The sequence below is a fragment of the Cupressus sempervirens genome, chromosome 10 (assembly GCF_028749045.1).
Source record: "Cupressus sempervirens isolate cs-2001-9-10 chromosome 10, ASM2874904v1, whole genome shotgun sequence".
NCBI lineage: Eukaryota > Viridiplantae > Streptophyta > Pinopsida > Cupressales > Cupressaceae > Cupressus > Cupressus sempervirens.
In genome coordinates, this window is record NC_143127.1 from 951529655 (window position 1) to 951673833 (window position 144179).

The following is a 144179-nucleotide window of genomic DNA, read 5'->3' on the forward strand; positions in this document are numbered from 1 at the left end:
CAACATACTTTACAATTTCCAAAATAAGTCTCATTTCAAGAGTCGACTACTAATGAACACATCATACCATTACATTTCAACAACCTTCATAGAATAAACTTCAACATTTGCTAACACAAACATAGCATCACAAACATGTCTTCAACCATGATCTAAGCTCACCTATCTTCATTCAATCTCACTTGCTAACACGAACATAACATCACTAACATGTCTTTAGCCATGATCTAAGCTCACTTATCTTCATTCAATCTCCCTTATTAGATACAATTGAATTACTAGTAAACTGTTTGTTGCACAGTGACCTACAACAACAAGGCTTCACTAAATCAATTGCTTGATCCAATCCTTCATATTAACATGATAAAACACAAATGTAGCATTTGAACACACCCTTGAATATGAATTGAAGCTTGCATAGCTTGACTATCATATCCAAACCTCACTGATCAAATCTACCATTGCAATGTGCTAAAACTTTGTCTGTCACATACCAAATCACATATATGTTGACATCAATAACAAACAAGTCATGTGTGCAACATATAAGCATCCAAGCCAAGTGCCAGCCACTCAATAAGAGGTACTTGGGTACATCAAAATTTTAATATAATTTAATATCTATAGAAAATCTTAAAATATTACTCCCAATGTTTTTCGAAAACAAGAACATTAAAAAAGTTTGTAGTTGTACTGCATTGTTTTCAGTTTCAAATTTATGCTATATGTTTATAATAATAGTATATGCTAAATGTGTAGATGCATAACAAAGAAAGTTGACCTTTAAACTTGATCAAGAAGATCAAAATTCATATAACAATTGCATATTGCAAATGATAAACTTCTTATTTGAATAATGATAAAGTTTATTGTTAATCAATACTGTATCAAAGTTTCAAATTGGTTACGTATTTAAGTAAGCTTGATAAACAAGAAGTTGATATGCAAACAAAAATTTGAAACACTAGAATTCTTAATCAAGGTCATTATTTATAATGCTCTTGACTGAGTACCCTGTACTTGGGTACGAGTGCATATGTTTCCCAAGGGTGTGGGTAGACATACTCATGCAACTATGAATTATAGAACAAAATTGTGGAAATAGTACGAAGTGGTTTGAGATCAAACTAGTATATGTTCAAAAATGGTAAATAAATCTTAATCCCCAATTGGTGGCGCCAACATAGCGAGCATTTTGCATTCAGTTAAATAACATCCCTTTGGAGTATTCGATAGGGGATCACCTCCATCTAATTGGATCAAAACTTAAAATGGTAGTAAGAATAGAAATAGAAAGAGATGATTCAACTTTATTTTCTTGCATGAAATTAATCTCAATTAAAACAATATCATGTCAAATTCATCCAACTACAAGCATGAGAATATGGACACAAGTCATTGAAAGAGAATAACAAAAATTCTATTACCTAAACTGTAACAAACAAATTCATCCAATGATCGTTAGTCCTAAGGCTAAAAAGCTAGATAAAATTATTAAGCCCTAAAAGGTAGTATAAAGATAAGAAAATTGAAAGAGAAGAACTAAAATTGTAAATTGCCATCAATGAAGAATTATAGAAAGAGAACAATAATTCTAAAACAACCAAATTGATTATAGGAAACCAGGAATTAAAAGATGCGGAAAAGTAAAATGAGAAGATAACACTTTTGAGGAAGCGCTCAAATGAGGAACAAATAAGGCATTGGAAAATAAAGAAGGTGAATTTGAAGGAGAGATTGTGGTTAAACAAGCAAAATTGGAAAACCTAAATGAGTAAGGGAAAAAAATCAGGCAAAGAAGTCATACTTCAAGCTACCAGAGGAAGATCTCAAGGATAATGAAGATGAACCTTTAGAAAAATTAGACATATTGGAGCCATAGTGCATAAACTTGAATGTTGCAAACATTTTAGCAAGTGATCCATACAGAAAGGGTAAAGGGTTGAAGGAAAATAAGAAGAAAATGGAAGAGGAAGTACTTAAAAGAGAATAAACATTAATCAAAACTTATCTCCTTAGGTCTAGAACCAAAGGAGGGATGTCTTCCTTTCAAAAGCAATACGATTCTCACATGGAATGTTAAAGACTTGAACTCACTTGACAAAAGATGCTTGGCGAAGCCCCATTTGGGAAAAAGACCCTACCAGTATTGTTATAAATCAAGAAAATAAGCTAACAATTAGAGAAGCAAATCAATTTCTCAAACATTTCAAGCAATGGAAATGCTATTTTCTAGAAGCTAATGGAGCATCGAGAAACAAGTACACATTGAAATAGATTTTTTTAAATTTTAAATATTAACAATTAGCAAAATTTAAATGCTTGAAAACATCTCATTGCTTTACTATAATCAATTTATATGGCTCAGTGAAAATTAAAGATAAAAACAAATGATAGAGAGAACTTAGGTCTTTAACCTCACATTGATCCAAGCCAATGGCATATTAGGAGATTTGAACACAATTTTGAATTTACAAGAGAAATCAAGAGGAACAAGACATGTAACTCAAGTCCGAAAAGAATGTCAAATGTTTCTACAAAACGATAAACCCAATCTATCAACTGAAAAATGGTAATTTTCAATGTAACAATAGGAGAATCTATTTTACAAATATAGCAAAAAAGATGAGATTGTTTTCTTTTATCACAATTTTAATTTTAGATTAAAAGATCTAGTCTTCCAACATCATTGATTCATCCAACTCCCATTTCAGACCACCACCCAATTGAATTAGGTATCCTTGAATATTTTAATAGACCAAAATTTTAGTTTTGTTTTGAGCGAATGTGGTTCAAACATCCAAAATTACTATTAAATATGAGAAAATGGTGGAAAGAACTCATCAACAAAAAGGGGAACTCAAATGTATGTTTTCTTTAAAAACTCAAGTCTTAAAAGAAACTTAAGTTGTGGAACAAATCAGGTTTTAAAAATATCTTTAAAAAAAATAAAACTGGAAAAAGATATAATCGAATAAACATAGTAATACAAAATTAAATGATACACAAAACTTGAAGAAGAATAGAACTCTCTAATGGTTAAATATAAAGAAATTTTGGCAAGAGAGGAAATTTATTGGATATCAATATCTAGAGAAGTTTTCTTAAATGAGGGGGTTTTAATACTAGAATTTTTCATAATATCTCAAACTAAAGACAAAACCATAACAAATTCATCTAGATTGAACATGACAGTGAGAGCATTACTACCAATCCCCACAAAATACAAAAGGTGGTTTTAGAATATTTTCAAAACCTCCTACAAGGCTATGGGGAATGAAATAGGCGACACACCAATTTCATTCAAAACATAGCAACAATTGTTATAGAATAAGACAACATATCCTCAATGAGACCAAATCGAAGAAATCAAGAAAGCTACCTTTGAAATACATCTTGATAAAGTACAAGGTCTAGATGGATTCACAATGATGGTCTTTCAAGAATGATACGATTTATGAGAATAAATATATAGACTTATGGTGGAAGAATCCACCAAGAAAGCTACAATGCTAATATAGTACTAATAACAAATATAGTACTAATAACAAAAGCACTAGATGAAAAATCTTTTGTAGACTATAGACCAATATCATTTTGTAACACAAGTTATAAACTCATATCTAAAGTGATGGAAAATCAACAAACACAATACTTTTAAAGATTATATCCAAAGAACAATATGACTTTGTTCCTAGAAGAAACATCGCAAATGGTATTACAATAGCACATGAAGTACTTAATTCAATTCAAAATGCAAAACTTAAAGCCATGCTTCTCAAATTAGAAATAAACAAAGCATAGGATAAGGTAAAGTGGCGAGTTCTTATTCAAATAAAGGATACATTTGGTTTTAGTTTAGAATGGTTGAAATGGATATGTAGTTTTGCATTTCAATCCCTAAATATTTTATTATCATAGATGTCTCCCCTCATGGAATTTTCCAAGGAGTTAAAGGAGGACGACAAGGGGACCCACTTTCTCATTATTATCTCCCATCATGGCTAATGTGCTAAGTAGAGAAATAACAAGACTTAAAGAGAAAAGCTCATGGGAAGGAACTAAAATACTAGAAGAGCTACCACCTTTCATATGCAAAATATTTACAAATGACATTTTGTCATATGGACTACACTATCATAGAGGGGTAGAAATAATAAAATAACTACTGAATGATAACTCAAAAACATTGTGTCAAACTATAAATGCAAATAAGTTAAGCATTTTTTTCTCTAATACATCAAAACAAATCCAATGCATGAAGCAAGCTAGTGCCTAGATTCAATGAAGAAAAACTTCCTTCAAAATATCTAGGCATTTCATTATTCAATGGAGCTATTAAAGGCAAATTGTGGGACACAACATTAGAAAAATGCACTATGAAAATGACAAATTGGAAAGGTAGATGGCCAACTATAGTAGGATGCATTTCAATGCTAAAATCAATATTAGCAAAAATACCAATATATATGTTGCCATGCCTATAATTTCCAAAGAGCACACAACAAAACTAATTGCAACAAACACAAAAAATTTATATGACAGGGATCTAATGAGGAAAAGTAAACTCCATTAATCTCATGGAACAAAGTTACACAAGACGCAAAAGAGGGAGGATCCATTATTAAAGATCCCAAACTACAAAATTTGGCTCTTGGGACAAAACTACCCATGTGTATGTACAAGAACCTACATGCTTTGTGGAGTAAATTATAGTGATATAGATATTTGGATTCAAATGAACTTGATAAAATATTAACTATAGCTTATCCCGCTTGATGCACAGGAATAGGACATCTACTCACAAATGATAATCTTTATTCGACTCCAACATAGTTTGACTCGTGGGCTTTCTTCTAGACCCATGCCTTTGTACTTAGCTGAGAACGTTTGAAAAGACCTTGTGATGTGGCATAATGGACAATGAACAACCTTCATATGAAGACTTTTAGCAATGCAACAATTCTCAAGTTTTAAACTTATTGTTTGTTGAAACTAAAAGTGTTAAGTGGACTAGGCCAAACAAAGACAAATTGTTTCAAACCCCCAAACACTGACTTAAAATACCTTACACCCCATATTCCTTTCATGGATTTTTGAATGTTTACACACAACAAGAAGTTCTATCTTAATTTGTCATTAACTATGAATTTCACTGATACATACAATCCCTTAGGACAATCATTACATATTAGCATAGGGTTATCACAAATTATCAATAGCTAATTAAGATTACGTTGGAAGACCTTCAAATACCACTCTACTTTTCCTATTGCAAGAAGTCCAAACTATGCACCATTGTGTTCAAATTTTCCCTTCATTGCCTTAACAATTTGATATAGCTAGATATCAAACCAATAATTACCTTGTAGCATGTACAAACTTGAGTTTTAGAACTTGCAACTTTAGGATAAGATAAAATACATCATTACATGACTCTCTACTCATTTTTAGAACATTTCACTAGTGGAGGGTCGAATTTATACCATTATTTAACTCACTAGATACCTTAGGTAGGGTTTTTACTAGTTCAAAGAAAACAAAGTAGTGACCTCCTGCAGCCGTGAGCCCGTGAGCCAAATATGTTCAAAATGGTTGATGTCTTCTAATGGTTGTCGAGGGAATAATGTCACATATTTTGCTTAGTTCGATCTGACAAAGTAGCAGAGTGAGTGGAGCATGTTGCCCAAGATCGTGATCTATGCTCTGAAGGGTTTGTGGTTCTATGCTAACAACACAGACATTTGCTTCAAATAACACTTAATTAGCCTTGAGAACAAGAAATAGAAGCTAACAGCAACATCAACTAGGACATCAGGACCAGTAACAGAGCGACTAAGGATCCGCAGGAACTAGAGCCGAACACGAGCAGGAACCAAAGGATCGTGACTAGGGCATCACATAGTACTATGTCTAGGAAAGGAGGTACTCAAGTGTAAGGTTGCTTGCAAACTGTTTGACAAAATGTCAGGCCTTTGTTCGTCCACTATGAACCCCCAACCCGACTCAATCCCATTCTAGCAGATACTTGACCGCATGACAAAAGTTGAGATCAATAATGTAGCCCTAAAAGACATTGTTGTTGTGGCATCCTTGCTCTCCCTTAAGCTCTGTAATTAGTTGAAAGATGCTGAATCTAAGAATCAAACTCTTCACGATACCGTGTAGTCCCTACATGAGATAGTTAATGATTTGAAAGAACACATTGACAACTCTCTCACAAGTATATGGATGGATTTGAAAGAGCAACTTGATTGTTACCTACAATAGAAACTGGTCATCGACCTCGAAAAAATTCAAGACACAATGCTGCGCACAACACAACTGATGGATATCCATGACTTGAAGATAAAGCAAGAGGAACTCGATAAAAAATAATGCTCCCTAGAGACCAAAACAGAACAACAGTTGAAATCATGGGCATCTATTTGCAACAATTGTTCCTCCCCTCCTCTTTTTGCTACTCTCTCTAGCATAGAGAAGCTAGTCTAGACTAAGATAGTGGATAAAAGGGTCAGGCGTGCCTGTGAGCTAAATTTGAGGGTCCGTGGTCTCCCTCTTCCTTTCCCCAAGCCTCTTGCAGTAGGCTACTCCTTCCTTGAAGACCAACTGGATATCACTGACATCTCACTTGATTGTGCCTGGGTTGGGCATGACAATACCCTCTCTATTCGATTCCTTTCACTTGTTGATTGCCTTCTAGTTCTTAGGGCAAAGAGGAAACTCTTCTCTCTCTCTCTCTCTCTCTCTCTCTCTCTCTCTCTCAAGATAAATCTTGATGAGGATCTCACCAAATTGTAGGTGATAGAACTTAAGGAGGGTTGGGCACTTGTTGTGGCTGCCAGACAAGAGGCTAAATGGGCAGTGATCATAAATCTCAAGGTTGTGATTCAGGACACTTTCCCTCCTGGTTGGGAGTCAAGATCGAAGTAGGTCCTAAAGGCTACATACATTTCCTAGTGATGCTTAGCGCTCAACCTTAGGGAGGCCTCCTAGCTCAAAGACCATACTTTACAGATCTTGTTTCCTTGGAGCCAGACCTCGGATAAACTCATTACTAACTTCTTTCCTTCCATGTCCACTTCTAGGGGCATGAAATGACCACATGCACTCTACTCTGAACACATCAGATTAGTTAGACCTTGACATGGGCCTCTTAGACAGTGACACTCTACCCCCACTGCTACATAGAGACAACGACGATGTTAGGCCCTAACCCTTGTTTTCCCTAGGCCTTATCCTTCTGCCCAAGATTTCTTTGTACCTAGAAAGGATTGATGATCTCTCTCTCTCTCTCCCTCCTTGTTGTTTTCCCTGGACACCTTTTGGCATTCCTGTTGTTGTTTTATTCCCTGTACTGTTGTATCTTTCAGTCCCATAGACCCTAGTTAGTCTCTTGTTGGACATTAATATTATTATCTTATCTTATCTTATCTCAAAATACTTGATGAAAATTGATGAAACCAAAAGTAATAGAAAATAGACTAATGCGACATCCATCTCCAATTTGTCTCAACACATTTAATGGAACGTATAATATGTACAGGATGAAATAACATATTGCAATGTGAGAATCACTAAATCTCCAACAACGTCTTTAGCCCTCCATTTGAGTTGGCATCACATAAATATGCATTAGCATCCTTTCCCAACTACCAACCAACCAATAAATAGAGTCCTCTACTACTAAATCCTTTAATAAGATTCCTATTTGGGTTAGGCTATTGAATCTTCCCCTTTACTTTTGGCAGAACTCGGTCTTGGAGGCTGTGGGGGATGCCCTTGGGGATTTCTTGTTGGTTGATTCGGTCTCCTCCAATGTCTATATGACAATGTATGCTCACATCCTTGTCGAGATGGATGTCTCTAAGGGGCTCCCTGCAATGTTGAAGTTGGCTTCTCCAAGTGGTTCTTGGATTCAACTTCTTGATTATGAGGGTATTCCCTTCATATGTAGGAAATGTCATAAGATTGGCCATCTCGTTGCGCGATGCTCCTCTGACAAGGTTAGATCGAAGAAATCACCTTCTTGGTGGTTGGGGGTTTCAGATGATCACTATACGGTTTAGAAAGTATCTTTGGATGTGGATGGGTTGGATAGCTCTTCTCATGTTGATCTCACTTTGGATGAGCATTCTATTGATGTGTTTGATGATTCACATGCTGTCCTTATGACGGTTTTGACTCAAAATGTTGATGTTGACCCATTCCTTGCTGCTGACTTTATTGACCCTTTGGCGGCTTTGAGTCAGAATGTTGTTTTTGTCCCTTCTGCTACTGACTTTGTCCAGAACACTATTGCTGTTGCTTCTCCTACTGCGAGGGTTTTGAGGGTTAGTGGGGATTTGCAAAAAGTTGTTGGGAAGGTGGAGGATGGTTGGACTTCAATTGAAGGGAAAAAAAAAGGCAAATCCTCAAAACCTTCACTTGATATGTCTTTACATTCTCAAAAGACTAGACGAAAGTGTAAATCTTGATGGTCTGTGGACTCTTGGGTTGTTTACTCTCTTGATGGGAACTTTGGTGTGTCCCTCTAGTTTGTTGGGTGGTTTTCCATAGTTGTTTTAAGATCCTCATTGTTATATCTTTCTTCTCCCTTTGTACAAGGTTTTAGGTTCTTTCAAAACTTGTTTTTACTTAATCAAAACTACCAACCAACCAACCAACCAAGTTATTAAGGATTATAACAATATTGTCAACATTTTGTAAAATTTCTTGACAACTTTTTGCAACTTTTAATTTTTTCGAGCCTTGGACCTATAATTTTCCAAAATGGATCGACATGATCCCAAATGGTCTTAAATGGCCTTATCAAATCCAAAAACAACTAAACGACCTAGAAACCAAAATTGATAGTAATGCATGTTATGAGGCTTCTAATTGCCTGCACATCACCTCTCATGGATCATCAATGTGGAATTTTATAAGTGCAAGTATGATTTTAATTGCAAATCATATAAGTTGGAAAATAGGCAATAGGCATTGAACTCTATTATAGGAAGATTTGTGGATTGAGTACAATCCATGCGAATTTATCTAGCAATTCACCCAAATAAAACCACAATTAGAAAAAATATATTGAAGTACAGTCAACAATTGCTTAGACACTACCAATAAAAATGGAATCTTTATCAACGATGGAAAAGAATGGATTTACTCGAACCAAACATAGCAACACTAATGCCAAAGAATAAGAAAAAATGCATTGTATTATTAGATAAGGAAGATGAGTTAATTTGGCGTGTGGCAAAATTAGGAAATTGCACAATGAAATTAGGATAAATTGTAACAAAGGATGACAACTCAATTAAGGATTCACTAATCAAACTATGTTGGGAAATAATTTTTTTACCCAAAGCTAGGCCTTCACATGGACAACTTTACACAAGAATATACTACTATGTGAAAGGGTCCAAAAGGTTGGAATAATTTGACCTTGTAAGGGCTCACTTTGTAAAGAAGAAGAAATCATAGACCATCTCCTGGTTAATTGCAAATTAGGGCAATAATGTTGAATGCATTTCTATAATGAACTATGTTGGAGTGGATCATCACAAAATGATTTAATGAGAATATTTAAAGAATGGACTAATCTACACAAGGGAGATCTTTGGAAAGGACTTTGGCAAGATACATTAGCATAGATCGTTTCAAACTTATGGGAGAATGCAATCAAAGAATATTCAAACAAAAAATAATCCCCCATTGATAAAATTATATCCAAAATTGAAGTAGGCATAAGTGAGCATATACATACCGGAGTAATAAACAACCAATTCAAACAATACATGGAATTGGATGATCAACTTACACATAAACGACACATCTAATAATGCCTAAAAGAAATTTCATCGAGGAAAAATCATAAAAAGGTAAAGGCAAATGGTAATAACCACTTAAAAGAATATTAAAACTAATTGTTTATGGCATCTCAAGAGGCAATCCAAGCTTGTCAGGAACAAGATTTGTTATTAGAGATGAGAATTAAAATATAGCATAGATGGGGTTAGTTAAAATCTTGGAAGGTGCGAATAGTGAAGTTGAATATGCAACATTGCTCACATCAAAGGGGATCCATCAATCATAGCTAGCACCATCTCCAAACAATTTTCATATAGTTGGAAAGAAACAAAATAGATTGAAAAAATCACCCTACTATTAAATCAATACCAAATCTCATAATCACATATATTGTGAAGCTAAAAAAGTAACATACCAGTTAGCAAATCGAGAAAGAGACAAAGATCAACGATCATTCATCGTAAGTGATGTGAAGGACTAGTTCAAACTTGACAACACAATAAGGACATTCTTCTTGGGTGGAGTCTTTGCTCCAAAACCCCCAATTTTAATTGAAACATAAAGCATGATTGACAATTGACGGTGCAAAATCCTTACAAATGTGCAATAATCTCAAAATATCCCAAGGATGATGACTTCTCAGAAGAATCTCATTGATAGAAGCAAAGCTTTGTGTGTGTGTGTGTGTGTGTGTAGTTTATCTTTCATCACAATGTCGAGCTAACAAGATTGGCAATAACATTTTTAGTTGTTTGCAAGTGCATGGAGGAAGAAGAGGAATGCCCTGCCAATAAGGGATACTGCGATCAATAAATTGGAGGCAAATGTTTTGACCTAGATCGGGGGTGCATCAATACATGTGAAAAAATTTATGCTAGATTGGTGACTCCTATTATACAAGTTATGGGTAAATATCATGACAAGGGAAAGTTTTGTCAAAAGATTGGTTGAAATGGACAACAATGAAGCTGCAATTTTCAATGTATAAGTTAAACCACACAGATGTGAGACGACCATGATTCAATGACACCCAATACTAGTATGAGGCAACATACCTAACAATAGTATGCCATAAACTCACAAAGAATGAGATAACACAAAAGATAGCAAAATGATAGATCAAAGATTAAACAAAGATATTTTTGACAACCAAAGTGTCAAAGATTAATTTATTAGATCTTTGACAATGTCTTTGATAAATTTATTCAGACTACAAGTCTACAAACATTCAACACTCCTTATACAAATAATCTTTGCATTCATTGTCAAGATGCATAACATTGTCTTACAAATGACTTTTTTCCTTGTCAATGGTTTCCTTCTTCTCAAGTAAAAACCAACTAACCATCCAAATCGAATAAACTTCCCTTATATCCATGGAGGAGGTAGTTGGGAAATTGTTTGACTTCAATCAACAAATAAATTCTTCAACTCCAAACATATTTTCTGTCTTCCCATGGCTACTTAGGCAAGAAGTATATGTTGGGATTAAGGTGTATTAACCTTAATCCAACTATTCCCTCACCTTAGTCAAATTTTCAGTAAGGACGAATTTTAAGTGTGGTTTGTTGGAATTTGATTCTAGTTCTTGAACTTTTCTTAAGTTGTTGATGTGGTTCTTGGATCCATTCTTGCCATAACCTTTTTTTGTTTATTGGGTAGGAAGCACTAGTTGGGTAAAAGAAGCATGGTACATTTATTTGAGATGTTTACCATGAAGAAGATTTTAGTAGGTGTTCTCGTCCAATTTGTGAAGTTTTTGGGCATTTTTGGCAAGTTACGATGAGTTAGAGATTTTAGTGGTTCTAGAAACCAATAGAACCTCTGGCTTGATTCTAGTTCCAACCATGGGCTATAATACTCCCTATTCTACTTCTCATCACTAAGAAAGTGTCTCAATACTTAGATGTTTATGGAGTTCCAAATGATAGCAAAGTTTTTGGTGGATCAAAAAACATGTGATTAAGGCTTAGGGTTGGAGATTGAATGGGTTCCCTAGAACATCCGACTCATTTCTTGTCCCTCTCTTGCCTCCAATAAAAGCAATAAAATTGGTTTTAGATGCCCAAAACTTCAACTAAGGGTGGAGTTAAAAAAGAGAGTTTTAGGGTAGATCCTAGTTCCTAATAAGGTTTCCTACTAAGGTTAGAACCCCTGGTATAGGTTGGAGTTTGTAGAGTTTTCGATTAGCTTTAAAGTCCCAACAAGAGACAAAATGATTAAAAAGGGAGAAAATTCAAACAAGAGGCTAAAATAAGTGACGAGGATAAAACTTTGATAGCAAATGCACGAAAGAGTAAGGCACCAACCTCCTGGGAAGGATGCTCACCTCCACTAGTAAAGGGGAAAGTGTGAGATTTCTGTGAATATAGTAACCTTGATGACTCAGGAGAAAAGAACTCAAGCGTTTTTGTAGAGGCTCAAAACTCTGACTAAGTTAAAAGATGGAGTACAGGGGTATCCCCAAAGCTTGCGACATGAGTCGTAGTTGCGTCGGCTTTCCATTGGTTTTCTTGATCGTTTACTCGATTGGCATGTGGTTGAGGGTAGGTCTAAGGGTTGTTGGGTGAGGGGTCAAAACCTTTCACGATCTCTAAGGCTCTCGACATTGTTTTGAAAAGGGCATAAGTCTTAGACCTGGATGTTGAATCCCCAGTAGCTCATTTTGTGGCGGTTTCACTATTTTTAATGTTGAAGTTCTTTTTGAAGCCTAGTATTGCATCAGTCAAGTTTTAAATGTTTCTGGCACTATTGAAGGATGTTGATGGGATGTAGTAAGCTTCTAAAGGTACCAACATACGTCTTAATGTGATACCGTGGAAATTTTTTGGCACCCATGTTTCATATATCCTATCTCTAGGAAGCGACCCTCTCAATCATAATTTCCATCTTATTTTATTGGTGATTATTTGGTCTTTTGCAGTCAAGTGAACCACCCTCAATGATCTAAGTATGGCACTAGTCACAGGATGTATTTTCATGCCTCCTATTGATAAGATTAGATTTCCTATTAATTTAATGCACTATTATATTATAACTTTGAATTCATCTCGATAGAAATCATTATATTAAAATTTGATTTAATGAGAATATGAGACCTCTAATCATGCTACTAAATAAATTAGTCTTTAAGAATTACTACAAATAATTTTGAAAGACAATATTAAAATATTCAGCCAATCAATCATCTCTCTTTATCTAAGTAATTAAAATTTAGTTTTTTTTAATAATAGATGCTTTATAAAAGTTCCATCAATAGTTATAGTTTGAATCGGATTCACTAGTATGACATCATATGAGTTACTATTGAATATAGTAAATACATTATTTTTATTGTTAATTTTTAATATTCACCAACCTATTAAAATCTCTAAAGTACTATCCTACTTATTGAATCCTATTAACAAGTCTTCTATCATTAAAAAAAACACACAATCAAACTTCCTATTTAAAAATTAATCATTAAATCCAACAAACTTCCTATTTAAAAATTAATCATTAAATCCAACACAATAATTTTGTTGAAAGTTTGAAATATTTGGGAAAGATACAAATTTGTTGGGGGAAAGAAGATGATAGACTTAGAATTTGATGGCCGTATCGGCCGTTTTTGCACTTTTGAACCGTATATGATGGGCTAAAATATTGTGAGACCTTATGAATAGGCTAAATTTTTAAAAAACCATCAATATGGCAAGTAAATATATTAGTAAATCATGAATATTTGTTATAGGCAACTTAGTATTTTATTTAATATCCATAAATATGATTTCATAATATGTATAATATATATGTATGATAAATATATATTATTTTATATATATATATTTCTCTTTTTTCTTTCTATTAAAGATATCTTTCTATTTTCTATTTTGATGATTGCATATTTATATTAATTTAGAAACTTGTTGAAATAGAATATAATGAATTTTAAAAACTTGCTTTTATTAATTTATAATATTAGATACTTATTTTTATATTTTTAAAATAATACATGAACTTAGAAACTTGCTTCTTTTGTTTGAGACTTTTGTATAGATTACTAATTTATAATTATATGTTATTCATAATTTTTTTGCATATATTACTAATTAATATTTATTATTTTCTAAAATATAAAATATTTAAACTTAAAATGATCTATTAAATTATTATAAAACAAAAAAAATTGACATTCAACCATTTTCTTACAATGTAGAATGAAAGATGAAATAAATTTAGCCATCATGAAAAAATCATGTGAAAGGCAAAGGTGGCTGTCAAATTCTAAGCCTGGATGACAGACAATGAGAGAAAATGGAAATTCCCCAACTTTGCTAAGCCGTCGTGTACACTAATTTTTGACAAGGAAATTTATAACACCGCTTGTTTTAAGATTTAATTAGAAAATTCCCCATTCGTTCATTATTGCTAGGCAGAAAATTTTTTAAATTTAGAAACAGCTGGAAAGTTTCTAGCGTGTTCATGAAAAGTGGATTTGACTTAATTAGAAAATTCCCCATTCGTTCATTATTGATAGGCAGAATTTTTTAAAAATTTAGAAACAGATGGAAAGTTTCTAGCGTGTTCATGAAAAGTGGATTTGACTTTGAGTAGACCTTTTGACCTTTCTCATCCACAACATTGATGTGGGCCTTTCAAATATGATTCTACACTATTCACGTCAAAGTTGAACCGCCATTGAGCAGAATATTATGCACTTTACATATCTGACAATTTTGCCAGCTTTCATTGGAAAATGAATATTGCTTGACACCATTTAGTTTTACGGCTCCTACGTCATATGTTAAGTTTAACAAAAAAAAATTCAATCACAAGCGTCTCTTCATATAATTATATGATGTTTGACGTGACGGAGCAAGCATCAGATTTAACCTCCACCCAAAGTAAGTTAACAAATGTTAGCGGTTGGTTGGTTGAGTAAGTAGTCAAATTAGTCAAGCACTTTCTTGGCACATTATTTATTTTTATTCGTTTTAGGATGGGACTGTCTCCTCCCCCACTTACCCTACCTCTTGTACTACCTCCTGTGACCTACTTTAATTATAGTTTTTCTTTAAGTTCAATGGGATTGATTTTGGTAAAAAATTCTAATAGTATCAATATAATGTTATACTTAAGTTGTGGCCGGGATATTCTTGACGTATTATATCAAAATATGTTTAGTTATAATAAAAAAAAAGTGACATTCATTTTTAAGATGAAGACTAGAGGAAAAGACCCAATAGCCACCTAGGCTAACTTCGCATACTTAGAACTCCTAAACCGTAAGTCAGATTTTGCTAATTTTTTTTGATGAACCTTCGTAAGTGAGTAAAGAGCTTACAACTTAGGTTTCAAATTTTGGGTATTCACAAATCTCTATGTAGGGATCTTGGAGCGCAAAGTGGTCACAAAGTACCATCTCAAAATGCTTGCCCAATGTCTGCTGTGTTCATGCAACAATATTGGCTCACTCAAAAAACACTAGTACTTGTGTTTAAGTGTACCTATAGGGGGAACAAGCCAGTTGCTGCCCATGTACGCAATGCCACCACGTTAACCATTACCTTCCCCCCCCCACTCTGATTACCGCCCAAAAACCCCGGGTACCTAGATGCAAATGTGCCAAAACAAATCACCATGAGCACCAATAGTCATTCACTTTTGTTCATTTTTTAGTTTTCTTGATTGTTGATTGGTCTATCTGTACAAATAGTACTATTTTTAGGGTGAGTGGCTATTGGGGGTTCTTAGTGGCGAGTTTTGGAAAAACGTTTTAAAATGACACTTTTAGACCACCTCACACTACAAGTTCTACAGAGAGCTCCATAAATGCTGGAAAGTCGAAAGGTTAAATTTAAGCTCTTCACTCACCTATGAAGGTTCATTGAAAAAATTAGCAAATTTCGACACACGGATTTGGAATTGTAGGTGCGTGAAGTTAGCCTAGGTGGCTACTGGGTCATTTCCCCTAGTCTTTATGAAATGTCCCAATGGCAGTGGACAAATTAGTCTATTAGTAACCAAAAAAACTAAAAAATGATCGACTATTAGTACATGTGCAATCAACTATCAATACATGTGTTTCCATTTTGCGGGCTTTTTTAAAGCATTGATTAGAGGGACTTACGACAAAACTATCACAGTTATTGACCCCTTTCAGTTACTAGGTCTCTTCCCCAAGTACATGTGAGAAGCTAGAGAAGCTAGAGAAGAAATAGTATCCAAAAAGTGGGTAGTAGAGAGGGAATAACATGCAGTAGTTAAATCAAGGAAGAAAACGTAACAAAATGACCAAATGTCCTTGTGAAAATTAATACAAGGAAGAGACGAGCATGAAGATAAATTAAGATATTCTTATAGGTCACACAAACTGTTCAGTCACGTGCAATAGTTGAAATTATTCAATCAACAAACCGACCAAAATCCTTGCAAAAATTAATATTAAAAAGAGAGAAACACAAAAATAAATTAAGATATTCTTATAAGTCATACAAAATGTTCGGTTAAAATTATTCAATTTAACTACAACCCTTTATTCCATAGTCAACAATTATCATGCAATTGTTAAAATTCTTCAATTTAATTAGAACCCTTTATTCAACAGTCAACAATTATCACTTAAATTATATATGTTATGAATACATAACAAATTTTATATAAAACAGCAAGTAAAATGAACTTTAGCCTAATAAGCATAAGCGAGATGCTAAGTGTAACCCAACTCTTGTCAAACTCAACAATTACTCTTAATAATAAGCAGATTCCAAATGTCAACACAAATTCAACATAAATAAAGTAGACAACTAATTTTGTCTTATACTTAAAAAGCAATACAAATCTAGGGGAGAAGAAATAACTGCTTGACCTCACAAATGGTACGTATAGATTATGATTGAAATATTATAATAACAATAATAATAACAACAACAATAGTCAGCAGTACTAGATATTTTGGCACTTTGGAAAAGCAAAAGGCTGTCTAGGGAGCATGGCCGACCTTGAGTTTGGCCAATGAGAGGATCCATGACAAAAACAAAAGCAACGCTAATAATAATACTAATTGCAATGGCCTAGTCAGCAGTATGTACTCGACATATCTGATTTACCATAGGCAAAGGGGAAAACAACTGTTTAGAGAGCCTGACCGACCTTGAGTTTGGCCAATGAGAGTAGAAGAAAAAGAGGAAGAGATAGAATATAACGGTAGCAGTATTGGAATTTGTAAGAAGAGGCAGAGGCATAGAATCTTTTATGGCTTAGCTTATAGCTGTCCCCGAGGCAAATAGTTCAAACAGAAGAAGAGAAGACAAGAGAAGAGAGAAACGAGAAGACGAGAAGAGAAGCCCAGTGAAGTGTGAGAGTTGAAAGATGAGCAGCAGCAGCAGCAGAAATCGCAACCCGAAATTGAAGCGGCGGACGCCGAGCCCACCTCCTCCTCCTCGTCGGCGTGAAAGGGGGGAAAAATCTTCTTCTTCCAAGCGACAAATCGAAGACGAAGACGACGGAAACGCCTCCGATTCCGCCTCTGCGCCTCGTTACACAGCATACCCCACAACTTTGCTAGTTAGAAACCTCTCTCAAAACACAAGGTTCTGATTTTGCACTGACTGAAAGTTTTGATTTCATTTGTTTTAACAATTTCTTCTTGCAGACAAGGCGAAATCGTTCCTTCATTCATTCATTTCTCTCTGTAGCCGTCGTTTTAGTCTTCTGGAATACTCTGTGTCTCTGCCTTTACTGTATAGATCAAGAATCCCTTTTGGAAATATGTAGATCTTTCTTGATCTTCATTCATGTGCACTATTGTGCGGATAATGTTCGTAGCAGTCTTTCTCTCTATTTTTGTTTTTGTACAGATATTTGCCCTCTTTTCTGTGTGGGGGTTTTTACAGATGAATTTATTTTGTTCCAGTTGTATTTATATTTGTTCCGACAAATTCCCTCCTTTCTGAGTGGAATGGACTGTTCGCAGATGATCTCTCGTGTTTTCTTGCAAGTATAAACTATATGAAATGTTGCTTTTGAAGTCAACTGCATCAACATTTGAATCACACTCTGAGGTCAAATAATTTAATAAACCTTTGTAATAATTCAGTCAAAGTAGATTTCAAAGGTCGGTGTGCAGAGCTTTTATATGTCTGGTTCAGTGCAATTAGGGATTTGTATTACACCGAGAGAGAGAGCGCGCTGTAGTTAGTTTCTTTGCTGGTCTCATGTCTAGGCCGGAATTGTCTATGCAGGACTCTGATTAGGGAGTTTTCTGTGAATTGAAATTGTGAGATTAGAAATCACAGGAACGCAAAAACTGTCTACAGAGAACATTTTTTCTAAATCGTAAATTTTTCAAGGACTTATTAAAAAGAAAAACTTGCATATATCCCTCTCCTTCGTAAGATTTGTAAATATCCGTCTTCCGTAAGATTTACGTTTTAGTTTACGGTTTAGCCAATGCCGAAAACCGAGCATTCTCAGCCTCTGAACATCTCGATTCGATTCGTTTCTGATTACATGTTTTCATAGCATGACGCCAACGGTACAGGAGTGGTGGGAATCTGGTAGATCAATAAATAAACAACTCATATGATTATTCGCTTTTCCGAGATGAATTATGAAAGAATGTGGACCTGCCTCGGTTCTGCTACTGGTACTGATGATACGCATGACTTTTCCTGTCAAAGAGAAAATTTCCATGCCCAGCCAACTAAAAATCAATCTTTTCTTTTGTGGCGGGTATGTGGCCGGTATGGACTACATCTGATTTGCTCAGGGGACATGTTTTTGGCTAATTTAGACCACTTGTAGGGTAGTGGCTACGGTGTAACTTATATGCACCCAAATTAGTGTTAAATAGTCTTTAAGTCTTTTATATACATCTTTTATATACGAGTGAAACACACTCAAAAGAGGTGTATAAGTTGCACCATAGATAGTGCCCCACTCGTAGTGCTTAAACTAATGTATTATTGAACCTTTAGTTATTATATTGGAGTTGGGGTAGTACAAGGAGTGCACAATTAGATTATTGGAGCGCACCTAGACTATTGCTACTCTTCCCCTAGATGTTTACCATATTTGTTTCCTTTATAATTAAATTAAAAATTGGAGTGCAATTTTTTTCATCTAATAATTAAATAAAAAGGCGGAGTGAGGAACCTTTTTGAAAGCTTTTTAAGACTCGCTTTCATACTTTGTGTGAATAGAACAATCATAACATTGTACATGGGTACCAAGTTAAAAAGGACTTGGAAGAATTCCAACAATAAGTGTTTGGGATGTCCCAATACTTGTGGATCGGAACCTAACATGTGAAACTCAAAAACCACCTCTAGTTACCAAGGATAGATCATTGGGGTGGCTATGGTAAGAGGTTTGTCACAATCAAACCCCTGTATTGTTGTTCCCACCTCCACGGACAACCATATAGATGAATATCGATCAAAGTAGATAAAACAATACAAAAGAGAGAAAATGATAAAGATGCAAAAGCTATGCCAAAGCAATGTAAACGAGACAACTTGGGAAGATGACTCTTCCCTTCAAAACTTAGAAACAAAGAGCTTGTTGGATTGAGGAAGAGTATGGGCCTCCAAAGTTGGCAGAGCTTTGTTGTGAGAAACAATGAAGATGAGATGAACCAAAAAATTTGAAGTTGTGAGGAATGAGATTGTGAACTTTAGAGTGCCAAGTCCATGGGGTCTCAACTACCAGGATTTAGACAATGTAATAGTCCAACAACAAACTCTCTTATAGAGACGAGATGAATGCACAACACAAAAGCTTCAATAGCACAAATGTGTTTATTAATAATCTAGGCCAAATGGCTAGAATGATGAGGTGGCAAATAATAAGGTAGGTTGGTAGAAGATGAAGAGTATGAGGTGCAATTTACAATGTTACATTGTATGTCCACTTTAGTGAGCATATATTAAGGAGATGCAAGCTATAGTAGAGATAGGATTAAGAGAGATACCCAAGATGCAATGAGTAAGTAGTGTCTTCTACCCGTGTAAAGTTTTCCCAAGGGAAGAGATTTAAGTCAAGTCTTGGTGAGATAACACCAAGCTATATCATCACAACGTGTTAGGTTTAGACAAACATGTTAAAGGAAAAAGCAAATGACAAAATGCAAAAAATGATCATCAATACAAGACAAAGACTAACACAATGAAAAGTTAAAACTAATATGTATGGGTGGCAAGTTATGTTATGTTAGGGGCCATATGATCACTATATTGGCTTGTGACAGGTTGTGTTATGTCCCATAAAGGATTATTGATATTGGCTTGTGACAAGTTGTGTTATGTCACATAAAGGATTATTGATTACCAACAAGGTGTAGTGGTTTGGTCCCCATGTTAGGTGACGTAGACAAAATACAGTAGTTTGACCCCCATCCTATCTGTCATAGATAAATGATCATAAGATTATTAAAACTGGAAATATTTTGTTGACATATCATAAGATAAAGAGGTAAATAGCCGCCCCCCTTAGATGGATTGGGTTGCACAAAGAACACAAGTAGTTATAAGGAGAAAATAATGTTTTTTCATGGAAACACAACTGATGTATCCACAAAATACCACCTTGCTACAAATAGCACATAACACCCACAATAACACTCACAACATTAGACTATAGATCATGGGATTTTATTATTCAATGTTAGAAAAACTCATAGAAATGACATATATTAGGTGCATATGAATTACTTGTCATGTTCCTAAGGTTTTTGGACCATGAAAAGAAGAGCACATGAAAACTAAGAAAGAATAAACAATTGGGTCAATCAAGAAGGGGTCTAGATGCCTAAGACACTTCATATTGTGCCTAAATGTTAAAAATCAATGTACAACAAAGAGAAAAATGATGATACAGAAAGAAAAAGTTTACAACAAATATTATCTCCTATTTCCAAGTGCTACAAAGTACCAGTGTCCTTTAGGAGAGCACATGCATATAAAGACAAGTTGGGGATCACAAGAAAACAATCAAATGTAATATTATCTAAAGATATGAAAAGGCACAACTCAACAATCATCTACTATCAGATTATTGTTCTTGCAATCTTTAATCATATGGAGAGGAAAGACTGGCCTAAATAGGTATCAAGACCAAAGTAATGCGACACGCCTCACCTACAACGAGAGCTAAGGATCATGTTGCTTCAAGATTCTCATCCAATAGCTAATGTGAAACAAGGGTTAGCAATTTTTGAAAGACAGTCAATTGTGCTAAAATATTCACTAGTGAGTCTAACATACACTTCATAGAGGAGAAACATGACTCAATCAAAGGATCATCAATGGTAGGTGTATTACCAACCTTTAGAAAAGAGTTGGTAACAAGCTCTGAGGAAGGTGGGACCTCTTCAACAAAAAGAAGCAAATAAAAAAGTGATTGCATGAGTTGACTTCCTACAACAAAACTTGGGGATAGGGACTTGCTCAAGCTTATGCATGGGTGGAAAAGGTTTAACGTTCACATACATCATAGCAGGGTGGAGGACCTCAAGAAAGCTACGATGAAGGAACAAAGAGAATTTGACAACAGGACAAGGCCACACTAGACATCACTTACGTATACAACATGTATATGGGCCAAATAAATAACATATCTTCAAGAGAGAGGCGATAAGGGGTAGCTCAAGGGAGGGAGCAATGAACATTTGCACCCTCATTGGGTGAGGTTCATTGACACCTTTTGAGGAAGTCAAGTGAAAGACAAATTTTGAAGTGGAAACAAGAACAATCCAAACAAGAACATCAAGAATGGGAGTGTGAACAAAGGAAGACTGGCCCTCAACTTTTAATGCACCATCGTGCTCCCTAGTCATTGCTTATACACAAACTTGTTCCAACGTAGATTTGCATTGAGAGTAGAGACTTGAGAAGACTGTCAAACATCCTATGCCACATGCAAATGCATCTATGCTTCAATTAGTTGCAGTGAAGGACTAGTTAATGAAACAAATTTTTCCATAGAAGCAAAAATTGTAGTCTCAATTGTGGGAGCCTTTCCTTGTTTTCCTCTGGAGGTAATCAGGGGAACATGAGGGACTTTCAGAGACTGAGAGACAAGTTCTACTAGTGAGGGGCAAGTATGAGGAGACCAATTACACTTGCCATACATAGTAAGGTGAAGGATGTCAAGGAATATGAGAAGGTCAAAGACATGGGAGTTTGACATTCACAACAAAGGTGCATTTCCCTTTCCTGTGTAGGGTACTGTAGAGGAAATAATAGGTACTGCTAGAGGCTACATGGTCTTAGGAGGGTAAGGAGGTCTAAGCCTAAGGAAGAGACTTGCCCTTTGTAGAGGACGAAGCACATTGCAATGTAGGAACAAACTAAGATGAGAATGATGGATGATAGGAGGAGCTAACAAAGAAACGTGTTGTATTGATGTTGATGCTAGCTTTTCGATTTTGTATTTAAAGTAAGCTTTATACATTAGATCTCCACAAAGTAGAATGGGTCCAACCATAGCTAGCAAAAAAAGTTGAGGTAAAAGCCCCCTTGTGATACCATTGGCCTGTCTTGTATAGTATGCACAATGTCCTTACAAGGAAACTTCAAGCATTTGTGTATCATTACTGAGGTGACATCCATAGAGATCAAGTGGGGGATGCCCAACTTCACTTGGAATAAGTTAGACTTAGGGATGACAACAAATGTAAACTAACCTAGGTCATACATGGATCGATAAGGTGGTTGACTCCATAGGTGGAAAAAAGACCCTCATGCATACAAATAATACCCATGAACTCATTGTACTTCTTCACACACAATCCATTGATTAAAAGGGCCTCCTTTATGATTACATTAACCCTATTGGAATGATCAACCCTAACACTTGTGATGTTGTTACTGTTAATCTTCGTAGGGATGTAGAGAGAAGAGGGCTCCCAATGGAATGATCAGTCATTAGGTGTGAATGTGATATTTGGGCTTGTCCCCTCCAGACTTGGAGGAGAGATAGGAGTGCTAGTGACCATATTTACATACACACAATCACTATATCAAGGAGCAGATGAAGAAAGAAAGTTTGATGAGTGTAGAGGAAAGGAATAGACACAAGTCTACAACTTCTTGTTGGTGTTACCAAAAAACTTCTTGTATCTTTGATCTAGATAGTATCGTTGTGTATGTGATCCTAAACAATATGTGTAAGATGCACACAACATTTGAGTCATATCCAAATGTTTGTTGATATTTGTAGAATTTTCTTGTATCATACCAACAACGGCATGGCTTGTTTTCTAGTAGTAGTTAGATCTTTGGAAGAGTTACCAAGTCGTCCTTCAGTAGTTTTTGCAACACATTAAAATAAGTATCAAATAGTTTAGCAAACACTTGATCTCATGAAGCTCTATGTGTGTTCTCCCTAGTTGCTTGAGGGATATTTATGGCATTGGATACTACTTTGTTCTTCGTGGACCCACTTGAGGAAGAACACGTCCATAATTATCATTATGAGAGATACAAGCAAAAGCTTCGAATTGAGTCATTCTATGTTGGCAATCCTTGAGTTGTATTATATAAGTTAGAAAAAGTAGGATATTGTGGATGGGAACATTCTCCCTGAGAACTAGAAACAAACTATTAATGAACGTCCTTTGTAGGTCACTACCAAGTAGATCATTAAGAACCTTAGAGGAAATAGATTGATACCTTGCAATGAAGTCATTGATTTTCTCACTAGGTCCTTTCTTGCAATGAACATGCCAATGATAGTGACTTGATTACCAATGTTTGCTTGAAACTATTGGAGAAAATTATCCATCAATTGGTCAAAGGAAAAGATGGAGCTATGAGGAAGAGATAAATACCATTCTAACTTGGTCCCCTTTGAGAGATTGAGAGAATAACTAGGTCAACAAATGGACTTGGTAGTGGAAGTTTACGACAAGAGAAGTAAAAGAATTTACGTACAACTGTGGATCACCATCACAATTAATTTTGTTGAACTTTGGGATCTCGACCTGTTGGAGTAGGAGAGTATCAAAGATGTGGTAAGTAGGTCTACTATGACAATAATATTATGGAAGTAAAGACTAATTGTCTAGTTGCAACTAGATCAAACCCATATTTTGCAATATGGTATTTATAATTGGGCCACAAGTTGGAGAAGGCAGAGGCGGAGGTGTGACACTCAAGCCAGTGGAAACACTGATGACAACAACACCAATTATAGCTATAGTTACACTACTTACAACATGAATGGTAGAAGAAGTGATAGCAAAGATTGGTGGTGGTATGTTATTATACCTCAAGTGAGTTTGAGAAACATTAAGAGTAGGCCTGACAATACCTTTAAGTAAATTGTCTACTAAGGGATTTACTATAGGGCATGTATCCATCATGTGAACAAGTCTTCAAGGCATCACGACACCCAATTATGGACCAAGGATGTCTGATTGTGAATTCCAGAGTATAGGCAAAAGAGTGGGTACACCTGTCTCTACTATCTTGGTAACGACTCAATGCAACTCAAAACCTTTTAGATTTGAGATGAGTATCTCTCCAGATTATTGACAATGCATCCAACCTAGGGAAGGACATTCTCATGATTAGGATATGCTTAAGGTCCTTAAGGTTCCCCTTCAATCTAAGATGAGCATCTCTCAGATTACAAACGATGGATCCAACCTAGGGAAGGACATTCTCATGATTAAGGACTGATCAAGGTCCCTCAACATTTGCTCATCAGATTAGACAACATCAAACCAATTCATAAGAGTAGAATCACGGTTCATGGGAAGGATCTAATAGGGGTATTTGTTTGTATGCTATTTGATAATTTAGTTGAGAGTCTAATGTAAATGGGGCCCAAATCTATGAGGAAACGAATACGGGCCAAAAGGATGTATTTCCAAAAATCATAGGACCAAGTCTTGTGTCCATATTGCTTAGTAGGAACGTTTGGGGTCTTGAACTTCTTTCTATGATTTCAAAGACTGACTGTTTGGGTTGTGAAACTCATAGACGAACTTTGTAATGCCTAAGCAACCTTGATAAGGAGCAAGAGATGACAAGATAGACTAGTCATGAACTTGAAAATGTTTGAAATGGGATTTTTTAAACCAAGAGGCAAGTTCATGTTGGGTTCACCAAATGTAGAAGAAGTTGAACCTTTTTGGATAGTGATTAGATTGCTCAAAAATTCAGTATCTCACTCTCCACCTTGAGCAACCTCAAGGGCAATTCAACCTCCAAGTTTACTCTATGCATGGGTAATGTATGCATAATTCTATCTAGGACACAGACACGGGTCATGGACAACTGTGCAGTGCTTAAATTTCTTGTACAAATAGAGTATATAAATCCATACTAGAAAGCTCTTAAATATGATAATTTTGTTCTACTACCTAAATTCTATAAAATAGAATGTGATACAAGATAAAACAACAAAGGGATAACTGAAATGATGAAAGAAGAGATATAGATACTTACCACGGGTCCAACTAATGAAATTTTCATCAATTTGACTCTCCTTCGCTATACATGCACCCATACAAGCAAGGATGAAATATTGTAAGGATTGTGATAAGGTATTTTTCATATTCAAACCCTTGTTTTGGTGTTTTCACCTCCATGAATGGCCACAGATAAATATTGATAAAAGTAGATGAAATTATATGAATAAGTGACAACGATGCTATGAAAGATATGCTAAAATAATTTAAATGAGGCAGCTTGGGAAGCAGACACTTTCTTTCAACAACAAAACTGAAGAGCTTGTCAAGGTGAGGAAGAGTATGGGCTTCCCAAGTTGATAGAAATCTTCTATGAGAAAATATGGAGATGAAATGGACTAGAAAAGTGGAAGAAGCTGTGAGAAATGAGAGTGTGAACTTTAGAGAGCTAAATCAAAGCAGATCATGGTGAAAATAACTCAGATTGCAAAGATATGGACATCATTTTGTGTTCAGCGCAAGCAAAATATATATGGTCATTACCTTGCAACACCCAACTCAATCTCAAAGATTCATAGAGTAAATGCATGATGAATGGACGTCATTGTAGCGAGCATGTATCAAGAATTATCTAGTCCAAATAGTCAAAAAACAAGGTGATAGATGACAATGAAGGTTGGCAAAAGTGGTCAATATTGGCCTATATGGGTTGTGTGAGATTTCATGGGGTGCAATTTATGACATTACACTTTACTTAGAGGCAATAGTTGAGTAGTCACCTTTCTAAAACTTTCAATAGAGGCTTACAACGAAAAGTGGTTTTTGATGGTTTTAAAGCATTTTTCCACTAATAATTGAATAATAAGTCATTGTTGAATGTGCTCCACAACTTCTAGGGCTCTTACATTTCCCAAATGCTTAACAACAAGAACTATTTGTAATACTGATAAGGTCCTAGCTAATAAGGACTTCTTGAAGCTTAAATATTTATGTAATGATTGTGAGCATTCCAATAAATATCTATCTTAGTTATGGACCTTCAATTCTTGTTCCATAAAACCCTTGTATATGCATTGCAAGTGGAAGACACTAGGTGTACATTGCCAATTCGAATAATTAAATTCCTATATTTTTGTAAATTTCATGACCATTTAAGAGAATATAAAACAAAATTCTTAAAGAAACTTATTGTCTATATAGCTTATAAGACTCCCCCTATATTTGAAGTAAACATTGAAAATATTAATTGTAGATATTGAGGAAATTCTAACTAAAAAAACATAGGTATTTCTCTTTAGGAGAATGCATTGTTCCTTTTAAGGTAAAATAAGGTTTTGATAGGGCCTGTCCTTTATATAAATGAACAACTTAAGGCCTACGCAACAATTTCCTAGGTGGGACGTAAACGTTATGATTGTAGCAATGTTGTCCAGCAAGTTATAACACAATTGTAACCCAGATGCCAAGGTAAAATTGGTACCCAATTATCTAGCTTTAAAAATGTCACGCGCTACTTTTTTCAGCTCCACACTCTTGACTCGGTGTGCGATAGTTAAACAAATTTTAAAAGTCCTTTCTTTTGCCTTTAAGCTATTTTCAAGAATTGTTATCTTCTCAATTCTCAATCCTAAGAGAAAGCGGGGATACCTCTTATTGGGATCATCTAGACGTACAACACAAACAAAAAAACATCTAGCAAGTGATGTTAACTAGTGATCAATAACCTCATGAGCATATGAGTGTTACATCAAAGCCAAGTCAAGAACATCAACAATGCAAACATGAAGATGAGGGTCTTGATAAGTAGTTAGGTGGGGCACATGAAAAGGAGGTAGAGTAGGAGTGATACTCTTCAGACTCTCACCAACAACATGAGCAACCCCATTGCATATGTGACTAACAACATAAGGAATAAGAGAAGACCCAACATTTGGAGATAAGATAAGATAAGATAAAATTATTAATGTCCACGAAAAACCAAAATGGTTTATGGGACTGAGCATACAAACAGAAGAGCCAGCCAAGCAAAGGCACCATATAATAGTAACTGTCAACCATGGATAAGATAAGATAAAATTATTAATGTCCACGAAAAACCAAAACGGTTTATGGGACTGAGCATACAAACAGAAGAGCCAACCAAGCAAAGGCACCAAACGGTGACTGAAAAGGAACAAAGCAACAAGAAGAAAGAAAGACAAGGTAAGGACTAAGGGTCCTTCATTGTCACAAAGAAATCCGTAATAGAGAGGTACATCCGTGGACAATCCATAGTCTTTGAATGTCGTGAAGAACCCCTATAAGACTGATGCTGCCTGTAGAGATTGGTACAATGTCTGATAGATCTGGAATGTGAAGTAGTGGAAGGCCTTTTCAAACCCCGCGGAGGAGACAAGGGAGAGAAAAAGGTGGTAATGAGCTGATCAGAAGTCCATCTGTGATGAAAGGACTGCAGGGTATTCTCTCGAAGATCGGTGGCCTCCTGAAGATAAAGTGCTAAACACCGCTAATCAATATAACTGAAGAAGATCGAGAGAGAAGAACAATCTCTGAAAAGGCAATAGAATCTCCCTCTGATTTGATAGTAATGAGGACAACTAAATATGAAGTTAGTCTCGGTCTCAACCTCCATTAGAGTGCATAACTGGCATAATCGATCAGCCTGACCCATATGGTGATCAGTCTGAGCCCTGAGACGATGAGAACCAACCCTAAAAGAGCCCAAAGAGAACCGTAATGCATGATTCCAATGCCGATAAAGATAGGCAAGGCGAACAACAATACCATTCTGAATAACAAGAAAATGCTCAGCATAGAAGGCCATCTTAGGTCGCAAACCACCCAGGGGATGACACCAAGTAGTGGTAATATACTACCTATAGATATCCTGTCTAACATGCTCATTCAACTCCTGACGAGAGAGAAGAAGATGAGTCGGGGCATCCAGCGAAAATTGATAGGGACGAAGATGATCAATCTCAATCCCGATCAAACCCAACAAAGAGGTGGACTGAGCATACCAACATCTTGATCTAGCAGAAGTGTCAGATCTCATAATCTCCACCGAATAACAATATGCGAAAAAAGAGTCTATGTCGGTCAGCACCTGTCTCCATAAAACCATGAAGTCGATGAAGAAACCAAATCAAGTCAAAAATAACGGCAAGTTTGAGAGGATGAGCACCAAACTCCGCTAAAACAATGCTGTGAGGGGTGAATCTGTGACACCTAATGTAAAAGCTTTTATAGTTGTGGGATTGTTGTGAGCATTCATCTATCATGCAGCAACAAGAGAGTGGACTAACAAACATTAGAAGGAAGATTAAAAAAAAATTCATGTACAATTAGAATGGTGACCCTCATAGCTAAATGATGAGTCCAAGGCATTATCCCCCACCATTAAAACATTAAATAGCAATAATAAAGATATCTACACCCATTAAAATATGAGCATAAATAGAGTTAGTGCCCATGTATGTAGCAAAGTCAACCTTCAAGAAGTAGCCAGTTGCATTGCCAATAGCCTCATAGCGAGATGTTTTCAAAATTGGAGAGGTGGATGCAATAGCCTAATCTAAATTGTTGTGATTTTGAGAGATTAAAGACGAGGTTGAAGTAATAGACCATCTTTCTTGATTGAGAGTAAATGCTCTCTACATTCATAACTTATTGTTAAGCACCAAGGCCCTATCTGTTGCAGAAGTAAAAGTGTCACGAAGAATCCTACAACACAAGAACCAACTTAATCTTACCATAAATGAGATGCTTCCAAAATTTTAGAAGCCGGTTGTGTAAATCAAGAAAAGAAGATTACAAATTGTTAAATTTTTGGAATAAACTATTATGATGATATACATTTTCAACTTCAATCATTTCCTATACATAGACCATGATAAAGGAATATTGTGGATAGGGAAAGGGATATGTTTTAGTACTAAGAAAGGCATGCATGGACCCCCAAACCAGCTATGATTGTGAAGGACAATGAGGAACCACAAGTGAGGTTAAAGCACTACAAATGTCAAATGACCTAGGAACATTGTCGTCACCTATGCCATAAAATATGCCTCAACATGGATTAGGGATCAATGAAAGGACTATAATTATTTATAGGGTCAAGGCTCTAAAGTCAAGCACACCACTGAGGGTTCCAATATTAGACCTAGTGGGAAGGCTCGCATGTCAACATTTTGACCCACCATAAATCAGGGAGTCAATGCAAACACTCAAACCAATAGATAAAGGCACACAATAATAAAGAAGGATGTCTCCGAGGCTAAGGTAGACGCAATCATCATTAACAATTACACAAGAGACATCTAAGAGTAATGGGCAAAATAATTTTAAGGTAGATCTAGGATTGTAGGAGTTGACATTTGAGCTTCATTAGTAAGACCATTTGATAGAGTTGTTAATGTTAATAAGGAAATTGATTTTTATTTATTGAAGATAACAAATTGGAAAATATATTATAGTTCTAGTTGAGCCTTCCGTTATAAATATTAGAAGAATGAAAATGAAAAATGTAAGTATAGTCAGTTGATATTGGTTAGAACATAGAAGTGGGTGTTATTCTTGAACCCTTCCAATTAATTTAGGTAATGTAGAAAATTAAGTTTGTTAGGCAGAGTGAAGAAAATCCAACGTAACAAAAAGAGAGAGAAGAGAAAATCCCAAGTTATTCAAGACACTATATAAAGGATCCAAGTCCTCCTTTATCATATGAGATATGGATTTAAATTATTTTCTACTTTAGGAAGTTAAAGCCACTTTTTAATTTTATAACATAGAATAAAATTTCGTTGAATGAATCAAAATTCTCCTTTTTCAATCATGAAAAGGGAAATGTTTCATCGTGGTTATCCCTAAATAGCCCCCTTTGATAGCTTATTATGGGTTCTCACCTTGTAATAGAGTTGAATAGATTGACATTCAGATGAAGGAAACAAATTTGTATTTCACTTGTCACCGCAGAGAGAGAGAGATGCAAACTTCGGAGAGGGATGTCATACAATCTTTTGAAAAATCTATACTTTTTAGGTGGGACTTTAACATGGTTAAACTTAAATATGATAAGTTTGGTGCAAATAAAACCTAACTGGAAAGAAACTTGGCTTTTGTTCTAGTCCAAAATCAAAGGCTCCTTAATCTCTCTAGCCTAATACAAAAAAGTAAAAAGTATTTAGCAAACAACAATAGTCAAAAGAGAAAAAACAAATTTACTCAATGTTAAATACTCTACCTTCACATGTTGCTTTATTGGTGGGTGATTGACAATGTCTTTTTCATCCAATGCCAGCTAGAGTCACATAACTGCAATGGGGGGTAGTTGTTGGGTGCTAATTATTTTGCCTTTTTTTGCAATTTTACCCACTTTTAGAAAATTGCAATAACTTTTTAAAACATTTTTTTGAAAATGTGACTAAGTTGGTTTGACGTTTTTAGTGGATCATGCATATCTTCTATTTTGGTACCATCTCTTTCCTATAAGAGTCAAATCTTTGTTTCTAGCTCCTAAGCAACATTTTGCCACAAGCTTAAATTTTTGTGATTCTTGCAGCATTTGAAAGATACAAAGGATTTTGAAATCTAAAACTCCATAAAGAAGGATGATATATGTGTAATAAATGGATCCCAAGTAGCTATGTTTGGAATATTATGGATGTCCTATTGCACTCGATCAATAGGGGCCATAGACATGGAAATATTAATCTGACAAGGAACAAAAGGTGTACATTAGGTCTCAGTATCAAGAGAATCAAGGAGAAAAGTCTCTAAACCATTTGAGCATACAAGACCTATGATATGCTCAAGCTCTTCTAATGCAAAATTGTGAAAGGGTATACGATCTACATTCACTAGAATGGAGAAATCTAAAGGTCTCGTAGATCACTCAAAATCTAATCCAAATTGTGTGGGGACAATCAATGTTTGATACAACACACATAATGCCATGTTCATCATTATAAAAAACAACCCTACAACATGATCAATGGTATTACCCAACACTAATATACCCCTTGGCATGGTTGTTTATGGTATGAGTCCATATTTACAAGGAAAAAGATCAAGCCACCTTAGATGTGTCAACTATACATTTTCAAGATAACTATAAAAGCTTGGGGAAGCTTACTCAAATGAAAATTATTAAAGACCAATAACCTCATGTAAAGTCAATCAAATGAATTATTTTCATGCAAAAATAGATCATTTGCAAGCATCATAACCAAGTAACTAATTAGAAGGTGAAATCACAAAATATTGTTCATAAAACGTACTTGAGCAAAGAGCTCTAAAAATCTTCCAATACCAAAAGAATCGCGAAAATCATAGATAGTATCGAATATTTGTGAGCTTAGATGCATAAAATTATTAGCTAAATCAGATATGCACATTGAAAGGTGCTCAAACCAACTCTATGATGATATCTTGTATGCTCTATTTTGACCCCAGATGTCAAAGTATGTCCAAATAATAAAAAATTGTTCCCTTGTAGCCAAATGACGGTTAATAAAGGCTTGCATAAGCATTGCTATGACTTAATTTCTTTTGCCAAAGGAATATTTTCTACTATTCCCTCCTTAGAGAAAAAATATTGATAACCACAATATGCACTTTAGAATGTGCTCAAACCAACTCTCTGATGATATTGTGTGTTCATTTGCAAAACCATATATTAAGGTATGGCCAAATAATGTGCTCAAACGAACCCTGTGATGATACCTTGTGTCCATTTGCAAAACCATATATTCAAGTATGGCCGAAAAAAAGAAGTTCCTTTAGGGCCAAATATGGGCAAGTAGGAGCCTACTAGGCATCACTATCACTAGAACTTAATATCTTTTTCCAAAAGAATATTCCCTACTAATAGGGACAAAATATTGATAACCATAATATGCAAAAATAGTGATGAAATATTATGTGGTGTGAATATACCTTTTGACATTGAATTGGTGGTTGCGATCAAATGTTTTAGAGGTCAGCTAATTTGTCAGACTAGATTGGGGATAAAATCTTGTTCCCATTTGTAGTGTAAGCCCACCCTAGACTAAAATGTTGTCATTTTGAAGTCCATGTTATCAATGGATTAAAGTGTTTGTATGGAGCCTATACCTAATTCTTGAAAAAACACCTCTTTCTTTTCTCATTTTCTTTTTAACTTTTAGCTTTTTAGAAATCATTTTTTAACAATATAATTAGAAAATCAAAACCAAATAATCTCATATAGCACCAACAAGCTAATGCATTGATTGCACAAATCTTATGCCGATTGTATGACCACACAAATTTTATCATAACAAATGTAAAGCCCTGAAATAAATTTACTATTGACATTTGAGCATTCAAACATATATTTTTAGTGTTGTGGGTCATTCTAGATCCTATGGTGATGCTTCTTTCATTTTTGTTTTGGGTCATTTTAAATCTTATTTCATTTGTAAAGTTCTAGGCCATTCTGGATCTTATGGTGATGTTGAAGTTGATGCATTTCTTGCAAAAGTCTTATGGCCCTACATGTCATCCATACAAATTTCATCTTGACATTCGTAAAACCCCAAATTAAATTAACTAATATTTAAGCATTTAAACATGCACTTACTAAGTTTTGGGTCATCCTAAATCCTATGGTGATGCTCATTTCACTTGAAGATGAATTGTTTTTCCTTGAATATCAAAATACTTTAGAGTTTTTACATGATGTTACACAAATAGTGCTCTTATACCATGTTGGAGTTGGTAGTGAACCCACTAACTCCCTCAAACCCCTAAAGGCTAAAGGGATATATTCTATGTTACCCTAGGTTTCTGAAATGGGAAAACGAGTTTTTGGGATGGTTTTCTTAACCATTTTGGGGGATAAAGGGGACAACATAAATAATGGAGAAATTTTAAAATATTTATATGAAAACATGGACAAAGACACTAATATACATTAGAGAACATCAACATACAACATTTGTGTTAAATAATTCACATTGAAAGTTCACATGAGAGTCAGAGTCAAACAAATTACCAAAACTCAAAATATTAATATTATGGAACAACCAAGGGACATGTTTCGAAATATTGGACGCGTCACTGTTTCTAGAATGGATCAAATTATGTTGGGGACATGTCCTCAAGTAACACTTGATATATTATGTGTTCACTAATCCCATTATTTTAATATGCTAAGTATGGTGTGAAGACTATACCTATCTAGTTAAGGAAACATATATTGGGATATGTGGTTCTTGTTCGAACCTAAGAACTTTTGTTTTAAAAATTATGAATTCATTCTAATAAGAATTGTTGTGCCATTAATTTGAAACTTGAAGGCTTAATCCTTATGTTTATAGTATCTTGGTATTTGATTTTGAAATGTAATTTTTCCACAAATTTTTAGTCACTTTTTGTATATAAAGAGATAGAAGAATCATATAGTATAACTTGGTATCATTTTTAGTTTTGTTGAATTCTTCAACGCAAAAAATAAAATAAAACTATATTTGGCTCATCAAATTAGAATACCTGATGCTCGTTATGGGGAGCTAGAAATGATGATGTATTTTAAGTCAAGAGAAGGTACCTCATTTTCATTATTTCACAAATTTGTTTACTATGAAGATAGTAGATGATAATTTTCATAAATTTGACATTGTGCATGCAAAACGATGACCAAATATAGATAGCTATTATAGAGTACAAGGTAATGAGAGTGAAACAAATAGAGAAACACATTATAAAAACATAGTCATTGGTATGCTTATATATTATTTATTGTAAATCATGAAGAAAATTATCTTTCCAATTCTCAAGATACTCCATCGGCAAATGCAACAAATATATATTTTCTCCAATACTTTTGTACTTAATAAGTGCTAAACCGCCCAATATGAAGGTCAAAGTACCATTTATTATTTGTTTGAAAAACCTAATAATATCAATCATTATTTTGAATCATATTTAATGTAAACGTTGAAGTGGCAAAAATGAATGAGATAATAGATTTATGGTCTTTGCTTTAGTTGTTCTTGCAAGCTTCCAAATGTTATTTGGTAATGGAATTTTAAGCTTTTTTGGGTGATATCCTATTAGGAATATTGTTAGCAATCATTCTTTTGGTTGTACATGGTTTATATATTTCAAACTATTTGGTAAAGTATTATTAAACATTATAAAAGATGAACTAAAATGAATGGCCTCACAAATGTTATTAGTGTTCATGCTCATATGTATCACCTAGATGCAATGTGTGCTAACTACACAATTAAAGTTCATAAAATAGGTTATTATAAAGACGCCTTGCATCAATTTTTGTTCAATGACATTGGATATTGAATTGTTTCATTTCTAGTTAATTCTATATTCAAATTACATATATTGCAAGAACTTGAAACACTTAAGAATAATGCTAGACATGGGGAGTGTCAAAAGTCTAAGAAATGGAGTAGCAAGATAAGTTGCCCTAAGTGTATGATTATCCCCATTCTTGATTGCACTTGAGAGTTGTAGTAAGATGATTGACATTCTAGGAAGTCTTGATTTTTCACTCCTATGGGTTTCACCATCGAGTGACATTTTGTGAACTCTTGATTTTCATGACTATGGGTATCACCTAGATGGATTAATGCCAAATGAACCCTTCACGCTCATGAGATGGGTTCTTGGGAATACCTACTCATAAAATATGGCTCAATGAGATTGACTCAAAAATAAGGCTACTAGTTCATAAAAAAGGTACTACAAGAATGGTGCTAAAGACAACACTAATTCAAAATTTAGATCAGCTTGAGTTGTGCTATTAATAAATGATTCAATTTACAAGTGGGACTAATGAACTCTATTGTCCATATATAATTAATTGTTATAACTACATTCATTTAAACATCAAATCTTTATTTGAAAAAGTTCAAAATTCTGACAACTGAGGTTTTCTTTTGTTTCTAGGCAAGGGATGTTGGGTAATGATATTATGGAAAATTTGCATATTATTCCTTTATTAAAATTCAAGATGCAATTTATGGGTTCCAACAAATGGTTTAAAAGTTTCCATGAATAGTTAGCTTCAAAATGTTCATTACACTATCTATTTTATTTTGAATAGTAGATTTTTTTATTTTAAATTATGATAATTCATTTAAGATACATTGCAAGAATTCATTTCACAATCTAATACAAATACCCACATTAGATAGTTAAATCTAGTTGGATTGTTATTTTTGTTTACAACATTCAAATAAACGTGTAATTCAAATTGTTTAAACACCAATGACAAAATTACAAGCAAAGATTTATCAATAATGATGAATTAAAAAATAAAATAACACAGAGTAAGTCCATGTGATTTTGAAAGTTCAAAACAGCCTCTAGATTTAGATTCGCTTGTTTTCATCATTGAAAAAAGGTTTACAAAAATTACATTTAGGTTCATACATAACAAAATATAAATCAACAAAACTAAATATACTCATGTGTAACATCATATGAATGTTATGAAATTATAGCATCGCATTAGTATTTCTTGGAAGAATACAAAATCATTTTTTTGCTAAAAATATGGGATATTAAAAGTGATGCCCAATGCTATTTTTGTTGTAGTTATAATAAGTTTGGAACTTTGGATGTAAATGAGGATTTTCATTTGAATGAAATGTAAAGCATGTCATTACTTGGAGACACTTCATATATAGAGAATTCTAGAAAGTCAAAGATAGGAGGTTAAGATTTTGAAATTATTGTAAGGTGTGATGCATGCTTAAAGTAGGTTGGTAAAATCTCCTTAGCATAAGAGATAAATCACTATAAAACATATTTTACTCTTCAAAAGAATGGCTTTTAAGTTTTCATCTCCAAGTTTTCTTTTTAATTACTAATAATATTTTTATGTGATTAGTGTTATATAGGGAAGATCCCTAATCATGCTAATATCTTATGAAATCCTTGCATATTTTTCAAAGCAGCTAGCTACATATGATGATGGTAAGAAATAAAGTGCATTAAGTGCTTGACTATTTAAAATTTTATGAACTAATTTAGAGGCTCTCCATGCCAATAACAAGCATAGAACATAAAGAAAACATATTTGTAAGTAGCACAAGCCCAACCAACCTAAAAAATTGTATTCAACTAATCTATGACCAAGAAATCGAGTTTTATTATTTCAAACCTTGGTGAGTATCAAAAACAATCTTTTTGTCATTAAAAACTAAGAGAAGGGTAATAGAATCCACAATATATTTTTGAATAAGGATTTTGAAGCTTTGATTAGATGTTCATTGGCAAATCTCTGTCTTAAATTATGTTTTGTGATGGATGCAAGCAAAGTCAAACTAGATCAAATTATTTCAAAATGATGATAAGTATTAGAAAGATGCAATGCTAACATTTTGATATAGGTAGTGTTGAATGTCGAAATATGATATCTTTCTTGTATAGATTGCCCAAAATTTCAACATTGTGGGCACTTATCTATCAACAAATGATGAAGTCTAGTTGACAAAGAGGTGGAAGCATAAAGCTATAAGGTGTGGGAATATTATGAACAAGAATCATTGGAATGCCACCCACAACTAGGAGAAAACTTTACATGAGTTTTAAAAATTGATCCCTACGGAAAACATTGAAGCTGCCATTATAAGAGATGTGAGAATATTATAGACAAGAATCATTGGAATGACACCCACATCTAGGAGAAAACTCTACGCAAGTTTTAAAAATTGATTCCTACAAAAACATTGAAGCCACCACAAGAAGAATTGATGACAAGAAAATTTGGAACTTCTTCATTATATAAAAGAATACTAGTATTGCAACAATAACCACTTAAGCAGTGGAAGAAGAGAAAACATTATGAAATAAATCTCCTCTTTTAGAGATCACATCTTAAAAATCAAATGTTTCATAGTTGAGATTCAGTTCGAATGATTCAAGATTAGAGATCACATCTTAAAAATCAAATGTTTCATGGTTGAGATTCAATTGAAACGATTCAAGATTGAGATTCAATTGAACCATTAAAAAATTAGGCATTATAGTTTTCTTACAACATTAGGTTTTATGTTGGTAATACCAACTTTCAAATGCAAACAAGCTCCCACATCAATAGTTCTAAAATAACATATATAGGACAAATGTTACCTTAGCATTGCGTGAAACAATTATCAATATTTTATTATTCATACATCACTTAGACAATGCCTTTTGTAAAGATATTATCAATGTTTTTAATTTATTATAAAGCACTCCTATTGATGAACAAACAATTTGGAGACAAAAACTTTCATGACTAAAGCAAAATTTAACTGCCTAAAATTTTCAATGCAATAATTTATTTGATTTCAAAACAAATTAAGTATTGTTGTTTGATCTTAATGCAATTAAGTTCAAGTTTATTTTGGTTTATTATAATTATGAATATGGTGGTCTTTGATGTAAGATTCTTTAATGTTATCGTTGTGCTTCCTACCACCTTCACATTTTGGATTAACATACAGATTTTATTTACAGGCCAGAGGATCTTCGCATTCCTTTTGAGAGCTTTGGACCTGTGAATGATGTATATCTTCCCAAAAATTATCATACAGGGTATATTTGCTTCTTTATAGTTTCTCAATTGTTTCTTTAAATCTTTTTACTTTTCCTTTAAAAAAAATGTATATGAAACAAATTCTATATAGCTGCTAGGTAAATATCCATCTTAAATATTAATGGAGCAAGACAACTGCCATATATATGCACTTCACTTCTCACATGGTATACCAAAACAATAAAGATGCAAGATCTACAAATTCAATTAAGAACAAATGTCAACAAATTTACTAGAAATGGTATGTAAGGTTAACATGTATAAGAAATTTATTTGAAGGCTAGATATCTAAGAATCTCCAATACCAAATTTAGAAGGCAAGCTTGGTGGGCTACCATTGATATTTGGTGTGCTCATAAAAGTTATCTATTTAATGTGTTGCAAGTCAATCTACAATTAGCCTCATTATTTTATCTTGATAATCGATCACAAAGGGGTCTAAAGTGTCCAAGAAAAAAAATCACACATTTCTCGAGATGCTTAACCAAACTACTGTAGATTGTGGAACCTCAAAATCTAAAATATGTTTTCCAAAAAAGAAAGATGCATGTATCTTCAAGAATATTTGAAATTACCAATGAATATAAACGTGTGAAGAAACCGATTGCGCAAGAAAACGAAGGTAAAAATAACATAGTGCAGAACAATAGAACTACCATATTGTGGAGAAGAGAATTCACCATCGTCGAGATTGATGGAATGTCAAAGGACAAACTAGCCTAATGCTACCTCACTTATACTAGTCTTCTAGTGAGGTAGGGTAATCAAGAAGACTTGATTGATTAACTTGAACTTAAAAACTTAAAGGAATGCAATGAAACAAAAATAGATAGACTATACTAACAGATAAAGATAATCTAACTACTAGAAATAGAGAGGAGCCTCTAAAGATTAATTGTGTAGCTCTATGAGCTCACTATCCTGGATGTCACCACAAGTCTAGGAATACAATGTAGATACAAGATGAGAATACAACCTAGGTATGTGAAAGGAGGCAAAAGAATTACAATAACATTTGCTTCTTCCTCTTCTAAAACCTACATAGGAACTAGAAAGGAAAAATGTTGGGAGTTGTTTTGAGATATACCTCAATCAAGTCCCTATTTTGGTGTTTCCATCTCCACAAAAATCAAACAGATAGATTGATAAAGTCGGCGATAGAAAACAATGAACAGTTATAATGTAAATAACAAGAATATGATAAAGATGTCACAATATGCTCCAACAAAAGGAAATCAAGTGAGACAAGTGAACTCCCCTTCGAAGCCACAAACTTAGACCTCAATAGGATGAAAAGGAGATAATGTCAAAGGTGGTCGTGGAGATGCAACATGGGAGTGCCAAAGTGTTTTGATAAGTTCTCCAAAGCCAAGAAAAAGAGCCAAGAGAGCTTGAGGAAGATAAAAATATGCAAGGATCTTTAGGTGTGTAAGGAAGACCAAATGAAGCAAAATTGTCAAGTTTTAGGCAGCAATAGGATTCTTGAAATCAGTGGTAATAGGAAGAGGCATAACACTATATGGATGGCAATTGCAACCTCCCAACAATCACCTACCTATAAAAAGATATGTAGGATGAATGTGCAATGAGTAAATGCCTCTGTGCACACTATATAGAGCCAAACAAAGCACATGGTCGAGAAATTGGACATGAAAATGACAAAGTCAATAAAGTGAAACAAAGGCTTTCATGGAATTTTAGTCTTTCAGTGAAGGTAGGGGTGTCATGTAATAGGAATTACATGGGGTTTAATTTTTGACACTACACATATACCACCCTATAATGCTAAAAGAATATGACTAGATATATAGCACATTTTGAAGGTCATAAGAATGCCTCCCTAATTGGTCATTTATGTATTATACATCGGTATTTCGTCATTGAGGTTTTTTCGAAGATGTATAACTATCCCACAACTTATATAGTTGGACTTATCAATATTCTTATGTTAAAGAGATAATTGATCTCTAATTGAGTGAATTGTATTAAGAGGAGAACATGGGACAATAGAGTTATTCTTCCATCAGTGCATGTGAAAATGAACATAATTGAAATAGCGTCTTTCAAATTCTAACACTTTTTCATTGCAAAGTGAAGGAGACAATATATTAAAGAAGGGTAAATAAAGACTAGAATTGACAAAGTAAAAATACCTATTGATAGATTATGCTTAGAGGGTCATAGATAGAGTTTTGTGTTATCAAAATAATGTGTTTCCTACATTTAAATATCCTTCGTCATTTAATATTTACAAAAAAGTAAATGCATTCATTCAAGGTCAAAGATATTTAGTACATTACAAGAAAAGATTGTTGTCTCATGAAAATTGTATATTACTTTTTTGGGTTAGCTCTAAGGTATCCTCATGTCCTAGCCCAACACCCAACCTGCCTTACCTTGGTCTTACATATAGCCAAGTTGGGGAACAAGTTGAGTCTTAGAGTCTAATCCAAAACCAATGGGGAGCAAACCTTGACCTAAGAAAACTTCGTTGCCTATGTAGACCGACAATGGTATAAATATTGTCCTTTCTTGAAATGTGGTAAAATACTATAGGTACGGCATTGGAAGGGTTTGGTTATGCATAATGTTGTGAAGGTTAACCCATGCCTTTTGGTATGTCCAATACTTATTTGAGCATTGTTTTGCATGTTTTTCTAAAGCTCGTCTACTTGATCAAGCTCACTTTCCATTAAGGTTGGAAAACCCTCAAGAAGATGAAGAGAATGTAGTCACTCCCACTTTGGATGTGATCGTGAAACCACCTTGCCAATTTGCTCATGTCAATACCATAAACTTATCCATTAGATAGAACCTTCTTCCCTGCAAATGATTCCCAAACCCCTCAAATGTATAATGTTAAATTGGCACTCTACCTTATATTGTGGAAGACCACTAATCCATGGATGGAATTGGATCACACATGCTTAAATTGTTGAATGGATGACTTAGGTTCAATCTAAGCTAATTTAAGAAGTGTCTGCACACATTCTATAACCTAAGAAAAATCTCTCTAATCTAGAAATATCCATTCATTGGTTAGGGTAGAAAATCGTAGAAAAGACAAAAGTATGTAACAAACAAATTCTCTTCAATTAGGACCATAAAGCCACCGTAGTCCTCTTCTCTTCTAAGGATCTAGCATAGTTCCCCTATAGCCTAAATAAACATGTTCAATCTTCCACATTAGATCCAATGAGAGTGGGAGTGGTAGTAGAACCTTAAATGACATTTATCCTAAAGCATTGCCAAGGAGAACCAACAACCACATTTTGATTCCCTCTCAATCAAAGACCAGGAAGTAGCCCTAGATATTTTTATATCCTACCCGAAACAAGGTAACCCTCTAAAGTATAAAGAAACGAAGTGGAAAAAATTGAAGGTATTGGCTTTAGTTTCACAACTTCATTTACACAGCCTCATTGACATTCTGTGGGCGATACCCATAAGTAAAATGTTAGTGCCATAACTCACGAAAAGAGAACACATGTAAACGCCACATTACAAAACAAAAAATCATTTTTATTCAAGAATTCAAAAGCTCTCAAGAGGTAGATGTGTAGCATGTCTATCATTTGAAATCCGGTGGCGTATGAGTAGGTGTAATACTCTTAATTTTGTGGGTGCTCATATGCAATTAATAAGAGAGAGAGAGATTGCATTGAAACTCCAAAGAGACAATATCCCTCTATTTATTGTAAACAATATTTAAGTTCTGAAATTCAATTCTCAAGTGAAAAATCTAGCAAGAGTTGAATGTATTCTTGGAAAATCTAGCAAATGGATAAACTTGTTTCATGTTTTTAGTCTAGAATCCCAAAATAGAGAATGCAAAACCTAATTCAAATTGATCAATGAGAATAATTGTTGAAAGGGCTTCTCAACAATTACATAAAGACTAGACTACTAGCTCTTCTTGGTTATGTGGCTTAAAAGAAAAAAGGGATGTATTGAATTTGATGTCAAAGGGATTTGGTTTAGACCATGATCCAATATCATTGTTTATTGGCCTTGGAAAGGATCATTCTACTAGCTTCATTGTGTATGAGCTTGTTGCTTTCAAATGTTTTCTTCCAAATCTTAAGGATTTTATGGTGAAAAGGATCATTAGAGTTTGTCTAGTGCAAAGACATTCGAGACCTTGATTCATCTCAAATTCATAAAGTACTTCTTTAAAAGACTAGGACACACCTTTGTCAACTTTGACAAAAAAATCTTTTAGTTAAATCCAATCACAAAAGACCTATATACTTGTTGGAAATAAGGAATTTATGTGGATTCCCCTCTTCAAACGATTTTACCTTGATAGGAAACATCCTAGATACTTATGCCAAGAAAGAAATTTCTATAGACAAAAAACAAAGACCTAGCATGATGAAGGGAATTACAAAACCTATTTCAGCCATCAACCTACTCTTTCCCACAGTTGATGAAATAAGTTCTTTTTGTATCTCCTTTAGGTTCAACTAACTAGATGACATCTCTTTACCAATGGACAATGACCTAGAAAGTTAGTAGTGTCTCAAAATAATCTCCCTACTAAATATAATATAATAAAATGTTAGGCAATATTTTAAATATTTATACATAGGCAATTATGGCTTATGTTGATATAATCATACTACATTAGTTAAATTAGAAAAGACAACTACTGACTATCCTAGAGATGAAGGTTACAACTAACTTCTGGATCTAAAAATCTAATACACATGAACTAACTAAACAACACACTTGCCTTTATAATTCCTTTGAAGTCCATGAGGAATGATAGATTCCACTCATACCTCTTCTTTGATAATCTTTCAGCTCTGCTATGATATTTCAGCATCAAGGTTTGCATACATAATCATTCCACACGTTCCTCATACTACAAATGAAGGAAATTATTATCCTTTATACCAATTACAAATAAGCAATTAGGATGGTCTATTAGGACTTCTCCAATGCACAAATAAATAAATAAAACCACACTAAGGCATATACACCTTCTTAAGCTATTACATATCCAATTAAGTTACAACCACCATTAAACTTGTCCATTCAATAATAAATAGAAGCCACACTTTTTGAAGCATATCTCATCCAATTCTATCAAACTTTGCACCCCTCATTTGGTATCGAAGCGAGGAAGCCCCAAGAAGGGCCTGCTCGAGTGTCAAAGCTTTGAGAATGGTAAATCTTGAACAAGGAAGCCCTAGGAAGGGTACATAGATCTAGAGTTGGGAAGAATAAAGAAGAAAAAATTTCTATGGCTACTATCAAATAAAAAGACACTTTCTATAAATGGCCATTTAAAGAAGGCATTGACTAATTGACAAGGTTGATTGTTGTTTTTAAACAGGCTATCTCTCTCATTGTCTATGGGACCAACTGAGATTTTTCAAGAAAAGGGTCAATGGAATGGCTCATTATGTGGAAAGGGTACACTACTCAAGGTTACTATGCTATTGTTGTGGATTGGAAAATAAAATGTTGTTAAAGGGAAAAAGACTATCATTTTAAAGGCAACTTGTTAAAAGCTTTTGCTAACACATCGAGGGTGCTTTTTGAGATGGTTGCTATATTGAATAATTTTGGAGGTCTTACGTATCAATTTAGTATATCATTAACATTGAATTTCACAAATTTTGTTTACTATTAAAGGTTTCTACAAGGATCGAGTTTCTTTTTTGGTATACTAGCATAGGTTGTTAGAAAAGTTGTTGACAAAATTTTTGGGCCATTACAAGATAGAAGTTAGTTGTAGAGTACAATTTGTTTTTACATTTTCTATTTTTAAACTTGTAATTAATCCCATCTTTTGTTGTTATCAAACATAGTTCTATTGAAAAAGCCCTTACATTGTATTATAGCTATGTTGGACTTTTGTCAAGTTCTAGAAATTCCTTATGAGCCATAGGTTGCAAAATTTATTTTGCATGAAAACCAAACTTTTGATGAGCCAACTAGAAAGTCTCAATATACTTATCATTTAATATAGGAATTGATGCAATTATCCTCAAAACATAAACTATACATTGATAGAATTATCTACAAACATAAATTATACATTGACTGTTGAACTTTAAAAATGATCTCACTTCCTTTATGACATGTATCCCCTATATCAAACACGTGTAACAATGAATATTTGAGAACCAATCTCTTTTCCCTTTAAGAGATGCACCCTCAATCTTAGGGGTACAACTATACATTTGACTCAAAATCATACAATTAAATCCTGATAGCAATATCACAATTTGACTTGCTATGGAAATTATCTCCTACCTATCAATTGATGAGCTTAAGGGACTTTCTAATGAATGGTTCATAAGGCACAACACTTGGTGAAGGTTTTGCAAATGGGGTTGCAAGTTTTGGGTTTAACCATGGAGGAAACTCTGTAGTTAAGCGCGCTCTGGTTGGAGTAGTACTAGGATGGGTGACCTCCTAGGAAGTCTTGGTGCTTCACCCCTGTGGGCATCACCGAGATTCAATGAGTTCTAAGTGTTCCATTTATTCTCATGAGAGATGGATTCATGTTGAATCACTACTCATGAAACATGGGTCAATGAGTTTGACTCAAAATCACACAATTAAATCCTAATATCATATCACAACTATACATTTATTCAATATCATTCATCATTTATAGACAAGCCTCTCTAAATATTGGACTGTGAACACTTCTTGCAATAATTTCCTTAAAATGGGAGATTGAATTCTTACATGCATGCTTACATAGTATTGACAAACATTTGATTTTTTTGGCTTCATTGGAAGTTGTCCAAGACATTAACGCATGTCCTTGTATTGGCATCAAAAGTTTAAGAATTTTATAATTTATATGAAGGCACACTATTTTGATGAGGCACATGCCTATATATGGTATCACTTTCGAAAATTTCCTAACTTCATTATTAGGCATTCCCTACCCTCTAAGCACATGCCTCTAAATTGTCATTTTGAAGGTCAGAATCCTAAGTTAGGCGCATCCTCGCCTTTTAGTCATACATTTGTATATTGCACTTACGGACCCCACTTTTTGTACTTTTTGTACATATTCCATCCTCCTTTAACCAACACACCTAAGAATCTTGACTCACACTTGTGCATAATGATAGTAAAGTAGCTCCATTGTCAATTGTGTTTGGTTCTCCTATTGAACACCTCAATTTATTGGCTTAGTACTCTAAAAACCAACATTCTTTAGCTAGGTGTACATTTCTAGACATGCACCTATGGATGGTGTTGTAAATTCTTCCTCAAAGGATTAGCTTTTTAGTTTATTACGATTAAAGTGCACTCTTGGCCTCTAGTTTTCGTCAACCTCCCCCTTGAGATCTTCATTCATCAAATTCAAAACACTCATATCCGCTATTTTACAAAGTTGAGAAGAGGACAAAGAACAGCAAGACACAACAAACAAAATTAGTACTAAAGGCCTTGCAGTTGAGACAACTTGAAATTCAATAGAATACATTTTTTTCCAGGTGGGCACAACAGAATCCATGCCAAGCACATGGATTTAACTTACAAACTTGTCTTTCAAGATTGAAAAAGACACTAAATGGGGATTTGAAATGTTTTGTCCCTTATGTTATAGTTTTGCTTCATTGCTTTGTTACTATAACATTTGACCTATAGCTAGCTCATCACTAATCAGACAGATTTACCCACGATTTACTCATTCATCTTGTAGAAAACTTGTCACTCTTCACAATGAATATGTGATATATTCAGCCAACGTTTCCTATTCTGATAGGTACTCTTTTGGATACAATAACTGTGTTTTGTCAGCAAAAGATGAATTTTTCTTTTCTTGACAAGAAACACATTCATTGACCAAGCCCAAATAACTATAAAGAACAAGTAAATATAGAACTACAAAGCGTTGCCAAATTACAACTTTTAATCCCTACATGGCATATGCTTGTCCTTTACATGGACTACTAGACACATTTCCACATCATATTGTTCTATTTCTAACTGCTGGAAATTTATTGAAACGCTCTGATCTATAGACATTGTATTTTTAGCAACATTTAACATTGACCAACTGGTTAAGCATTGGTCTCAAATTTTGAGTGCTTCAATCTTAAGTCTAGGCTTTAGCATATAAGGAATCGTGTGTGTACAGCATTTATTTTTCTCCAGTCTGGGTCATATAAACCATTTAACCGATTAGATCAGCTGACAGATTTATGGCCATTCCTCGTTTGATACTTGGTACCATTCGATATGTAAGATATCCTTTGCAACTTCAATAAATAAATTAGGCAGAGGTATATCTGCAAAGCCTTGTAACCACCAAAATGATAATTCGCTTTGCAAAAATGAGCTTCCTTTATCAAATTCTGTTGTTAATGAACTGCAGAAAACTGAGGTGTTTAAGGTGATAAATAACATTTTGAAAATAGCCAATTCCTTCACCAACTTGAAGAGTCTTCTACAATCATGGATTGAAGAGAAATGCAAATTGTGTGGGGAAGTGTCATTATCATATGTGCTGGGAATGGGTAGAATGTATGCTTGGACATAAAACAGAGACAATTTACTGCATAATTAGCACTGCCTCATTTTTGTTTGATGAAAAGTTTGAAATGTTTAACTTCAGCTAATGTACACTCTGAGTCCGAGTCTAAATAAACTAAGAAGGTTTATCACTTGAGTGAATTTCATTGTCCTTGCCAGGAATATGATTTCCTTGCATACAATTATTGGTTCTAAGCTGACTAGCAGCAAGCAGAGTCATTCAAACTTTCTAAATGAATGGGAGACAAAATAGGGCATTTGAACTGGAAAGACTTGAACAATCGTATACAATTATTGTTCATAGGCTGGCTAGCTGAATTAAAGAAATTTGTTTCGCAAATGATGACAATTTTGAGCCAAAACTACTCCAAATGCATATTAGGAGACATTTCTTCTTGAAATTAAAAGGTAATTCGAAATCATCCCAGGGTAGTATTTGTGCAGATGGAGCACTGTTGAATTCATCGGTGTTTTCTTATGCTGATAAATCTTGGGTTATGATTGGAAACAGTGGCTGCAGGAAGCAGAGTGTCTATCTGCAAAGGAATGGCTGGCTGTCCCCGAGACAGTCAAGGAACATTATTCTTATCCCCAGCTGTCCATGTTAAGTCCCCACATTTCCAGAATACAAGGGCCAAAAGGACTTTGGTAAGGGATGGTGGGGAGTTGTTCCTGAGGCGTCGCTGCATCCCTCAGACATTTGCAGGAACATAGTCATTAATTGGTTGACAAATAGGAGGTACTTGGTAGTTACATAATTTAGTTGAATAGCACTAGAAATGTAATTTAGACACAATATAACGTAAAACTGTACTTTCCCTGGATCTATTTATTGTGTTGTCATTCCTAATTTATCAATGTTGTACCACAACTCATTGTGGGTTTCTAAAAGAAAGTGCATCCGAGCCCATATCAGGTATCGGATGAGATTTGTGAGAGCAAGTAATATTGGCGTTAAGTATGATTTCCTGAAGATTTCTGTATAGATAAACTATATTAAAGAAAATTTGTAAAGAAGAGCCTGTCAGTAGCTGATGAGAATGTCAAATTGGTCAAGAATTTTGCAGCATCAAAAGTGCTGAACAGATCTAAATCAATAATCAGATAGCAAGTTTGTGGGTTATGCATTTTGTTCCTTGAGTTCTATATTTCATTGGCAGTCCATATTAATGTGAATAGGTACAAAATAGGCATCCCTGTTCAGGTTAAAAAAGAACACAAGAAAGCCAAAACTATACCTGCAGAAATATTGATTAAACTTGTTTATGAAAAAATCCATAAACTCGTTCAGTTTAAAATGGTAGGGCAGAGTAGTGAAATAATCTGGAGTTGAAAGCAAAATGGCCCCAATTTTCCATAGCCTGAGATGCTGCTGAATAAAATGAAGAAATTGCCTGTGAAGAGCAACCAGAAGAATTGGGTACATCAGTTGTTTTCCCCGTTACCAATGGTTGACATAATCTTTTATTTCACAAATGGATATTTGTTCTGTTCAAAAAATCAGATTAGATACATTCAACCCGACATGTAAGAAAATAATTAATTGTTCAGTTATTTGTTCTTCAACCGAACATGTAAGAAAATAATTGTTTGTTCAATTATTTGTTCTTCTGTAGAATTCTGAAGAAAAGAATTGAATATGTTAATCTTGAATATTTTGTTTCGGAACGAATCTTGGAAATTTAAAAACATAATTTCAAATTATGAATTATGATTCATATTTGTTGACATTGAGATATTTCCTTATTTACTGGCTTTGTGCCCTAGAGGCTGGATCTGGATCCATGCCTGGATTCGTCCAGATTTTTTTTATTTTTTATTTTTGCTTTTTTATTTTTTGGTTTTTCTGATTATATTCTTAATAATCATAACGGCTTTGATCCATAGATTCATACCAAAATCACAAATTCATACTATGAAATGATTTAGTTTTAGAACTATGTATATTTCTCTCATTTTTTAGTATATATAATGCACACACACACATATATATATATATATATATATATATATTAATTGGGAAAAAAAAAAATCACGAATCCACGGATCCGATTCACATGCCCGAATCGGATTCGTTTCACGAATCGCTAACTAAGGATATTTCATAGTAAAAAAAATACAGTACACAATATAAGATAAATCTATTAATGTCCAATAAAAGACCACAAAGCAGGTCCAAGGGATTCCCAACAAGGCCAAGAGCCCAGCAAGAACATCAAATGGTGCCCGAAGAAAGGTAGCAAAAACCAAAACAACCAGAAGAGGAAAAGAGAGCGAACAAGAGGGGATGGAGTGCCCCCCACAGGAAGAGCCCTCAACCACCACTAAAACATCTACACAACCATTGAACTAACAAGGGGGCTGGACCGCTTTTGACAACTCCCGAAGGGGGAAGAAGAATGTTGTCGAAGAGAAATCTTTTAGGGTTTGACAAGCCAAGGATGGCTAGAGGGGGACCAAGCTAGCACTTAGTGCCACACATGGAATGAAACTTGGAGGAGGTGATACACTGATAGGGCCATGGAATCATGGTGCTAATGCTGCAATGAGTTGTACCAAAGCCTAGCGGCCTCCTGAATAAAAAGAGCAAGATGCCTTTGTTCTATGAATTTGAAAAACCTAGAGAGGAACTTAGCTTCTTTGAAAAGGCAGTAAAATCAACCTTCATTCCCATAGTATCTAGCACAACAGAAAATGAAATGATCTTCAGACTCAACCTCACCCATTCTACATAACTAGCAAATCTTTCTCCCTCTGGCCAACTGATGATCAATCTTGATACAAAGATTATGATAACCCACCCTAAAAGAGCCAAGTAAGATCTTAAGGGAATGCGGCCAGTGGTGGGATAAGTAAGAAGGATGGACAATCAGTACATCATTCAGCTCTAGAAAGTGCTCAACATAGAGCACCATCTTTGGCTAAAGACCCCCGTGGGGGTTAGCCAAAGTAGTGTGAATGAACTACTTGTAAATATCGATGTCGCTACACTTGTTGAACTCATGTCTAAACCAGAGGAAATAGTGAGGAGCATCAAGAGAATAGAAGAAGCGAGGGAAGTGAGGTAGACGATTAATCTCAATACTAATGGAACTAAGAAGAGTTGAAACCTCAACAAACCAACCACGAGCCCAACCCAAAGAAATAGAACTATGGACTCAAAAGAGTAATATGTGAGGTAGAGGTACATGTAGCACTCCTACCTAATATCGACAAAACCCTACTAACATTGAAGAACCAAATAAGGTCAAAGATGGTCCCAAGTCTAAAGGAGTGAACCCCAAACTCCACAAGCATAATATTATGAGTAGATTGCTTGCATCTAATGATCCACTGAAGAACCTAAACTTGTACTATAGAAGCTCAATTAGACTCCAACAAGGAAGGCCCCCAAACCACAAAACCATAAAGAACCAGGTCTAATCGAAGTGTCTGTAATTGTTAGCTTGGGCGTGGTGTCCCAGAAACGAGGTCAAAAGCACTATTGCTCAAGAAGAGACAAGGAACTGAAGCCCTTGTTCATATGCGGTTGGAGGACAAGTCTCGAACTAAAACAGGGGTTGGAGAACTTTAACCCTAGGGTATGTGTATGAAAAAGAGATCTCAAACCCCCCCCCCCCCGAAGATGAAGTGAAGATGAGAAGTCTTAAGGTAATTAAAAACCATCATCCTAGTCTTCCTTAGATTATTTGCTAGCTACCTAAGGTCACAAAAAGCCAAGGAACTGAAGCCCTTGTTCATATGCGGTTGGAGGACAAGTCTCAAACTAAAACAGGGGTTGGAGAACTTTAACCCTAGGGTATGTGTATGAAAAAGAGATCTCAAACCCACCCCCCCCCCCCCCCCCCCCCCGAAGATGAAGTGAAGATGAGAAGTCTTAAGGTAATTAAAAACCATCATCCTAGTCTTCCTTAGATTATTTGCTAGCTACCTAAGGTCACAAAAAGCTACAAGACTATCCAATTGTCTCTGCAAACAATCAAGGGAGGAGACCAAACAAACAAAATCATTAACAAAGAGAAAAATAGAAATTAAAGCTTGGTGGAGAGGGCAACCATCCTACCCACGAGAGTGTTTTACAAGAAAACCCTCCAACTCATCAATATAAATTCCAAACAAGGTAGGGGGTGCTCCTAAGTCAAAAAGTCCATAGGGGTTCTTGAGACAACTCCAAACCTTCTCATAAAGTCTCATAATAGCTGTCAGAGGAATCTCTGAAACACCAATTTCACGAAGTCTCTAAAAGAGGGTCATCCTCGGAACAAAATTGAAGGCTTTGTGAAAATCCACGAAACAATAGTAGACTTTCGAGGAGGGATGACGAGCGTCTTTGATGATAGCCTTAAGGGTCAAAATGTGGTTTGTGATATGATATTCAGGTCTGAAACTTGCTTGCCCCTAACCTGGGTATGTCGATGTTCCAACTCCTTAGAAAGAATAGTACAAAATACTAAAGCATAGAGTTTGGAGAAGGTATGTTAGACCATCAGGGTTTTGTTCTATTATTGTTGAGATTGGAGGGTTGGGCTTTCCTAATAGATCAAGTGGATGGTGTAGTACGACCAAAAAGGGGGAAAGCTTGCATGAATCACAAGGCTCAAATAAATAAGAGCCTAGGATAATACGACCATATTTGAAGAACTCGTCCTAAAACCCGTCCTCATCAATAGCTTTGCAATTGTTCAAGACTCTAACTGCTTCCATGATGTTCTGTGGGTGGAAAGACAACAATAGGGGGTAACTAGGTGAAGACCTTAAGGAACCATTACAATTCCAACAATTAACTTGTAGAATTGTACCTATAACCTTCTTATCACCCTATGTACATCATTTAGTTGCACCAGACACTTTGGATTCCCATCCTATGAAAAAGGAATCTCTTATAACTGCTTTCAAGTTCCTTATAACCCATTTTCCCTCATGTCTCGCAGTAGTAACAAATTCTTTGGATTGCTTTAACTCGGCAACCTATGATTTAGTGAGGCCTTCATCAAGGAAGATCTTTGTTAACAATGGCAAAAGTTTCCTCCTAGCTTTGAGAACTCGAAGCTGGTCTATCGTGGAGTGAAAGAAAACAAAAAGTGTGGAAACATAACCTATCCAAGCATTTTCAAGGTTGATCCCCTTTATGTCAAATTGATCACAAAGGAAAGACTAACCATCTAGCAACGAATCACGTGAAGTGGAAGGGAGTCCATGAACCTTTAGGTTAAGTTCTCGAACTCTTCTAGTTTGTTCTTCAATGAGCTTTTAGAGTGAACTAGTTTTTCAATACCTACCATAATTGAAGCACTATCACTACACACAAAAAGCCCATGACTTCAACTATTTTCAATCTAATGCTTCAGGAGGGGTGATCATTTGCCATATCCAACACAAGAATTTTAGAGAAAAAGAGCCAACCCAGAATAGACATGTAAGAGCCGACGTAACAACGCCATAGAATAGAGCATGACGGAGGAAGCACATAGGCAAGAACAAAACAAACCTTTTAGTAAGGAGCAGATACAAGAGAAATGAGAGACATGAATAATCAATGAACAAAAAGCACCCGTGAAAAACAAACAATAGAGGAACAATGGTACAAGGCTCAAACAACAAAGAGGAATGAAAAATGATGCATGAATGAAGAAGATTAGGAGAAAAGTAGAAGCAACAGTGGATGATGAAGATGAAAACCACCAACTAAAACACCATAGAGAAAACAATATTGGAGGATGCAAGAACAAGCAAATAGAATCAAAGTCAAAGAAAAATCAGCAAAAAAAGTGGCTTGAAAAAACCCTGAAAAGGCACCTAGAAGTACTTATAGGCAAACATCACATAGAATGTGTGTGATGGTTAGTGGGGCCACACACAAGCAACACGTAGGTTACTCATAGAGAAGACATCATGGGAGTAAAGATATAGGTAAGATCGGGTAAATAACCAGAGTTTCTAGATAATTGTCCTCTGATAATTAGATACATGTATCTGCATATTGGATAACCTATACAGATACAATACTCCTAGATGCTACATGGATATCATGTCTAGACATATCAATAAATGAGTCTATGGGCCAAATGCAATACATTTGGATACAAAATCAAGATTGATGTCGTACTATGTCAGGATTTATGAGAAGCATTCAAATTTTACAAAGACAGCTACATACACTTATTATTAAAGATAAAACATAACCAATTAAATATTATATACTAAAATATAAATGAACATTTTAGAAGCTACTTTCATGCCCATAGGTTAACAAATTATTGAGTATATATTTCTACATATCTGACACTATTTGTATCAAGGGATATTGAAGATTTGCTATATTGTTATTCATATCCAATTCCAATTTGTATTTGTTTCCAAGTTGACTTCAACAGGGCTAGTACTTTGATAGTAGATTAGGAATGGGGGGAATCACCTGAATTGAGAATCACTTCAAGAACACTTTTATAAGCCTACCTGCTCTAGGAATTATGAAGGCAATTAACAAGGGTGCCAACAACGCTTGTGACATATTTGGATAACAAGCTCCTAGCAAAAGGCAGATGGCTGATTTTTTTTAAAAACGAATGGCATGACCTCTTAATGCAAATTTTCTCAAGTTTAAGACATAAGGTAAACTAAAAAGGTCTTACGCAAACAAAGGCAAGACACATACACTATTGCAAGTAAACCAACCCACAAAATATGTGGTGTCATTTCTATAGTATGTGATTTGCTAGTGCATGAGAAAAGGAATAAAATAATTATTATTTCCATTCAAACCTTTGTTCTGAAATCAGGATTGAATTAGCTGCCGGAACCAAGTTTTCAGACTTGTGTTTTAAACGCTAATTGAATTCTTTCCAAAGGCTTCTTATGTCTGCCACCAAATTTATAATGAAAGTGACATTAGCCACCTGTACGTTCAGTTTGTCTTGCTGTCATCTATTTTCTAATTAGTGTACATGTGATTATCGGTTGCTTATATAAATATAAACTGTTTTAGTTTGGCTGGAGAAATTATTAAACTATTTGGTGGTTTTTACAACTGCTCCTACACCTGGTAAGAGTTAAAGAAAACTCTATTTATTAATGGCATTTGAAGTCGATAGTAATTAGCTTGGATATAAAAAGAATATGTTTATGATGAGGGGTGTAGTATGCAAGTTTAAATTACAATAAAATAAGTGTGTGCTTTAAAGTATATTAAAGATTTATTTGTGTGAGACGGGTGTTGTGAGACATGGAAATGGTTTACCTACAGTGAAGACACTTCTGAATCTCTTGAGTAATAAGAGAAAGGCTCTTCTATTTTAAACATAAGTCACAGATGTTTCTTGAAGACTTTCAGTCTTTCAGTTATACAGTGTATTCTACTTAATGATCAGTATCATACACTTGGACTACTGCAACATAATCATCAGAGTTTGTTCTTGGTATATAACAGTATTTTAAAAAACTTAATTTCTAATATCTGAATTGATTAGCATACTGTGCACCAGAATTCAGTGATATATATAGCTTTCAGACAAAAAGAAATAAAATTCCAGCAGGTAGACCATGACATCTTGACTGATTGATTTGATATCAATTTCTCACAGTGCAGATCTTAAGAAAAGTGTTGTGATAGCTGGTTCAGCACAGAGCCTTACATATTTATAAATATAGTGGATTTGCAATCTGGTTCTTTTCTTTCTGATCAGACTTCATTTTCTTTATCAGATTCAAAAGATATTTATTGCTTAGAAAAAGTGTTTAAACACATTGGTTTTATGTTGTTGAGTTGGTGCTCACAGATTTTGAATTTTAATCAAACTGTACAGGCAGAGAGGTTGTTCAAACTTCATACCTTGGGTTGGTGCCTTAAAAGACATAGTAATCTTTCTAACTGTGAGGCAGGATTAGAACAGTAGATCCTAGCATCATTTGTCACCATGCTTTTTCCTGTCTTGGGTTTCCATGTCAATTCTTGTGCATTGTCTTTATTGTGGGGTGTTTCCTTTCAGTTATCAGTTTGGTGATTCCAATTGCAGTGACTCTTCGGTTTCCCCTGCCTGTCTCTTCATCTTTTATTCTTTTGTTTTAAAATGTCCTTTTTCCACTTAGGCAAATAAACGACCCTTTTAATAATAAGGTGACTTATTAATGTCTTAATATAATAGTCACTTTATTAAATTGCTATTGAATCTTGTAGCATTAAAATAAATAATTAATCGAAATCAGAACAACATGAGTGATAGCTCATTGGAAAGGTCTCTGTCAGCCGCTCCAATTCTGATACTGAAATGCCAAAAACACGGAACCCTGCTGACTTACTATTAATAGTAAGTATCCTGGAAACCCTGCTAAATCCACTCTGATTGACCTTAAAATGAAAGTGCCTAGACCAAAGCTCATGTAAAGTCCTGGTTAGCCCATAAGAACATGGTGAAAAGGACTAACAACCTACCGGGAAATAATGGGCCAGAAAAGGGGAAATTAAAGTCTCCCTTGCAAGAGATTGCTTTCCCTCAAGCAATCTGTATTTGCGTGGTCTGACCAAAATGACTGGATCCCATACCAACCTCGAGGAAGTTGCTCCACCAAGCCGTTGTGCTACTCTAATACAAACTATTATGTTGGCATGACTGTCAGATATGAAGAGATAGGAGTACTCAAAAATCTACCATCACTAAATAACTTTCCAATTGCAAGTCATCTCCCATGGGAGTGCATAGCACCTACTATGGGCGCAAAATAAAACATATCAGCCCAACATGAGTTGTTGATGTAATTGATGACAGCTCTCATAGCTCTGAAAACTCTAAGGGGCCCAATATAAAAGCTGTGATATATGTTTTTCCATAGAAGCTCGAAATGGACCACCCTATCAAACATCTTGTTAATCATGATCCAAGTCCTACTCTTGTAGTCAACTACTGTAAACTTGTCATCAACCATTTGCCTCCAAACACTCGTGCAGGAAAAATGAGCATTCCAACACACCCAACAAACCACAAGCACACAAACTAATGTTATGAAGTGACTGTAATGACTCATTATCCCAAAAACACAAGAACATTGAAGAGTAATTGAGTCGTGCCTAAGAAATGCCCCACAACAAGTTGAACTAAAGTATACAAGTACTTTGAGATCAACACCCACACTAGGAATAAACTAGCACAACAATAGACAATCTGAAATGTCACTGAATACATAGAAATCACGGGTAAGGAAGCAGCTGAAAAATCCACGTCTCTGATCAAAACAAATCTATCAACCATACTCAACCTGTGAGCAGTCATCTGCTGGATCAATGAACCCATCGTGCTCACCTGTAGGTCCAAATTTGAACTCGTGTAGGCTGATCAGTAACAGGGTAGCAGTACTAAAGCGAGAAACAAATCCTCTACCCCAATCTTGTGACCATCCCTCATTACTAGGCGCTATATCCAAGCTCTAAATCATGCTGTCACTTTCATTCTCAACACTGGAATCAGAAAACACCTTCCCCATCTAACTTGAAGAGTGGATTATCAAAGGTCCAATTCGACATCCACCTCAAACAAGGAGTTGTCAATCAGCTGAAAGTTATCCAACTCATAATGAAGTTTTGGCTGATCCAAATATTTGTTGCTTGCTCATTTGGGACAGGTATCCAAGTCATAAGTTTGTTGTATGCTAACAGGTTTCTTAATCACTTCATGAAAAAAAACTAGACCATCCTCGCTCCTCCTATTCCTTGTATTAAATAGTGGCAACAATCTGATTTTCCGTTTCCAGAAGAGCAATCTGTGTATGCTCTATTATCCCATGTATATCATTAAGCACCTTGATGAGCTCATTAACCTCATCCTCCTTTTCTTCCAATTTAGCAATATGTACTTCAACAACCTTCAAAATATGATCCATGTCTGATAGCAAACACATATATTATGATTTCAGAGTTTCAAGGGGTACTTTGACCATCCTCAAATCAGGAACAAAAGAACCACCTTCCATTCCCCTTTGCCTCTTTTCCATTTGAGCCTTCGTATAGAGATCCTCAATGGTCCTGTGAGTATAATCATAACATAAAAAAGCTGCAACAACCATATCATCAGTAACTCTCAGCTGATTCCTCAAAGCATGCTTCTCATCATTGTCATTTTGAAATGCATTTTTGGATTGGTCATCTGAATCACCATCATGCATAATGAGTTGCTTCTATAAAGTAAACGCGATTCATCATACCTTTCACATGTGTTATCAATGTCATCATAGGCCTCAACATCGATGTTTGATTGATCTTGAGTAAGACTATCCTCAACAGAATGTTTCATATTACCTCAAATTCATCAATGTAGAGATTTATATAACCCATACTTTGAACATATCTGAATCTATTTCACCACCAATATTTGTGTTATTTTGTGGGGGTATTCTGTGAAATTCCTTTCTTCATTGCTGATCTAAATTCCTCTGTCTTATCCTCATTACAATCCCTACAAACATGATTAGGTGTCCAACTTTTCTGGCATGTGAAACAAATCTGCTCTTCTCTCATTCCGTTCTTGCTCATTTCCAGAGATCCTGCAACTTGTAAGCCGATTGATCTTAGTCATTTTCAGTCATGTGCTCCTTGAACCTTTCAATTGTGTTCAACCAATCTTCCTGAGAACTCATAAGCAATAGGGGGTACAACTTGTTCCTTCCTCCAAATAGCTAATAAATCTGACTGCATTTGCTTCAATACTTCATCATTTTCATCAAGGATTAACGACATCATAGTCTGCCTGCAAGCCCTTACATTATCTAGATGATGCTTCCTGATTTCAGCTAATAAGCATTGAAACATTTGAAGAATTATATTACATTCGATAATCTGACCTTTGTCATAATTTCTAAGATCTTATCCCTCTTAACAAAGGCAGGGGCTTCCTCATCATGTAACCCCCAAAAGCTTTTCACAATTAGTTGCAAAACCTTCCTCAACACACAATCGTTATAGCGTTCTATAGGCGTCGTTATCTGTGTGATCTCACTGAGACATGAGGCCACTACAAGCCTAACATTTCTATGTGGATGCTCCGTAAATTGTTGCTGAACCAAATGACACATTGAGGGCTGCAAAGCCCAATTAAGAAGCCTCCAACCTGCCTGGTCTACTTTAGAGAAATATGTTTCCATTTCTTCCAACTTGGAAAGAAGAGCATCCCGATACTTCACGAATTCCAATTGTAAACCAATTATATAGAGCCCATTCCTGATTTCTTTTTCTTTTTGCAGGTCTTTTAGTTGTTCACTATTAAAGTTATCATTAAGATCCTTTGAGAAAAGATCACTTCTTAGGGCCTGCCAATGTCTCCATTTTGTTTTTTTCCAACTATAAGATGGCACCTTGTTTTATCCCAAATTTAACTCCATTCACTGTCAAATGAAACCACTGTAGTAACCCAAGATGTAACTGCAATTTTTTTTTTCCAAAGCTAGACCCGAACTGATAACGTGCTTGAACCGATTAGTTGGAAACGATTGTCTCAAACTTAGTAACTCGAGATGTTGCAACCACATGCACCCAATAGTACCTGCAGTGTGATTTCAGTTCTATGTGACGACACAATAACTCCACTCCTCAATTTATTTCTTCTTCGTTTAACTAGGTGTTTGAAGAAGACTCTTAAGGAATTGTTGTGGTATTTATGTTGATGCATCTTCCAATGATGAAGCAGAAATATCTTGTTATCAGAAGGAATAAGTATTATGTTCTTCCCTCTCAAGATGATGTTTATCCAGATCTAAAGGCATTAGGCAATCTAGGTAAAATTTGCAAATTATTATTGTGCGTCTCTGTATTGGAAAGGAAGATGTTTATTTTGTAATAGCGCAAAATGTTTCCTTAGACAAACAGAGTCGACTCCTTAATCAGATTCTTTGCACCGATGCCCAAGCAATCCATGACTTTCTTTATCAGCAAATGGCTCTGGTAAATCTTCCGCACAATACTCAACCAACATTTACGAGATGTTCAAATGTCATTGATAGCTATAGAAAATTGTTGTCCATAAATAGCTCCCTTCTGCTCCTATATGGTCTCCCAAAATCACATCACATCAAATATGATGTGCCAAACTAGTGTCCTTTCTCCTTCAATATTTGCAAGTACTCAACACCATGTGATTGGTTGTCTATGGATTGCTTCCTTCAAAAATTGTTGTTAATACTTGCTAACAACAGTTGCATTTGTCAATACTCTAGGCATGGCAATGGTAGTAACCAAATTCTCCCCAATGAACAATCTTTAACATTAATCTACAACTGCTTCACAAAAATGATTCATGACACATAATTATGTATGTTGAGAATCTCCACAGTAAAAAGAAAACCAAGCCGTAGTATTTCCAAACTTGGTAAAGGTCACTTGAAATCCATTCGTTGCATAATCATAATGCCTATCATATCATTCGTCTCTTGCAACAACAAATGAAAGAGCCAATGGAAACACACTTTCAAAATATTTAGCCCTAGACTATTGAAATTCAAGAAACACTTTTTTAATTTAAAATATTTAGCCCCAAACTATCGAAATTCAAAGTATTGCTGAGGAGAGATTTAATTCCAGCTTTACATATATTTAAAATCTTCAAAGTGTCACAGGCAATACTACACCAAAACAAAGGCCCGATAATTTCCCTGTGTAAAGTCGGGCAGAAATTATTTATTTTAATTGTTGGGACCCACAATAGTCAAACTCACATAAATTACTTCATCCATATAATGGTTTTGCAATCATGTATTGTGTGACAATCTCGTAATGGATTATGAAAAATAATATAGTGCTTGGCCCAAAAAATTAGACCTTCGCTGATATATATTTCTTACTACATTTTTCCTACTAGATTAAAGTGCGATGAATATTTAGACAAAACTTTGAGTTTCTCCTTTTTGACACTATTGCAAGATTATATTTAAATTTTACGTGTCTGATAAACAAAATTTATATTCCTTCAATTCTTGTTGCACTTTAACTCACCTTTATTAAATCGATTTAGCAATTATTTGTATCAAAACTCAAATTACCAATACTCCAAATACCACACTATATTTCAAGTTCACGACAAGAAGAAATTGATAAGCTCTGATTTAATATCAAATATGAAACGTTTATTTTCCTCTTCTTGCCAGACAATATGTAAATTCTTTCTCAAATTTGTCTTTAATAAAACTTTTCAGTAATCATCATTGATAAAAGTTCATGGGTTGGAAAGAAATCTAGCTCTGATTCCACTGTAATATCCCCAACCGGGTGTTTTCCCCAAATTTCTCAAATATATATAACTCAAAAATAATTAAATAGATTCATGCAATAGGTTTACAATTAACTTGCAAAATACCAGACAATACCGAGATAAAATAATCTCAAAATATTATTGCATTCAATCTTCAATAGTTTAATAACAAGAACCAATCTTAAAAATAGATGTCATAGTTAGATTGGAAAACTAGGAAAGAACCTAAAACACAATGTGAGCTCCAACGTGAATCTACCTTAACAGATGAACTAGGTTTTTGTACCCAGAAACCTCAACTTCTACAATACATATAGTATGACAATGAAGCTTCACTGGCAGGTTGATATAACTAAGATGAAGCTCCACCTGTAAAATCAGAACATTCTTACACCCAGGATGCTCCTGCATCAGATACCCAAAGTAATTTGAGAAGTGACCTTGTCACGTCTGGGGTGTTCAAAGGACAACTAAGACGGTTAATATCCTCCCCTGTGAACCATGATGAATCTTCTAGAGGTCTCCCTTTCCATTTGACCAAATATTCTCCATATGTCCTATTCCTTGTGCTTCATCCAACTCCACTATCCATATATCCTCAATCTCCTTTGTAGTTTGAAGTAGTTGCTAGAATACTCCAATGCGCTTCTGTGACCTCATCTTCAACACCTCCTTCATAATACTATGTTAGATCTGAAATGTTGAATTCTGGTGAAAAAATCATTTTAGTAGGCAACTCAACGTCATAGGCATTTCCTAAATCGTTCTTCTTCAGTATCTTACATGTCCCAAACTTCTTCATTTTCAACTTGTTATATGTACCTGTTGGAACTTGCTCCTTCCTCAAATGAGCCATGACTTCATCCTCAACCTTAAATTCCTTATGCCTCCTTTTCTTATTGCCTTAGCCTTGTACTGTGTATTCATCTTAGTAATATGATTCCTCACCTCCTCGTAGATGTTCTTTGAGTGCTATGCAATATCCTCAGCTTCACCACAACTTATCTCTCCCTCATCCAACTTTCTCAATTTAGAAGCATTTCTAGGACTACTGCCTTATACAATCTGGAATGGTAATTTACTAATGCTATTGTTGATAGAATTATTGTATACAAATTATGCCTGTGGTAAAATCATATCCCATCCCGTTGGTTTATCTCCAACCAAACATATCAACAAATTCCCAAAACTCCTATTGACCACCTCTATCTGTCCATCAGTCTGTTGATGAGGTGATGAGTTGAACTTCAAATCTGTCTTTACCTTCTTCCACAATGTTCCCCAGAAATATCCAACAAACCTAGTGTCTCAATCGGAAAATATGCTCTTTGGTAGACCATGTAGTCTCACCACTTCTCTAGAAAACAATTCTACCACATGAACAACACTAGTCTTCTTGTAGGGAATGAAATGTGTCATCTTTGAAAACTTGTCAACCATTTCGAAAATTCAATCATGCCCCTGCTAAGTCCTTGGTAAGCCGAGAACAAAGTCCATGCTGACATCCACCCACAACTTCTCTAGTACAAGTAATGGCTAATACAACCCCGTATTTTGTTTTGCTCATTTTGTCCTTTGACATACTGAACAACTATGTACAAACTTCTTGACATCTTACTGCAAATGCGGCCAGCAAGTGTAACCAGTTTTTAACAAGTTTTCCAAGCTTCAACAAAATCAAGATCCTTTAGATACAAACTCTTGAGTTCCTTGAACCCAACCACCTCAATCTGCATCTCTATCAACAATAGTTGTCTCCTACTAAGAGCATCTGAAACCTTGGTAGACTTCCAGCTCCTCAGTTCCAAAACAAATGAAACTTTGCAAAACCTCAAACCATTTCAAATGCCTCTGATTCAACTTTGCTTGACTATTCAAATATTGCAAAGCTTGATGATTAGTATACAAGACAGACTCCTTAGGTAGAAGCTAGTGTCTCCACTTCTTGAATGCCTAAACTATAGCATAAAATTCTTAATCATAAACAAAATATTTTCTTTTGAAATTATTCAAATTCTCACTGAAATAGGCAACGGGTCTACTTTCTTGACTCAAAACAACTCCTCTTGCAGTACCACTAACATCACAATCTACTTGAAACACCAAATTAAAATCTGGAAGTGCTAAAACAATTTGTTGTGTAACTTTTTGTTTTAGCAAATTAAAACTCTTATCTACTCTTGTAGTCAACCTAAACTCTTTCCTATCCCCTCTCATTGTTTTAGTCAAGGGTCCACAAACACTACTAAAACTTTATGTAAAAGCAAGTCAAACCCTGAAAAGATCTTACCTTAATAGTACTCCTTGGTGTGGGCCATTCGAGGATGGCCTTCACTTTCTTAGGATCCATTGTTTAGAGCTTTCTCTGAAACTACATGTCCCAGATACACCACCTCCTCTTCACAAAACTACACTTCTTCAGATTAATCAGCTACTTTTCTTCCCTCATTTACTCAAAACACCCTACTAATATGAATTATATGCTCCTCCAATGTCTTACTAAAGATCAAAATATCATCTAGATAAACAATGGCAAACTTACCCAAAAAATTCTTTAGTGCCTCATTCATGAGCCGCATGAAAGTGCTCAGTGCATTTGTTAGCCTAAAAGGCATGACTTGCCACTCATACAATACTTCTTTTATCTTGAAGGCAGTCTTGCATTCATCTCTTTCTCTGATCCGAAACTCATGATATCCACTCTTATGATCTATCTTTATGAAATAAACAGCGCTACTCAAACAATCCATAGTATCATCCATCTGCGGCAATGGAAACCTGTACTTGATTGTGATCTTGTTGATAGCCCTGGAATCTATACACATCCTCCATTCTCCATTCTTCTTTGGTGCTAATACTATTGGTTCAACACATGGTCTCAAGAGAATCAACCCCTTCTGTAACAACCCTTGTACTCTTTTGTTCAACTCTTCACTTTTTGTTGGTTTCATTCTATGTACTCCCTTATTTGGCAAACGGACTCCTAGAATCATGTCCATCTAATGACTAATCTTCCTTACTAATGGTAATCCATCAGGCACATTATCGCATACAATATCTTGAAATTCATTCAACAAATTTGAAGCTTCTGCAAGTATATCTACTACTTCTTTACTTTCTTTTGGAATTATAGCAAAACACACATTCTCATGCCTCATACCTTCTAGGAACTTCCTTCCATCAACAAAACACATTCTGGCAGTAGTACATATCTTTTCTTCTATGTCCTTCAATGGCTTTAGCTTTTGTCTCACACCATCCTTTTCAGGGAGTAGGTATTTGCACAACCATCATGTACAACACGTCTATCAAACTACAATAGTCTACCCAACAACATCTAACATGCATGCATAGGTACGATATCACATAGTACCTCATCATGGCAGCCCCTAATCTTGAACATCACTAGGCACTGTTCATTGACCATGATCTTGTGCTCATCCTACACCCAGGCAATCTGATATGGACATGAATTTTTTTGCATCTTGAGCTTTAACTTCATGATCATCTCTTCTGACACCAAATTGTAAGTGCTTCCACCATCGATAATCACATCACAACACTTAACCTCACACTTGCACTTGGTGCAAAACAAGATCCTCCTTTGCTCTGGTTCATTCTCACCACTCGGCAAGACTCTAATGTTAACTAGGACTTCTTCTCTTTCAACATCTTTAGAATGTGATGATTTGACATCTTCATCCACATGTGCCACTTTGGTCTAGTCTTCAATTCTCCTATATATCCTTCCTTGTCGTTGAGGACATTCAAATGCTCTATGGCCACCTTCTTTATAGTGAAAACATGTTAAATGGAAGCCTCCTCTTCTTAATCCTTGCCCTCATCCTCTTCCTCTTTGATCTCTATTATTCTGATCATGAAGACAATTGAAGTTGTTACCCCTCTGTTTATGACCGCTACTCTTGGCCTCATCCTTCTTCTGATCTTCATTTCGGCCTCCATAAGGTCGTCCACCAAATCTTCCACTTTGCCTGCTCTCAAATTTCTTGTTCAGCTTCTCTTCTACCCTTAGGCAAACCGGTATGCCTCTTCTATAGTGCTCATTTGAACTAGACTCAACTCCTGAATACGTGGCCTCAACCCATTAAGGTAACAAGCAACTTTTTCCTTGTTAGCTTCTACATGACATGTTCTGATATGGACCCGGTAGAACCCTTCTATATACTCCTGAATAAATTATCTCGCTTGCTTAAACCCTTGCATTTTCTTCAACAAATAAGGCTCATTATCAACAGGAATGAAGTGTTGCTGCAATTTATCTACCATCCCATCCCATCTTGTGATTTTCTCCTTTTCTCTTCTATTTCGCTCAAATTGGATCTCCTATCACCAGATCTTTGCATGCCCCTTAAGTGTGGCCTTCACAAACTTGACCCTATTAGGATCTTCAACATCTTCATACTCAAAATATTCTTTTAATTCATTGATCCAGTTGCTCAGTTTCTCTAAGTTCAGATTTCCCGAAAATATGGGGACCCCAATCTTAGGTCTCTTGCCAAGCTTGGAAATGGCCCTAAAAAGCCTTTCTTCGTCCTAATTCAGAACTTCATCTTGTCCTTTTGGAACACATTTCTTCCATCTTTTGTTTCATCCTCTTTCATCTCTTACAACGAGATTCATAACCCTACAAATATGTTCTTGTAATGCTTGCATTTGTCTCTAGAGGGTTCTAACCCTCAAGTGGCACAACTGTACTCTTTGTGGAGGCATTCTTGTGTTATCGCTGAAATACTAAACCACGCTCTTGATGCGAACTACCTCACAATCAGCGACCTATCTACACACAGCTCAAACCACGCTCCTGGTGCAAACTACCTCATCGTCAACGATCTATCTATAAACTTCGAAACTCTTGCTCTAATACCACTTGATGAAGGGTGCTCCCCTTAATACAACAAACACACAATTGAAATAAATAAACAACAAAAATTTTGCAAGACCAAAAAATGGACCTCTTATTATCTCCAGAAGTATGGAATTACATAATTTAGAAATACAATGTGCAAAGCCACATGGGTGCCTTCCTTATAATATTTTACAAGATAGAGCTTCGAACCACCACCCCAAACTACTCTAGACAACACTACGGGCCTTCCTTATATAGGCAATTTCCCACCGCCCGGGAAAGTTCTAGACATTTAGCCCTAACCCTTGAGGTTGACCAACCCCAATTAACTATTACTTTCATATCTATTACTAGAGTCGGCTCAAAACAATTACAAATTATAATTTTAGCTATAGCCCGACTTCTGAGGGCCATAACTTCTGCAAATCACCTCCAATTTGGCTATTATAGCCACTTTTCGGAAACACAGCTCTCGATCTACAATGCGCAACTCGTGCAAGCTCCAGTCAACCGAACTTCGAGCTCGTTTCAAAGTTGTTTAAGCCTTCAAAATTGAAATCAAAGATTTTGTACCCAAAAACCTAAATATGACAATGAAGCTGCACTGGCAAGATGATATAACTAAGATAAACCTCCACCAATGAAATCTAAACATTCCGAGCTCATATGACCAAGTTACTAAATATAGTATGTTTCCACAAATAGTACCTCTGTACTGAAATAACACTTTGTAAAGACAAAACAAATACTTTTGGGTGATGCAAGATTGCCCTTACACCCAAGATTCTCCTGCATCAAAAATAACCAGCAACTGGAGCACCAAATGGTGTCCACCAGAAGAACAAGACAAGAAAGCAAGAGAGCAAGAACGAAAGAGAGACTAACCCAACTGACTACTCCTCATAGGTGAGAAGTGATCAAGAACCGAGGGGTAGAATCTTGGGCTAGGTTGAGCCTCAAACTGTCTCGAAGAGCGACTGGATGTCAAGTGATGTTGTCAAGTGTAGCCTTTGCGAGGTCTCACGGACCTGGTGTGACCCAAAGAGTGGCAACAAGGCCGCTTCGATCCCCAAGCCAGGGACCCAAGGGCAGAGAATGAGGCAAAGAGCTGGCCAGAAGAACGCACCAAAGAAAATTGACGCTGTAGGATGCAGTTGCAAAGCCACAAGGCCTCCTTGAAGATAAGTACAAGACATTGTTGATCTGTGTACCTAAAGAAAGACGAGGGATGTGCACTCTCTGAACAAGTGGTGGAACTTCCCTCTCATCTCATAGAAGACGGGGCAACAAAAAATAAAGTGGGTCTCAATTTTCGAATCCCCAAGCAGGCAAAGACAACAAATCATCTCCTCTATCAATTTGATGGTCAGTCTTATCCATACCTGATGAGAGCCTACTCTGAAAGAACCCAAAGAGTTGTTGAGGGCGTGTGCCCAACGATGAGTTAGGTACCAAGGTCGTAAAATAATCCCATCTTAGATGACCATGAAGTGCTCAGTGCAGAAAGCCATCCTCGGCCAAAGACCTCGTGGAGGGCTGCTCCAAGTCGTAATAATATACTGTCTCCAAATGTCAATCCTAATGTGCTCGTTTAGCTCCTGCTAAGAGGGGAGGAGGTGAGTAGGAGCATTCAGAGAAAATTGAAAGGGAGGAAGACGATCCATCGAGATCCCAATCGAACCAAGGAGAGAAAAACCCTAGGTGAACCAGGAAGGAGCCCTACCAACAAGGTCAGACCTCGTGACCACCTCAGAGGAGTAGTAAGCCAAGTAGTATAACGACCCGTAGAAGAGTCCATGAAGCCATGCAGTTGATAGACAAACCAAACCAAATCAAAGATGGTCCCAAGCAGTAAAGGATGAGCACCAAACTCAGCCAAGATGACACTGGGATGGGTAGGACCAGTGGCATTTGATAATGCATCGAAGGAGGGCTTGAACCCACTCCATGGAAGCCCAATCCAACTCAACAAGAGGACCCTGCACAATGGATCTGTGAAGGACCGTCTTGGTCGCGGTATCTTGAAAGTGGTGTCTGAAGCATCATCTCTCGAGCATAGCTAGGGAATCAAGGCCCTTGTTCATGTGGGTCTGCATAGCCGATCTAAAACTAAAGCAAGTTCTAGAGAACTTGACCCCCAAGTAAGTATAGGAGGAAGTGATCTCAATCATCTCACCTTGAAAGTATAAATGGAGATGTGAGGCCTTCAAGCAATTGAAGACCATCACCTGCAATGAACCTTGATTAAGTTATGGATTAACCAATGGCATTTATCCCATTTGTTTTTCATTATCAATGTTGCTCAAATAATTACTCATTTCTCATTCATTATCAAGTCATGTTTGTAAGACAAATATTAATTTTTAATGTTCATTATCAACTACTAAATAGTCATATTAATCTTAGACAACATTTAAAGAAATGAATAAACACTTATTCATATTCCAATAATAATTAAATAAAACAATTATTATCTAAAAAACTATAAACCAGGTTAATCGAATTACATAAAAACCGATCCTAAATTAGTTCAAGGAATATTCTAGAGGAATCGGCTAAGTAAACCAATCCTAAACTTTAAACCATGCTAATAAAAATAGGTATGATGGTTTGGGAAGTACGGGTGAGTGGGCATGTGAATGGTCACACCATTCGGTGGGCCCTAGAAAAAGTATAAAGGAAATAACCATGGGGAGCTTATAACGGAAATATAACATTTGTTTCCATTTTTACTTATTTACCACTTATTAATATAGAAAGCGAAATCAAGAGCTTGGATAATAAAGCAAGTGAATATAATATAAAGAAGGATTCATTTTCAATCAAAACAAGTATTTTAAATTTATCAAGCAGACAAAGATTTGAAAGAAGGTACTTAATAAAGAAGGGAGCACACTAAGAGGAAGTCATTCCTAATTATACAAGGTAGATCAAGGGATAAGTAAAGGTAAGGAAGGTAATGGTTTATTGCAATTATGATTATATTTCTATTATAATTATAAAAATATCATTATGGATAATTTATACTTAAACGTATATACGGAAGTATATAAGTATATGTAGTTATGGAGTTCTAAGAGAATGATACACATGCTTTAATATAGTTAATTGTTAAGATCAAGATAGTCCCTCTGGGCACAGAGCGATCGTAATAGCTTAAGATCAAGAGAGTCCCATTGGGAAGAGAATGATCTTAATATGGTAATAAGGTCGGAATATTCCGTAGATGTTAACATATAGATATGTGACAAAGGCCCTGGATAGAGAATGTCTCTTCCAGAAAGGACCTTAAAGAGAGCACTTCATAGAAGACGAAGAAGTAATCGAGAACCTAAGAGTCCTCAAGAGGGTTGTTGATCCCGATGTGGAGACATCTTTAAGGTTGGGGTTAGGATAGATGGTAGAATAGTATGGTTAGTATTATTATTGTTTAAATTCTAACATTTTTTTTGCAGGTATTCCTTGTCCCAAACTAACCCTAGTAGTGGGGACATTACATCACCTAGGTCTTGCCCAAGTTCATAACCAACTGTTGCTAACCACAAAAGGAGGCCAACCCATCAAGAAACCATTGGAGCCCCTCAAGAGAGGAAGCCAAAAGAACCACATCATCTGCAAAGAGCAAGATGGAGATCAAAACCTAGTGTAAGTAGAAGCCATCGCGAAAGAGCAAGAAGTCACGAAGTAAGGTCTCCAACTCATCAATGTATATACCAAAGAGAGTAGGAGAGAGAGGACATCCTTGCTTCACCATGATATTGCTATGGATATTGTCTAAAACCCCCTGAGGGGTTATGTACTTGCCCAACACACATTCATATAACCTTATGATAGTCATCAAGAGGACCTAAAAAATCCCAATATCCCTGAGTCTCTGGAAGAGACCCATCCTGGGGACATAATCAAAATCTTTGCGGAAGTCTACAAAGTCCACAATGTCCACAACGTCCAAATATGATCCATGGTACAGTTATCAGTCTAGAAGCCTACCTTCCCTCTAGCCCTACAATGTCGACAGTTAAGCTGCCCAACACACATTCATATAACCTTATGATAGTCATCAAGAGGACCTAAAAAATCCCAATATCCCTGAGTCTCTGGAAGAGACCCATCCTGGGGACATAATCAAAATCTTTGCGGAAGTCTACAAAGTCCACAATGTCCACAACGTCCAAATATGATCCATGGTACAGTTATCAGTCTAGAAGCCTACCTTCCCTCTAGCCCTACAATGTCTACAGTTAAGCTCCCTAGATAAGATAGTGTCCAACATTATGGCATACAATTTGGAAAAGGTATGCCCAATGATAATGGTCATGTAGTTGCTTAGGTCTAAGACCAACCTAGTCTTATGAATCGAGTAGATTATGTGTTGCGACGAAGAGTCGAGAAAGCTAGTAGCCCAATCATGATGGTACTAAAGTTGTCGAGGTCTAAGAGCGACATGGTCTTATGAATTGGGTAGATGATGTGTTGCGACCAATAGTCAAGAAATCATCCAGTACATACCACTCTATTGAAAAGCATACTGAGATAGGAGCCGAAGATAGTAATGCCAAGTTTGAAGAGATTTTCTTGGCAGGGGGTTGGACAGGGATCTCATAGAGAGTGGAGGTGTGGGAGACAAGGGAGTTATAGGGTGGAGGGTGGGGGGGCAATGACGAGGGAACATGGTACGCAAAAAGAGCTTCGAGGACTACAAATGAGAGGCGCAAAGGGATCTTCATTGCAACAATGTAAACATTCACTTCTTGTGACGGACAAAGCATTGGTAATCAAGTCTCAACCAAGTAAAAGGGGGGGAGCAGGTAGGTAGAGCGAACCGAGTAGTGGAAGGACTTGTAATCCTCATCAAATCATTGGTTCATTGGACAAGAGGATTTGTGCGAAGGGCTATAAGAGGAGGGGTGCGATGGGGGATGAAAAGAAAGGCAGACTAAAACAACATAGCAGCAAGCGAATCAAACATGTTGGGGGCATCTTCAAAATCGGCAAAGGAATCATGGGGGAGGAGTCATCTAATAAGGTGATGGAGGAAGAAATCACAGTCACCCTCAATGGAGCAAAAGGAGGTGCGAGTGAGGGAACAAGCCCTGGGAGGGGGGGCAGAGGAAAGAGGGGGAGGGGAGGGGAGGCTCCAAGGATGAGGATGAGGAAGGCATGATCAGCCATGAGGAGGCGGGAGATAGTGAAGTGGTTGATGAGGAGTATAAGAGAGGCATAAAAAAGGATGTAATTGACAACAAAGAAATTTTCCATACTTAGATTGTGATACAAAAGATTTGTGATTAGTTTGTCAAAATTCTGCACCTAAACAATAGCGAAACAAAAATTAGTTCATTAATACTAAAAAACAAAACATGCATCACATTTTACTTGTTCAAAGAGAACAACTCTGTTTTTGGTGAAGGTAGCCTACTTAGATCAATACGACTTTTCCAAATTGCAAACCAAATATTTTTTTCTTGATCAAGCAGATCTCTTCCTCCAAGTCTTCATTCAAGAAGGCTCTTTTGACAATATGGTAGCTTCCTAATTAAACAGCCTTGTAACCTCTACAAATGTACCGTGCTCAAATAATCTATGAAACAACATCAAGAAAAAAAAATCTTTGCACCACCTTGCACAAGCTGTTTTCATGAACATCTAAATCAATGTTCCATTGCCTTAATTCATCCTCTCGAACATCCTTCATCGCAGTATAGTATTATTTTAGCTTGTTTCATTAGCTTGCTGAATTTTGTTGTAATGACCAGACATTACTCATTTCTCCAACTAATCCCCTATCCCCCTATCTGAATGTGATGATTCTAATGTTTCTTGTTTGGTTTTAGTAGTAAATCGTGTTCCAGAATTACAAAACTTTTTTATACACTACCATCTAAAGAATTATCATTAACTGAAAAGATTGATATTTTCTCATCTATAATAATGTCTTTGTTAATCACAACTTTGTTTGTGGAGAAACTAGTACTTTGTATGCTTTTAATTGGTTAGTATAGCCCATGGTCACATGGTTTTCTTTTTTGTTTCTAAGTATTGTTTTCCATAGGAATGTATGCAAAAAGCAATATAACCAAAACGTAGAAATCACTTTTGAAAGGTTTTATGCCTAACAATGCTTCCTCTGAAATGACATTTTGCGAGGCATTACAAGGACTACAAGTAAGGATTCATTGCTTCTGCCTAGTACCTATATGTAACATTTGGTATATGCACCTTGCAACTTGCCATTTGCATAATTGTCCTCCTCTTTTCCATAGCTTCATTTTGTTATGGTATGTATAGGGTAGTGCACTGGTCATGAATTGCTTTGAACAAGTCAAAGATGAATACACCTCCATTATCTAATCTAAAAGCCACGATTTGTTTGTGTTTCAAAAAAAATCTATCAATGCCACAATTTTAGAAAATATTTCGATAATGGAACTCCACATACCATAGCCATGGATATTGCAACTCCTGCATGCCAAGTCATGATTTCTTGAAATCTATCCCAACTGTTACTAAGTGTTTGGAGACAACGAAATTGAAAATCTATAAATATCAATTAACTTAATATTTAGTTAGTTCATCATTTTGCTCTCTGCTCTCCACAAGATTGCAAACTTACAGAGTTTCTAAGGTTTCGTAAATCACAAAATTAGTTTTGTAAATGATTCTTGTAAGTGAATGTCAACATGATTCCATTTTTAGATCTTTTGGGAAATTCTAGCTAAGGGATTCACCTCATCACAGTTGTTGGTGTGATTTTAATCAAAGATTAGATAAATGCAACAACTGTCCATGTCAATATAAGCTTTGCAACAATCTTTCCTAAAATGATTATTAATAGTTCAATATTGACAAAGAGACAAAAGCTCCTTAAATAGAATACAAGACAATCTTTCCATAACGAAAATGATCAAGAATAGAAACATAAAAGATATAAAGGAATCTTGCTAAAAACTAACTAAAGACTAAAGACATAAAAGGAAGTTTCTAAATACCAAGATGACCATAGCAATATTATTTAATACCCTCCTTTAATGGCCATCCCTCTAGCTATGCTACAAAAGACATAATTTGTAGGTCGTTTGGAATACATAGAAGCCTGCCCTCTTCTATTCATAATGCTCTACAACATAAGCCTACTGCTGATACTCTCCCTGGTGCTGCATAACTTCCAGATATGACCAAGTTTACCATTATCATTCCAACATAATGTCAGGTAAAAAAGGTATCCCTCCCTTTATCCAAGACACAGAGATGAACTTCATAAGCTTCAAAGTTCTGAGAAACAATGATTTTGCTAAAAAAACATCAGAAGCAACAACACCCAAGATTTTGTAAAAAAAGTTGTCAAAAGCTTTTGCAAAAGAACACCATTCACCCTAGAAACCCTAGGTCAGACCCAAGAAACCACAATTTTTGCGCTACAAAACATCTTATCATCATGTAGAAAAAATATATCCATCGCTGACAAAAAAATGTCAATCTTCAAACCCAAGGTCTGAAGAGACCATTGATTTTTAGGCACAAGTCCTTTGAATGGCAAAACACCAGACTTTGCATTGAAAAAATAAGAAAAAGAAGAACCAGGTCTCACAAACTCTTGGTCATGATTTTTGATCTAGAAAAAAACACTTCTACAATTTTGTAACTGCAAATCAAATCACGTTCTTTAATAAAAAAACAGATTCAGTTTTTTTGGTGGGGAACTGCAACTAAAATCACGTTTTTTCAAAAAAAAAACAGATTCATATGTATTTTTTGGAAAAGAATCACTAGTAGATACCAAAGATGTGCTCCCTAAACATAAAGTTGAGGCTTTTCCCTGATTTTGACACACCCAACACTTAGGAAGTTGCCTACCTCTATGGATTTAGATGATTACAATTTTGAGAACTACCATCTACAATTAGGTGCAAGGCCCTCAATAAAGAATAAAAATGATGATAGCATACTATGCACTACCAAAACAACCAAATTCTAATCATCTACGAGCTTTTCATTAGGTGTTACTTGATGAAAAAGGTTGTTCAACTGCAAAAGATAGCAAAAACTTTATCTTTCTACAACTTAGTGGAAAGCAAAAGATTTTTTAAACATAAAAGCCCTCCCGATTTCTGATGCTTAATTAATTTGTTTTGAGAAACTCTTGCAAAGAAGCTATAATGGCATTTCTAATCTCTAGCACTAATACATTAGCAATAGACAATTTAAAGAGCATTAATAATTCCTTATACCTTTTGTCATAGTCCTCTGGATTATCTTCAGGTCTTGTCACATTGTTGAACACAAATTTATCAAGGTTATGATACTTACAAATGGTAGATATTTTATGACTATAAAATATAATTCTTTCTAATCAACTTTTGAGGGTCGAGCAAAAGCAATGTTTCGAATCCTACCAAGTAAATCAGAAAATCCATTAGAGCTGGAAAAAAATCACATTATGAGAATGATTTAGACTTCATTAAACAATGTAGCAAAATTTTAGGAAAAACTTCCTCTCAATTAAAAAATATATTAAATCAACAATATCATTCAAGCAAATTGCTATAACAATTAAAATTAGAGATAGAAATGCTGCAACAAAAAAATTGATAGCAGACTTTATAAGGTTGCTATTGAAGAGCGTACACCTATACTGAGAGGGGTGGGAGTGGGGGGTGAATCACTATTTACCAATTTAAATATTATTCATCACAATAGCATCAATTATTGAATTTAACAAACAATCATGTATGAAAGAACGAAATCACACAATGTTTTACATGGAAAACCACAAGGAAGAAAACCGTGTCAAATCAATACTTTTATATAATTATTCTTTTACAATGTTTGTAGCTACTAACCTACTAAAGGCACAAACCCCTAAGTTTATGAGCACCAACTCCCATAATTTGCAGGAACCATGTTGATAGTGTGCTAGTGTCCCCTGCAGGATAAGCAACATGGTTTAACTACCTTCTTTGGATTCTATAACTCTAGTGGTTGTATCGGGCGTTGATAAGTTGATCTTTTGGTGCAACAACAACCACACTTGTATAAAGTGGTATATAAGCCGATCTCAACAAATCTTGATCTCAAAAAATATAAGCCAATCTCCCACAGCACTGTAATATGATTTTGGACTGTTTGGAGCTGTGAACCATAATGTGAAAAAATGAAATGCATCATAGCTGTCCCACACCTTTACTGCAGTACAAATTGCAGTCCTATATTCTTACACCCTTCCAAGATTACGCATAGCAAAATACAGCAAATTCTTTGACAGATGTACAGCTCCAACACCCTTTACAGCACTCAATTCACTCAGCTCCAAGTCCTTTCTATCACTACCATGCACTTAGTTACTTTCTATTCTACAGACGGAATATAATGATTATTGCTGCTCCAGCACTAGAATAATTCACGGATCTATTGATAAGACTCTAGTACCATATTATCATTTCTATTCTTGAAACAACGAATATTACATTGTGGAAATATAGGACAAAAAATGAAACAACCAACCTCCCCCAATAGGAAAAATCTCCCAATAACATACAACCTAAATGAGACAATTTACAACAATGTGCATATGACACGGCCACCAAAAATGTTGATGTCATCAGGTGTGTGGATGCGGAGGAGCACCAGTCTTACCAGGTGATCACAATAATAATAAATATAAAACGTAACATATACCCATAATACTAATGTATTTCCTCTAATGCAAACATATCTATATTGATCTAATACTAACATTTATATCACATTCGGAGATGCTGGATGAAAATTTGATTGTTTAAATTCTAGTACTTAAGCAGTAAGTCCTCAATGCTATTCCTAAAGTTGTTTCTATGGTTGTAATCGCATTCCAGATAAGGCAGAAGTTCTGTTCAGCACAATGCACCCAATTCAGTCAGCACCAAGTCCTTCCTACCGCTGCCAGGCACTTAGTTGCCTTGTATTCTACAGAGGGAATATAACGATTATTACTACTCGAGCAACAGAATAATTCACAGATCTATTGATGTGATTCTGGTACCATATTATCATTTCTATTCTTGAACCAAAGAATATTACATTTTGGAAATATAAGCCAAAAAATGAAACAACCAACCTCCTTACATAGGAGCAATTTCCCAACAAATTACAACCAACATGAGACAACGTATAACAATGGGCTAATGACACTGCCACCAAAAATGCCAATGTCATCAGGGGCATGGATGGGGAGGAGGACCAGTCTTACCAGTTGATCACAATAATAATAAATATAAAACTAACATATATACCATAATACTAACATATTTCCTATAATGCTAACATTAATCTATATTGATCTAATACTAACATTTATATCACATTTGAAGATGATGATGAAAAAGATAATGGTTCTAAATTCTAGTATTTGAGCAGTAAGTACTTGATGCTATGATTAAAGTTGTTTGTATGGGTGTGATCGCATTCTAGATTAAGCAAAAGTTCGTTCAGCACGATGTTATCACTCATGACATAGGTTCCATGTCAGATAATCATCACCCTAGCTTCAAGAAAACAAAATCAAAATGCTCTTCTTATGAGTCAATGATGCGCTCATTACAATGTATATGCAACATATGCAATCCAAATTCAGAAATGCAGTTATGAAGCGTTTCATTTATGTTTCTATAAATCCTTATGGCTAAAGGTAGAAGACAATTTTCCAAGAACAAGAAATCTGTGTTCATGTTGAACCATTTGGTCTTTAATAGAAATTTATGGTGACTAAAACATAAGTGCATAAACAGAATCTGTCTCATAGCACTCTTCCAGTTATTTTTTCAGCCTTTTTTAGTAGACCAAAATCTATATAGTCCCTAAAATTAAAACAAAAATTATCAGTCAAGAAGAGCTTTAAGCATTGAATGCCCCCCACCCACCCCTTCTGTGTGTGCATGTGTGTATAGTTGCTTTTGGGGTATTGAAATCATATCCATATGCTGCCCAGTTACAATGAGTGAGATAATTAGACATATTTTATTTTTAGAATACAATGAGTGTGAATCACTACTCATGAAACATGGGTCAATGAGTTTGACTTGAACTACACAGTTAAATCCTGATAGTAATATCCCAATTTGACTTGCTGTGGAAAATATCTCCTACTTATTAACAATGAGTGTGATCATTGTGAGTATTTTACTATTTAAAAAAAAAATTGAGCCACAATGAGTGTGATGACTAGTAAGTTCTTAATTTTAAAACTCACTTTGGAATGAATTCTATTTTACAAATACAATTTACAGGTTAGAATGCATATGGATATTCTATACTGCCAACTGACAATTTATGTTGACTGACCTTGCAGGAAACCAGCAGGTTATGGATTTGTGAAATACAGAAATGCTGAGGATGCTGCAGAAGCCAAGCACTGTATGAATAATCAAACTATTTGTGGGCATCAGATCAGTGTTGTCTTTTCGAAGGAGGATGCTAAACGACCAGAACAGATGCTTGCAAAAGAACACAACACTTAGTTGCTATTATAAAAAATAAATAGAGCCTATGATAAACCTCTCCCCACAGTACCTTGCAAGCATATAGTAATATTATTTTGCTTGTTAGATATCTACATGTTAAGCATTTATGCATGGTAATATTATCAGTCTATTTACCAATGTAGCCTCAAGTATGTCTTGATAACATGCAGACATCCATGTTGTCTGAAGTATGCCTACACATGTGAATCGTTCTTTTCTTGTCTGATCGTGAAGCTGCACATGTTTAATTACAAATGAATATCAATAAATCTTAGAAGTTTATATTATTTCAAGAGCCCAAAAAACTTTTTCCTGTCAATCATTTCAGTTTTCTTCATTTAGTGTTCTTTTGCTTCCCAACTCACATCTCTCTGCCAAGTTATTATGAAAGTGGGCATTTTTTCTTTGTTATAGGACACTAGTTAAAAATTGAATATCTTATAGTCAATTTATAAGTTTATATTTGGAAGAGAGTATATATCATCCATGGCCTAATTTCAACAATATGATTTATGGCATTCACATGATTGGATATTTTGGTTGTGAGTGATTTTAATTAAGATGGACCATAAATGTTACAGGTGTACCAATTCTCAACTACCCAGTGTTGCTGAGTTTAAGAACAGAGAAAATAGTTGGTTTTTTCTTATTTTGATTTCAATCACCTATTTTACAATAATCTTTACAGTCATCTTTTCAAATAGCATCCAATATTGGGTGTACTTGCAATGTCTTTATATACCCGAACCAAATGTCCTGATATATTGGCCATTATCCAAATATCCTAGAGCAACTAACAATTAATAGCAAGCAAAACTACCAAATAATTTGAACAATAAAATTGCAAAACACTGAATTTTCTATTCGAAATCTGAATTCACCAAAACCATAACCTCTGAAGATTCACTCAAGTCAATCATAAAAATGTTGCACCTATTCATCTAACGATATGTCAGTGTTTGGATTCTCAGAAAGGTAATCTCAATATGCTTTGCATTGAAAGGAGCTTGGCCTGAAGTTGTGATGTCTCTGGGATCTCCAACAGATCTCCTGCACCGAGTTTCTGTCATGCTGGTGCTGGACTGTGCTTCCCTCTGCTCCAATGACTATTATCAGTGCAATTCAATGCTACCCACATACATAGCTTTCCACAGATGGTGTTTTCCTTCAGTCAATGCCAAGGCAGGCTGCTAGCAGCATCGATCCCAAATATTGCGGTAGCATTTACTTTGTGATTGCTTGATTCAGGCCCTGCTCACTACCTATGAATGTTGTGGATGTTCTACCACGTGAAGAAACCTCTCAGTCACATCTACAGCTGGATATGATCTGGGTCATTATTGGTGATGGATGATTTTCACAGGCTCAGGTTAGAAACTATGAAAAACCATAATAGACAATCGATTTTGCAGTGTGCAACAGCTGTCGGATGGCATTCACAATTTGTTTGCAATAGCTACTGCTGTCAAACTTGGCATTTTCCTCCTATAGCGTGCCTCTCTTCTCTCGGTGTGTCACAATAGTGGAGACATTGCTCATTCACTGATTTTAATGTATCAGCTTCATATGTGTTACAGAAGGCGTCTAGATAACACCAAATTAGATTTAGCATGTGTTGCAGCTGCAAGCCTCAACTCTTCATGGCTTGATCACACCTAAACTAACAAATATGCCTTGCCTCTACATCACACTAATTACAAGGACTGTAAACTTAACTCAACAGTAATGACTATTGTTTCTAAAGACAGACAGTCTTATTTGATTAGTATCACAGGTTAGCGAGGAATGTCGATCACCTTAAGTTATATCACTGTTACAGAGCTTAATTATCAGTGGATTTATTACTGTAACCAACCTACACAATCAATGGAAATATCAAGTTTTTCCACACGGAAGGCTCAGGATTGATTCGTGCTTAATTTAGTTATCACTAGAAACTGTTAAAATATAATGGTGTATGGATTTCCCAGTCTTGGTCGAGGTACTAGGACGGATCACTGATCATGGGTCACTCTTCTCAGATTTAACCCAATACAATTCTTGGAGCTACACCCACAATGACAATCGATTGATTATATGATCGCTTTAGTCAAGCGTCAATGAGTTGCTCCCTTATCATCTCTAAGTTAAGATCGCACCAAATAGATTTGCACAGCCTGATATCCAGAGTTTCTACCTCCTGAAGGTTACACTGATCTGATATAATTATGCCATAATGCACTGCCTGGCCCAACTTGGTTCAATCTAATTTAATTCAGTCCGAGCGCCATCCATAGATACTTTATTCATTGCTAGCTCCAGCGACCTGTATCGTCAGTCAGGATGGATGATGCCTATGATTCAGCAAGTTTGTCTCCAAATGAGATTTCATGGATTTTGTTGTCGGTAAATCTATAGTGTAGCCGACGGGTAGATTAGTATCCAAATGGGCGCGTGACGGTCACCTCTTCGGAAAGGTATATGTACACCATCTGGAATGGACTTTGGAATCATCATGGTAATCATTGGAATCATTGTAATCAATCATATCGAATATTGTAGTATCTTCTGCATACATGTGAATAATAAAAAGAATACTTCTGTGTTACATGTTCTTGTCTACTGCCTGAATGCATTGATAAACCGTTTACCTTGTACAGTAAACATTCGGCGCCGTTGCCTATAAGGACCGGGTGCTATGAATGCCTAACACATTGAATAAAGATAGAAATAAGAATCCAAAAGATGACATTGCATACTATTGTTATGAGACGACTACTCAAGGTGCAAGGGGCATTGAGCCTTACCTAAAAAAATAGTATACGTGTGACACGGGAAATATTAAACCGCACACAGCAAAGCAACCAGAGGCACAGAATCCAACAACTCGTCAAAGGGTACAACAGTGGTGGCACAGGAGGTGACCATGGTACCACAAGAGCACTGATGAATGGAGTGCAGTCACCAAGTCGATCAAGGGAGAGGTTGATAGAAGATGTCCGAGAAAGGCGAAGGGTGATCGAAGGAACAAAGGAAGAATTGGCAAATTGGTATACGCCACGGGGGAATCCAGACGGAAGGGAAAGGACTAGTGCGGCTCAGCGTGTCGAAGGAACTCAAGCATGGGGTGAACTCTTCGTCCTTGATACACCTGACGAGCAAATACAGTTTGGTCGAAACAACCAAGTCCTTGAGGAAGCCTTCACACCACTTGAGAACGTAGGTGTTTGTAATGCGGGTGATCAAAGCGGTATGAGAGTACAGAACAATGCGGGTGTTCAAAGTGGTACGGGAGTACAGAACAACACGAGTGTTTAGAGTGGTATGAGAGTACAAAACAATGCGGGTACAGACAACAACGCACAACAAAAGAAAGGAAGGGTACCGATGGCCGGTCCAAAGGAAAAGTTACCAAATTCGACGAGGATGACACGGCTGACCCAATCAGACATTGCAATACTTGCAAGATGATTTGGAGAGCGAATGGAGAAAACAACCAGGACAAACGGGCAAGGCTATTTCCAACCACCTTGCGAGGTGTAGCAATCGATTGGTTTTTAGACATCGATCCGGCAAAGTTAACGACATGGGAAAACATAATGAAGAAATTTATTACAGAGTTTCAACTGCTACAAGACGACAATGAGATAGTAGTAGAAATCTACACCACGAAACAAGGGAAAAATGAAACAGTCTGTGTATATGCTAGAAAGTTAAAAGAAATAGTAAATAAAATGGAGAGTAAGTCAACAGACAGACTGAAAAAGAGATGGTTCATTGAAGGACTACGCCCGGAGTTAAAAAGGAAAATGAAGATTGTACCGCCATCGTCATATACTAAAGCATACAATCGAGCAATGGACTTAGAAAGTGAACAGAAAACAAAAAAGAAGAAAAATAGATCATGCAACTCGGATGAATCCTCTTCTGAAGACAGCAGTGGTGATGAAAAGGGCAGTAAGAAGGTCCGAGCTCTCCAGAAGGATATGATCAAGATGATGAAAGAATTTAAGAATATGCAAAAAGGGAATAGTCAGACCAAAGAAAATGAGCTATGGTGCACAGAATGCAAGACGAAAGGTCACACTAAGGGATCCTGTTCGAAGAATCAGTTCTGTGATATATGCCAAATTGTGGGACATTCCACAAAAGAATGCCCGTTCAATATAAAGACAAGAGGGCATCAACAAGTACTCCTGACACAGGAAGCATCCATGTCAGGAGGAAACAGAAACACAAACAATGACGGTGCCACCTCGGGTGGGTACAGAAACAATAGAAGGGGACAAAACAACACAAACAACAACAATAATAACAATAATAATGAAGGCCGCAGTCAGATTCAGTATGATGCGAACGGTCGACCGATGGTTCAATGTCAAACATGCAACTTATGGGGCCACTTTGCACGAAACTGTACAACGACGAACACACCGAATTTGTTATGCAGATGGTGTGGTCTCGGAGACCATGAAGACGCCAAGTGCCCGAAATCGAAATCAGGAGTGAATTTGATCAGCATCGAAGCAGGAACGAACGAAGAGGAAGTCATAGAAATCACACGTAAACAAACAAAGCTATACCCAGACCCGACAGAAGAAAAGAAGAGATTGGAAGAAGCACGGGCAGAAATTGAGAAAGGGATGCAGTCAGAGAAATCATGAACGGAGAAGGGTGATACTGCGGGTACCTCAATGAGGAATTGCACAGAACAAAATATCATAAGGTAGATATTACAAACTGAAGTGCCAATAAAATTAAATGATCTAATCTTCACAATGCCCCAGCTACGAACGACACTCACAAACATGGCTCCGGCTGCTAAACTACCAGAAGAACCCAGGAAGGAGAAGGAAAGCAGAACAAGTGCAGCAGACCCAATGCTGCTAGCCCTCACATCAGAAGGCATCTGGCGGTCATAGAAATGGGTATATTGGGAACGATCCTGTCAGACACAATTGTGGATGGAGGTTTAGGGGTAAATGTCCTACCAGAAGATACCTGGAAGAAGCTGGGATAGCCGACGTTGTGGCCACCCACGTTCCAATTGCTAACTGTAGACCAACATTGATGCAGGAGCATCCTGGGTTGCCTTGTTATCCTGCTCATTTTGTTCACTCTTGATTAACCTAGTTACCCAGTGTTCGCCAAGTGACTCTTCATTAACCTAGTTACCCAGTGTTCGCCAAGTGGCTCTTCATTAACCGAGTTACCCAGTGTATGCCAAGTGACTCTTCATTAACCGAGTTACCCAGTATACGCCAAGTGACTCTTCATTAACCGAGTTACCCAATGTATGTCAAGTTACTCTTCATTAACCTAGTTACCCAGTGTTCGCCAAGTGACTCTTCGTTAATCGAGTTACCTAGTGTATGTATGCCAAGTGATTCTTCATTTGCTAAGTTACCCAATGTATGCCAAGTGACTCTTCATTAACCGAGTTACCTAGTGTACGCCGAGCAACTCTTCATTCGCTGAGTTACCTAGTGTACGCCGAGCGTCAACATTTGAACGTGATTTCTGCGAGCCGACTTGCGGGATTTATTTTGTTTGCGACATTTATGTTAAGATATTTTCTTGGGATGCGTCCAGACTGTTGTTGACCGTTGTTGGGTCGGCCTTCCTCTTATGTAATGTTCTAGAATAATCTATAAGCCATTTTGGCAAGTATATATAGAGTGTTTACGCTTAGAGTTAGGTAAGCTTTTGGGAAGAAGATTAGAGAGTAGAACTGAAAGTGCGAATTTGCAATTGAATCCTTGAATGTGAATGTATTTGTAATTGGCTGTAACCCAGAAGGCCTTACAGCTGGGCATGTACGAAGATATTTTAATGAATCAATAAAAGTAATTCACTCTTCTTCCTCCTTTGGTTGTCATTCTTTGTGTTTGTTTCCGTTGTGTTAACTCTTGCAAGGTGGTTTGGATAGTTGGTTGAGCCTTTGGCCCTAGTTATTCACCCTTTGCCTGCGTCAAACATGGCATTAAGCCTTTAGGGATCTTGATGTCACAACCAGTGACTATTGGAACACAACCGTTCCTACTCGAGTTTGTAGTCATACTGCTAAAAAGAAGGGGATATGACGCCATTTTAGGATGAGAATGGCTCGTGCAAGCAAAGGTCAAACACGACTGGAAAAAAAATACACTATCAATAGAGAGCAGAGGACGAAGATTCATTATTGATTTACACACACAAATGGTGGGAGAAAAAGCTAGATCGTCCGATTTAGAAGGAGAGGACGAAGGGAAGAAGCAAATGGAACCGGATGAGGAAGAAGTTCTACAGTTGGAAAGTGGATCGAAGGACGATGATCAGGATTCGGTGAACGGACTATTTCACTGGCAGATGGAGGATTATGAACTCTTCCAAAGTTGCAACATACTAAGGATAGAAGAACGCAACGGGGATGGATTTCCAAAAGAATTTAAGGAAATAAAAGAAGGGAATGCACAGTTGGATGAAACACCTGCACATGTATTCAATAAGGAAAAGCCAATAAAATATGAAAAGGCCATAGTACAAACCATGAACCTCGAAGATGATATTGAACCAAAGAACATACTGGTGGGAGATAATTGGAATCCAGTATTAAAAACAGCTGCATTTAAAATAGTATGGCCTTTTAGGAGAGCAAAGCAAGTACACCATATATAAAAGTGTGGAGGAGAGTAGAAGGGAGTACGTTTGCCATAAAACAGGGTCGTAAGGCCTATAAGGAGCGTAAGCAAGAAAGGAAAGCAGTAAAGAAGAACAAAACACTATACAACCTAGGAAGGACGTCGTACGATCAGGCAAAAGATGGCAGGAAATCACAGGTGATCCACCGTACGGCTAGACAGGAGAAGATATTGTACATGCCACATCATACGACTCGTACAGAATTCATAAGGAGTAAGTACAAATGCAAAGTAATATCTAAGACCGTACAACATAAAATAGAGAAGAAAATAAGAGAATTATTTCACAGTACGGCAAGCAGAACAAGTTGTAATCATCGTACGGGAGGGACTAATGTACAACTAAGAAGAAAAGCTACCGTATGGCTAAGCAAGCACCGTACGGTGTTGAAGAACAACGAACGGCCTTTTACGGGAGAGCAAAGCAAGTGCATTGTATGGCCATTCCCATACGGCAACGAAAACAACAAAGCAATATCCTCCATACGGTTTAGATAGAAGAATATAAGCATCATACGGTGGTTCGTACAACCTGGTATTTTAGGAAGCAAGCAAAGGCATGAAAGCCATATGGCCAAGACATACGGTAACAGGAGCAAGGAAGTCCTATGTCGGAGAAGTGGGAACATCTTCAATACAGGAAAGGGAGCCATTCCGTACGGTAGGAACTAGAGAAGGAGAAGAAGATTGCAGTACACCGGTAGACGCAGAAGAAGGGTGATATGAGGTTCTAAAAATAAAGAGAAAAAAAGTCGACAAATAAAAAATGTTCAGAATGAATAACATATGATACTAAAGGGAAGGGAAAGACATAAACAAGTAGTAAAACATAAGCGATTGGCTGAAAGAGTATGGAATTGGAAGAAAATAACAAAAATGGTGTGTTCCATGGACTTTTGTGTGGGTTGAGAGTGTTAATTTGGTCTTGGCCCCTAGACCCCTAGTCGTTGCAGTTATTAGTCATGGGAAGTGTGACTAGTTGATGAGACCTGGAGTCGCTGCCAAAGGTGGAGAGAGTACTGGAGCAAGCCTTTTCGAGAAGGGTGCTACGCTTTGAGGCACTCGGAGTAGGTGTTGGACATGAGGCTGTCTTGGTAGATGAATAGAGAGCTCGGGAGGGGCTGATCGTCCAGTTGGAGACAATAGAGCGACACTTGGCTAAGCGTACCTAGGTGTTGGAAGTAGAGGTGGTGGCACAGGTGGCTATCAAGGTCAAATTGGCTAAGGTGATAGTATTGTGTTAAGCAGAGACTACAGATGCAACATGTTTTTGGACACCAGTTTGGTGCAGGCACAAGAGGAATGTGGAAGTGATGTGATGGAAACAGATCTATCTTGTTATAGTTAGTCAATTAATGTATTTCATTTTGTTAATCTCTCTCGAATATTTTGTAATTGTCGTCCGAAGATGACTTTTCTTTTGGAGGGATGATGTTGTCAATAAATCTATAGTGTAGCCGACAGGTAGAATAGTATCGGAATGGGCGCATGACGGTTGAGTCACCCCTTCGGAAAGGTATATGTACACCATCCGGAATGGACTTTGGAATCATCATGGTAATCATTGGAATCATTGTAACCAATCATATCGAATATTGTAGTATCTTCTACATACATGCAAATAATAAAAGGAATACTTTTGTGTTACATGTTCTTGTCTACTGTCTAAATGCATTAATAAACCATTTACCCTGTATGGTAAACAGATTTGCAAAGAAGACTAGGGTGAAGTGAACCCACTGAAACTCCAAGGAACAATCAGCTCACAAAGCTTGCTGGTTGGAAAGAGAACTATATCCAAAACTCACATGCTTCATTTGCTTCCACATATCCGTTTTTACACAATCTTTCCCTCCAAAAACATTTGAACTTAAATTGGGCCCTTAAAGCGGGAAATTTTTTTAAGTGGCCCTATTTAATGTTTTATTATGAAATTCAATGGGCCTTGAATTAATAAACTTGTTGATTATGTTATCAACTTTGGAGGGACATGACAATTATATGATGAAAAACACATTCTCTCCTCTCATTCTTCATTAGAATTCAATTGTCTCACACTTGAACCTATGGGAAGCAGTTCTAATTTGAACTGTAAAATCTTCTCTCTTACATTGAATTTGGCTCTTATGTAAACATGATCATGGTGGTTGGAAGTGGGAATGCATTTTGAGAAACTATATACTTACTTCCTTCTTACATTCCTTCTCCACATGACTATTCTAAATTTTCTCTTACTATATTACTTACTAAGATTAAGAATTATTCATAGCTAATACCTCATCTCTTCATCAATTATTTTCTTTTGTTTTATGCATGTGCACCTTTGTCTATGATGTCCCCATCAAAGTCCAACCCGAACAAACATTCTAAGATCAAGTTTTTATAAGCATAGTTTGAGATCATTTGAATTTGAGTAGTCTCCTATGGAGACAAATCTATAAGAGAATTACAGAAGAAAGATATGGAGATCTTTCGGGTGCAGAACGACAAATCGTTCAAATTAAGGAAGTTTTCATGGAGACAAATTTGTAAGATAGCAATTACAAAAGAGAGATAAAGCAATTTTGTGGGTGCAAAACGATCATTATACCTACCATCTCTAAATTATTTATGTAACCTTGTAGACTAATGTCTCTAGCCATGAACCAGTCAAAAAGAGAATAAGAATGATGTTACCAGCCATCGGAATTGTAATAACAAGTCTCCAGTGTCTACAATCAATACTTCCACTATCTCACTCTTCCAAAGGATTAATTAATGAAGCAACAATAGTACATAGGAATCCCAACTATTTATAAGGAACATTAATAACGAAAATGACTCACCCAATCATTGATTAAGAAGTAATATTATTTACCAAGAGAGTGGTGTTAATACAATACATATGAGGTAGTAATTCTGAACATTGCAGGAGGACTACTATCATATTAAAAAAAGAATGCCATGTTGAAGTATAATTATCGAGCCATATAATTAACTGCTCAATTATCTATCCATATTCATCATGTAGGAGAAGGGAGGTCGATACGATTAAATGAATAGAAAATAGTATATGCTTGGCGATCATAAGTCAATATGATTAAGGGATGTGTTTGGCTGAGGAGTTTATTATAAAATACTGATAATTCTAGGGAATACACGAGCCCCTACATCTGTGATTAGTCAAGACATCAACTTAAATGCTCAACATCAATAAAGACGACAATAGACTACTGATGACAAACAAAGATCAAATATAAAGGCAATGATTATAGCGATTCTTAGGACTTAGCTATGGCTGCTTGACGGTCATTTGTTAGCACAATTTGGCATCAGTGGTATGGGCGCTTAAATGTGCATTATCTCTCTCAGCTTGTTCAAGAAGAGCTTATCCTCGGATTCCTAGAGATTTAGACTCAACAGTTTAGAGTTTATGATGCATGCCAGGCTAGAAAGCAACATCACACATCGTTCATCATTGCCGATTCATGACAAGCTTCTCAAGTACTTCAGCTTGTTCATGTTGATCTCTGCAGCCTTATGGCCACTACTTCTATTCCTGGGTTCAGATATTTTTTGTTGTTTGTTTATAATTTCAGTAGTAAAATATGGGTATATTTTCTTAAAAAGAAATCAGATGCATTTCCTATATTTTAGATTTTAAACCTTTAGTTGAAAAAGGGTCTAGGAAATCTATTATTACTCTTAGATCAGACAATGGGGGGAATTTTGTTCTAATGCATTCTCTAGCTTCTTGGATACTAATGGCATCAAATGCTAGTTAACCACACCCCACACACCACAACAGAACAGTGTAGTTGAATGTCAGAATGAAACAATCATCGAGATGGCTCAGTCCATGCTTGAACACAGAGATATTCCAAAGAAGTTTTCGATAGAAGTAGTTAACACTGCAATTTATCTTTTGAACTGGTCACCCACAGTAGCGGTCAAAGGTAAAACTCTAGAAGAGGCCTGGTCAGGTCACAAGCCTAGGATTAGTCGCCTAAAGGTTTTTGGCTCTCTTGCTTTTGTTTGGATCCTTGATGTGTCACGCACCAAGTTAGATGCCAAGAGTTAAAAAATCATGCTTGCTAGATACAACAGCCTTCACAAAGCCTATTACTTGATCGACACTGAGACATCTCGTCTCCTGTATAGTCGTGATGTAGTCTTTGATGAGGAGCGAGGACCATTCATGCTTGTTTCTTCTGTTCTTGATCCAGCACACCAACCTATGAAGGCTCATGATTTGGGAGTTAGGATTGTTACAAGATTCAAGAAGAGTTGGCAGATTAACGGATTTCCGGATGATTCATTGATAAACAGAGGAACAAATGTGTTCCTTATAAAGAATTACAAGCTCGTTGTTTCTAAAAGAAACAACGTAGACTGAAGACGGAATTAGAAACAAAACTAGAGACAGGATAGGAAACATTCCTATCTGGACTGAAGAAAAAAGAGACGGGATATGAAACATTCCTATCTAGACTGAAAGACGGACTACAGACAAGTAGTTGACTATTATAGAAAGTATAAGATATTATCTTAATACCCTCCCTTAATGGTCAACATACGAATGTCGGAACATTCTGTGATAACTGAGACCCTCCCTGGATCTACAAAACGCTGAAACCAAGAAGCTTTGCCAGAAGAGTGCTATGACTCAAAATAAGTTGCAATTACAAAACTTCGTTTTTGTGGAAAAAACAGTAAAACCCAGAATCTCACACAACCTTGCGTATTACAGACAACTTGAAATGATTTTTGAGGAGAAAATCAACAAACCCATAAAAACAGAAACAGATTCAGAAGGCGAAAAATGCAGCTTCGCCTTGATCAGGACCTGGAGAAGTCGGACGTTGCGTAACACCCAGAACAAGTTGATCGGTGTTTCGATATTCGAAGATTGCGATGATGCGCTGCTTCCAGGTTCCATAGCTGCGACCATTGAATTTGGAATTATGTTCGAGCAAAATATTTGTCAGAGATGCCATGGCACGTTTTTCAATGAAAACTGTGAAGGCACCTTCTTCGAGGCAAAAATATGAAAGACCCAGAAGAATCAGAGAATGACCGAGAAGAGAGCTCGAAAAACCCAAAAGGAATCTTCTGTCGTTTTCTGGATCCGCTGGCTCAAAAATCTAGGCAACCAAAAAAAATGGACGACAACCCAATTGAGCTCTCGAAAAACCCACCAAGAATCTGCAAACAAAATATTTTTTCAACCCCAAAAATTAGGGTTTCGAGTGAAAATTCAGGCGGCGGCCGTGGAGGTCGAATTTCAAATAATGTAGATTCAGCAGGAGCAGAGCCGTCTGAAAATGGCAGCCAAGAACGTCTGCGATTTTTCAAGGAAACAAACGCCAAGGAATATCTGCGAGCTCCTTGCAGATACTTGAAAAAAGGACCACGATTTGCAGCAGAGAAAGCCAAAACGAATGTGGGCACGAGGTCGGACGCGATTTGCAAAGGAGTTCGGCCAAAAAATCGCGATTTGTACTAGTCACGAATCTGTAAAACCCTAGTTTGAGATTTTCAAATTTTCTCTAGGCAGAAAACCTTAGGCGGGTTTCAAAGAAATTAACTAAATTTTTTTTGAAAAAATTTAAACAAATAATTTCAAGAAGAAATTATAATTTTTTCCAAAAAAAAAATTTAATTGTTAGCTCTGATACCATGTTACAAGATTCAAGAAGAGTTGGCAGATTAACGGATTTCTAACGGATTTTCGGATGATTCATTGATAAACAGAGGAACAAATGTGTTCCTTATAAAGAATTACAAGGATGTTGTTTCTAAAAGAAACAACGTAGACTAAAGACGGAATTAGAAACAAAACTAGAGACAGGATAGGAAACATTCCTATCTGGACTGAAGAAAAAAGAGACGGGATAGGAAACATTCCTATCTAGACTGAAAGACGGACTACAGACAAGTAGTTGACTATTATAGAAAGTATATGATATTATCTTAATAAGGATTCCATTAGGTCCCATGAAAGGGCTCCAATAGCTCCTACGGCTCCAGTTATACCAGTGATCCCTATACAGACACCTCAAGCTTCTCCTACAGGATCACCCAAATTTGTAGATGCTTCACCTGAGTTTGATCCAAATTCTTCTAATGAGGAACCTGATCATAGAGCATCTCCTAATAGAAATGTTGGTCATTCTCCTCTCTAGCCTAAGTGGTGGGCTAAGACACTTGTTGATCTTCGTGATGAGCTCATTGATGGGAGAACTACTTGGAAAAAGAGCAAAGCTATAGAGTCTATTGACTTTGTTCTCATGGCCAACATTCACAGTGTGTTTGAACCTCAAACATACTCCAAGGCTAAAGGAATTCCAGAATGGAAATAGGCATGACATTTGAACACCAGAGCCTGTTGAAGAATAACACCTGGGTCCTTTCTAATCTTCTACCAGGGAAGAAACCCATTGGTTGCAAATGGGTTTACAAAATCAAATACAAATCTTATGGTACTTTGGATTAGTATAAAGCTCATTTAGTGGCAAATGGCTTTTCTCAGCGTTAGGGCATTGATTATGAGAACTTTGCTCCCACTGTAAAGATGAGCACAATTAGATTAGTCCTAGCCATGGCAGGACAGTTTGGTTGGAAGGTCCATCAAATGGACGTCAAGAGTGTTTTCCTAAATGGTGATCTCCACGAAGAGGTCTACATGATGTAGCCTCCTAGTTTCAAGGTTGTTGATAAAGAATATCAGGCTCTCAAATTAGAGGGCTTGAAGTAGGCCCCTCGAGCATGGTACATTAAAATTGATAAGTACCTCAGTGATCAAGGCTTCTAGAGGAGTTCTTCATACTCAAATTTGTACATCAAGACTACTGACAGTGACATCATCCTTCTCGTTATTTATGCAGACGATTGATCATCACTGGTAGTTCGACATCTGTGATTCAAGGAATCAAATAGAATTTATGCCAATCTTTTGATATGACTGACCTTGGGCTCATGCATTATTGCCTAGATGTTAAGGTTTGGCAACAGTCTTCTAGTATATTCATCTCTCAGTCCAAATATGCTAGGGCTCTGTTAGGTAAATTTCAAATGCAGGATTGCAAGCCTGCATCTACACCCATGAAGAAAGGTCTCAAGTTATCAACCAAGTTTGATTCTCCCCCCATTGATGATACTACATACAGGCAACTAGTAGGCAGTCTCATCTACCTCTCTGCTACTAGGCCTAATATCAACTTCGCACTAAGCTACATCTCCCACTTTATGACAGCTCCCAAGGCTAATCATTGGATGGCAACAAAGCGTGTGCTTCGTTATGTGAAGGGCACTACAAATGATGGACTTCTTTACACTCGAGGTTATAATCCTAGACTCAGTAGATTCACAGATTCAGATTGGGCAGGGTCTGTTGATGATAAAAAGTCAACTTTTGGATATGTGTTCAATTTGGGATCCAATGCCGTCACATGGACCAATTAGAACCATCAAGCAGTTTCTCTCTCCTCTACAAAGGCTAAATACAGAGGGACAGTTAAGGCAGGTTGTGAAGTTGTTTTGCTTCATCAAATGCTCGGGGATATTCAGATGTTGCTAGGACAAACCACTTTGTTGATAACGAAGGTGTTATTAAATTAGCACGGAATCCAGTCTTCCATGAACGAACCAAGGATACGGATATTCACTGTCACTACATATGACAATTGGGTTGAAGAAAGGACAATAGACTTGCAATATGTTCCAGCAACGGATCAGACTATAGACATTCTCACCAAGCCTCTTGGTCCTAATAAATTTGTCAAATTCAGAGGACTGTGGGTGTTGTGGATAGATTAACCATTAAGGGAGGGTATTACAATAATAGATAGGGTCTATTATTAGTTAATAGTTATCTATTTGTAATTTATTGTAAATATTAGAATGTTTCTAATATGTTGTTAGGTTGTAGATAATTGTTTGTTTTCTTCCAGCTAAAATAGAAAGTTTCTATTCTTTATGATCATTTGCTAAGGAAACATCGTTTTGTTCTTTTGTATATATTGACCTCTCGATCTCTGTTAATATTAAGCAAATATTCACCAATTACTTGGTAATACTAAGTTCCCTCTCTAAAGATTTAAGTTATTCTTCAAATCAGATCATTGGCATTGGAGTAAGGCTTCACCATATGACTAATTAATTGGACCTAGTCTCTATGTTGTTGGAAAAATGAAGCCACAAAGTCTGAAAGAATTCAGTAAAATAAATTCACAAATAATAATAAATAAATATGCAAAATAAGCTAAAATAATGAATATAGAAAACACAAAATCTATTTTGATCATTGTAGCATTACTTCATATTGAGATTGGCTTGGCAAACCAAATATACAAATGAAATTCAATTACCCAGGACTTAATTGACTAAAAGGAACTAAAAATTAAAAAAATAGCGAAAAATGAGTTATTTATTTATTTCAAGCCAAATAAAAGAGAAAGACTATGATTTTATATTTTTCACAACCTAATTGCAAGGGTGTAGGAGCAATAAAGCCCCTTGTGAGTTTGGGAAATTCCTAAATGCATCCCCAATCATGATATAGAGCAAGGTCAAGAACATATCTCTTGCCACTCTCACATCCTGATGATGGATCACAGAGTGCGATATGAAACATTAATGTTAGAAATAAACAAACAATCAAATCCACGATCTATTAAAAGAAGGTCAAGGGCTATTTAACAGAAAAAAAATGTTAAACTTTTGTATAAGCCCAAGCCAAAATTCTTTAGGTGTGATATTTGATAAGGCTTTGCAGGAACCTTTGTTTAGAAGATATATTGTATCATTCATTTATTTTTCCTAGTATATCTAAAACATGCCTATATTGTGCATCATGCACCAAATGTGCATGATAGTTCTACCTCTCCTACCAACCACTTCATAGATCATTCAAGATTTCTTATCCTTTTATTTTCTATGCCCTACCATTACCAATAGATATGAAATGTGTAGAATAGAAAAATTCCAATCACCAAACTTAAATTCAATCTTTGTAGTTAATGAAATGTTAAATGAACCAAAATAAATAAACTAAAATAACAATTTGTTACATTACTGATATCCAGGGAAGGTGCCACAAAAACATGTTCTTTGTAGAGTCTTGCTTCACCTCAATTGCCACATAATCCAAAGACTACAACTTCATATGGGATAAATCGTATCAAATCTAGGGACTATGATCAAAATTTACAAAAACAAAATAAATATTGTAAACTAAAATATAATAAATATTTTAATAGCATCAAAAGCATATAATAAGAAAAAGAAATATCATAAACTAATATATTTTAGTTATGTTCTATATGCTTATATATATAAATAATTGAATATATATATATATATAGACATTATATAACAAAATAAATATTGTAAAATAATTTATGTTCTACACCCCTGGATATATAAATAAGTGAATATATGTAAATTCTAAGGGTATAGAACATAGCTTTTATATGTGTGTGTGTGTGTGTGTGTATTTTACCATATTTCTTTTGTTATATTATGTCTTCAATGGTATTTGTGTGTGTGAGAGATTGTTTTGCAAATTTTGAATTTTCTTATAAACCCCAGACCTGAATATTTATGCACAAACACACATAGATATATGTTTTTATAATTTTATTATTTTTGAGAATTCTAATCATAATCCCTAGATTTCATATGACACAAAGTGTTTAATGTTGTATCCAAATGCATTAGATATGCCCCAAAAATAGTCTAGTTTATGGTAACATCTGAATAGTATCTGTATTTTATCTAGGACTTAGGAGTATCATATCCATATCCAATATTCAATATATAGATAATATTCTATATATATATATATATATATATATATATATATATATATATATACAGGAAGGGAGAAATTTTTTGTAGCTTAACAATATGTAGATATGTGAATAATTGAATATTTTATGTTTTCATAGTTTTTATAGCTAGCCATATCTGTGTCATGGCATTTTCAATATTCATTGTATCTATATCCAATAGTAAATATTGGCATCAGTACCATCTACATCCAATATACTAATAGACACAAACACAAACACAATATATGATATAGATATTTAGACCATATTGATTTCTAGGCAACTTCGGACTTCTCAATTATGGACCACCATTTTCAATGGCTTTTATATTTCTCTCAAAAATCATCATAGAAAGTAGCATTTTGAATTCTATAATCAAGCCGTCAAATGTAAATAATTTTAACAAGGCTTCTTTATAATAGTTGATCAATATTTGCAAAATTTGAAGTCATTCTAGTTTTTTGTATTTACGATAGCGCTTATCACAATTCCCATCCTCAAAATGGTTAGCATTTTGTTATTCCAAACATAGAAGTTTTGGCCTATCTAATTTTAGGCTTCAAGAAAACACAATAATTTGCATATTGGTTGTGATCATGCAACCTAGAGAGACTAATGCAAGATTTTTCAATTAAAAAAAAGGAAGTTTGTCCATTTACGGAAAAAAATTGCAAAGGATTTTAAAAATGGTAAAAACTGGAATTACTTGCATTCTTGTGGAAATCACCACTTGATAACAAACCCTTAAGACAAAACCCTTTACACGAGTCCCTTAATTCTTTCAATCACGTTGGCAACAAAAGTCAGCTTTTAAAAACAATTTTAAACAACAAATTAATTTAGTGAAAGTTGGCCTTAACAAATCCTTTGTACTTCCTTTGTCAAGCAGGGTTGTCATTTTTCACAAGTCACCCTCCAAAATCTTCAAAAGGCCAACCTCGCAAAATACACCTTTAGCAGGTTGGAAATAACAAGGTGACAATATTTTCTGCGGTAAGATGACCCCTAAAAATAGCATTCTATATATTTTTGCCCCATCAAATTCTGTTAGTCAACCATTTGCAACGGCGGTTGCTTCTTCTCTCCTTATGATAACAACTCCTTTTGACAATGAATTCCTATTTGGACTATGATTGATAACAACAATTCTCCCTTCTTCGTCAACTTGGTTTAGGGTACCCTCTCCTAGGGATTTGCTCACTTTGAACAACATATCCTTCCTACAATGTTCCCACTCTCACACCAAATGTTGGAAATGAATCTATTGATTTAAAAGAATTTGATGACAAAAAGCAATGAGTGTGGCTTATATTATTATCAAAAAAGGAAATTACACGGTTGATGTAGTCTTAGTTACATTGTCAACAATGTAGTGTTTATTAAGTCATTAACATGAGCAATGAATGCCTATGCATACAAAGTGTGTTCCAACAATATGCCTAACATTATATTGTATCTTAATTTAATTTCTGACTGTGTATGAAATGTTTTCCTATTGCTGTATAGGACACATAGTTTTCCTATCTACACCATAATTGCTCCTCAGTAAAAACAATAGACTTCTCCTTTATTATTCCCAACCTTTTCAATTGAGTACCTTCATGTGATACAATGATTCATTGTTGAATGTTTTGGAATAAAATTCACTTATCCTTTGTTGTCTTTCCATTCTCATTGGACAAATTATGAATCTTACATTCCATCACAATTCATAAAAGTTCAAAGAAAGGGTGAGGATTCTGACATCCCTGCTCTTAAGAAAAGATATAGTTATAATTGTAAAATAAGGAGTCGTTAATCCATTATTTTTTACAAGTATGATGTGTTTTTCACAATGTACCAAATGTGATTTTTTATCAGAACTCAACTGCCAAAAATTGCTCATAATTTAATACACCACAAAAAACACTTACTACTTACCATTCAATAAAGGCACAACACTTTCTGAAGGTTTCGCCAATGGGGTAGCAAGCCAAGCAGTATTGATGTTGAACTCCACAATTGAGTTATAGTACTAAGGCATGTGACCTGCCAAGAAGGCCTGATACTTCAACCTTACCTTGATGCAAGGAATGATAAATTGCCCATTCATGTCTATTAGAAATGGATTCATGTGAACCACTACACATAACATGTGGGAAAATGATTTCGACTCAAAATATTCTTAGTTGAATCCTAATAAGCCATCGGAATCCTTCCTTTTTGTCTTACAGTTGTTCATACATAGTCTTACTTACATTCTTTCTTGTTTCTTTTAGAGTACAAGTTGCTACTTTGCATTCTTCATCATGCCTACAACATATGGGGAAGTTTCTCTTATTTTCCTAGGTTTAGATCTTTTGCAAGTGTTTAGAACTGCCTTTCAACTTCTTGCCCACTTCCTTACATTTGAACTTTTTATTGGATTGCGATCAGATTTAAGCACTATTGCAATATTCTTAAAAAGGTTAAATAGCAGTTTTTCTCCACATTTTGGGGATGGCAAGGTATGTTATTTAAATCACAATATAAAAATCAATATTTGAAGTTCTACTTTTAAATTACTGAAACAAACTGAAAGCTGAACTTTTGAAGAGTAAATACAATGAAATAAACTCACCATGACAATTTAATGATCCAACAATCCATCTGATAAAGATAAGACTGTTTCCGTGTTCAACAATACACACAAATAGAGCTTAATTACCCTCCACAAAGTAGTATTCAAAGTTCTATCATGCAGAATCTATATTTTTTGATATGATGAAATTTTATGTATATTAAGAAGATAATTAAGCAAGATACCATTGTCTTTTTACAAGAGTAAAGAGGACGAAGGAATGTGGAAGTCATACATAATAATAGAAGGAAATTTAACTCAAAGTTTTGGCAGCCCATGCTCGCCTCTCACATTCAGAATCTCTATGATAAATTAGAGATACTCAGCTCAAACTGACAATATACTTGATAATAACTGAATATATATTAAATAGAGGAAGCAAAATAAAGCATATCTCACAGTTCAGACCTTCATCAGTCCAAATAATAAAAGAGATGTGAGAAGTGAACAGATAGAATATGCATCATTAGCCAAAGAAAATTTTGTACATAAATTAATAAAAAAGTGTGTACAAATTTCTGGGCTTCCAGGCATTCTAGGGATTTCAGTTCATGATTTGTAATATTATATTGTAATCCTAATAAAACATGCACAACACAATGCTTCTGATGCTAAATGGTATACCTTTAGGTAAAATTTAGATAGAAGTTTAATCAAGGAAATAATAATCTAGACCGTGGCAACATTAGGATGATGCATGCAAATGTTCTAGCAGCAACCTTATCTTATAATAAGGAATGAGTTTTATCTGACTATTAGACTACGGAGTCTCTTAGCATGAAATAATTACAGCTTCAAACAGATAAGATTCTTCTACAGTCCATATAAGTTAGTTAAAGAGCCTCTGGAATTAAATCACACCCAGTGATCCACAATCATAACAAGTTAAAAATGAAATAGATTGCAGGTAAGTTATACTAAATGATAGGCAAGAGTGCAGTGAATGAGATGAGGGGATAGAAAAAGATTCCAAGTATTTAGTAGAACTAATCTGCAATCTCTTTCATTTTTTTATCTCATCCTGATGATGGATCATTAGTGTGGTCTTAAACATGGATGCAAAAGAAATACATAGTTGATTTCATAAGCTCTTTAAATAACATCAGAAATATCAAATATATCAGGGTTATGCAAAGTTCAAATATTTGAATTGAAAACATTGACATAAATATATATGTGCACAGAAAGCACTTTCATTGGATTTTCTGGGAGTAATTCAAAAAGGAACTAGCTTCTTCTTACGTTATCTTCTTTATCTTCTTTTTTAAACAGATGAACCAAAAATCACTGGAAAATGAAGGATCAACAGACTAACACAAATTGGCAAATTTTATTTAGTTGGTTGTCCTAAAGCAAGGCACTGGAAATATCTAAAGTCCTTGGGACAATCAAAGGTCCCTTGGGATGCCCTTCCATTTTGTTTAGTTGTAGCAGCGTTGATAACACCCCTAAATTCAGGGAACATCTTAGGGGCATTTTGCCAAAAAAGGGGACGGAAAGCATATGCTCTGTCTCCATTGTTGGGCAACTCAAGCATCCTGAGTCCAAAAACCACAATATCCTGATTTATATAACCACATATCCTGACCTCATAAAACCACGTATCCTGACCTCATAATACTACATATCCTCAAGGTACATAACTCTATGGGGGAACCCTCCACTGGTTCAGTATTACTCTGACTTAATTTTTTCTATCATATAACTTAATCCAATGTGGATTTTGCAAGTATATTTCTCCAGTTTACTGCATGTGCTCATTCAATCACAAACAAACAAACTGTAAATGTTAAACAAGGCTAGCAGCCTTTCCCCAAATAAGTAATGGTCCCATGCTCATCTTCTGAAACTCTAGTCTGATGTTGGCTTCTCTCTTCTTCTAGCCATACAGGATTGGTAACCAAAACACCTTTTTTAATATAATTTTGGATGGTTGATGTCCTTTTGCAAAGAAATGTCCTGAAAACATATTCTTCCCTAGTTTATCGTAAACTAAAATGTCTCTTTTTGAGGATAAGCAAGGACCCTACAAAATACTCACTTGTTATAAGGTGTGTTTTTGGGTAGAAAAATACATCACTATACTAACTATAATATCATCTTCTCCAATTCTAATTCATTCACACAGCATTTTGTGCAATTTCCCTATTGGGAGCTTATTTGATTTATTGTAAAATTCCCATCTAGGGTTTGGATTTCGCCTAGAAATAGCAATTTACTTAGTCCCTGTAATGTAAACTATTAGGAAGTTTCCAATTCCCAATGATTGGCATATATCATTATGTATTTAAAACAGATTAAATTAAGAAACAATTAATGATTCATAATCCAATTGACAATTAACATACTATTTTAGATTAAGAAACAATTAATGATTCATAATACATTTGACAAATAACATACCTAAGCCCCAATTCCTTACTTCTCTCCTAAACATCAACCATAAAGAGGATGGGGATTTACTTGTCATAGGGCGCTTGGACACCAGTCTACAAGTAGGCTCCCTCAAGGGTTTAGTACCTCATCCATATCCCATCTTGGAATTTACCTACCTTGTGAGGATTTACTCCACCTCTCCCTCAACAACCTATCCTCTTAAGGGGCTATAGCAAGTGATTAAGGATTAGGCTATGAATATACTAATATCTCATGTATTATGAATAAAATCCAACTAATATATATAATTCTGATTTCACTATTATTGAATATTTCCCTAACTCTAAGGGAGGACGGTGGAATTATTGTGCTAGGGCTCTTGAAAACCATCTACAAGCAGTTTCCATCGAGGTTTCAGGAATACATGTCCTTACCCCATCTTGGGACTTACCTGTCTTGTGAAAAATTACTCCAGCTCTCCCTAACAAAACCGACCTGTCCTTACTGAGGCATTAGTGGAAGACTAAGGACGAAGCCATTAATAATGTTGGGCTTTCATATATTACAAATGTATATCCATATAAGTGAAATTCAGCACAAATGTCATAAAAATCCCAATTTCAATATTATGCATATATTCCAAGACCACAACATATGTATTTGAATCTGTTGTGTATTCCATTTCTTATTTAAGCAAATCTGCCCCATTTCCTCAAATGAACCTTCTTCCCTATATATCTCTCAATGTGAGGAAGAGTTCGCACAATTTTTATTATCATAAATGCTCTTTGGCAAGAAACACAACCTTTCACCATTAGCACCCTTGAAAAAGTGCAACCCTATTATTCCTACCATTTGAAAGGGAAACAATCTTTCACAATCAGATCTGCACTTCTCATTTAAATCAGATCTGTACTTCAGATTCCTCCTTTTCTGATTACAGAACAAACTTTTATTGAATTGACCCTTTTTGGATGCCCATTTCAAATGAATCCTTGAGTAAGAGGTCACACCTCTTCATCATGTCTGTCTTTTGGCAAGAATCACAACCCTTCATGATCACAACTGTTATGGGACTTTTCCCCAAGTAAAGAAAATGTAATCAACAAGTTTGAAACATAGTTAAATGTATTATTATTGTTATGAAAGGGTGTAAGTTTTATAACCACCCTTGGAATACTTTTAAATTAATGGTAAAACTCACAGAAAATGTATATGAAAAAAGATCAAATAAAAAGGAATAAGAAAGCCATAAATGAGTGCAGGTTGAAGGTTATTGGTTGGCATTGAGACATTTGGAGAAGGGGCATACAACGTGTGTCCAACTCGGGTACAGCATACACCCAGGAGTGTCCTAGCTAGGGTTGCATTATTTATGCCATGAAGGCAGATTGGTTCTGTAAGAACCGGTGGGTTTTGTGTAGAGAGCGGTTTTCCTCCAAGACTACCTCTTGCGAGGACGAACCTTAACTTCTAAACCTGTGTGTGCCAGATAACAGACTTCTCTCTAATTACTCAGATGTGTATTATTTTATCAACATATTTATTTGCAGTGAATAATGTTATCTTCATATTCAAAGTTTACTGTGCAAATTTATTTCATAAATATTTTCTATTAATATTATTGCACATGTTTTTTTTATGAACTAAATATAGTTATCAAAAGGATTTAGGTCAAAATAATTTAAAATAATTAGTGGTTAATAATAAATTAGAATTGGGAAAGAAAGAGATTACAACAACCCTTTCGAAGAGTCAACCGTTATCTTATTCACATTCATTTCTTCTTCTACTAATCCTTCTTATATTCCTAGGCTCATACCTTCTTCCTTCCTCCATGTCCCTTTATAATCAACTCTCCTCCCTTTTATATCTTATTTTGAGGGAGTTACAACTCTTCGTTACATACCTCTTGACCTTTCATTATATTTATTTAATTTATATGATATTATATTTTATTATTTATTTATGTATTTTGAGTTAATTATTATTATTTATTATTAAATCCTATTTCAGAAAGGGGACATCACATCTTTTGATTTCTAAATTCTCTATTCTTCTAGTTCTGATCCGATTTTTTTATACTAAAACCATTATTTCGCCGTGTTCTTCTATAACTTCTGCTGTCTTGTTCTACAGTGCTATTTTCTGATTCCTCAAAATCTGGAGTCCTACAACCATTGTAATCATGACATTTTGTGAGCACAATAATATCTTTGTTGTTAGCTATGGACCCCAATCAAAGGTCCATCAACCAAATGTAATCTCTACAATGTCTGAGGAGCCAATCTCTCTCTCTCTCTCTCTCTCTCTCTCTCTCTCTCTCATCTTGGCTGGTTAGTAATATGAGCTCATGTTTCTTAGCCCTTTTCCTTCATTTATTGCCATGACCACTTCTCTTCTCTTCTTGTTGCATTGTGGTTAGGCCTTTATTCAAGTAAAAATTGTGAACCTCCCAACAACTCTCAACTCAAATATGCTTGTCTATTCCTCATCTTTTCTGATTCTGTTTTCTTGTTAAGTCTGGTCTTTCACTTGTTACCGGTCATTAAAAAAACCATTTGTCAAGTGTAGTCAGCATACAAAGTGTATTGTTATGTTTGATAATATTGGTTTTCCAACTGTATTGATTGTTTGTATTAAGTGTTTGTTGGCTTTGGGTACAAGCATCAGGTAGGTAGAAACTAATAAGCATTGGCTGGTTGATGGATGTGCTCCTCTTGCATCCGTTGGGTCCTGTAAATAAATTTTGTATCATTGAGGACAGTATAGTCGGATCAACTCCAATATATGGTTGACCATCTCTAGTTTTCTTTTGTAATAGCTTAATGTGCAGATGAACATATATTTTACTCCTGTATCTGGTATACATTATCATCTCTATTATTAATTCATGTATTTAATTAACAGATATAGCAGTAAACATTTGGCACCATCACCTTGAAAAAAATTGGAACAGATTTGAGCAATTCATGCCCTTAGATCTCAATAGATATGAGAAGAGGCCATAAGGTGGGTGACCATGAGATCGGGTAATCTGTAAGGACCATTGAGCAGAAAGAATGGAGGAAAATATTGCAAGAAAAACTCAAGGAAAATACAACCAAGCGAAGACAAAGACCTTCCTGAGAATGTAGTCAAGTTGAAAAGTCAAGACAACATTCTCTGGACAAAAAACATTGGGAGATGAAATCACATTCCTTTACAGAATTGTATGATAGTAACCTTCAGGGCATTGAAACGTTTTCAGACAAAGGAGAAGTTGAGCTGAGGGTGTATAAAAGAAAAACTGAAGGCAAAACAAGTGCATGGAAAGCGGAAGCCAAGGGAAAAGTTGAGTATTCCTGTGTGGAATGCAAGAGAAGCATTGGAATGTCTGAATCAAAACTCCCAAGCAAATAGATTTCAGGCACTAGGATTGCATTGGAATATAACAATGGCAAGCTCTAGTGGAGAAAAGCAAAAATTGCCCAATTTTACAAGCAATGAATAGGAGGATCCCATTGGGCATTGTAAGGCGTGTGAGAAGATGTAGACAACAAATAAGCAAGATGACAGAGAAATTTGAATACATTCTTTTGCATACTTCGTGAGGTGTAGCAATTGATTGGTTTTAAAAAATTGACCAAGCCTTCATAGATATAGGGGAGGGATTAAATAAAGCCTTCAAAGAAAAGTTCAAATTGCACCATGATGATAATGAATACTAGCAAAAATTCACAAAACAAAACAAGGTAAAGACACAAAATATACAAGCTTATAATTGTAGACTTAACTTTAAATTGCAAATAAACCCGATTATGGTCTAAAAGGGTGATGGTTCATTGAATGCTACTTTTATCATTGAGAAAAAAATTAACATAGTACCACCCTTGTCCTAATCTAAAGCTTGCAATCAAACAATAGATATCGAAAGTGAAGATAAAATCTCCTGTAGTAAAAGAAAATAGTGAAAGATGGAAGGTCCAATGATGACAACGACAACAAATCAGGAATTGTATAAGCACTCCATGGGGGCAAGCTTTGAATGATGAAAGAATTGAAGGCCGAGATAAAAACCAACAAAGAAACTAATGAACTATATGGTAATTTTAAGTAGGAGATAATTTCCACAACAAGTCAAATTGTGATATTGCTATCAAGATTTAACTATGTAGTTTTTGAATCAAACTCATTGACCCATGTTTCATGAGTAGTGATTAAACAAGAATCCATCTCTCATAAGAATAAATGGAACACTTAGCACTCATTGGATCTAGGTGATGCTCACAGAGGTGAAGCATCGGGACTTTCCGGGACCAGCTTGAGCGCGCTCAACGATGGAGTTTCCTACATGGTTAAACCCACTCTGCTTTCAACCCCATTTGCAAAACCTTCACCAAGTGTTGTGCCTTATGAACCATTCATTAGAAAGCCCCTTAAGCTCATCAATTGATTTTTGACGTACTCATTGCATATCTAACAAATGATAACAATGCTACATCTTTCTAAATATGTTTGCAAGTAATTTATTTTACTATGTTCTATAAATTTATAATTATTTCCTTTTACTCCATAAATTTTGCAAGTAGAATACACAAATAAACAATGAACATAGGAAAAAACGTACTTGTCATTCAAACTGTAAGAATTTGCCTTAGGGCAAAATCACCCAAGATCAAGAAGCTCAAGCACTAGCACAAAATGGACCAATAAAGTATGATTAGAATAACAATATGAAAATGAATTGATGTACATACACACTAGAAGTGCCTGTATATAAAGGCCTCTAGAATGACTAGGAGTCAGCGAAGAGATAAGACTCACAACTAAGCACACGTCCACCAGAAGTGGATTATCCTCCATTGTGCATGAATGTACGTGCAACAATGAGAGGATAAGTATGACAAGGTGTATCTCGTATAGAGATGTTGTAAACACCATGTGCTTAATTAGAGTGCGAACAACTGTGTTATCTACATGACAACTCAGATGATTATGCAAACTCCTATGTTGTCAACAAGACAACTCATCTAACTATGCATACTTCTAGGTGTCCATATGATAAATAATAAAATAATGCATTAACCTAAGTAAACTTAAGTAAAGTGTAATTAGTAAATACGTAATTACACCATCACCCCCCCTTAAGTGCAACATAGGGGAATGCACTTAAGCTCACAAAAGCTAGATGAAAATGCATGATGGGTCTCGGCTACTAGGCCATTTTAGGTACCCATGTACAAAATACAATGTAATCTCTCTGAAAACGGAGAAAGAGGGAAAACCTCATGGGAAAAACCCTCCCCCAAAAAGGGAGATGAAAAAAAAAGATGCATGGATGGATGGTGTAATCAAGACCCCCTCATTACAACATACATCATGTATATACAATAGAGAAGTATGAGAAGAACACAATCCCAAAAGAGGAAAAGGTCTCCCCCATAAGAGAGAAGAAATAGAAGAAGAAAGGAGACAAGATAGTCCCCCCCCCCCAAAAAAAAAAAAACTTAGAATGCCAATCAGTGATAGCTGCTCCAAGATGAATGTAGAAGCTGATCCATGACTGCTGGTTAACGTTCCTCTCTTTAGGAAGAAACAATGTCATAGGTACATATGAGATGCTTCCCCAATATGTAGAAAGAATCCTGAAGATGAAAGGTGTCTCTGAAAATTGTTCAACTGTCCCTATGTCGATACTGGCGGTCGCCCCTTCCAACACTGCTAAAAAGAACAAGTTCGAATCTAACGAGGATGGTTGTAGAATATATTCCAAATAACCAACTGTCTCCTCAAATGATAAAGAGACCTCCTGCAACTGCTGGACATAAGGATCCACAATCATATCAACCTTGGAAGACTGATCATGTAGAGAATGGACAAGAGGGTCAAAGTGTTCCCTCGCAACAACTGAAGAAGGATCTTCTTCATCAAAGAGAAGATGTATATCATCAATAATGTCTCCCAAATCTGCTATGTAGGACTCCACAAACAAACTTGAAATGTCCGTCAAGTAGTCATCCCCTGATGCTGGCACTGGAAGACAAGGTGTACCCAACTGTATTGAATTACATGGATCTATCACTGTAGCAATGTATGCATGTGGAATGTGTTGATGCTGTGACCTTGTTCTTCATCTATCAAAATAATTCTCCACATCTGAACCTATTGAATCACTATCAGTGTTGTCACTATCAGTTTCCACAATGTATGAAGTATGGAGAGGATTAGAGGATAAGCTAGGTGAACTTTCCTCAAAGTGAACATTCCTCTCTATGAATATCCCATGAGTCTCAGGATCCATAAGTCTATATGCCTTCTTAACACTTTCTTCATATCCAATGAAAGTACAAGGCCTTGGTGGTGGTGCCTTGCATTCCTTTGAAGATATGTGTGCCCATGCTGGACAACTAAAAACTCTAGAGTGTTTCACAACTGGTTTTCTTCCGCACCATGCCTCAAAAGGAGTCATTCCATCTAAAAGACATTATGAAGAGACCTATTAAGGATGTGATTGGCACTACTTATAGCTTCTACTTCAAGTGATGGATCAAGAGACTTAGCTTGAATCATGCAACTTAACACTGACTTAAGAGTTCTAGTCCTCATTGTTGCAACACTTGTCTTTTGTGGACTGAATGGTACAGGATTCTGAAGATCAATACCCTCAAGTTTACAAAAGTCTCTAAGTCTTGAGTTCACATATCTACTTTCATTGTCCATACGAAGAACCTTGATGGCTTTACTTGATTGCTTCTCAACATGACTCTTGAAAGCTAGAAACTTATCAAACACTTCATTCTTGTGATCAAGAAAGTAGACCCATGTGTAGCGTAAAAAGACATCAATGAAAGTGAGGACATAGCAACCCTTGCTAACTGATGTTACTGAGAAAGGGCCTGTTAGAACAATGTGAACCAATTCAAGAACAATTGATGCTCTCCAAGACTTCCCTTTGTCAAACTTCTCTTCTAGATGCATATCCATTGAACAAGTTGAACATTCACCCTTAGAAAAGTTGATTGTGGGTAGACCTTTGATCATATTTTTTGAGCTAAGTTGATGAAGACAGCAAAAGGCAAGATTTCCATACTGCTCATGCCATAATTTGCTTTGTGATTGTGAATATGTCAATAAGGCATGTGAAGGAGACTTAGGCACAAAGTGGGAGAAAGAATAAAGCCTTGTGTCACAATTGACTTTACCACTACAACCAATGAATCATCATTAAGATTTTGCACCATTACTGAATCAGGAAAGAACTCAACTTTATTGCCACCTCCATAGTGAGTGATTTGGTAGATTGAAAGAAGATTAGAGCTAAGGTTAGGAACATAGAGAACATCTTTGAACTCTCCATTTTCCATCTCAACTTGTCCTTTCCCTTCAACTTCCACTTGTGTATCATTCCCTACAAAGATGTGAGGTACCTTAGACTGCTTCAATGAAGAAAAGTGTCCTTTTGAAGAACCCATATGATGTAAGGCATCTTAGTCAAGAATCCATTCCCCTAAAGAATTTGAACTTGCCATAAATGCTTGCCCTTTTTCCTTTGAAGTGGATGGATTTGAGTCCTTAGAAGAATTTGGCACATTGATTTTGTTATTCCTAAGTAAGTTTTCCAACTCATCTATTCTCTTACTCTTGCAATGATGCTCATCATGATTTGGTTTCTTGCAATATGCACAAAATAGTTATTCCTTCTTGTTGGAAGAAGAACTGCCTTGTTGTGAGGAGGAAGATTGTTGTGTCTCGGATTGTGATTTTGGCTTCCACTGCTTTTTCTTGCTGTTGGTAAAACTTTTTCCACTTTGATTTTGGTTCTCATTACTAACCACCAATGTCGTAGACTTGGATGACTTGAGAATTCCCTTATCTATCAACTTGGATTGTTCCAACATCAACATTTATGCAAATGCATCAAATGAAGCCTTAGTGAAGGCACTTCCCATGGTCAACCTATGAGTGTTGTAACTTGAAACATAAGATGCATACTCTGAAGGTAGCCTCTTCAAGATGTTATGAATCAATCTATCATCCTTCATGGGATTACTACAATCCTTAAGTAGTGCTCTCAATTCATTGACTTTGTTGACATAGTCTTGAATTGTGTCAAAATTCTTAGGATCCAAGAGAAGTAGATCATCCTCAATTTGGAATCCCTTTTCCTCATCCACCTTACCATACAAACCTTCAAGTTTTTCCCAACCACTTTTGGCATCCTTAAAGCTGGAAATGTGGAAGAAGAGATCTCTATGAACACAACTCCTAATAATTCCTATAGCCTAGTTGTCTTTAACTTGCCAATCAACTTGTGCATTAGCATCAATGGATTTTACAATTGTACCATCGACATATAGATTTAAACCTTTTTCCATTAGTCTACTCCATACAATATTTTTCCATGTAGTATAATAGTGTGAAGTTAAAAGTGGAATTTTAGGTGAACCCGTGATGCAAAAAATTAAAAAGCACAAGAGAGAAAAAGAGACACAAGAACACAAGACACACACCCCCTATTCACTCAATCAAAGAACCCCCCCCAAAAGTGATGCTTTTGGCACTTTATATGTAGTGCGTTTACAATAGGCCACTTGTCAAAATGGACAAAAGTGGGCTTCTAATTTTGCTGTTTACAACCTCCTCTTGGAGTTCAAATCTGGTACTTAGCAATGTAGCTTAGATATACAACAGTTTTGAAGCAATACAATGTAAAGGACCTATTTCTGAAAGTGGTATTTCTATCCACACAAACCTATAATCTAATTGCAGATCTGGAAAGTAGACGAAAAATTATGCACTTTAACAAAAAAAACCTGAAAATGTGTCCAGATGAGCTCGTATAGAGCATTTGAAGTTGCAAAATGCAAGATTGGACAGGTACAGTCGCCAAAAATTGAAATTTCTAACGAATCCGTGCACAAAAACCAGAAAATAATAACACCACTAAACAATTCAAGAAATTCTAGCCAACAAAAAAAAAAATTGCACTTGTTTGGAGTATGGATGACTGAGATATGGCCTCCCGAAGTCGAACTATCAAATCAAAATTGCATATGGTGAGGGGTCTGATCGGCAAAACACTATGTTAAATTTGACGTCCAAACAGTTGTCGCGACAGTGCAATCTGTCGTGCTGGTGGCGATCAAACGACTGTCAAATTTAGGCTTATGAAATGCTGACGTCAGTGAAAAAGGCCCTGGGTGACATGGTAGTACGAACGAGTGATGTTAGCTACTGATGTGGACTATACTGTTGTTCTTATGTGTCCTTGCTGACGTGGAGCTAGCACCGCATGGCAGCTTCGAAATGGCCGTGTGGTGCAGACGTGGCAAAAGTTGTCGTCGACTATGCAAAGGCTGGTGGGAGAGCTAAAGTGATTGGCAGGGATAATAATTGTCGGCATTGCGATTAACGGCGTCGGGGGGAGTCTGCCGATGGGTTTAGTCCCACATGCCCAATGTGAAAGAGAAGTGGGGTGAATAAAATAAAAGACCTGCGGATTTTAAAATCGGTTGTGAGGTTGTCAGGTTATTTGAGATCTGTCGTCTGTTTGAGAAATGCGGTGTCAGTTTGTGTGCGGAAGCCACTGGAATGTGTGGTGGCTGATACGAGGAATATGCCGTCGAACTATGAATTACAGAGAAATATTCCGCGAGTGCCAGGATTTGACCACCTGGTTAGCATGCAAAAAAATTCTTCTCTACAGGCCTAATAGGCCAAAAAAAATTGAACAAAATGCACAGATATGAAAAATAAAATAATTGCAGAGACGCAAATATGCAGATCTGAAAATAAATTACCCAAATCTAAAAATGATCATACCAAATTCTGCAAATTGGGCCTTCGGGTGCCGGTTTGCAAAAAAAAATTTGTCTGAATTTTGACTATGGCCTAAGGTAGGCAAATTTGTAGTCAAAATTCACCAAATCAACGCTCCGGACGCAATGGTGAGGTCCGCTTTGGCTCTAGACGCTCCCAATGACTACAGATTCTCCGGATCTGAATCGAGGTCCTCCGAGAGGTGAGGCAAAAATGGTCTCCAATGGCTATGTGAAGAGAAGCTCCCTCAGCTTTAATACCATGTAAGAATTTGCCTTAGGGCAAAATCGCCCAAGATCAAGAAGCTCAAGCACTAGCACAAAATGGACCAATAAAGTATGATTATAATAACAATATGAAAATGAATTGATGTACATACACACTAGAAGTGCCTGTATATAAAGGCCTCTAGAATGACTAGGAGTCAGCGAAGAGATAAGACTCACAACTAAGCACATGTCCACCAAAAGTGGATTATCCTCCATTGTGCATGAATGTACATGCAACAATGAGAGGATAAGTATGACAAGGTGTATCTTGTATAGAGATGTTGTAGACATCATGTACTTAATTAGAGTGTGAACAACTGTGTTGTCTACATGACAACTCAAATGATTATGCAAACTCCTGTGTTGTCAACAAGACAACTCATCTAACTATGCATACTTCTAGGTATCTATATGATAAATAATAAAATAATGCATTAACCTAAGTATACTTAAGTAAAGTGTAATTAGTAAATACGTAATTACACCAACACAAACAGATTAAGGGGAAGAACATAACAAACACTATTATTGATGGAGGATCAAGAGTCAACAAAATTTTGAAATACACTTGAAAATGCCTTGGGAAGCTAATCCTTTTTCCATTGACATTCCAACTAGCAAGTGCAAGCCAATATGGAATCAAGTCGTTAAGGACACTGATAACATAAATGTTTATTAGGATCTAATACTTCCTCCTGAATTTTGTGGCCATTGAGTTACATAATAGAGCGCACAATGCATCACTCGAGAGAGAATGGCTAGTAGCAACCAAAGCCAATCACTATTGGAAAAAAATACAATCTCGAATTGAAAGAAAGGGTCCAAAGTATGCAATTGATTTAAAGAACCAAGCCATCAATGAGGAAGCAGTTCCATGGATTCATCAGATGCAAAATCTAGAGCATACTGGATAAAGAGTCAAGGTTTGATACAACAAAGGAATATTGGAGTTACAGTCATGCTTAAAAGATGAAAAAAATCCCCATAGCCTAATTCACTAGCAAATGGGGGACTATGAGGTATTTTCGTCAACGTCTAATTTCTTCAAAGTTGCAACTCTTGGTGAAGAGTGAAAATGCTTTTAAAAGGTTGCAAAATTTATGTTTGCAGGATGTAGTCCATGATTGGCAAATGACGATTATAGTAGAAGTAATAGTGGAAAGGAAGAGGCAAAAATATTATTTGGTAGTGGGAGAAGAAGATAATAAAATACCCAATTGCATAAAAAGAACAGTGACACAATCCAACTATATAAAATGGTTAGATTACATGTTACTAAGAGACCCCTCTCCTACCCCCTAAGACGCATCTTAGAGACCTCCAGTATAAGAGTGGCATCCCCAAGTACTAGTGAGGTCCCAAAAAATGTCCCCAATGCACAGGTTTTCTTGGTTGTTGTCTCTAATGTCTCTCGACCAACAATTGATGTCTCCCACCAAAAACATAGGGCATAAGGTGTTATAAAAGCCCTTATCTCTTATCCTTTATCATCACCCTTGCAAAAATCATTATTACATACTTATTAGTAATGATAATGATAGCCACTATAGTTTTTTGATAAATTCTATCTATTGCCTCTCTAGAAAGACTCCTTGACGATGTATAATTATTCACTTTCCTTTTACTGTCATGATTACTAACAACTGTTCTTTTAAAGAGATCACCATAATCGAAATAAGAGATCTTTGCGTAACATCAATTCAACAATTGGGAATAATGGAAGCCATTGAGTATCTCCAGAGTTCTCAAATATCTTATTGGGACAAATCCATGCAAGCCTTCTCCACCATCAAAAGAACAATACAAATTTTTCCATAATCACGCATCTCATATCCTGTGGCATGTGTATCAACATTAACTATCAATATTTTTTAATTTCAATATGTAATGATAATCTAATATGAAATATATATTGTGAGTTTTAAACTTTTTCACTCTTCAACACAATGACTTTTGACTTTTGTGTATCTAAACATAAAAGTTAATGTTAAACTTTACCACTATTCTTGTTTTCAAAATTCTCTGTCAAGATATTTTTAACAAATTATTAAATTATATTAAATGAAAATTGACATCTCCAAGTACCCCTATCTCCTATTTTTGAGAATAAGTCATACTAGTGTTGGTAGCAGTCTCCAAGTACGCCCTATTTTTGAAAATTAGTCATACTAGTACCAATACCAGTCTCCAAGTACCTTGTTTCCTGGTAATCTTGTTAAATTATGTTGTACGACCAAGCTACATATAGCATGGCGAATTCCTCAATCCCTTTACATTGTGTGCCAATAGCATAAGTTACACTCAATAGGGAATACATTTTAGCAAGCGCCCAACAAAGTGAGTCATTTATAACTTCATACAGTGGCCAAAAATCCATTCACTCAACACACCATATGACCAAGCCAAATATTTATTCTTCTCAAAATCAAGCACTTCCAATCAATCATTCATCACAAAATCAAGCACTTCCAATCAATCATTCGTCACAAAATCAATCACTTCCATTCCTTCATTGTATGGTGACTTGTTTTGTGTAATTACAACAATATTTCTTGCACTTTGTATAATGAACTCCCCAAAACATACAATGGTGGCTTCAATTTCTCGACATCATTCACAACATACAACACATCATTCACAGTGCATATTATTCTTCGTACATTGGGCAGAAAATTTTCATATTGTATGGAAACATCTGCATGTTCTCGTATGGCAGCCCCCCTCCCTACACATCATTTGACTCCCTTCACTACTTATACGAAAAAGCATCTCTCATACAATGATGAAAGCATCTAAGCTTGACCAGACAATGGCAACATTTGTAGTTGGTGGTAAAGGGCAACCACCTCTTCTTGGTATGCAGTATATCATTTGAAACCGCACTAATTTTGTCAGCCAATAATGCAATTTCCCGTGCCATTTGATAGAATGCTTTCTTCATAGTGTGACATCATTTTGCATGCCTTCATCTCACAACAATATACCATGATACAACAATTTTATTCCCTATTTGATATCATACATTGGTTAATTAATAACTCAAATCTTTATTGCTTAATTCTTTTGGCATTGTTATGTGGCTCTGACGGTCTCAATTGAGCTTCACAACAAGGGCTCTGCTCCTTTTGCTGTGGGCATTAGACCTAGACCCCCATCGCCCTCCTTTGATTTTCTGAGGACAGACCAAGTTTGAGTTCACAAAGTAAAAGTCATTGTGTAACTATCCATATCAATCTTCATTCATGTCATTTGATGGGTAGATGACTTTTCCTTTTTGAAGGGAATGATGTAGTCAACATACAAAGTCTATTGTTATGTTTGATTATATTGGTTAACTAAATATGTGTTAACTGTTCATATTAAGTGTTTGTTAGCTTTGGGTAGTTATAAGTTGGTTGATTGACGTTTGGTGCCTACTGGCAACCATAGAGTCCTTTAAGAAGATTGTGCATCATCAAGGAAAGTAGTATGATCTAGTTCGATCAACTCAAATGCCTAGTTGACCATCTCTAGTCTTCTTCTGTGATAATTTCACATGCAGATAAAGATATATTTTACTCCTGTATCTGGTTTGCATTGCCATCTCTATAATTAATTCATGTATCTAATTAATCAAACATAGCAATTAACATCAAGTTGTTTGTATATTATCCCTCTCCCATGGACTCTCTTTCATTTGCTGATAACATGTATTAATTTGTTCTTCCTTTCTCTTCCCTCTTATCATTTTCTTTCGACTTTCTTTTCAAAGAACTCTTTTCAATTATCCAACAGTTCTACTGCCTGTGCTCATGTCTTGGCCTATTGCATGTCACTTCTTTGATCATCTCTTTCATTTTCAATGTCTTTTAGTGCCTTGCAGTTCTCTTATCTGGGTTCTGCTTGCTCATTTTGTCAGTGAAAACTGTGCTTGTGCTTGTTTGGACAAGGGCCTGTTTGCTTTGGGATGCAACATTTCTGTTAGCCAACAGCCACAAGTTTCTACACTTTTTCTGATTTCTCCTTGAACATTTTTATATCCTCCTTTTTTTTCTTTGCCTTTACATTACATCTATGTTTACTAGTTCTCTTTTCAATGCTCACTAGATCTTGCATTCAAAAATTCAGTGATCATGTGAGCAAAGTTTCACAGGGAGGTAGGCCTCCTCGCCATCCTGAGATTCCCCTAATAAGTTTTTAGCGTTAAGTGCATGTGCCTCATCCCTTCCTTCGTTAGCTTTTTTATTGTTTCATGGACAACTAACAGTGTCTTGTCTTGTTACCAATGCCTCATGTACCTTGCTTTTATTCTTTCCCTTGCACAGATCTGGATCTGATTGAGCTTAATGCTTTCTTTTATGTAAAACTATTGGACATTTCTTTTACCATGTGCCTGTTCTTGCTTCTGTATCTATGTCTGTATCTGTTTTTCCTTTTTCTGCCCTTTGATATTCTCTGCCCTTGCTGGAGCTAACACCTTATTATCCTTAGTATTACTTTTGAGAAAGATTCGTTGAGTCTACTCCTAAGGGAGCTGCATCTGATGAAGAAGGTGGAACAACAACATATGGGGTGAGCTCTCATTATGGGAAGAAGAAAGCATGAAATCCATATTTCCCACATGCTTCAACTAACCCTCCCTAAGAGAAGATGCAAGCATAATATGCTGGAAGCATTTGTCACCCCATTATTATCCTCTACTCGCAAAGATGTGTCTAATTGTGTCATTCTACTCAAAGAAGGGTCTTTTTTAATCTCTAATAAGTTATCTCGGTTCTCCTATCTGTGAGCTTAAGTAGCTAGCAAGTTGTTCTATATTTGGACCATCCAAACTCCCAAAAGATTAACATGCTGGCTGTCTAAACTCTTCTCATTTGCGTTAGATTTATCAATGATAAGCAGTTCCCCTTACTGAATAACCCAACTCCTAAAATGATCTTTTTTATAGATTTCTGACTCATGCTTCTGAGATGATAAAAGTCTAGTTATTTGCCATTTTATTTGTTGAAAATTATGCAAACTATGTCCCACCCTTTGTTGATATTAAATAATATATCATAAAAATATTTATTTAAAAAACTGAGGAGCTGGGGCTTAGCTACTTACTTGTTCAGAGCCCAAAACTAGGGTTTCTGGAATATCTGTTGTTGTCATTGCCTCTGCGCTCCTCTCTTGTTATGTTGCCCTGTTGCTCTGCTATTTTGTTGCCCTCCCATGCCATTGAACTAAAGCGCCAAAACAAAGTTGACAGCTATGTAAGCCTTTAAAACCACAAGAAAATCATGATTCATTGAAAATTTGACCATATCTTGTATGGTTTATGTATGGCTCCCTATAATTAATTCAATCTTGGAAGCACCATCTGTAGTTTAGGAGCTTCATTTTAATATTTTCATCGACTCATCTAAATCATTTTTTCTAATATTCTACTATACCCCACTTCCAAATGTGTTGGATATAAACAATAACATGTTGTCCAAAGAGATGAAAAAGCAAAAGGAAGACTTAATGTCCCTTATGTAGTATCCCACAAAAACAATCAACATAGCTGATCTGATCTTTGAGGGCAAAGCAAATTCACCACAACATGTAACATTCTTCTCATGTTTGAATTCCAAAACCTTTTTTCGATTGCAAACTCAGCAGAGCATGCAACATTCACTGATGTTTGAAAGACAAAAAGTTTGTGCAATTTCAAATTCATTAAGCCACACAATATTCAAATGATGTTTAAGAGGCAAAAAAAGACTATTTTTTATTGCATAATGGACCTTAACTTGAAGAAAGCTAACACTCCTTGAGGAAGCTTAAGATTTGTCTGCAACATTTCTGAATAATAATAGAAAATTGAATGTTCGCTGGATATGGGTGATTGGTGGATAGCAGAAATTCCACTGACTTCTATTAACTGAAATTGAGAGTCATGTAAGAAGGGCCTATCAAGTATGGTAAATTTTGCAACCATCTTCTGGGTGGACTCTGTAGTTTGTTTAGGTTCTAACAAACAAACAACCTAATCTAACCCATCCCTACTCTGTTTTAAAAGAATATCAATTACAATGAAGAATAATATCAATATGATGTTTTAGGTTAACTGCTTAGGTGGTTTAGATTGTAACAAACGATTGCCTAAACAACATATGCAGTCTAATCAGAAGATAATTCCATCTATGTAGGAATGGGTTAATGAATTATGACAAATTATTAAATTTGCAACGATGTTTTCGGTCGAAATGGGTAGGTCCTCAACAATCCATGTATTATAACCAATAGACCACTGAATTATGTTGGGAGGACCTATCATAAATAAACATAGTAACGAGACTCACCACAAGTCGAGTGAATCCTCTGAGTTAGCGAGTCAAGTTACCTCAGCCCCATGACCCTGGCTCCGTGGGTCAACTCGGCTGACTCGCCTGACTTGGCTGATTTTTAATTTTTTTGCCTTTGTAGTTACGTAATTGATGTATGTTACGTATGTGATCAAATTACCTTTTATTTTATGATGCTATTGTGTCTTTAATCTTTATTCAAGAATGGGTGCATGGAATTAATTTAAATCCAAAAAATCTCTAAATTTCAAGGGTTTTATCACTTTGCCGAGTCACAGGCGAGTCCGAGCCAGGTCACGAGTCGAGTTACCTTTGCCGAGTCCGAGTCGGGTCCAAGTCTCGTTGCTATGTATATAAATGATCAATTTCGCATTGCTGCTAAGAAAACAAAATACAGATGTTCTAAAAGTTTTATCAAACAATCCACACAATTCAACCAAGAAGACTATTTCAGTTAAAATAGAATTTAGGAAGATCTTTTGTGCTAGGTGTTTTAGATTGTTTGAATTGTGGGTTGCTAGGGTTCAATAATCCACACACAGTTCAACCCCAAGAACAATTGCAACTCTGTTAAGAGTGTCTCTTAACTATGGCTGTTGACAAAAGTTGCTATAACTTTCTGGGATAAGATGAAGAGGCTCTTTTTAAGTTTTAACAAACAACCCACACAATTTTACCAAGAAGCTTATTACAGTCGATAAGTAGGATATAATTTCCACAACAAGTCAAATTGTGATATTGCTATCAGGATTTAACAGTGAGATTTTTGAGTCAAACACATTGACCCATTTTTCATGAGTAGTGATTCAACATGAATCCATCTCTCAATATCACAGATTATTACAGTTTTAATAAAATTAAAAATAATATTTTGGGCTGGATTTTTTTAGATTATTTAAATTGTCGATTTATAGGTTTAAGCGACAAACATAGTCTGCCCCAGAGGATCATTCTAATTTTGGATCATCGTCTAGGATGATATCCTGGGTTAGACTGCCTAGGTAGTTGATACTCTGGACTTGTTTAGGTTCTAAGAAAACTACACAATTATAACCCAGAAGATCATTGTAAATTGATGAACTGCCAGCAAATTCCTCCCGAATATAGGGTAAAATAGCATGTTTCGTAAGCGGTGAAACATAAAGAACAACCATTCTTAAATAAAATGCATATTTGTAGTAAAAGAAAAAGTAGAGTAGCTTTGATAAGAAATTTGTAAAGAAAAAGTTGCAAAACAAAAAGTAACTTGGGAAAACATTTTTGCACACCCAATTTGTTGTTTCTGTTCTTCTGGTAATCTAAGGCTCTCTGATGAAACTTTTCAAGCGATATGACAATGAGAGTCTGCTTCAGAGTCTATGGACTCTCTTCTACAACTTTGCACAACGCATTCAAAGCCTTTTCATTTAATTTCCCTTTAAACCCCATTTACTCAGGGTAACAGATAAACTCTTATGTCTTAGTTTGAACTTTTAAATTGTTACGCGTCAGTTTCCTGCATCCATACAATTTTTTTTATAGAAAAAAAGAGAGCAAAAGTTATCCCACGCGGCTTGCATGCATAGGTTAATTTTTTTCCTTATAATTCCTATAGTCTGTGAGCGATGTGGGTCTTGGAAATTGAATTTTCGAGAATTTCTACCGCCAAACTATCTCACGTAGCCAAATTGAGCAGTTGCTCTAATCACTAGAATCAACTACTTATTTGAGGAAGATCAAGAGAAGAGAAAAGCAAAGAAGGAGAGACAAGTTAACCAAAACTTTGCAACTAGATTAATTTCGCTCTTGTCTTGTGGGGTGATCGTGTAGGTCCCATAGGCTTCTTTAGCCTCGTGGATGTCATTAAAAGCTATCATATCATCATATCAATGCTCGTTCAATATTTTCAATATTGCTTTAAAAAATAAAAGAGTTGGGATCCCATGTAATTATAAATGTTTTTTTGGTTTTTTTTTTCCTTCAATATTTTACAAGGTAATTTCATATTTGATTTTTTTAAGGCATTTATGTTTGTTGAGAATTTCAACTAAAAAAACATATAAATAATAATATGGGTTTCCCATAAATATTAAGAAAATATTATTTTATATTTTTGGTTGTTATTAACTTTGTTGAGAGCAATTGTCATGGAAAAGATCGTACACATAAATAAAGTAGATTAATTAAATAATTATATTATGTAAGCTAAGTAAAATGATTATTAGATAAGTCAATAATCAAAATATGTATTGTAATTAAATTTAAATGAAATATTTAGTTGGATTTTGAAGATGAGAGAAAATTGCATTGCTACTTAATGAAAGTCAAGATTGTATTTAGCAACTATGAAGGATAAGAAAGCAATTGTAGATCTAATGAAGGAGAATGAGAAACTGATTAAGGACAAGGAGAATCTAAAGGAAAAATGGATGCCCTAGTCATCAAATTGAGAAAAGACCCTAAAGCTAGGAGATCTACAGAGGATGTTCTAAAAGACAAAGACAAATTATTGAAAGAAAGGAAGAGATATTTAGGACATCACAATAAATTACTATCATGTAGGAGAACTTGCATGAAAAGAATGAATAGATTGATGAGTTGGAGAAAGAAAATGAACTATTAAAGCTAGTGAAGCTAATGCCCTATTGAAAAAGTACAATAAAAGTTTTGCCAAGTTGGATGAACAACTCAAGAAAGGATGAACAAGGAGACTAAAGAACTTAGATGTAATGCCCCCACCCCCGAAGATCCTTGGAACAAGGACAAATAAAAGCCAATACATTTTTTAAAAAAAGTTTAGTATCAAGCATGGATTCAAACAACATCAACATGCAACCGATCAAAAGATCGCAATGGAAGACTTAACCAAACAGTCCAAGCAACCAGCGATCTCAAAGTGTCACTACTTACCAATGCGTCCAACAACCAACTATGAAAGTCAAACAAACAAGAACACTTAATCTCTAAACTATTAAGCTCTAGAAAGGGGCACAACCCAATTGGGTATCCAAAACACCCTTCAAAACTCATTTGACAAGTCTGAAAATGCTTGTTGTTTGCCCGAGTAGGTTTTTGCACAAAAACCATGAGATACTTTTCCAGTATAGTACAATATTGTTTACTACTACCAGGCAATACTTTTCTAGTATCGCACTACAATTATCATGCGATGCTTTCCAGTATCGCACTATATACTTTACTATAGTTGTGCGATATTTTACTAGTATCGTATGATAGAACTTGTTATTGTCGTGTGATACTTTTCCAGTACCACCCAATGTTGAACCAATGTCACCGAGGTTTACAAGAAAAAAACCTGACAATAATTCTAGAAGGAAGATAGAGTTAGAACCTCCACACCGGGGAGTATTGGAACCACCAATGTCAAGGAGCAAACACTCAAAAGCATAAAAGAGATCAAATATCTCTAACATATAATCCATAACATCTAATGTAATCATGTTGAAAACATCGCAATGAACATACATGTGCATAAATCAAATATCACAAGAAGGAAAGCACTAGCAATGAAGCCACCAAACTAAAAACAATTGTGCTCGTTTCTTCCCAATCATAATGGCATCATGAGACCTCAAAGGCCCTAGGCATCCCCCGAGCATGAATCTCAAATTGCCAACAAGATAGTTGGAGTTGTGTCATGAGATCATTCTTACCAATAACTATCAAATAACATCATGAGAACAAGTATATCCAACATGCTAATCTACCAATAACATCACTAATCCAAGGCAGTGGTAAGAAACACCATCTAGCAATATGATACAACATCATAATAAAGGAATGCATCAACATACTAATCATCATCTAACTATGATATCAAATGCATCCAAAGTAAAACATAAATCACGAGGAAACATACTTCGAGTACACCAAAGTGCCAAGTGAATATCCAACATTGACCTCAAACTGGAAATAGACCATCTTTGTACACTGGTCCCCAGCAATGGTATAGGCAACTATGCCTCCTAACCATGCGGTACCCATAGGCCCACTCCCATTGTGTTGAGGGAGATAATGATCTGACCACAAACACACAACACAATCATCCATCCATGGCTAACACTCACGCCAAGCAATACAAAGGACTAAAACAAAGATCATATGCAATACAAAAGGTCGTAGTCAAACACTCAATGGGTCTACTATGTAGGGACTCTGGTGGAGAGTAGATTGCTTGGCATCGCGAAGCCCGAGCTAAACATCGTATGGAAACTCTCCCTCGGGAGGCCATCGTGTTGTATCCTTAGATGAACCATGCTGACATTTGCCCCTCGGATAAACTAAACAGGAACATACCTTTGGGTGAGCCATACAGGTACACGTAATATTTTCTTATCTTATTTAATTACCCATGAATTCATTTAGTTATCACTTATTAGAAACTTCTTCAAGGATTTATAATTATAGGTCATTAGTAAATTGATCAAGTACTTATCAAAGGAAATAAGGTTTGATGTTTAATGTTTTGTTTGTGGAAAATATGGACATTTAGCTAATATATGTATATTGAGGAAAATTAGAAGTACATGGTAAGATCTTGGAGAGCTCTTGGTATATCACGCTACCATTGTCATAAGATTAGACATTTGGCAAGGGACTACAGATTTTAAAGGAACCGATCAATGAATTGGTCAAAAGAGAAAAAAGGAAAGAAGATAGTAGGTGTGAAAGTCAGACAAGATATGAATAAGTTTTGGAAGACGAAGGAAGATGTCAAGAAGGAAAGGGAGACATTTGATGATACCACATCACCTAATGGTATGTGTTCTTCTTCGCCTAACTAAGATGGTATTTATCCTAGGGGGAGGAAAATGTAAAATCCATCATACGAACCCCCTGCAAATGAGTGGTAAGATCTATTTGCATCATTATATGCATGAAGTAATTTAAATATGTTTGTAAATGCATAGGTGTATCAATTGAATTCCCCAATGTATTAAACAAATACTTTATCTTCAATTGGTTAAAAGGAGAAGCTCTATTGACGATGCATTTATTGCTCATGACAAGGTAGGTAGGAAGTACAATCCTTCACTTTTACTAATATCTTACATGATAAGAAACCATTTTGTATAAAGGGGAGTGCACTCTATATAGTTTGTATAGATAAAAGTTGAAAGGTGTGATTGCTTACATCAGTCAGGAGGAGAAGACCAATTAGAACCTTTGTTGTACAAGAAGTTAACTCTTCATCAAGAGCCCCAACAGTGAACTTTAAAATCTATTTATCAGCGACTTGTTGCTGTGATTAAGAATTCGAGATGGATGTACCTAGGCTAGTTGAAATTTCCTATGAACATAAACCAAAGTTTAAGAAAACATTCATGGAAATTAGTAGAAAATGATCATGTGGGCACTCTATCGAGTGTGCCCCATGATGTTTTGCATACTAAAGATGTAAATGTATACATTCACTGTAGATTTAAGAATCTTGGAACACTTGCAATCATTGAGAAATTTAAGAAGTTATGTGGTGAGAATAACTTGACCCTAAAAGATATACATAAAGGAATTATTGATAAAGGTTTACATCATTTTGTTAACTTCCCATATGAGTTCAAGGAGGAACATATTAGGTGTGTCTTGAGAAAATTTCATGGTTGATACATATGGTTCGAAAAACCTCATGAAATCACCAAAGAAGGTATCTCTAATGTAATTGGTCTTTATGCAACCAATAAGGTACTTGTTTTCCAAAACACTCATAAGGAGGAAATGAAAAGATTGACAATGTCAAACTAGGATGGACATGGCATGTTAGTAAATGACATTAAGGATGATAAGGTCATATTTGCTTCAATGGTCATCAAATATATTTGATCTATTATTCTAGCAAGGATAATAGCATATCAATTAGTGCTTTTCACACTGCACATTTGATGATAAAGGAAAACAAAGACTATGATCTAGAAAAGGCATTAAGAGAACAATTAATGGAGAATCTAGAAAATATTAAAAGGAACAAAATTGTCATGACCCCTTCTTAAATGAAACCTCACACTTATAAATGATCAAAATACTAAATAAGTATCTAATTAAAATATAATATAATCTTTAATATATGTTATACATATGAATGACACTTATTCGAATATATTATTACATTAATGAAGGAATGAGATTATTGAATAATATTGAGTCAATTAACTTATGAAAAATGAGTGGCCAATAGCAAAGAACCCTTGTTATCACAACACCTTGATTATGCTATACAAATCATCCTAAATGGAGGGAGAAAAGAGTTGTCGTTGACTAGTTCCACATTAATATAATCAACAAATATATATGAATATTAATGTATGCTCTTAATTATTTAGGTATACATGATGGCCTCCTTAGAAGCATTGGGATGGGAATGGTTATAGTGATAGTTATCAATGGAGGAAATCCTGCTCACTTAGCAACTAGGGGGCCAAACAAGGAATGGTGGTCTTTCTCATTATGGATTTGATAGGGTTTTTTGAGGTAAAAACTCCAATGCTATGGCATGATGACCCTTTACAAGTTTTTATCCGGTAGGTTTTAATACAAAGACAAGAAATTCAAGACAACCTCTAGGGAATACACATTCTTGTCAAAACCAGTGGGTCATTCAGTTGACAGGAGGAATGGAGAGAGTGATGAGAAGAATCTTCATGGGTTGCATTTTGAGAATGGAGTTTTTTTGCTTCCAAAAAACTTTCATTTTAAGAAAATTGAGGAAAAGTTTTGGTGACCGAAAGAAGGTGGGGTGAATATGATTAAACCTAAACAGGTCAGGTCGGGATATGATACATGTAAGGAGGTATGTAATCTAGATGTTATTAGAGCCTCTACTTTGCCTATAAATAATTCCTCTTGGGAAGAGTCTGTTAAAAGATTTCAAGGTAGGGCATTTTTTATGAAATGGTTGGGCCCTTGGCCTTCCATTCACAAGCTACAAGGTTGGATAGATGTAAACTAGGATAAACATCTTGTTTTAAAAACTCTCTCCAATGAGTTTTATAGGGTCTTATGCCCAAAAAGATCCGATAAGGAGGATATTATTAAAGGGGATCATATATTTTAGATGGGAAAGCCATTTATATTTGTGATTGGCACCCTAATTTCAACCTTGATTCAAAAAAAATCAAAGAAGTTTTGGTATGGTTGAAGCTAAAGAATTTTCCCTAGGAATATAAAGATGAGGAGACTTTGTAGGAAATAGGAAACAACCTGGGCTCTTTCATAGCTTCAGAAGAGGCTTTGGATGCTAATGATTTATACTAGTATATATATTAAAATATTGACTAAGATACATGATTGTTACAATATTCTAAACTATATTGTGCTAGGATCATCCTTTGGGGAATGGAGGATGAAATAAATTGGGAGCGGGTTCCCTTTTGGTTGACAAAGTTTGAGGAGGATATGATTTGGGCTCGAAACTGGGAAGGTGTTTCAAAGGTCGATATGGAGATTGGGGGTGTGTCTAGAGTGCAAGAAGGGTTAAGGGAGGATGAGGTTGTTTCTCATCAAGAAGGGAGTGATGATTGTGGCTCAACACAAGTAGCGAAGGAAACGCCTTTTTCTCAGTTTGATAACGCGATTTCCCCAACATGGATTGTAGGAAGTGTTATGGGTAGTCAAAACAGGTTACCTCTTATTGTTCTTAATTCCTTTGATGAGAATAAATCATCTCCTAGTCGTGACAATAGGGTATTGATGAATAGGTGTTGTAAGCCAGGGCCTATGGGGGAGGATGATGTAAGAGATGGTTTAATTTCTACCTTGAGGGGGGTTGAAATTGAACCTCAAGAGGGGTTTAAAGATATTTTGATATCCCCCATCATAAATCTGGAGATATCTATGGATGTGATGCATGATAGTGGAGGGGATAGCCTGCAAATTGATTATGAATATTATTGTCATCAGGAAGAAAATAGTCAAGATGAATTCGGTCTTGAAGATTAGATTGATGTTATGTATGAGAGAACTATTTCTCAAACACCTTCGCAGGTCTAGAAGCCTAATGTTAAAGAAAAAAAGAAGTGTGGCCCTAAATCAACTAAGGTAAAGCTTGCAATTACTGGTAATGCAACAGACCAACCCAAACTACTGAGATTTGGAAGAGACTATACATCTTCCTAGCAAAATGAAGCTCCTTTTGTGGAATGTTAGGGTTTTTAATGCCCCTAACAAGTGGTGTTTGATCAAGCGAGGTATTGATCAAACCCAACTTGATTTGGTTTTTCTCCAGGAAACTAAGTTGAGTGGTGATATTATTTTATAGTTTACTTGTAAGTTCAATTCACGGGGTAACTTATTCTTGGAAGCAAATGGGGCTTTTGGAGGGATGGGGATCCTTTGGAAAGACTTAGGTTTGAATGTGGTTTTAGTTGATTCAGGTGTTAATTGGTAGTTAGTTGAGGTGACTTCCTTTTAGTTGAGGCTTCAATGTTTATGTCATGTGTAGCAGTGCTTTTAAATTGCAACTCTGGTTATCTTCATTTACAAAGATAAATAATGTAAAAGATAATTTGTTTGTTTTGTGTGGGGATTTTAATGCTATCCTTTCACCAGCTGAAAAATTGGTGTAATCAGAGTCGAAAAGATTCTGTTGATTTTGTTCTTACAAACAACCTTCATGATGTGTAATTGAAGAATTGTGAGTTTACATGGACAAACCAACAATGTGGTTTTTCAAATATCATAGGAAAACTGGATAGATTCCTACTAGGGGGTGAGTGGATGGATTCAAATTAGTTATGTCAGGAAGAGATATTGCCAATCACAAGGTCAAATCATTTTCCTATTTGCCTAAGAATTATGGATGATACAACACCTGAAAGAGATCCATTTATATTCGAAAAAATGTGGCTACAGGAATCTAGCTTCATGGAGTTGATTAAGGAATGGTGGGATACGACTCCAAAATGGTATTGTAATTATACCTTTGGAATTTTCAAAAAAGCTTCAAGTTTTGAAAGAGAAATTAAAAGTATGGAATAGGGAGGTTTTCAAAAATATTTTTGATGAGAAGTTTAAGATTGAAAAGAAACTGAGAGATCTTAACAACAAAGTCAATCAAGGAGGAATGGATGAAAATGTATTTATTCAAGAAAGGGAGTTTAAAAAGGTGTATAATAAGGTTCTGCACATGGAAGAGACGTTTCGGAGGCAAAAGTCAAGGGAGTTGTGGTTGAGGGAGGGTGATAGGAACACTAAGTTCTTTTACAATCATGTTAAAGGTAGATGAGCAATTAACAAGAAATTTTTCGTAAAAATAAGCAAAGTATAGTGTTGATAGAAGCATATCAAATTAATAAAGAAGTGTTAAAGTATTAGGCTGACATTTTTGCCAAAGATCCTATTGATCAACATCATGATAATGGGTTGTTGGATGTGATCCCTAACATCATTACAAAAGACTAAAATGAGCTATTACTAAAGCCAATTTCAAAGAAAGAAGTTAAATTTGTCTTGTTCAATCTTGGGAGTGATAAGGCCCCAGACATTCATGGGTTTCATGTCTTGTTTTTCAAAAAGATTGGACTATTCTTGGTAAGATTCTTTGTGAGGTAAGATTCTTTGTGAGGTAGTGGAAGAATCTCGGAAGGGGGGGCGGGGGGTTATTTTTAAAGATTTTAACATCACCTTTCTCTCTCTAATTCCAAAAAAAAGGGCGAAAGAATCGTTTGATGATTCCAGACCTATTGCCCTATGTAACATGGTTTATAAGGTTATATCCAAAGTCATTTCTAATCGACTAAAAATGGTTCTGCCCTCTATCATTTCAAGTGAGCAAAGTGGGTTTGCCCTGGATAGGTCTATATATGAAGGTATTATTTTAGTTCATGAAGCTATACATTCTATTAAGATGGCGAAGGAGGTTGGAATGATGATTAAATTGGATTTTAAAAAAACTTTATGATAATGTAAACAAGAATTTTTAAATGGAGGTCTTCTAAAGGTTTGGATTTGAACGTTCTTGGTTTGATTGGATGTTTAGCTGCATTTCTACTCCACGATTTTCAATTTTGGTTAATGGAAGTCCTCAAGGTTTCTTTGATACAACTATGGGTATTAGACATGACGATCCATTATCTCCCTTCTTGTTTATAATCATGGCTAAAGTATTGGGTAGGTCCATTCATAGATCGAAGGAGAATGATGAATGTAGAGGGTTGAAAATTTCAAGAGGTATTGATCCAAAAACTCATTTACAATTCGTTAATGATAATTATTCAATAGGGAAAGCCTTTGTGAGAGAGGCTAACATCATCAAATCCACTTTAGAGGAATATATTAATGCTTCTAGTCAATTTATTAATTGGAATAAACATGAGATTTTCTTTTTTTAGTACATCTCCACTAATGCAAGAACACATTTGTAGACTTCTTGGCATGAAGGTGGGCATTCTCCCTAACAAATATCTTGGGATACCTCTGTTTGGAGGTGCAAATAGAGCTAGTCTTTGGAAAGAATTGGTAGATAGCTATGTTAAAAGTTTAGATAGCTGAAGGGGTAGATGGTTGACTTATCTTGGAAGAGTTTTATTATTGCAATCGATGATTTCAACTATCCCTATATTTTCAATGAGTTTTCTGAAAATCCCAATTAAAGTTATAAGATATATTGAATAGAGGATGTGGAAGTGTTTTTGGAATGGAACACAAGAATAGGATAAAATACCTCTTGTGGCATGTGATTTGATTTGCAGATCGAAGAAAAATGGGGGGGGCAAGACTTAGGAGATGGTAGTTGATTAATAAAGCCTTGGGAGCCAATTTGGTATGGGACATATATGCTAATTCGTCTCAGTTATGGATGCATGTTCTAACAGCTAAATATTTAGATTTAGAGGACACTAGAATTTTTACAATCATAGATCCTCCAAAAGGATCGACAGTGTGGAAATTTATCATTGAATGCAAGTCGGTCATTATCAAGCATCTCTCTTGGCAAATACGCGATGGCTATAAGGCTTCCTTTTGGAAGGATTCTTGAAATGGAGGGAGAGTACTTTTTGAGAGCAATAATGTTCAAGGTGTTATGGCATGTTTCAACACCTTTGGGGGAGTAATGTCAAAGATTACTTGGAAAAGATAATAACCCCATTAGGTCATCGATGGTGTTGGAGGGATGTATCTTCACGTGATTTGTCTGATGATCACAAATAAATGATGAGGTACATTTTCAAGGAAAGGACAATTTCTCTGATAGAGGGCAATGATAAGGTTATATGGTGTGTTGCACAAAGTGGTAATTATTCAGTGAAGTTAGGATATCAATTATTGGTTAGGGAAGAGGAAGTTGATGAATGACCCTATAAACTATGTTGGGATAAAGATTGCTTACAAAAACCTAGAGTGTTTGCTTGGTTAGCTATTTAGAAAAATATTTTAACTGGAGAAAGAAGAAAAAAGTATAGTTTTATTGGCCCAACAATGTATATGTTGTGCAAGAAGGAGGTGAAAGAGGTAGATCATCTTCTTGTCCAATGTGAGGTGACACAAACATGTTGGGATTTGTTAAAGGGAAGATTGAATTTTGTTGGTACCCTATCTAATACTTTGTTGAGTCTTTTTAAATGTTGGCCTACTTTCAGTCCAAATTTGACAATGTCAAAGATATGGATTATTAGTCCTTCAATAGTTATTTGGGAATTATGGAAGGAGGATAATGGAAGGGTCTTTAATGAGGAGTTTGAGTTAGTAGGTAAAATTATTAATAGAATTAATATGTAAATTAAAGAAGTCATGTGTTCTATCACTAGTAATTTGAATTCTAGTAAGATTTTTTCTTCTTGGGATAGCTTAATACAAAATCATTGATCTAGGATTAAGGTGAGGAGGAAGTGTGATGGAAGTAGGCCTCTGAAGAAAACTATTTGTAGGGAAAATGTGGTTTGGTGCCCTACGGAACCAGGATAGATTAAAATAAAATTTGATGGTTCTTCCAAAAGAAATCTAGGGAGGTTAGGTGCGGGTGCTATTGCTAGGAATTTGAATGGGGAGATTGTAGTTATGGTTGATATCAGATTACAAAATGGGTCAAATAATGTTGCAGAAGCACAAGCGACTTTACTTGGTGTAAGGTTAGGGTGTAAGATTGTTAAAAAATTATACACCTCAAAAGGGATTCTAAGATTATTGTGGAGGCTTTAAAAACTAATCATTCTCAAACTTGGTATATCTAGAATTTAATAAGCAAATTTGTGGGTGAATTGAATAAAATAACTCACTATAAGATCAACCATACATGTAGAGAGAAAAAAAGAGAGGCCAATAAACTAGAAAATTGGGTACTATAGATATATTTCTCCTTTCTACAATATCATTTTGTTGGGGGCATTCTTGGTGTCATTAACTACCTCTTGATTCCATGCTCCTCACAATATTCATTAAACTGACCACCTTTGTTTGATATGAGACATTTCAAAGTTCTTCAAGTTTCAATTTCAACTTTTTCTTTGTACATTTTGAATATATGTTGAAAGACATCTAATTTCGTTTTTAAAAACATTACTAATATCATCCTTGAGTAGTCATCAACAAATAATATGCAATATATATCTCTATGGTAGCTCTCAGGTCTAATGGGTCCACATAAATCTATATGTACTAAGTCCACAATATGTTCTATAGAGTGCCCCTTTCTCTTGAAACTTGAACCAGTTATTTTCCCAAATTGGCTTTCTTTACATACTATGTTATCCTATTTGTTCAATATCGGTATTCCTTTAACATTTTTCTTTCAACTGGCCTTTACCAAATTGTCAAAGTTCACATAACATAGTCTCTTATGTCATAGCCAACTATTTTCAAATTTAGAAATTAAACAGTAACCAGTAGTAGTATATAGCTTGAAAATGTTACCTTTGATCTATTTATTAGTAGCAATCAATTGACCATTCTTTCCAGATACCTTTCATTTACCATCACTAAATTAAAATATGAAACCTTTTCTATTCAACTAGGATACACTTAACAAGTTATACTTTAATCCATCTGCCCAATACACATATTCACTAGTAATATTTTTAGTTAAAGAAATTGTACCTTTTCCTCTGATTACATAGGGTGAACCATTACCAAACTTAACTGAACCTCCATCACAGTGTCCCATAGTCACAAAATTTTCCTTGTCTTTAGTCATATGGTGTGTACAATTGTTGTCAATGATCCAATCATTGTTATAGTTCACACTTGAAATCAATACTTTCTCTTCACTGATTTCCTTGTTGTTAGTAGAGGGATCTTCTTTCACAACAAAAAACAATATTTCCTCATCATTGTCATCACCTCCTGAGTTGTATTCATTATAACGCCCCACTAGGGAACCTAAGAGAAATTAACCTATAATGTCATCAAGTTTGCTAAACATTTTTTTTTAAAGAATAAAACAAACAAGAGATAACATAGCAGAAGTACTAACTCATATACATACATAAGCAATACAATAACAGTTACATCTCTCAAGGGTTCCATAACATTGAATCACACACATAAGTTTTATTAAGATTAAATCTAATAAGTAAACAAAGTCCATGACATAGAATAACCATAGGTACGAAATCACATGAAATAATATACAAGTACATAAGATGCCACACGACATAACTAGAATGCATACTCATCCTCTGCACACATCGTAGGATGAAATGCTAAAAGAATATACATCATGATAAGATACAACATCCCATAAGATCTCAAATAATCAAAGTACAATATCCTAGAATATGACCATATAACATAATCACAAGAAGAATAAAACAATTGCACAAGGTACATCCAGCATCAACATCCAATTGTCAGATCTCAATGGCATAAGAAACACTAATAACAATATAATCCCACTCCCATCGCGCTGAGGAGATAATCCCAAGTCCCAAACATATAACAATCCAAAAGTAATAACAAGAATCTAGGTCAAGGAATCCTCATAGAAATCTATCTCAAAGGTACCAAGTACACAAGTAACATCTAATCCTAGAGGCAACAAAGACACATAGGAAACCTAATATGCATGTGGGCAAGTTTCATCACATGAATCAACTCTAAGGTTACCTTGGTAGTCTCTTTACACTCTGACCCCCCAATGACTCTATGTGGCATCAGTGTCCTTTCTTACAGACAAGGCATACTAACGAGGCAAAGTTGCAACCAAGCATCCTCTCTACTCCTATCCTAGCCTATGCTAGCACTTGAGACATGGGTGAGGTAATACAATGACTCTTGTTAATTCATTTTAACCACATTAATAAAATGTTATCACTTATTAATACAACTTATAATGGGTTACCCAAACAACCTCTTCAGGCTTTCAACCTCCATTGCAAGCCACTTCCCAACATACACATAGATAACTTACCCTAAGCTCATAAAAAGTATATCTCATAAAATCACAACCTCAGTCCTATACAAGAAACTGAAAAACACCAATAGATAATTGATCAAAACCTCCTAGGTTACACCAAGAAAATCACAATATTCACCTCAGTCCTATACAAACAACTAGAAAGCACCAATAGATAATTGATCGAAAACCTCATAGGTTACACCAAGAAAATCACAATACATGAGCTTACAAAAAAGAACTCGATCTCATCACATAAACATGTGAATATAGCACATTGGTTGGGAATGAAAAAATTGTGACAAAATATCACATAACAACATCATAAAACCATCACTTCCCAAGTCTCTGGTAAATAATCCTATTTGGTTGAACTACTAGGTTTCCCCAAAAAAACCATCACAAGATAAAACATGATATTTTGACATACATTTAAAAACAAGTGTAGCTATTTAGTCATTTTAAAAAATATAAATAATTTCATAAAAATTGATTTGCGTCAAATTCAAGTTTTCATTTCATAATCATTTCACAATTGGATAAATGTTATCAATCATGCAATATTATCATGTTATTAATTTAAATAATCTTAAATCATTCATGATTTAATTAATAACATAAATGTATATTATTAGATTAAATCTTAATATCAATTTCATTTCTAAACTATTAATTTAACTTCTATATAAGTCTAATATTAATATCTACTTTTTCCTTTAATTCATAATGCAACTCGAGATAACTCAAACTTGAAATTATAATTATAATTAAACTATTTACAAATTCTCTCATAATATTTAAATTTTCATAACTAGATGATTATATAGTTAACTGAACTATAACTCTTCTTAAAATATAGCTATGTCACAAATATATATTTATTAACTTATAACTCCACTTGCATTAATAAATATATAACAAGTTATAACCCACTCATAGTTTTTAAAAAGAATTAATATTAAAAACCCACTTATAAAAAAATAACTAGTATTTATTTATTTAATTTTCAAAATAAATAAATAACATTTTTTAAATTTAATTTCTGAAATTAATAATTAATCATAAAAAAGTTTTTTTTTTAATTTAAATTTTTTATAAATCCAAAAGTTAAATTATATTTTTATAAAATAAAAATAAATATGCAATTAGTATTTTTGAATGCCTTTGATCTCTCAAATCATGCAACCATAATATACTTAATTTTCTATATTTAGTATATTTGTTTTCACATTCATGTATAAGTTTAGCTAGAACATACTTTCCTCTCAATTAATCTTTTGTTTTTCTAATAAATTTTGCAAACAAATTATTTGAGATATAAGAATAATATTTATCTTTATTTATAAAAAATATGATAATCACACGACAAATTTAAAGTTCAAACCATAGCTGTTCAATTTGTTGTTTTCTTCTAATTTTCGATAATAGAATTTTCCTATATTAGTAAGGGTTTTAAAATAATACAATCATAATAATTTTCTAAAGTCTTCTACAATTTTTCTTAGCCACATTTTCTTGATTAATAAGTTTTCCTTTTCAAAATCTATAACATAATTCTTTATCCAAAAATTAATAAAATAAATTAATTAGCATTGTGCAAGCACCCAAGAAGACACAAAGTAGACAGATCTTTAATAAAATTCTACAATGGGTTTTCAAACACTACCTCACAACAATAACTAAAATATGAGACAACCTGTGAATGCATGCAAATCCAAACCTTTCCAAACTTTCAACAATTCTTTTGCTCCAAATCTATTTTTTTTTCCCCAAAACTTGTGTGTGTAGAAATCAGCTCCAATCTCTTAATAAAGAGTTTAACTCTACCTAGGGTTTCCAGTTTACGAACATGCAAATGCCTCTTCTTAAAATTAACTTTTATTATTTTAATTTATTTAATTCCCTTGTGCATGCTTTTTGTGTTTAATTAGAATAAACTTTATTTGAATTATTCCCACTTTGTTTTTAATAAGTAAGACATTTTTAGAAAATATATTTATTAAATTAACTAATAATAATATTTAAAGTCCATAATTTAAATGCAACTTCTAAATTTATTATTGTTAAATTAAATAAATATAATTATGCCAAATTTAGTGTTTTAATTAAATCTTTAATTTAAACTCTTTAATTTAATTAATTTCTAAGTTAATTAAATATAATAATTTTTTATTTTTCTTTATGCAATTTTCGTTTAATTAAATTATTTAATAATATCTTTGGCTGATTTAATTATACTTGAAAATCACAACATACCCACAAACTCAATAAGATAAAACTCGACTAAAAGACAAGGTAAAAATCAAGCTCAAAGGTTAGAGATATTGAATTCATGCCACTTTGATGAATTCAGAAAGGTAAATAAATCGTATACTTTTCCTTTATCTTAGGAAAATTGGCTTGGACTTGAGAACTATCTCCCCTCTTTTACCATTGAGATACTATGATAGGGCATGCTCATCCTAGCAATTCATGGAAGTCGATGCTCGGTACCTACAATCTGTATAAAAGTCAAACATGTACATTTGTACACACACACACACATATCCAAAGTAAACATGCAATTGTGGTGAGTGGTACATTGTGTAGATCCCGACTAGTAGGTGACCATGACTCCCTCCCTCAACCACATTAGATATGTCAAACATAAAATAAAACATACGTGTGCAGCATACACATGCAAGTATGGGGTAAGTAACCATAAAACTATATATAAATCATCCATATAATTTCATCATGAAAGCAACTAAAATCATTATATGAAGTATGCAAAACATCATCATCAAAAGAATAACCATGAACACATCAAATATCCAAGTATAAAGTAGCTCATCAAATATATAATCCAAACATGTAAATAATATCAACCAAATTAGGTAACCAAGTACCATTAAATCAAATCGCGTAACCATGAAAACTAGCCTAAAAGAATTCGACAATATAACAAAAAGCAAACTAGGGTTAGGCTCTACATTCATTTTCCTCATCCTCAGCAATGTAACAAAGCTACTTTTTCTTTTGAGAAAAATCCTTGTACTTCTTATATGTGTCATTGTTTTCTCCATTGTGTTCCTTCTTTAGCTTGTTTGGACATATGTTTGCCAAGTGACCAATTTGTTTGTAGTTCTAACATGTAATGGGGCTCTTTCCTTTGTATATTCATTTTCCTTTAGGAAATATTTTTGCAATTAAGTATTTAATTTCCCCCAGTTCCTTTTCTTCTACTATTATTCCTTAATAATCATCAGATCACAAAGAACAATTTTTCCTTTTCTAGATGAGCTAACATTAGTTGTAGCTTGGAATGCAACTTCATTAATAGGTTGACTATTACCATTATTTCTTGGTTCAAATGAAGTAAGTCTACCGATAAGTGAATCAATGGTAATCTTACTCTTATAGATTGTCTTTAGTTCTTGCATAGTAGAAACTCGAATAACATACCTCGTTCGAAGAGTTCTAAGTGTTTTACTTACAAGTTTACTTTCTTCAATTTTTCTTTTGTCTCCTTTGATCACTGCAATGATCTTGTTCTATACTATGCAATGGTTTCATTCTCATGGCATCATATTTTCCTTTCAATCCTTCAACTTTCGCATATAGAACATGTTCATCTCCTCCATGGATTTCTACCAGATTATCCCATATTTGTTTGGTTGAAGGTGTAGACACCTAAAAATCCTTTAGAAAATAAAGTATTTTTATTTTTTGAAAAAATCCCTGATGACATCATCATTTATTAATTAATTAATTATTTAATTAATTAATTAATTTTTATGTCATTAAATCCCTTTATCTTAATTAAAAATATTTAATTAAGGAATCCCTCCCAAAAATGTTTAAATCTTATTTAAACATTATTTCCTTATTTATTAATTATTTAATTAATAAATTGACCAAAAATCCTAAAATAAATAAAAAATTTATTTTTTGCCCAAAACTTGGCCAATCTTCTTGAGACCAATAACCTCTTCCAAAATCTTCTAATCCTTCTTTAATTTCGATTAAAGGCTAATCCCATCATTTCGTACCCCTAATCCCAACTCAAAATATTTAATCAAGATTAAATATTAATCCTCATGTTTATTAAAAATATTTTAATAAATATCTCCTCAACCCAAACCCTTGAAATAAATAAAACTTTATTTATTTCATAAAATCTTATCCTAAGAAGTTCTAGACTCTTCTAGAAAGTCTTCATCCTCATCCAAAGCCTAGACTCTTCTAGAAGATGTCTTTAACCCTAATCCTAATCCCCTCCTAACCTTGTCACATTCCCTAAACATGGGTTAAGACTTGCTAACTCAAGCCAAAGTTAACAAATATCTCCTCCTTCAACCACCCTCATTAATTGCAATCCACTTGCCATCCACTTGCCTAGTCCTAAGCCATCTCTAATCCTTCCTCTAATCATTTTTTCAACCCTAAGCAAGCTTAAAACCCCCCTAAACCCTCAAATTTGAATTTCATGGTATCTCTCACAAATATCTTTAACCACAAAACTTTATAAAGCCCACAAAGTCATAAATGTTCTTACAAAGCACTTATGAAGGGTCTTTATGAAGATTTTATCTCTTGAGCCTCCTTTGTTGACTCATCCTTGCCCTTTCCTCCATCCTCTCACCCTGTGACATGTGTCACTCCCTGATTGGTTGTAAGGAAGCACAATCCATGTGCTCTCCTCTCATGCAATCTAAGCCCTCCATGAGTTTTTCCCCATCCTTGCATCTTAGCCCTCAATTCCTCAAGCCTCTTGCCTATAAATTGGATCCTTCCCCTTTGCAAAATAACACAATCCATGAAGTAAAGTCATAATGCCATTTTGAGAAGCCATTTTACATCAAAACCATACACCCACACCCAAATTCCAACTCCATTTGAAGCCATTTTTGAAGCATAAACTTGAGCATACATCCTATCTATTTAGACAAAGCCACTCAACAAGAGAGCTTCTTATTGAGAGAGTCCATTAATGGCTCATATTCTCAATTGAGAGCTCATCTTAGTCTATCTTGAAGTTTATGAATTTTGTTTAGTTTGTAGAAGCTTTATTTAAATTTGGTTTCTATTAGTATACTAACATTGCTCATATACAGAAGGAAGGTCTTGCATGTCTACATACTCAAATTTGTGTAGAGCACTTGAGATTTCTATCATCACACAGTTATCAATCTTTTCTTTCTTATGTACTTCAGCCAGATTGCCAAAGGGTTGTGCATATTCATTAGTGAGATAATCTACTGCATTATCTGTGATTCCTAATAGGTGTAATTGTTGGTCCCAACTAATACTGAGGGAGAGGGGGTGAGGGTTGAATCAATACACACAATTCTACCAATTAAAATAACAACCTTGTTCACAAACCTTGGTACTAGTTCTTTAACAAGCAAAACAATTATGAAATCAATATAGTAGAACCATAAATGATCACATAGAAAAGCATACACCAATGACACATATATTTTTACATGGAAACCCATAGTGTGAGGGTGAAAACCATGGTAGGAGTAATGTACCCACTAGTCTCTCCTTACAAGTAAAAGGGTGTCATGTTAAAGTCTTACATCTGTTCCTTCTAAGAACTTATCCTATTAGAAATGAACATAATCTACTACGATTAGAACAACATGTTAAGTCTATCTCATTAGAAGACTTTGATTCATTTCTAAGAGATACTTTATTAGAGGATTTCAAAGACTTATTACAAGTATGAATTTTTAGAGGCTTACAATAGTTGCAATGGTAAGAAAGCTAACTAAAGATTAGATCGAAGAATGTGGCACAACTTTCCTTTTAGATCCACTGTGATACTCTACAAAGATTCTCTGATCTCCTTCATCTATTATGGCTTTACTCAATGAATGGTCTCTTTTCACTACTTATTTCATGTACTTGAGCATTGGTCTTCTATTACTTAGTATTATTGTCTACCTTCAACAGATCTCTAATATTGAAATGAGTAACAACAACAACAACATCAAAATAATGCTTGAGTGTCCTTAAATCCACTAGCCTAATCTAGGTGTTGAAACCCTAATATTATTCTTCTCAAATCATCTATTAATAATATGAAATACATTAGCAAGCATAGTCACAAAATACCTATGACTACCTATATGTAGGTACCTATTCATGTAGGCATGTCTGTGTCTGTTTGCTTGTAAGTCTACATCTAGACTTTTTTCCTTGCTTTCCTCTATTGCTTGAGTCTCATTGCTCTACGAGCATGTCACATTGCTATCAAGCCCTCTAATACTCTTATTCCATCACAAGTGACTCATCTATAACCATATAACTTATATACTTGTATGCCTATCATAGGCTTGGCTGCACCTTTTCTTCTGTCGTGACTGATATACCATTCTACCAATGATTGTACTTCCTTGCAATGATTCAATCTTCCTGTAACCAATTTCTAATCAATGATAACACTCCAATGCTTACTCAATTCTTGTGTCCTCATGATGCTAAAACTTAGTCATTGCCACTTTATTGGTCAATCATGCCATTGTGACTGGTTAAGTCCAATAATCTCCCCCTTTGGTATTGATGGAAAAACCTATTCCTTAAGAATAATTGTTTGGTTAAGAAGACTTGCATCTTCGTACAAATTAAGCTTTCCTGTCTCTTCTCTTCTAAGTCTCCTTTCTACTTGTCTATGGCCTTAGATTTTATTCACGCTCCTTGTTTTGTATGTTTACATTTCTCTTTTTGCATGAACAATCTCCCCCTTTCTATTCTATTCATTTATTCTATCTACCCCTTTTTGTATGCTCTCATTGGTTCATTTTCTCTCTCACAATACTCTCCTCTCTTGAGATTCTTTCTCTTATTATTCTCCCCCTTACACTATTCTCCATTACATGACTCCCCCACTTTACATTACTCTCCCCTTTTATTAGTATTCTCCCCCTTTTTATCATTAAGGACAGAGGGTATATAGAGCATATTCTCCCTATTTTACATTGTTCTCCCCCTTTGAGTACATTAAACTAACAAAGGGTGTGGTGTTTAAGGGGCTTACATCTTCTCAAAGATGTCCTTGTAACGCTCCCTTCCTATGTTCAATTGAGTCTCCCATGACTCCTTTACGTGAGTGAAAGTGAGGGGTTCACTCTTTAGCTCTCCCACTTTCCTATATATTACTTCTTTTGTCTCCAGTGACAGCATGGACAAATGACCTTCTACATTCTTGATATGTTCACTAATGATACCTTCTAGTGAGGATAAGAAACATTGAAGTTCCATCAATCACACTTCTCTCCTCTTCTTCTGCTCTCACCTGATGTACTAAGTACATGGTATTTTGAATTTGGTGTATGCTTTGAGTTGTTCCTGTTAAAGGATTATAAACATGGATGACTTCATCAAGATCTTATTGAACTTTCTCTCTTCTCGACTCTAGATCACATGTTAAGGTGTGTGATGTGCATGTCTTCTAAAATACATGAGTTATGCCTTTCAATACTTCCTACATTTTGTCTCTTAGAGATGTTGGTTCCCCTTTCTTGTCTTGAAAAAGACTTATTTTATTTTCCAAGTTTGCCATTGGAACTTTTTGTTCCAAGATTTGTGTTATCTTTTTTGTCTTATCATAGAGATGATCTAGAAAACTCTAATTTGACTTATCAGACCATCTTCCTTATTGTATTAGGCTTCTAGTGCTAGTTGCTTGAATATATCTCTGGCCTTTACTAGTGTACATGCCCTTTCATGTCTTTTACTAGATAATTTCATTATCTCATGTTTTTCCATGAGCTTAGTGTATTTTGATAATTCTTTATTATTGAGCTTGTTGAGGTGCTTGCCCATCACATCTACCTTTTCAAAGAAAAATCTATTTTTCTCCTCTTTCTTGTCATCTGCACCATTTAATTCTCCTTCATCCTCTGATATGGATGATGAGATAGGTTTTGTGGATTTGAATCTCCCTCTAATATTCTTCTTTCTATTAGATTCATTTGAATCTCTCTTTCTTTTGTCTTTTTCCTTTCTCTGGCTTCCTTACACTCCTCTATCCTTTGTACAATGTCTTCAATGATAATTCTTTATTATTGAGCTTGTTGAGGTGCTTGCCCATCACATCTACCTTTTCAAAGAAAAATCTATTTTTCTCCTCTTTCTTGTCATTTGCACCATTTAATTCTCCTTCATCCTCTGATATGGATGATGAGATAGGTTTTGTGGATTTGAATCTCCCTCTAATATTCTTCTTTCTATTAGATTCATTTGAATCTTTCTTTCCTTTGTCTTTTTCCTTTCTTTGGCTTCCTTACACTCCTCTATCCTTTGTACAGTGTCTTCAATGGTCAAGTCTCTATAGAAGTATTTTCCTTCTGAGATGATTGCAAATCATCTTGCCTCTGTTCTTGCTTAGTTTATCTTCTCAGATCTTCCTCTTGTGCTTACTATCCCATTGTATCTTTGGGGATCTCTATTATAGGAATTTGTTTCTCTTCATCTACAACATTAGTCTCATAATATTTCTCTTTGGTTTTCTCTCCTTCCTTCTCACCTTCATGTGCTTCCTCTAAAGCATCAGTCACATTGTGACCTTTCTCCTTTTCTGTGTCTTTTGGACTTGAGTCCATCATAGTAACATCAATAATTTTTGGTTGACTGCCACCTATATGTGTGTCATCTGTATGCTCCACTTCCACCTTTGGTAGTGCCAATGTTACTTGTTTCTATTGAAATTTGCTTCTTTCCTTGGGTACTTGTGCTTCGATGGACCTTGGTGTTCTATTGAACAATCTTAAACTTACTAATACAACATTTACAACTTTATCATTGTTTAACATGGTGAACTTTGAAATTATACTCTTTAATGTATTGTAGTTACCATTATTTTTAATATCATCAATAATATTCTTAAAATTAAGTTTTTTACCATCTTTTGGTGATTTGAGACTCTCTACCTCTATTTCCTCTTCAGATTCTTCTTCCTCTAGTGGAGTTGGAGGCTTCTTCTTTTCCTTCTCTAAGGTGTTCCTTTTGTACATTTATACTGTCAATGGCTTGACAGTAGTGGGGATCCTTTTGGTTGTGGCCTCCTCTTCCAATTTTGGCTTGGGTGAAGACTTGACTCTAGGCTCTAGTCGAGGGCTTTCCTCACCTTCTTGCACTTTTTCTTCTTTACCTAGTTGCATAGTTTAACCTGTGCTCTTCTTCCTCTTTTGCTTTTTCTCTCTATCAACTACTTCCTATTTCTCCTTAAGCTCTTTTATCTTCTCCTCGACTATTCTAAACCTTTATTATTCCTGGTTAATTGGAATTACCAATAGCTAGTCAATATTCTTCCTTATTGATTCTTCATCAACTTCATAGGGTAGTTTGGTTAACTAGTGGGTTCATGAATAGACTACTTGCATTGTGCATCTATTTGTGCTTACTAAAAAAAACCGTCTCTTCAGTAATCCATAATCAAATTCAAGGGTATCCTCCTTTTGTGCATTTGTGATTGAAACTTCTTGAAGTATTTGTCAAGTGAGTTAGGGGAACCACTACCTAACATGTTGTACATTTTTATGGTTTATGATGTGATGTGACTCTTTGACTTCCATTGGAATTCCACAAATCCAGGAAATTCAACTTTGAAGTAAAAGAATATGAAAACTACTATTGCACCATATTTGAATATGTGTGCATTATTGTTCATCTTGATCTTTCACATATTCTCTATCATCTCCATGTGTATCCACCCACTTAGGTTAATATTATTTGGTGTACTACATACAACTCTCAACTTGGTATACTATTACTCATGCTCGAGTGATAGAGCTGGTGAGCAATCACCATTGCTACAAATTTTATATTTTCATTTTTCATGTACTTTAGCAAACACATCATGCCATCATGATGACATCTAGTTAATTTTGCCACTTCAATTGTCTTGTATTTCTTGATGGTTAGATTTTTTTTGGTACTGCTAAACCCTGTAACTCTTTCAATTGTCTGCTTTGTGATATTATAGGGTTTTTCAAACCACTTGTACTTGTCATGCACCTTGCTGAGTATGGATCTAACCCATTTATCCTTGAAAAAAATGGGATGTCAACTACAAGGGCTAGGGTTGTGTCTTCCAAATCTTCAAAACCTAGTTTCCAATGATTGTCATGATGAAAATCGTCATATTTTGTTTGGATTTCCCTATCACCTTACTGTTGGATATAATTGTTTAATTGTGTGTTGTTTTTGATGTTACACAAATGTCATATCAGTTATTAGACAAAGTCTACCAAGCTCAGATGTTTAGCAAAGTGAATTATAGAGTCTACCGAGTGTTCCTGAATGTTACTCTGTGGAAACAGTTTCTACCAAGCTCACTTGGGCGTTGAAGGATTTTTTTGGCAAAAGTCAGTTTCTACTGAGCTCACAAGGTTAGTGAAGGAAAGTCAGTTTTTACCAAGTTCACTCAGTCTCCAAAGGATTTTACAGAGTTCTTAGTGTTTATCGAGCTTTAGTTGGTTAACAATGGAAGTCATTTTTGGAGAAGTGTTTACTGAGCAGGGTCGACCAATGAAGGATTTCATTATTTTGGGAAATAAAGTTTAATTGTTTCATGTAATGTTTGTAGCTGACTGATGTAATGATTATTGGTAATTGTAACTTGTAAATGAGCTGACTGGATAATTTGTAAGGTATAAATAAAAGGTCAAGTTGTGAATTCAAATGTATGGATGAATGAATGAGCGAGCATGCAAGTGAGTTAATTGTGTGAAGAGGAAAGTGTGAGAAAATTTTAAAGAAGGATTAGATATCCTCGAGGAGAAGCAAAGGTGTATTTGATTAGAGAGAATCTAGTGAAGCAGAACAAAGATTTGTAATAGAAAAGTTTAGTTGCATCTCATTCGGGTCACTTCATTGTTACTTTTTCATCATTGTAGTTGTGATTCCTAAATCTCTTAACAGAGTTGGCTTAATAGCCATTTTGTAAATCCTCTAACAAGGTGGACAGTTCTATTGAATTGTTCTAAAGTCCTCTAGCAAGGCCACTCCTAGTAGGGTGATTAAATCCTCTAACAAGGTCACACCTAACAGTGTGTTTTGTAACCTTTAACAGAGTTGGCTCCTAATAGGGCTCACTTCAGAAGAGTGAAAATCAGTAGCTAGTTACTTGGTGGTTTTTCCCATATTGGGTTTTCACATTAAATCTAGTGTCTCTTGTGTTGATGTTATTTCTTTTATGCATGCATGTTAAATCTTTGTGAATGTTTAATAAGTTAACATACATCTACCGAGTTACAACATTTTTCTGTGTGGCTATCGAGTGACAACAGTAATTAAGTTTATAAGACATCTAAGGGATATGTGGATTTGTTTTTGTGGTAACTGATTCACCCCCCCTCTCAGTTACTCCAGCAATTGGTATCAGAGCATTTGGTGCTTGCAGGAAGGATTTCAAGGATCTAAGCTAAAGGTCAGGATGTCTTACAAGAGGGAAATTCCAAGGCTTAACAGGGATAACTTTTTCAGCATGACAAGGTCTCATGAGACTCTATATGGCTTCCATTGGAGATATAGGATTGAAATATCTTAATGAAGCATATGTAACTCCTTCTGGTACATTATCTATCAATGACATTGTTGAGAAAAAGACTCATAACACCATGATGATAGACATTGCATCTACCCTAAGCTATGAAGAATTTGATGATGTCAAGGACTGCAAAATGACCTTTGAAATGTGGAACAAGCTGAAAGATATCTATGGAGGTGATGATAATGTGAGAAGATCCAAAGAAAAAAGTCTAAGAGGACAATTTGATCAGATGAGGATAAGAGAGGACAAAAACATTGCCAAATATATATGTTGAAAGAGTCAAAGTAGTCATCACTACAATCAAGGTTTCTGGAGGAGACATTGAGGAGGAAACAGTTGTAGGTAAAGTTCTTAGAACATTAATTCCCATTTATGCAATTAGTGTTTCTGCAATTCAAGAAAGAAGATGTGAAGCAAATCATAAGATAAATTTAGAGGCCATAGTAGGAAGATTGACTGCATTTGAGCTAGATAACTATGACAACTATGTTCCAGCTTCCAAGAACATTGAATCAGCATTTAAAGCCAAGCTTTCACTCAAAGAAAAGGGCAAGAAGATAAAGGATTCTCAGTCAGAAAGTGAAGAAGAATCAGAACAGAGTTCGAACAGTGATCTTGAGGTGGTTGAAGCTCTACTAGCAAGGAAATACTCTAGAGGCCAAGGGAAATACAAAGGTAAGGTTCGTCTAATCTATTTTTCATGTGAAGAAATTGGACATATTGCTACAAGGTGCCCAAACAAGCAAAATAAGGATGAGAAGAAAGGTCACAAGTGCAATGGCAAGAAAGATTTCAAATCATTCAAGGACAAAGGTAAAAAAACATGTTTCATGGCTAAGGATTCTAATGATTTTGATGATGGTGAAGATGAAATTGTTTACATTACTGTGAAAGATGAATCTGATAATGATGAGGAAGATAAAATGACACTTATCTCTCATGTGAGCAAAAATGATACATGGATCATAGATAGTGGTTGCTCTCATCATATGAATGGTGACAAAACAAAGTTTGAACATTTTGAAGACCATGATGGTGGTAGTGTGAGGTTTGGTAATAATGAACCTTGTTGCATAAAAGGAAGAGGAAGAATCTCACTAACCAAAGAACTTGTATGCGATAATGCCTATTGGGTTGAAGGACTAAAACACAATCTGTTGAGTGTGACACATCTAATCAATAATGGATTCAAGGTGGAATTCATGCATGGAAAAGCAAGACTGATGGATGACAAAGGAAAGCTAATTGGATTAGGCATACAAACAAAATGTAACTTATTCTATCTTGAACTTGGTGAATGTTCATGCTTTATTGTTCAAGTTGAAGAAAGTTGGTTATGACACAGAAGGTTATGTCATGTAAACTTTGATAATCTGGTGAAAATAAGCTAATTTAGGAAAGTAAGAGGCATTCCTAGTATAAAGAAACCTAATGTTGGTCTATGCAAGAATTGTCAGATTGGTAAGATGGGAAAGACTAGCTTTAAAAGTAAGAACTATCAGTCTGAAGAAGTTTTAGAAATTGTGCATATTGATTTGTGTGGACCTATTGGAATTGAAAGCTATACTAGAGAAAAGTTCTTCATTCTTTTTGTTGATGATTACTTTAGAATGATGACTATCATGTATCTGAGAGAGAAATTAGAAGCATTTGAGAAGTTCAAATGGTATTTGGCCAGAGTAGAGAAGGAAATAGGGAAATGACTAAAATCCTTGAGGTTAGACAGAGGTGGTGAATTCATCTCTCATGAGTTCAATAACTTTTTCATTGAAAGGGGAATCAAAAGACATGTATCAACCCCTAGAACTCCCGAGCAAAATGGAATAGCTGAAAGAAGGAACAAATCTATCATGGACTGTGCAAGAACTTTAATGATTGAAAAGAACATTGCTATCAAATACTGGAAGGAAGCTATCAGCACTGCAATTCATAACTTGAACCAAGTACAGTTGAAGAAGGACTCATTCAAAACCCCCTATGAGTTATGGTATGGCTATAAACCCAATGTAAGTTACCTAAAAGTATTTAGAAGTAAATTTTATATTATGAAAGAATCTAGAAAAGGTAAATTTGATGTGAAGGGTGATGAAGGCATATTTTTGGGATATTCTTGCAAGAGTAAGGCATATAGATGTTTGAATTTGTCTACTCACAAAGTCATAGAAAGTGCACATGTGAAAGTTGACGAGTTTGTAGAAAGGATTGAAGAAGAAAGAAAAAAGGAACCAGAAGATTATAGGAGATTTTTTTTCATTGAACCTGATACAGTGCCAGATACATCTGTCAATCAGGAAACTTCTACTCCCGAGTCTTCAGTCACCAAGTTGTAAGAAGTTCAAACCGAGTTACAGGAACCTGAGTCACATTCAGATACTACTGAGCCAATGCCTACCGAGTCTGAAGGAGCCAAGCAACTGACATAATAGCCAAAACCTGAAGTTGAAGTGCAAGAGGATGACAATGCAATTTGTTCAAAAGGCAAGGAACCTGTATTAGCCAAGTATGTTAGGAAACATCATGCACTAGAATAGATTATTGGAGACAAATTTGAAGGTACTATGACAAGAAGTAAACTAAAAGGTACTTGTTTACTTGCTGATTTTGAACCTAGAAATGTCAAAGATGCATTAGAAAAATGAAAGCTGGATTGAGGCTATGAATGAAGAAATAGAGCAAATAGAGAAGAACAAACCATGGACTCTTGTACTTAGGCCTAAAGATAAGAATGTGATTGGAACTAAGTGGGTATTTAGAAATAAGTTGAATGAAGATGGTAAGGTATCAAGAAACAAAGCTAGACTAGTATGTAAAGGATACTCTCAAGAAGAAGGAATAGACTATAGAGAGACTTTTGCTCCTGTTGCAAGATTGGAAGTTGTCAGGACCTTACTGGCATATGTCGCATACAAAGGATTTAAAGTATATCGAATGGATGTCAAATCTGCATTTCTCAATGGTATTCTTGATGAAGAAGTCTACATTGAGTAGCCTAAAAGTTTTGTTGATCCAGACAAGAAGGACATGGTTAGCAAATTACACAAAGCATTGTATGGTCTGAAACAAGCCCCTAGAGCATGGTATGAAAGATTGCATAACTAAGATTGGTTTTCAGAGAACTAATGATAACAGTAGATTGTATATCAAGGAAGGACTAGATAACAAGATTGTTTTGGCAGAAATATTTGTGGATGATACTTTGTTTACATGAAATGATGATTTATGCAAAGAATTTTCAGAGCAAATGAACAAGGAATTTGAGATGTCAATGTTTGGTGAGATTAAATTCTTTGTTGGTCTTCAAATTCAATAGAGTAAGAATGGTATCTACATCACTCAATCTAAATACATCAAGGAGATACTCTAAAAGTTTGGCATGGAAGATTGTAAACTAGTTAGAACTCCTATGTGCATTGGACTAAAGCTTACCAAGGATGATGAATCAAAGGAGGTAGATTAGACATTATATAGATTAATGATTGGAAGTTGCAGTATGTAGTTCATATAAGGCCAGATATTGCTCTTGCAGTTGGTATTGTAGCAAGATTTTCAGCAAAACCAAGAGAAAATCACATGATGGCAATCAAAAGGATCATGAGATACTTGAAAGGCATTGAAGATTATGGATTATGGTACAAATTTGGAGGTAATCTAGACTTGAAAGTGTTTATTGATGCAGATTGGGAAGGAAACATTGATGAAAGAAAAAGTACAAGTGGAGGAGCATTCTTTCTTGGAAAGAGGTTGGTTTCTTTGACAAGCAAAAAGCAAAATTGCACATCCCAATTTACAACAGAAGTAGAGTATGTTGCAACAACAATAAATTGTTCTAATATTGTTTTGTTCAAACAATTATCAGAAGGCATGAAGGTGGAAATCAAAGATTTAGTTGTTATGTTTTGTGACAATACAAGTGTAATTAACATATCTAAGAATCTAGTAATGCATTCAAAAACCAAGCACATTGCAATAAAATATCATTTTGTCAGAGAATTGGTGCAGGATAAAGAGATCAGATTGGAATATGTCCATAAAAAAGAACAAATTGCTGACATATTCAGAAAGCCATTACTTAAGGATGCATTCTTGTATCTAAGAGGTAAGTTAGGGGTCATTCCCCTATCTGAGGCTCACTAAAATGAAGTTTTAGTGATGCATCAATAGGAACCAAGTTGCAAATCTTTTTAGTTGATGCAACATAATCAAGGAAACATTGCATATGAATCAGTACTTAAGGTACATTGTTACTCATTTGGTTTGTGTTGTCTTTGGCATGTGTTGTCAAAGAAGGAGAGTATACTATCATATCTTTTTGAAATTTGAATTTTTTTGTGAAAATTTTGTTGTTTAAAAAGAAGCTATGTAATTCCTTCACAGAGGGAGATTACTGTATTTGAGAAGTTTGTGGCATAAAATCTAAGAGGAAGATATATTCTATCAGAAAAAGACTTGTTCTCAAATTTTATTCTGCTATGACATGTTGTGTTGCCATCAATACGAAAGAGGGAGATTGTTGGATACAATTGTTCAATTGTGTGTTGTCTTTGATGTTACACAAATGTCATATCAGTTATTAGACAGAGTCTACCAAGCTCAGATGGTCAGCAAAGAAAATTACAGAG

The 144179-nt window shown here is 35.4% G+C and overlaps 1 protein-coding gene and 1 long non-coding RNA gene across 4 annotated transcripts; one reads left to right on the plus strand and one right to left on the minus strand.

The window, feature by feature from the left end:
* The first annotated feature begins 16943 nt into the window (after window positions 1-16943).
* LOC149537129 (serine/arginine-rich SC35-like splicing factor SCL28) lies at window positions 16944-76158 on the plus strand. 2 transcript variants are annotated; one of them, XM_089807170.1, is made up of 3 exons: window positions 16944-17375; window positions 37691-37768; window positions 75700-76158. In XM_089807170.1, the coding sequence occupies exons 1-3, from the start codon at window positions 17155-17157 to the stop codon at window positions 75866-75868; spliced, it is 468 nt and encodes a 155-aa protein (XP_089663296.1). In that variant the 5' UTR covers window positions 16944-17154; the 3' UTR covers window positions 75869-76158. The 2 variants fall into 2 exon arrangements, with proteins under 2 accessions (XP_089663296.1, XP_089663297.1); XM_089807171.1 differs by lacking the exon at window positions 75700-76158 and adding an exon at window positions 46795-47406 and having other exon boundaries at window positions 16948-17375.
* Window positions 36547-115296, minus strand: LOC149537130 (uncharacterized). Of its 2 annotated transcripts, none has more exons than XR_016357999.1 (3): window positions 114967-115290; window positions 72605-72765; window positions 36547-36907 (listed from the first exon to the last, which is right to left on the minus strand). It is a non-coding gene; the product is annotated as an uncharacterized LOC149537130 (long non-coding RNA). The 2 variants fall into 2 exon arrangements; XR_016358000.1 differs by lacking the exon at window positions 36547-36907 and adding an exon at window positions 71172-71605 and having other exon boundaries at window positions 114967-115296.
* Window positions 115297-144179: the final 28883 nt, after the last annotated feature.

What these genes read in the sequence shown, in the direction of transcription:
- LOC149537129 (XM_089807170.1), top strand. Translation starts at nt 17,155, where the DNA reads ATGAGCAGCAGCAGCAGCAGAAATCGCAACCCGAAATTGAAGCGGCGG. An exon ending in AACCTCTCTCAAAACACAAG is followed by an intron (nt 17,376 to 37,690) that starts GTTCTGATTTTG and finishes TTTTATTTACAG; the next exon opens with GCCAGAGGATCTTCGCATTC. An exon ending in CCCAAAAATTATCATACAGG is followed by an intron (nt 37,769 to 75,699) that starts GTATATTTGCTT and finishes CTGACCTTGCAG; the next exon opens with GAAACCAGCAGGTTATGGAT.